The 144179-nt window shown below is 38.0% G+C and overlaps 4 protein-coding genes across 4 annotated transcripts; 2 read left to right on the top strand and 2 right to left on the bottom strand.

Annotated features, from left to right (window-relative positions):
• Window positions 1-12367: 12367 nt before the first annotated feature.
• On the bottom strand, window positions 12368-22814 carry Crz (corazonin). Its single transcript, XM_028175971.2, has 4 exons — window positions 22762-22814; window positions 22651-22674; window positions 14221-14438; window positions 12368-12486 (listed from the first exon to the last, which is right to left on the bottom strand). The coding sequence occupies exons 3-4, from the start codon at window positions 14428-14430 to the stop codon at window positions 12391-12393; spliced, it is 306 nt and encodes a 101-aa protein (XP_028031772.2). The 5' UTR covers window positions 14431-14438; window positions 22651-22674; window positions 22762-22814; the 3' UTR covers window positions 12368-12390.
• Window positions 22815-35766: 12952 nt separating this feature from the next.
• On the top strand, window positions 35767-95610 carry LOC114244221 (lateral signaling target protein 2 homolog). The gene is made up of 14 exons (XM_089738792.1): window positions 35767-35996; window positions 53613-53753; window positions 73529-73666; window positions 76700-76890; window positions 77682-77829; window positions 80790-80895; window positions 81173-81334; window positions 84970-85075; window positions 85326-86717; window positions 87713-87817; window positions 88286-88506; window positions 89644-89848; window positions 91272-91426; window positions 91986-95610. The coding sequence occupies exons 1-14, from the start codon at window positions 35934-35936 to the stop codon at window positions 92132-92134; spliced, it is 3282 nt and encodes a 1093-aa protein (XP_089594918.1). The 5' UTR covers window positions 35767-35933; the 3' UTR covers window positions 92135-95610.
• A 2333-nt stretch (window positions 95611-97943) lies between these two features.
• GSTe2 (glutathione S-transferase epsilon 2) lies at window positions 97944-98974 on the bottom strand. The gene has a single exon (XM_028175992.2). It carries the CDS (start codon window positions 98643-98645, stop codon window positions 97998-98000), a length of 648 nt encoding a protein of 215 aa, XP_028031793.2. The 5' UTR covers window positions 98646-98974; the 3' UTR covers window positions 97944-97997.
• Window positions 98975-101690: 2716 nt separating this feature from the next.
• LOC149499780 (uncharacterized) lies at window positions 101691-114068 on the top strand. The gene is made up of 7 exons (XM_089738738.1): window positions 101691-101913; window positions 104632-104846; window positions 105735-105983; window positions 106471-106599; window positions 111415-111584; window positions 112303-112392; window positions 113893-114068. The coding sequence occupies exons 1-7, from the start codon at window positions 101877-101879 to the stop codon at window positions 113951-113953; spliced, it is 951 nt and encodes a 316-aa protein (XP_089594864.1). The 5' UTR covers window positions 101691-101876; the 3' UTR covers window positions 113954-114068.
• Window positions 114069-144179: the final 30111 nt, after the last annotated feature.

The raw sequence follows: 144179 nt of genomic DNA, 5'->3' as shown, positions 1-144179 counted from the left end.
CTTTTTGGATGTGTAGGAACTTTTTTTTGAAGTCGTCGTGGCCTAAAGGATAAGACGTCCGGTGCATTCGTATCTAGCGATGCACCGGTGTTCGAATACCGCAGGCAGGTACCAATTTTTCTAATGAAATATGTACCTACTTAACAAATGTTCACGATTGACTTCCACGGTGAAGGAATAACATCGTGTAATAAAAATCAAACCCGCAAAATTATAATTTGCGTAATTACTGGTGGTAGGACCTCTTCTGAGTCCGCACGGGTAGGTACAACCGCCCCGTCTATTTCTGCCGTGAAGCAGTAATGCGTTTCGGTTTGAAGGGTGGGGCAGCCGTTGTAACTATACTTGAGACCTTAGAACTTATATCTCTAGGTGTGTGGCGCATACCACTTAACACCAGGTGGGCTGTGAGCTCGTCCACAAATCTAAGCAATAAAAAAAAAAAAAACTAAAGATAATTCATTATTGAAGCTTTCTAGTATCTGCCTCAAGCGAATCGTATAGTTTTTTTTTTTTATTGCTTAGATGGGTGGACGAACTCATAGCCCACCTGGTGTTAAGTGGTTAGTGGAGCCCATAGACATCTACAACGTAAATGCGCCACCCAACTTGAGATATAAGTTCTAAGGTCTCAGTACAATTACAACGACTGCCCCACCCTTAAAACTGAAACGCATTACTGCTTCACGGCAGAAATAATAGCCTCTTAGGCTGCCAGGGAATAAGTAGGGGATTTGTTTTTTGTTTTTTATTCACGTCAGGTAGCGTTTCATTAGCCAACATGCATAGTATAGTTACTGTTACAGTCTATTTTACTTACTTAAATGACGCTCTCATTATTTTTATTCATTTAATCATATAATCCGTTAATCTCGAACAAAAATTTTAATACGACATCTTGAAATGCGAATAAGTTAATAATAAGAAAAAGTCTTATAAAATAGAGTTACGGGCATCGCTAGTTAAGTACGCCATACTTATCTGTACAGGTTCGTGTAGGATATAAATCGTATCTCGGAATAAAGTCGTCACGATATCGCATCGTTCGACCTGCTAGAACAAAAGTTAGGTTTCGGGCACAATGACAATGAATAAAACATATCGATTTTAAAAACATTACTACTGCTAGTGGTGGTACGTCTTGTGAGTCCGCACGGGTAGCTAGTACTACACTGTCTGTTTCTGCGGTGAAGCAGTAATGCGTTTCGGTTTGAAGGATGGAGCAGCCGTGTTTAAAACTGAGACCTTAGAACTCATTTCTTAAGGTGGGTGGCGGCATTTACGTGGTAGATGTCTATGGGCTCCGGTAACCACAACACCAGGTGGGCTGTGAGCTCTTCCACCCGTCTGTGCAATAAAAAGTAGAAAATAAAAATAGCTAGAAGATTATAATCCATATAAACAAACGCTAAAAACTAAAAAAATAAAACAATTAAAACTAATAAATAAGCAGAAATAAAAGAATCGAAGGGATTCATAAATAAATAATTGTGGAGAGTTCGAATAAAGAAATACATACACTGAACTCAAGATAACACTAAAAAAAATTAAAACATTAACAATGTTAATATAAAAAACAATCAAATCCCGGTGTGCCTCGGGCCTAAGTGTCGCGGCCAGCATTGAGATATCTTCATGAGTTACTCGCAAGCTGAGCTCGTCCTTATCGCTTTCGAATAAATTGCAAATCAAAATGACACCGAGCCCACTTGTGCAATCTCCTTTGTACATTTAATAGGTACCACAAATGTTGCTTGTCACTACAAACTGTTTTTATATGCTTAGGCATAACGCAAAACGCATATACATTTATTTATTTATTTATTTAATATATTTTGTACACACAGCTGTTAGAAAAAACACGACAATAAGGATACAGAGTACAAGGGTACTACTTACATATTTCATGTTGAAATCTCTTCCAGTAGGCACGCAAAAGGAGAGAAGAATTTGGAACTCAAACCTAGTGCATACAGTAAACATTACATATAATAATATATACATATTACAAGATACAAAACAATATATATATATACATACAAATACACACACACACTCATACACACACACATACATATATACACACGTACATATTATATTATTATATTTCTTTGTTTGCCTTTTTCGCATACAATACTAAATTCAGACGTGAATGAAGTCCAAGCTAGCTTTTAGCAGCAGCAGGTAGGCTCTGGCTTGGCTGCGGTCATCCACAGTGCGTTTCCAGATATCTTTTTTGCCACGTACCATTCGGCTATGGAATGAGCTCCCCTCCACGGTGTTTCCCGAGCGCTATGACATATCCTTCTTCAAACGAGGCTTGTAGAGAGTACTTAACGGTACGCAGCGGCTGGGCTCTGCTCCTGGCATTGCTGAAGTCTATGGGCGACGGTAACCACTCACCATCAGATGGGCCGTATGCTCGTCTGTCTACAAGGGCAATAAAAAAAAAGAACTTTAAATTAAGTGTTATTGCGTATTAAGTAGTATGTTTAGTGCGAGTTTTTTAACTTTCCGATAGCGCAAAAGCTAACTCAATTTTGTATGGAGTTGGAACAGCGCCCTCTGGCGGCAAACAGAAGCTGTTGCAACTCAGCCAACCAAGCACACTGATCTCAGTTTTAGTAGCAGTAAAAAGATTGCGAAGTTAAGCCGGCTTGGTTTAAGGGAGAAGACGCTGGGCGTACTATGTACTATTGGATACTACTATTGGGTATGGTACTATTGGGTGCACTTACTATTGGGTGTACTATCGAGAGATGCGACTGTCCCGATGTTCAAATATCGCGGGCAGATATCGATATTTTCAAGGAACTACGTAATTACGAGTTCACGACTAGAGCGATGACAGAATTGCACCGTGTTATAAAAATCAAACTCATACAAATTATTTACTTAATTACTGGTGGTACTCTAACTATACATGAGACCTTAGAACTTATATCTCAAGGTGGGTGGCGCATTTACGTTGTAGATGTCTATGGGCTCTAGTAACCACTTAGTACCAGGTGGGCTGTGAGCTCGTCCACCCAAGTAAGCAATAAAATTAAAAAAAAAAAACGGCGTGTTGTAAACCCGTACAAGTGGGTACCACCACCATGCCTGCTTGTGCCGTGAAGCAGTAATGCGTTTAGGTTTCAGGATTATTATTTTTTATGATTGAAGAATTACTGGTGGTCCGTAGGCCTTTCTAGTTTCACCAGGACATGTGGGCGAGGAAAGGTTGAACCAAGTGGGATTAGCTAACAGCTGCAGGAGCGCCTCTGAAGAAGACCTAACGACTCAAGAGCAGCTGCTTCACGAATGATTATATCAAGAGCGGGATAGCCGGTCTAAAATTGAGACTTAGAACTCTGGTTTTTTTTTTTCCACAGGAGAAAATCGCCGGATCCCCACCCGCGCGGCAGGTGGGGTATGCGGGAGTTGAAACTCACTAAAAACTCCTGCCGCTCACAGCCGGCGTCCTACCCCGGGCCGGAGCCCAGTCGGGGCTATTAAGACGGCGGGATAGGGTTAATGCAGAGCACATTACCTACATCCATCCCGCCGTCAGAGCTCAGGTTGGGTACCATTTAGGTTGTTTATGTCTATTTGGTCCTGGCCGGTAACCACTTATGGCGTAATTATTGGCGGCAAAGCGAATTGTAAGACCGCTCGGGTAGTTACTACTATCCTGTTTATTTCTATCACGAAGTACAAGCATTTCCATTTGATGATGCAATACTCGCTTATACAGTACAATTGAGATTACGACCTCATGTTTTTTTTTATTGCTTAGATGTGTGGACGAGCTCACAGCCCACCTGGTGTGAAGTGATTACTGGAGCCCATAGACATATACGACGTAAATGCGCCACCCGCCTTGAGATATAAGTTCTAAGGTCTCAAGTATAGTTACAACGGCTACCCCGACCTTCAAACCGAAACGCATGTGTTAAAGTGGGTGGCATTATCTGATGTTGATAGCCTCAAGTAATTGTTCCATATACCAGATTGGCTGCGACCTTGATACTCCGCCTGCGTTATAAAAGAACAGACATATTTACAAAAAATCTATCAAGAATATCAAATGTATATTTGTAAGTAAATCAAAGTAAATCGGTGCCACATTACAAAATCACGTATATACTTATTCTGCTGCATTTAAACACGAAAGCAAAACGTAGGATTAACTAAAAATTATTACGTACAGCACATTTTGATTCGCGTACAAAGTAATAAAAGTAAAAAAATTGCGATCCATCCAACCATTAATTATGATTAAATTAGGAAGCTTAATAAAAGCTGGCAACACAGTCTATAAATAAAAGCGAAAAGGAAAAACCGTTGGATATTCAAAAATAACCGTGCAAAATCAAAAGTCATTAACGTTCAATAAGTTAAAAAGTTAAGAGGCAAAGTTATAAATCATTATTTATTTCATCTCTCTACCAATTTTTCTGAGTCTTTTTTCATCAATTTAACACGAACAAAAAGTGGCTTTCAATTGTTAGGTTTTATGCTTTGGGTATATATTTTTTTTTTATCGTGGGCAACCCGTTTAATAACACTGACCAATCGGACGCGTCTGCCGGTGACGCGCGCCGCCCTCTTCACTAGTGATTGGTTGTTCATTTGGTGCAGATTGTGCGATGGCGGGAAACGGATTTAAGTCTATGGCATCTCATTCTTACGGCCCTAAGAGATGGGGTGGCGTCGATATCGATATTTTTCGTCATAAAACTTTTATGGAAAATTTGTCGTGATCGATACGGTCGAATGTAATCAAAAGCACTTTTAAGATATTTATCAAATTAAACATTTATTTACAAGTACACATATGTTATTATTAACCTGTTTTTATGAGTGTTTGTTCCATTATCGTAGGCAGTCAGGATCTATTGCTCTAAACAATGTAGTCCAATGTAAGTTGTATTCCGCAAGGAACTTAATTAGAAGACAATAAAGCCAAAGGAATTCAGGCTTCGACTCCTCGCTGACCCGAAGACATTTAATTCTCAAATGGAGCTTATCCAGAAATTCAGAATCGTTATGATCGATACTCAATACCATTGACAAACTTATTAAATCATCGATTATGATGTAGCAGTTAAAAACTATTTATATTAAAATAAGCCAGTATTGATAATGAACATAGCTAAAAGCTTATATAAATTAAATTGACTAAAGCGAACTACGATTTTGGTTTTAAAACATCGACATCGTCCCCTCACTAGAGTTTAATTGAGACGAGGTAGCGATAAGTAGATTGTGGCAGACGCTGCCCGCAGACTCGAGTCATCTTTAAACCAAAAGTCTATTACATTAAGAACAGTTAAATATAACAATAGGTAATGGTAGATTTTTTATATTCATCTAGCTTATTTGGATGAGATAATGATTAAATAATGTACACTATATACATGCATGTTACGGAGAGAGTATAATTTGTTGCACACCAAAACATGCCTTACATTGAGTCATGTTGAGACAGTCAATAGGCAGGTCAATTTGTGTAATAGGCAGTCTTAGCGCGATCTTGCTTAGACAACTGTTTTGACAATGCAAAACTCCGAAATAGATATAATAGATACGTTGCGGTAATTCTGACTAACAATATCTCTTATAGACCTATCAAAATAATCCCTTAAAATATATTATTAATAAATAATAAATAATACAATAAATTCTCCTCTCCGCGTCGTCTTCCTCATTGCCGAGGGGTGTGATTCCCCCGATGAGAGATTAATTTCTTTTTGCTGATGTTTCTCTATCCGCGTTTTTCCCTGGAACGTCTATCCTCATTCCACATGTATCTGAAGGAAGAAATTTAAACACATATACTGTTAAGAAATACACTAATTTCAGAAATAGATACTATATAATAAATGCCGGAAGTAGATTTCTATAGAAAAAAGATGTGTGTTCGATGTGTGTTGTGACGAAGTTCCTTATTATAAAAATATTAATTTTAAGTTCTATACGAGGTATAAAGAAAATAAAACTGGAGGTTTCGCAACAACCCACGGTCATTCGGTAACGTGCGAACCTATTTTGGTACACTTCATTCACGGTTGTTTGCATAAAAGAGTCAGTGTATTGCGCAAACGAACGCTCTGAGATCGTGGTCAATGAATGAAAAAAATATACCTATGTTAATTTTTTGTACATTATTACAAAGTTAAGTCGTACACTGTGTGCATTACTAATAAAAATCTTACGTTACGGACGTTTTTTCCCGGTTAGGGTACCCCTCCGCATCGTCCCATAAGGTACTTCGTTCCAAAAATAAGATATTATGTTTTCTAATAGTGTAGGTACCTAATTTCTTAGAATTGTAAATTTTAGAATTAAAATTAGGATGAAGTTGATTGAAATTACTGGTGGTAGGGCGTCTTATGAGCCGGCACGGGTATGTACCCCCGACCTGCCTATATGTACCATTATTTACCTACCTAATCGTTGATAGCTAAGGGGCTATTCCAACTTCACCGCTAAGTGAGCGCACGGTCTCAACCTGAGGAAATTGCTAACACTAGCCCTAGCAAGAGCAGTGCTTCGCCGAATCTACTACCGAATCGGAATCGTGACCTACTGAGAAGATCCGGCGAGAAATTCAGTTGATTGTATCTATGGGCTAGTTAGCACGTTGAACTCTTCGTCGGAGTTTACGATTTCGACGAGGACGGTGACCGGTGCTTGAAGAGGCTAAAAGGACCGAAAGTCGATTCGGGGGAATCGACAAGACATGTTTTGGACGACGGCGGCTTTGCTTTGTCCCGCTGTATAATATGTACCGTGAACGAGCAAGACCTCGCGGTTTCATTGGGGAAACAGTTGTATAGTGTAAAACTGAGACTCAGAACCCATGTCTCAAGGTAAGCCGTGGCATTTACGTTCTTAACATCTGGGTCATGTCAAGAACGTAACATGGTTCTTGACATGGGTTTTAAGCAATTAACCAAAAAAAAACTGAATCTTAATTTAAAAAAGTAAAATAAATAAAATTTTATTTAAAAAAAATATATATTCAAAAATAAATTTATCGTGGCTGTCACAGCTCTATTATTTAACATAATTGAGACGAATTAGAGAAGAGCTGATCAAGACTCACGCTCAGCGCCGTATTTACCAATCGAGTATTTCATCAAGAAACCATAACAATTATTAAATATTAAATTGTTGTTAAAAATAATAAAAACATATTTACTTTTATAAGCGCCTACATACTACAGAACCGAATTGTATTTTATTGATTGACTGAAAATGCTGTATCTGAAAGTAATTAGGTAATAAAGAATCAGAAAACAAGTACCGGATTTGTTTGAAACAATTAATTTTATCTTATCTAAACGAATGTATAAATATTCATTAAAAATAAAAACACTATTAAAATTACTTTTACAGTTTAAATTTGCGTTTGTAAATTTTATTAAATCTAATTATTTTTATATATTTTTATTTTATCACTGATTCGTTAAAAACAAAGTAACTAGGTACCTACATGTTAAGCACGTTGATGGACGATTTTGAAAGTAAAAAAATATATGAAGTATGTATGATTAGAAAAAAAATCGTATGGCCATATTAGCCGGACAACCGATAGATATCCGTTAGGTACGCGTTCTTGAGTGGAGACCGCGAATTGGCAAACGTAGTTCTGGACGCCCTCAAACCCGGTGGACTGATGATCTGTGTAGGGTTGCAGGCAGGAGCCTCGCCCGGTGAACCTAGCATGACCCGTCGAGGTCATTAGAATAGGTAGGGGATTAAAGGCTGGAGCTGGATGAAAGAGATCGAGGATCGTGCTCAATCGCGAGCAATTCAAGAGACCTATGTCCAGCAGTGGGCTATAGGCTAATGATGATTGGTCGAATGACGATAAATCGAAATATCGATACCCGTCAAACGTACAGTCCCATCTCTAAAGTAATCGAGAAGATTAGATTGGATTGCGTGTGATCGCACTAAGCGATCGATTTGTTCCACGATGTGATCACACAATAATCGGCTTTGAATTAATGTGGTCTAGATAGTCTGTTAAAAATAGAAAAGATTCAACGTCTATCCACAATCTGCCTACAAAGAATATTGCGGTATTTTGGTCATGTTGCACGTAGGGATACCAGTAATTTGGAACGCCTTGTGGTGACCGGTAAAATAGAGGGAAAAGGCCTAGGGGTAGAGGTCCCAAACGATGGTCGGACCAAATAGCGAAGGAACTGGGGATACCTATCAGCGACGCACTCCACCGGGCTGCAGGGCGGGATCGATGGAGACAGTTAGTTGGTTGACGAATTCGAACGGAGTCACGATCCTCAGCAGTGAGGGACCGATCGAAGAGAGAGAGAGAGAGAGATTGTCTGAATTACTGTTAAATGTGTTTTCGAATTAATTCTCAAAATAGCTTATATTAACAATTGGAGCTAGTTAAGCATTAGCTGGTATATTTTCTTTTTTTAATGTAAATTTTTCGTCTGCCGTCTATTATTGTAATAAAACACGTAATGAACTAGATAGCCGACTTATACATAGGTGCATAATAACGTATATAATTACAAAGGACATAATAATAGTTAAAGTATTTTGTTCGACACTCGTTAAGTTAATTCCACTCCAAATGACTTGATGTAGCCTGTGGCTTAATAACTCCCTAATGATGCTTGTTAGAAATGATGGATGAGGGACAAATTGCTAACGGCTCTGGTACGCTGATTTGAACCTTAAATCGCTGAGAAATAAAGCCTAGACGTTTTGACAGTACAAATTATACTACTCGATAGTGGATTTTCAATTGAAAAGTATTGTGTATGGTACATATTTATAATTCTGTAAAATTTCGTGTTAATTATTTATTAATATGCGGCTATCGTTATCAGATCGTGAAATACTTACATAAAAGTGATTTTTGCGAAAATCCTGATTATAAACTAATACAAAAACAAAACTTTTATTTTCGTTTAAATCTTTTTTTTTTTATCCTACCTAAGCTAGTAGCCTGGAGCGGCTATTTCAGCGTAACCGTGGCTAGTAGGTGAGCTCACGGGGCTCAAACCTGAATAAATCTATATTGTGATGGAATTGTACTAACATTAACTTATGGTATTGTAATTTACACTTTTGAAGCTATCGTTGTGTGCGCCATCTAGAGTCAAATATATTACCTAAATACATTACAACAAACCGGGACAAAATACGAATTTCAAAACAGTTCTCCTACTTGTCAATAGGTGGCAGTATTCTCAACTTCTAAGCTTTCTAACAGATGTCAGGAGTAATATCAACGATATTTAAATTTAGCAGGAATGATGATTAAACATTCTCAAGTAGGCTATTATAATCGATTTTACAATCGTAAACAATTACCATAATATCGTCAGGATATTTTTAGTTTCAATAAATCGTCCGAACCATATTTTTGAAACTTAGAATTGATAAAATAAAAAATATTGCATTGACGCTTTAACAAACTCACAGCATATCTGATGCTAAGTGGTTATCGGAGCCTATTGACGTCTCAAACCCCATCCACCTTGATAATAATAATTAAGGTCTCAAGTAAGCTAGGTTTTAGTCGTTTAATATAAAATTTCACTCTTCATATTGGAACACATTACTTAGTGCTTCAGCCGGAACGGACATGGTAGTGGAACCTACCCGGCTGGGCTGACACGAAGTTCTCTCTCTCTCTCTCTCTTTGATTAGTAATTACGTTAATCACTACATAGTATAAAACAAAGTCGCTTTCTCTGTCCCTATATCTGTCTGTCCCTATGTATGCTTAAATCTTTAAAACTACGCAACCGATTTTGATGCGGTTTTTTTTTAATAGATAGAGTGATTGAAGAGGAAGGTTTATATGTATAATAACATCCATTAAATATTGGAGAAAATAATAATAAATTACAGTTTCCGAAGTAAAGCGAGGGCGGGTCGCTAGTTCTACTCGTATATACCTAGTCAGGTCATAAATTCTGTCACATGTTTAATGTAAAATAATTGAAACAAGTTTATTCATTATGTAACCATTCATATACCAAAATGAACTTAACAAAACATAGATTCTTATGACACTAAAGTTTATTCAAAATGACCTCCGTGATTTTGAATACAGGCCTTCAATCTGCGCGGCCAGTCGTCTATTACAGCACGAACGAGGTCCATGTCGATATCGGCGGCTGCCTTAATCAAGGATGTCTTGAGTGACTCCAAATTGGGATGAGGCTTTGAGCACGCCTTTTTCTTCAAGTGTTGCCATATCTTGTAATCTAACGGATTCAAATCTGGACTGGAGGAGGGCCAATCTTCGTGCCGGATGAAGTCGATTTCACGCGCCGCCAGCCAGTCTTGTGTGCTCTTCGCTCTATGAGCTGGCGCCAAATCTTGTTGGAATACCCAGTGCCTGTTATTGAACATGGTATGAGAAACAGGTTCCACAAGGTTAGTCAAGACTGTATTTTGATACACAACTGCATTCATTTTTATACCTTTCTCACAAAAATGTACCTCTGTTAAGCCCCAATAAGAAACTCCCAACCATACCATGAGCGAGGATGGAAAATGACCTCGTTGGACACGCGGAATACGGTTGCTCGCTTCTTCACTACTGTGTGCGTACACCTTATCATTTAGTTTGTTGTAGCTCTCTTCTACGGTAAAAATTTTTTCATCCGAAAAAAGAATTTCTCGATATTTTTTTCCCGCGTACCGCTTCAACAAAGCGCGGCATCTCTTCAGTCTCAGGTCCATTAGACGAGCATTCAAACGATGTCCTGTTTTTCTTCGATATGCCCGAAGCCCTAAGTCTTCATTTAACACCCTTTTCACCGTGGTTCTGCTTAACCCCATCTGAAGGGCCAACAGTTTCTGCTTACGTTTGGGATTTCTTTGAATTCGCGCCTTTACAGCTTTTATCACTGCTGGAGTCCTAACAGACCGAGGGCGACCACTTCTTGACCTGTCATCTACACTAGAGTCTTCATTGTATCGTTTGATGGTACGATAAACGAATCTTTTGGTTATATTAAAATTTTTCAGTATGTTAAAAATTTGAATTGGCGCGTAACCGCAACGATGCAATGCAATAACTGCAACACGGTCTTCTTTAAGCGTCCACTCAATATTTAAAAATGAGTAAAATTCTAAAAGTATACATTTTTATTTTCATGAACAATTCGAAATTCGAATTCAATAAACTTTTTTGTGGCCAGCATTCTAAAAGAAAAGTTTTTACTGTGTGACATTACTTATGACCTGACTAGGTATTTATAATTTTTTTATTTTTTACATTAAACTTTATTTATTTTAAAAAAAGAACATAATATTCCTAACCTAAAAGTACATGTTATTATCCGCAACATGCTTTGTCAGATTACAGAGATAGAGTTATCAGCAAATCGTATACCTATATTGTGTCTTCATGGTGGAAGTCCTTCGTGGATATGTATCCAGTACGTATCTCATTGGAAGTATTGGTAACTGCCTGTAATTTGGGCTCCAATAGTCTCATCATTCGATATCGAATATATCTTTTGACAATGTTTGTATGACGGTAATTACATACAGTTGGATACACGTAATAGACATCGGCCGAATTGCGTGAATAGAGACATATTGTTTCTGTTATAATTCTATATCTAGTCTATAGGTAATTCATGATAGGTAGCGGCTTGGCTCTGGCCCTGGCATTGCTGATGTCCATGAGCGACGGTAACCACTCACCATCAGGAGGGCCGTGTGCTAGTCTGTCTACAAGGGCAATATTTTTTTTAAGTATTTCCGTTTTCTATGTGCTTAGAGAGTTTTTTTCTTCTGGATAACGTAAAAGTTAACTCAAACTTGTATGGAGCTCGAACAGCGCCCCTAGCGGCAACGTTAAAAAACTCGCACTAAGCACGCGGGACACAATTTTGAAGTCAAAGGAAAGCCTAGAATCCGTTTGTAATTGCCATTATATAGCTCGGAACTTCTACACTTCAGGATAGGTAATGTTTGCATTAAGCATAGAAAAAAAAAAACAGCGTAATTTTTACATTTATTAATTTAATCATTATGATTACATTATTGTTGTCAACATTTTTATTTCAATCGATTAATATTAAAATTCAATTATTTCTTTTCAATTACCAATAATATTTTAAATTAAAAACTTATTAATGTTTTGTTAACGAAACAGGACGGTAATTCTGATGGAGCCCATCCCACGTAAATAAAATGAGCTATTTTTATTTGATTATAATTCAATCAATAAGCAATGCACGAATCCAGCCGAGACGTGCATTGCTCTATATTAAAACATTTTACATCAAAACTTACAATTAAATAACGTATTGAGAATCAAAATTTCATTACATAATCTCGTTTTAAAATGTTTTGGCACGTGTTATGATTTTTGTTTTTTTTTTTTCATTTTTATTGAAAAACATCGAATAGTTCATGGTTGCGTTCCCCTTTGTACCTCTTAGGCTGATTGACTTCTTCTTCGATGTAATCACACGGCACGAACAACTAAAACATAGGAGTAGCTATTAATACTAAAATAAAATTTGTTTTCGAAATTTTAACTCGGATGTCCTTCTTTAAGCGAGGCTTGTGGAGAGTATTAAACGGTAGGCAGCGGCTTGGCTCTGCCCCTGACATTGCTGAAGTCCATGGGCGACGGTAACCACTCACCATCAGGTGGGCCGTATGCTCGTCTGCCTACAAGGGCAATAAAAAAAATACTAGCTTTCGAACCCGCTCTATGGACTACTACATCACTAATATTCAACTTAAGACAAGAGGAGTGCACAGTCGCCTCTGCATTGAACGCTTCGAGCCACCACAAATAGCAACGGTGAAAATAAATAGTAGAAGTCAGAGGTAACTTCCACTGTGTGCACTTAGATATTACCACGACCACTCGAATCACAGTGATATACTTAGAACCGCAATTTAAAAAAATATATTGGAAATTTGAAATATATTATATTACGTCGGCGCAATGTCACTATTTAGATAATAATAAATAATAATAAGATAATAATATCATTGTACACTGGCTATGTAATAAATGGAATTAATTGGAAAAGTGATTCTTAATTACTGTCACTATGGAACGCAATGATAATGATGAAGAGAATGGCGTCAGCAACACTGACGTTATCATATTAAAAACACCATGGAACCAGCTTATCCGTCGTATATAATGTTTGTGCTGGTCTGTAAACCACCATATGAGCCCAAAAGCTTCGAGCTTTTTTAAGGAAACGGGTTAACGAGCTTACAATACACGTGGGATTAAACGGTTACTGGAGCCCATAAAAATCACAGCGCGAATGCCGCCCCATCTGGAGACATGAAATTGAAGTCAGAATTGTACTTTATACGACAGTCCTATCCTATATTATCAAAATAACCCTTCTACTCATATCTTTTTTTATTTTTTTTATTGCTTAGATGCGTGGACGAGCTCACAGCCCACCTGGTGTTAAGTGGTTACTGGAGCCCATAGACATCTACAACGTAAATGCGCCACCCACCTTGAGATATAAGTTGTAAGATCTCAGTATAGTTACAACGGCTGCCCCACCCTTCAAACCGAAACGCATTACTGCTTCACGGCAGAAATAGGCAGGGCGGTGGTACCTACCCGTGCGGACTCACAAGAGGTCCTACCGCCAATAATTACGCAAATTATAATTTTGCGGGTTTCACTTTTATTACACGATGTTATTCCTTCACCGTGCAAGTCAATCGTGAACATTTGTTGAGTACGTATTTCATTACAAAAATTGGTACCCGCCTACGGGATTCGAACACCGGTGCATCGCTTTAACACGAATGCACCGGACGTCTTATCTTTTAGGCCACGACGACTTCTGTTCATAAAATATTTATAACTACTGATACCATGCCCCACACGCTTTTTTTACAACAAAATCATTTTTTCTTACACCATTTTTAATTCAAATTTATTAAAATTTATTTTCTATTTTTTAGTTGGATTTTCTATAAAAGTGTATTTTGTTAGTTTTTTTAAACTATTATTTATTTTTCATTTTTTAGTTGAATTTCAATTATTTCAATTTTTTTTTAAATATTGGATTGTCATCGGTTCTTAAAAAGTATACCAAATTTCGAGTTAATCCGTTTTGAAGGGGGTCAAAATCATGTTCAAAGATTCCGTTACATACTAACATACTTAACATACATAAATCTGAAGCTAATAAAAGCGTATTAAAAAAATAGTACGATACAAACCCTATCATTCAGAGGTTTCCCTTCAAGCACGTATTTGAGTTTGTCCAGTTGGCACGGAGTCAGGATTCTCTCCAAGACCTCGTCTCTCAGTTCGTCGCGCTTGTGACCGTCTCGTTTTCCATTCGTCCATCCGCGGGAGTACTGGAACGTCTGCGCCGTCACCGAGGCCAAGGTCATCAGCGTCAGAATCAATGCAATGTTGGTTACCATTTTCGTCACTGTAAAACGAATAAAGTTAAGAGTATTTTTTTTTATTGCCTTTGTAGGCAGACGACCATACGGCCCACCTGATGGTAAGTGGTCACCGTCACTCATGGACGTCAGCAATTCCAGGGGCAAAGCCAAGCCGCTGCCTACCATTGTTTAGTGTAGAGTTAATGTGATATTCAGTAATCGTAATAGCGTAGAGACTTTTCTTCTTTGTCTCCACTTTATCCCACTAGGTGGGGTCGGCACAACTAATTTTTATATTCCATTCTCTTCTATCAGCCGTCATCTCGACACTCACTCCTCTCTCTCTCATATCGTCATTTACACACTCCATCCATATCTTCTTCGGTCGACCTATTCCCCCTCTACCTTCAACTACCATTCCCATACATCTCCTAATCTCTGAATTTGGAAAAGTCGTAGACTCTCCGAAGTGCCTGATGGATATGTTACCTACGTGTCCAGTCTAAAACCATTAACTTTTGATTCTCGTTAAACTGTACCAACCATTTAAACGTCTACTAGAATCACGCCGGATCACAAATACATTTGTGGCCATAAAAACGTCTGGTTCTGCTTCATTTTAACAAAACTTTTTTATGGATTCTTGTGTTGTTTTTTTTGTCTTATTCTTGAAGTATCCGAAGAAAACCTATAAATTACACTCTTTCGATGCAGTGCTCTATGAAACCTTATTCTAAAAACTATATTGTAGATATTTATGATAACTGATTTTAACTGACTCGGTGGTGCGGTAGTTAGCGCACTTGAGTGTTGCGCCAGGGGCAATGGGTTCGATTCCCACGTCGGGAAACAGCAGCAGGGATGAGCAGGTTTATACTCTTTGCCTGGATTATCATATATCATCATTCTCCTGCCCTTCTCCCAGTCACCTGGGGTCGGCGCAATGTTTTCTCTTGCCATACTTCTCTATCATACACCATTTCTCCGCCCACTCTTTTCTTACACATATCGTCTTCCATGCAATCCATGCAATTTTTTCTTAGGTCTACCTCTTGCTCTTCCTCTGTGTTTATCATCTATATATGTATATATTTACGTATGTATGTGAGTCTCTGGTACCCATAACATAGGGAACCCTAATTTGAGGCCGGATGACCATGCGTGATTTGTTCCCCGTTATTTATTGCCCACTGAGTTTCTCGCTGGATGTTCTCAGTGGGTCGCGTTTCCGATCCGGCGGTAGATTCTGCGAAGCACTGCTCTTGCTAGGGCCAGTGTTGGCAAAACTCCGGTTTGAGCCCCGAGAGTTTACCTATACGCTAGGATAACGCTGATATAACCTCTCAAGGCTATCAACACAGGTAGGGGAAAAAAGTTTTTTATTTATATGCTTTTGACTATAAAGTAGTTAGTGCAGTGTCAGAGAATAGCGGCACCAAATCACTTGTCGTAGTTAAAAGGCGATTAAGGGATCCATCGAAGAATGGGTAGGAATATTCTCCGGCATTAGCTAATGGGCGTATTATGAGCACGTACGGGCTTGTACCACGATCTTGCCTATATAAGCTGCGAAGTTTTCACGCATAAAGGCTTTGAAGTGCGAGTCAGCAGTCATGACTGTCCACACCCAAAACAGGAACATATTACTAGTTTACGACAGACATAGGCAAGAAAATATTGCGTTACATGGAATTAATAAGAACGATTTGAAAAAAAAAAAACGATCGCAATTTAAAACCTCCAAATCATAGTGAGTGCATTGCATAGAGATTTGTTCTGGAGACTATTTCTAGAGTTTTCTAGAATACTGATTTAAAACGATCGCAATTTAAAACCTCCAAATCATAGTGCATAGAGATTTGTTCTGGAGACTATTTCTAGAGTTTTCTAGAATACTGATTTAAAACGATCGCAATTTAAAACCTCCAAATCATAGTGAGTGCATTGCATAGAGATTTGTTCTGGAGACTATTTCTAGAGTTTTCTAGAATACTGATTTAAAACGATCGCAATTTAAAACCTCCAAATCATAGTGCATAGAGATTTGTTCTGGAGACTATTTCTAGAGTTTTCTAGAATACTAAAGCAATCTGATATTGGTTGAAGCATGCGACTATAGTATAAAACAAAAATTAGTATTCCTACTTCCCTATTCATTTACTGGTGGTAGGGCGTCATGTGAGTCCGCAATTGTGGGTACTCTGCCTATTTCTGCCGTGAAGCATTAATGCATTTCAGTTTGAAGGGTGGGACAGCCGTACTGTAAAGATTGAGACTTAGAACACACATCACGTGGTTGGTGATTGAAAGTACCTTTAAGACGTAAATCTCGCTTTTTTCACTGTATTGTTTTAGACCCTTATTTAAAACAACTGATTACTGTTTCAAACTTTTTAATGACATTGTTGGCATTTTAGATACTTTTTTGCATAGTAAGATTAACAGAAGAATGGTATTTCAACAAAAAAAAAAAAAAGAAACTACACAAAACAAATTATTAGAAAGTAAAAATTTACGAAAGCTGTAAAAACCAAAGTTCGTAAACTTCTCAATTCTTTTGAACAGGCACCTACCTACGTGTTCCCGCAATATGAGTGAGTTACAAGAAAGAAAACAGAAAAAAAACCTACAAACGGGAATCGTGGTCTTATAACTTTAATATTGTTTCGCCCGAAATAAAGACGTAAATGAAAAAATGTTTATGAAAACGTGCCGTGTTTATGTGGAGGTGAGAAATAATAATATTGTTTGTGAAAACGAAATAACTGAACGGCGGTATGAAGGAAGACTTCTCTACGGCGTGTTGTTGATCAGTTGAATCCCACTTTGCCCTAGTCGAAATGTTTCGACCGAGGCCGATGTGATGTTAGAAGTTATTCTTCTTCTTCTTCTCATTTGTTTGTGTGCTTGGCAGAGTGGTCGTGATTATCGTTTCGGGTGATGGTACGCTTTACAATACGTCACAACCGGCCTTTCTTGTGCACTCTTATTATTGCTTAGATAGGTGGACGAGCTCACAGCCCACCTGGAGTTAAGTGGTTACTGGAGCCCATATACATCGACAACGTAAATGCTCCACCAACCTTGAGATATAAGTTCTAAGGTCTCAGTATAGTTAGAAGTTATTCTTCTTCTTCTTCTCATTTGTTTGCATACTTGGCAGAGTGGTCGTGGTCATCGTTTCGGGTGATGGTGCACTTCACAATACGTCCGGCCTTTCTTGTGCACTCTTATTATTGCTTAGATAGGTGGACGAGCTCACAGCCCACCTGGAGTTAAGTGGTTACTGGAGCCCATAGACATCGACAACGTAAATGCGCCACCCACCTTGAGATATAAGTTCTAAGGCCTCAAGTATAGTCACAACGGTTGCCCCAGCCTTCAAACCGAAACGCATTACTGCTTCACGGCAGAAATAGGCAGGGTGGTGGTACCTACCCGTGCGGACTCACAAACGGTCCTACCACCACTCGTTGACGGGACCGTTTAGAGCTGCCTTTATTTGGTCGGTCCATCGTAACGGTGATCTGTCGCACGGTCTTATACCTTCAATCATGACCTTGTACCACAAGGCGATCAGTCGTCACCTCGTTAAAAGCTATAAGTTCCGCAGATTGTATGACATGGACTCTGCCAATATGATGTCGAAATTTCTTAAGTACAACGGCTGTCAGATCTTCGAAGCGAAACACAGACTCTGCTAGCAAAAACCAATCGCGCAATTCGACTTATTAGACGGACATCAGTTAAGATTTTCAGTTCTTTTACATTTGCATTACCATTTTATGTTTACAGTTTTGCGATAACAATAGATCATGAGCTTATTTAATTTAAAACAACAATATTTTCATTGAAAAAGTGTAAAACTTATTTTAAATTTCGATTCTAGGCAGACGGGCATACGGTTCGTCCGATGGAGAGTGGTCACCATCGCTTGTGCACATCAATAATGTTAGGAGCACAACTAAGCGCGTTACCTATCGCTAAGAACTACTCGGCAAGCTTTGTTTCAAGAAACAACATGGAGGCAAGTTCATTCCGAACCCAGACGGTATGTCACAAAAAAGATCCCGGAAAGCGTTGCTATATTTTTAATTGCCCTTGTAGGCAGACGAGCGTATGGCCCACCCGATGGTGAGTAGTTACCGTCGCCCATGGACGGCAGCAATGCCAGGGTCAGAGCTAAGCCGCTGCCTACCTGTGGATGAACTGCGTGATGCTAAACACGAGATGAGGGGATTATCTCAAACAATTCCTCAAAGCAATCCTCGATTTAATGGAGTGACCACTATGAATTTGATTTAATGGAGTAATGCGCACCATAAATTCGCCTACCTTCTAGAAATAAAAATGGTTATCGTAAATATATCACGATTAAAACCGAATAAGGATTTAATGAATTGTATTCATAAACGCTCCTTGAGTTCGAAATCACATCGTACGAATCACTTAGAACGAATTTTCAATTGAATTAATGTACTTCTGTCGGGGGTATAATTACTTTCGATTGTAGGCATAACTGACTTACGTGTTTGAATTACACGAGGTTTCGAAATAAGAAAATAACATGATTTGTTACGTTTATCGATGGCGCTATTGCAGTCTTACATTGTTTTGTTAATTAAAAGCTATTTATGGGTTGTCTTACAACGATCTGAAGTGAGTTTGAAAAACGGTCACCGGTAAAGTCGCGAAATCGAAAATCGCACATAATTTTAATTTTTTAGTATCGGTTTCATGTTTTTAATGATTTGTCTTAAAGATGAACGTTTAATTGGGAAGAGGGTAGTTGTAACTGAAAATTTGCAGTCGATTGAAGTTTCACTATCCAATGCGTATTTTTTGTAAGTCCTGAAGATTGCGTAATTCTTTCTGGTACACCACATTTGCTCTTAATTTTTGTAGTCTCTTCAGATATTTCAGATATTTCTAGAATATTTCAAATTTGCACAGAATAGTTTGATTTGATTTGACTCTGGTATTCGATATTTTAGCATTTACGAAATAAGAAAAACCGACCTTCTGAATTCAATTAAAATCTTAATGTCAAATACATATCTCATGAATAAATGTAGCCAAGTATGTGATCTGAAACCCTGTCCGTCTAAGTTATAGTAATAATTCATAACATTGCGTCGCTAATCTCGAATAAGTAGGTAGTAGATACTTATCTAAAAATCGGACATTATTTTGTGAAACAACATTGGCCAAGCAAGAAGCGACGGAGTTGGGTTCTCGATGGCTTTTAACGCTCATTTCGTAAAAACAATAAAAAAAAATTCTTAAAAGGATATTCGATTGTATAAACGAAAACCTGCAAAAAGGACGATTCGTAATAAAAACTTCTTCAGCTTTGACCTTTCAAGCGTGAATATGAACCATAATTTTCTTTATCTTGTAACTACGGAAAGGTTATTAATTGTACCTACCAATTTTTTTATTTTTAACTAATTTATATTTAATAGAACGATAACAGCCTAGTGGCTTAAACCCGAAGTCTGATCAGGTAGCTTGTCAGCTGGATATGCGGCCAACCAAGTTCCCCACGAGGCAAAAGATAGGAATAGGTGAAGAGAAATGATGAGAAGAGTCACTGTCCTGAGCAATAAAGGAAGGACTGAGAAGAAGATATTTAATGTCTGTAACAAGTTGCGAGATTTTTCTTGCACCTAATGCCACATAACTTAATAAAATTCTTGAGCATTGATATGGTATAATTTGTTGAGAACAACCCGGAAACTCCTAGACTTGGTGTGAATTGAGAGATTATTCTTAATATTGTTTTATAGTTGTTTATTTTTGTTTCTCCTTAAGGAACCCTAAGGCATTTTCTCACACAACTCTATCGATGTCATCATACAAGTTCATCGAATGTTAATGATCACGAACTTCGAATAAGAGCTTTTTTCTCGATGATAACACTAAATCAAATTAATTAGCTTTAGAAACTACTTAATTTTTACTGGTGGTAGGACCTCTTGTGAGTCCGCACAGGTAGGTACCACCACCCTTTCTATTTGTGACGTGAAGCAGTAATGAGTTTCGGTTTAAAGGCTGTGAGCTCGTCCATCCATATATGCATTTTAAAAAAAGTTGCATTGTTTTATTTAGTCTTTACTATAAATTTAGTATCGATGCAAAAGAGTATAGTGACAATAGACATTACAAAAGAAGAAGTTAAGTTTAGCAAACGTTACTGTTCTTATGGCCAGGTTGTTTGTTATATTGAATGGTCTGTGCTACCACCCTACCTATTTCAGCGAAGCAATAATGCATTTCTGCTTGAAACGTGGGGCAGTCGTTTGCTTACGGTACTCTATTATAATAGTGGTGGTAGTATAATAATTTTACTGGTGGTAGGACCTCTTGTGAGTCCGCACGGGTAGGTACCACCGCCCCGCCTATTTCTGCCGTGAAGCAGTAATGCGTTTCGGTTTGAAGGGTGGGGCAGCCGTTGTGACTATACTGAGACCTTAGAACTGTATCTCAAGGTGTGTGGCGCATTTACGTTGTAAAATGTCTATGGGCTCCAGTAACCACTTAACATCAGGTGGGCTGTGAGCTCGTCCACACAGCTAAGCAATAAAAAAAAAAAAAAAAAAAAAAAAAAAAAAAAAAAAAAAAAAAAAAAAAAAAAAAAAAAATAGTTAAGGAAACTTTGTTATCTGTTCTCCAGTGTAACCCTTAAATGACTTTGATGGCTTTTATTATGCCCCCGAGAAATGGGATAACTATTTAGGACGCGAGTGCACAATTACGAATTGCACTACTTTCTAACGTACCCACAAATTATGGTAATATAGTAAAACTAGCTCTACCCATCCGTTTCGCTGGGCATTTAAAATTAACATTATTATTTCTCACCCCCACAACGATTATCATCATTCATCACCCTCTCAACTGGTGTAGAGAGTCCAACACTCGTATTAATATTAGCCTATCCATTAAGTACATGTATTTTCTACATGGATACCAAGTTTCAAGTCAATCGGATCCATGGTTCAGTAGTTATAACGGAACATCCGTAAAAACCACTGTAGATTTATATATTAGTATAGATTTGCATGCAGAGCTTTTTAAAATACGGACCCGTGGCCCACTAAATGAGAGTCTAATATTGGCGAATAAGTTGTGTTGGGAAAGGAGGGAGAGATGGGTAGATGAATTGAAAATGAATGAATGAATAAATGATTCGAAAAGATGGGACTGTTACCATCCGTTTGTCCGGAATCGACAAAGTCTACGAACTAACAGGCAAGTGGTGTATCTTCTATTAGACATTAGGACTTAGGAGCGTTGGCTGTGGTGCAACTATCATAGCTTGTGCGGAACTGGAAACTATACAAATAAATTAAACAAATTGGAACAAAATATAAAAGCGACATGAATAAAAAAAATGTAAAATAAAATCATAACAATATTATCAAAGTAAACGAAGTAAATTACATGTGCATTATCAAGGATAACTCAAAACTTGATGATATTTAAACGGAGCTACATGAGAAGCAGAGGTTTTCATACTAAAATAATCATCACGATACACGTATAATTAAGTTCTGAGATAACAAAAAAAAATAGTTGAATGAGTAAATTTGTCTTTATTTTTCGGCTTTCAGTAGGTACTCTTTATTGGAAAGCTGTTAAAAATTTAACCAGATCTAATTTTAGCCCCCCATTACCTTACATCACGTACAATTAATTCTCTTTAGAGGCACGTTGTGTAGTCTTTTTTTTCGGGACCGGGGTCCGAACCTCCTACGAGGTCCCCGCGTCTTGTCGGAGTACGGGGTATATGGAACTGGACGGTCAGCATATGCTATGAGCGAACCGCGGCCCAAGCTTATCAAGCTGGAATTGACTCTATGCTTTCTGTACCTATGAGCAACTAGCTGTACCCGTCCGCTTCGCTGGGCATTTAAAATTAACATTATTATTTCTCACCCCCACAACGATTCTCATCATTCATCACCCTCTCAACTGGTGTAGAGAGTCCAACACTCGTATTAATATTAGCCTATCCATTAAGTACATGTATTTTCTACATGGATACCAAGTTTCAAGTCAATCGGATCCATGGTTCAGTAGTTATAACGGAACATCCGTAAAAACCTCTGTAGATTTATATATTAGTATAGATTGTTTCTATTAATAAAAATAGACGGCGATGGATAAAACAGATGGCTAGCATCAGAAAACTTGCATAAATTATCGACAATATATATTTTCAAAATTTTTGCTGATCAAAATAATACTTACATTAGGATTGTCTGACGTCACGAACTAAGAAAATTCAAAAAGAACGATCAAATCAATTTAAATGCATACAAAAAAATTACGTAAAAAGAATAATTCGTATGTAGTAAGTACCTTTGACTTCAAGGAATGGCAGTTGACTACGATATGCTGAAGCAAGTTAGCCGCTTTTATACAAAATGGGGCGGTCTACATTGATCGCGAAATTACTTTAATATCGTTTTAAGTGTAATTATTTTGATGAGTCTAACAAGACAGCTATTGATGGTTAATTACAAAGATGCGTAGATTAGGGACTTGTTCAGTGTTGTGTATAATATATTTGATCTGGCGCCAATAGATCGATCTCGGTAATTTCGTGTAAAATGACAGAAAATTGTAAAGCACTTTCCAATTCAGTAGTTTTGAGTTGGTATTTGATTTTCAAATACATTTTCAGTACTTTATATAGGGGATTATTTTTTGTGACTTTAAATATATGAAATTTATAAGTACAGAAATAGAAAAGTCCAGACGAATTATAAATTATAGTATTTCGAATGGACGCTTCTTGTAATATCAGTAAACCAAGTAAACTTTTTAAAATAGGCAAAACTACTACGCTTTATTTGGTTATCTACGTTTTTTATTAAACAATGTGAACTTGGGTGTATATTTATAATTTTAATTAATTTCTGAACGATTTAAATAAGATAACTCATTAAAAAACTTAGTTCCAAACACAAAATAATATTTAGTGATATTAGTCTCTTAAATGTGGCTCCTTAATTTTGTTCAGATAGCAATAATTTAGTGTCTTGCGAGTGAAATAATATTAATTGTAATAAAAACAAAGTAGGTAACATAAGTCGTTATTACACAGTGGAGAATGTTTTTTTTTAATATTCCAATTCAACCCCACTATACAAGCCCCGTGAATTTCCCGCGCACTAACGTTCAAACGTGAAATAATAACGTCTTGTACGTGGTTTAATTTAGAAAGAGCAACAGGTTATTTGTACAGGACTGAAAAATACATTTGCGCGCCAAAATCGAACATCACTCACTTACATTGTTACAATTCGAAAGAAATGTCTTTTGATAAATTAAATTCGTCTTGAGCAAATATTGATTCGTCCAATTTGTTTTTTTTTTTTTGGTTATTTTTAACGATTACCTTCTGGGAGAGCTGTTTAAGATTATTTGTAATGTTAATGGGACGCTAAGATTTTCGAAGAAATTTTAATGTCACTCTTTTAAAATTTCAAATGAGTGTTTTTTATTCAGAGTACGAATTTTATTTAGAGGTCGAATGAAATAATATGCTTGTTGTGTTAAACCCGCCTGATAATAGTTAGAATATCCTATTATCCTACCAGTGATTAGGTAGAAATTAAAAGTGTTTTAAAATCAAATTCGCATCACTGGTTCCCTTCTCCCAACTTATGCAACTAAGAAAAATATGTAATCAAACGCGCAGCGTTAAGACTTCCAGAAAACTAAATTACGTATACAGCAAAACTAAAGAAGTTCAATAAGAAACAAAACTCGTCAGTTATTTCAATTTAAAATTAATTGCCTTCGTTCGAAATGAATCTAGGAAATGCTGTTTAGTTATATTTAATTGATTTTGGACGCTGTTTTTTTTTTAACTGTACAGTTGTTGTGTTATGTGTACTTACTAGTTCCTTATACTTACAAGTGATTAATATTGTACATGTAAAGGTCAGCGAATATAAAACTCTTTGGTTCCCAAAGATAAAAAAAAATCAACAATACATTATGTCCATAAAGTCAGACTAGAACATAAAGCAAATGACATGTTTTAATGCGGATGATATTTTACAAAAGGGGAAGTTTGGTATGTTTTTGTGAAAAACAATTCAATACTTGATACGGTGGTTTCTTAACGTATAGTCGATTTGGAAAACATCACGCAATTCATAATAAGCTTGCAAAAATGTTGTATTTAGAAGGTCAGCTTTTTATTTTTTTTATTGCTTAGATGGGTGGACGAGCTCACAGCTCACCTGGTGTTAAGTGGTTGCTGGAGCCCATAGACATCCACAACGTAAATGCGCCACCCACAATGAGATATAAGTTCTAAGGTCTCAAGTATAGTTACAACGGCTGCCCCACCCATCAAACCGAAACGCATTATTATTTTGCTTCACGGCAGAAACAGGCAGGGTGGTGGTACCCACCAGCGCGGACTCACAAGAGGTTCTATAACCAGTAATTACGCAAATTATAATTTTGCGGGTTTCATTTTTATTACACGATGTTATTCCTTCACCGTGGAAGTCAATCGTGAACATTTGTTGAGTACGTATTTTCATTAGAAAAATTGGTACCCGCCTGAGATTCGAACACCGGACGTCTTATCCGTTAGGCCACGACGACTTGAAAATTGATTCATATATTGTAATAATGTCATGTTTCTGCGAACAATTAATTTAACAATATTGCACGGCATATTATTCTACGCGTTAATATGGTCTCAAAGTCGATAAAGTCATAATTAAAGCTACAAACTTTGTAGGTTTCATTCCGCCCCGAAAACAGTAATGCAACTGAAATGTATATTAACGAGAATAAAGTTTTGTATTTGATATTTTACATACATTTTTGCATTGTTTAATTAACACGAACGAGATGTATTTTTATTTATTTTTTAGATCAATTAAACTAAAACTGGAAGGACCGTAACATTACCCAAAAAACAAAGATAAAACTGGTGCTCACTCTTGTCTTTTCCATTTTTGTATACGGAGCGGAGACGTGGACCCTTAAAGCGGCTGATCGCAAACGCGTGGATGCTTTTGAGATGTGGTGCTGGAGAAGAATGCTCCGGATACCTTGGACAGCGAAGAGAAGCAATCTGTCTATCTTAGATCAACTGCAGATCAAGACTAGACTGTCCACACTCTGCCTTCGCCGCGCACTCGAGTGCTTCGGTCATATTGCTCGGAAAACACCGGATAGCTTAGAAAGACTATTCGTGACAGGGAAGATCTAGGGAAAGAGACCGCGCGGGCGCAGTCCGACAAGGTGGTTCGACCAAATCCTCACCACACTAGAGATCCCATTCCACGACGCCAATGATCGGAGGCGCTGGCGGGACATTACAAGGAGTAAAATCATGTCGAATTATAATGGTCACGACCCTCAGCAGTGAGAAAACGACGCGAGGAGGAGGAAACTAAAACTAAGTTTGTCAATCATCATTATTCGAGCGATATAAAATGATACAATATTTAAATATACAGGTAAGAACATTTCTGAAATAGAGTAGCGTTTTCTTTTTTATTGCCCTTGTAGGCTAACGAGCATTCAGCCCATCTGATGGTGAGTGGTTACCGTCGCCCATGGATCTATTACTGGTGGTAGGACCTCTTGTCAGTCCGCGCTGGTGGGTACCACCACCCTGCCTATTTCTGCCGTGAATAATGCGTTTCGGTTTGAAGGGCGGGGCAGCCGTTGTAACTATGCTGAGACCTTAGAACTGATATCTCAAGGTGGGTGTCGCATTTACGTTGTAGATGTCTATGGACTCCACTAACCACTTAACACCAGGTGGGTTGTGAGCTCGTCCACCCATCTAAGCAATAAAAAAAAACTTCAGCAATGTCAGGGACAGAGTCAAGCCGTTGCCTACCGTTAAACATTTTACTAGCTTCGTACCTGTAGCTTTGCTTTTTTTACGGGCAGGGGGCCGAAACTCATACGAGGTGACCACGTCTTGGGGGCGCGCAGGGTATTGCCGGAATTTTACGGTCTGCAGATGTTGGGAGCAGAACGCGAGCCAAGGATGTTTTTAGGGCCATATCCTTGGTGGGTACCCGCAGCTTTGACTGCGTGGAGTGCCCATCGAATTTCGAAACCTTAGATCCGTACTCGGGTTCTTCTTCGTCGCTTTCTTCATTACTGAAGGTCGTGTCCCTGTAACTTGACCGTGGCCTGTCCCGTGAGCTGTTTCCACCTCGTCCGGTCCTCAGCTTCTCGAATGGCTGTTGCGACTGGCAGCCCGTACTCGGCAATGGGATCCAATATACCCCATATTGTTTCACAGAACTAAAGCTATATCCATACAAAATTTCTCAATTGATCCAGTGAAGCAAAACAATTCTCTAAATATCTGTGTAATTGTGTAGGTATAGTTTGATATATTATGTATTAGTGGTTTATTTTATTTTATTATTATTATTGTCATTATGTACTATATCAATAAGTAAATTGATTAGATTGTACTCTTCATTTTGTTTCACCCATTTGTGTAAAGCTCTCCCTCTTTAAGGAAGATTAGCTGGTAGATAACTCAATTGTTGAGTTAATCTCGCCTCTAATAAATCTATCAGTATATGCAAATTAGATTTGTCCATGCCAAGTCCAGTTTTCATTAGTATATCCTTGTTAAATAAGAAACTTAATTTTCGACATCATGGCCTATTATGACCCTTATTCAAAACCACACCGTTGGGTGTAATTAGGGGTATAGCCAACATAATTTATAAGCACCCGATCCTTCTGGAAAGGATCTGAATTATAGTTACTGGTTACATACTTTTAGGCATTGGATACATAAGCTGGTGGTAGGCTGAACTGTGGGTTCGCTGATAGGTTTTAAAGATGGAACAGTCGTAATAAAATATTATGATGTGTTAATCTCTATATATAAAAATGAATTGCTGTTCGTTAGTCTCGCTAAAACTCGAGAACGGCTGGACCGATTTGGCTAATTTTGGTCTTGAATTATTCGTGGAGGTCCAGGGAAGGTTTAAAAGTAACAAAAATTGAGACATTCACCTTCCATCTTAAGCTGGGTGGAAGCATTTAAGTTTTTAATTGGTGTTCTTAATTTATATATTTTTTATTTATTGCATAGATGGTTGGACAAGCTCACAGTCCACCCGGTGTTAAGTGGTTATCGGAGCCCATAGACATTTACAATATACCTACATGCCGCCACCCACCTCGAGATATGAGTTCTAAGGCCTCAGTCTAGTTACAAGCCCTACCCTTCAAACCGAAACGCATTACTGCTTCACGGCAGAAATAGGCAGGGTGGTGGTATCTACCCGTGCGGACTCACAAGAGGTCCTACACCAGTAATAAAGACTATTATTTACTTTAATTCACTAAAATAATTATCCTTATTTTTTTATATTCAAGAACAGGACACTAAGACTGATGCTTCATTGCTAAATGCACAGTTTCAAAAAATAGGGAGTTACTAAAATTATTAGAGACATAATCTCTTTCATGACTTCTATTCAGCGATTTTAAATCGTACTCTAGATGGTCATGCCTGAAGAATTGTTATAAAAAATCAAAATACAAGTTCGCTTATTTAAAAACGGCAAAAAGTGAAAAGCATCTTTTAGATTTTTTTTATTACGAATTAGATTAACTATTTTGCAGATGAAATTGAAATATTTTTGTTTGTCAGAAACATTTTAACAAAGCTTTGGATGTAGATCTGAAATTGCTTTATTAATTCAAATGAGAAATTTGTATTTAAACTATTTTTGTTAGTGTCTGTCTAGTGTTTGAAGTCAGCCACAAATATGTACCTATTTTGAAATAAACATTACCCAAACGTCTAATAATTTGTAGCAGTTTCATCTACACACCTTTGTATTTATAACTCTATTAAGCTTTGAGTTATTTTCTCTTTAAATATTTTTTTTTTTGTGATAGCTATATTAGAACAGAGAAAAACTTAAATTCCTTGTCGATTCTTGTCAATCCTAGGCTGCTTTCTGAATCGGTGATAAAGTTTTCACAATTCAAAAATTCAAATTAACTATATAAAAAACGTTTTTGTTAAAATTATTTTAAATATGGAGAGCTCGTTCTATGCAACGTGTTACAAAATACCCCATAAAAATAGAATTAATAATCAAAGCCAAACATTTTGTCAACACTAGTACGCTGTCATGTCAGGTAACCAGATCATTTAACAGAAAGGCCTACGTACCTATTTTACCAAATAATTGTCAACTTTAATAGGTTTTCTATTTTTCATTCATAAATGTTTGCCACCTCAATACAAAGATGTCATTATACTCAAGTACTTGTCGCACTTGTCAAAATTTTTGTCGTTCCGCGAATTAGGTAGAAATTAGGTATATAGGTACATTCTTCGTAGTTTACTCTTTAATTTTACTGAAATAGGGTTTGCACATCAGTGAAAATAATAATATTTATAATTTTTTTTGAGGCATGTTATACAGCGTTACTACGGTTCTTAAATATTGTGAATGGATTCGTTATAAGGCCCCATATAACCTCCTTTCGGCTTTACGGATAGTTAAGTACACCATGTATAGTTCATTCATTCACTCAGTTCTGAGTTCATTTATTTCTAATAATTAAAAAAATCAAAATAGTTTAATATAAAAATTATGTTATCGAAAACAATCTAATTTTCATTACAAGATTGTACAACGGACGGATTATGAAAAAAAAAACGAACGAATGAAAATTTGGTATCGTTCTTTGATAAGAGTGCTAAATCCAGTGCTAATCCGACGTTTTGAAGTGGGTGAAAACTACATTCAAATAATCCGGTACATAAATTCGTACATGCATTTGGTAGGCAGCGGCTTGGCTCTGCCTCTGGCATTGCTGACGTCCATGAGCGACGGTGACCACTTACCATCAGGTGGGCCGTATGCTCGTCTGCCTACAACGGCAAACACAAAAAAATGCAGACAAAGACGATAAAATACAGTAATCCCCCCTATAACACAGTAGGCTGGTTCCGCGTTATAGGAAACACTGTAGGAAGGAGTATTCTCGCATAACGCGCTTGTATGACCCCACATAACGCATTATGTTTAAATATAACATATACGTATAGAAAGATAACACAATATAACCAATGTTTTACAATTCAAAAACTAGAAACACAAATTTAATAATTTAATTTAATTTGATTTTATAACAACACAATTGACACAATATGCAAAGGTACGCGAAATTAATTATGAACTGTATAAATCACTATAAATTTCATAGTACAATTGCATGTTTATACATACAATGTTGTTATTATTTATTACGTTGTTAATAATACAAATTGTATGCTTATACATACAATTGTGAAATCTCCGCGTTATAGGAATACCCGTGTTATACGATTTAAGGAATCGCGTAATATCAAAATGCGTCAAAAAAGTACTGTGTTCTAAGGAGGACTAGTGTAGTTTCTTTTTCAAACATTTATTTGATATTCAAGGTTTCGAAGTTCTTACTCTTGTATCATATATTTGTTTCCTGCGCCCATTACAGAGAAGAAAATCCTAACTTAGAATCATTGAAATTTTAAAAATTGTAAATTTTTTTTTAGTTTCTTAAGACGGGTGGACGAACTCACAGCCGATTTGGTGTTAAGTGGTTACTGGAGCTCATAGACATCTACGACGTAAATGCCGCCACCCACCTTGAGATATAAGTTCTAAGGTCTCAGTATACAACAACGGCTGCTCCACCCTTCAAACCGAAACGCATTACTGCTTCACAGCAGAAATAGGCAGGGCGGTGGTATATACCCGTACGGACTCACAAGAGGTCCTAACAGGTTTGAGGTTTGATTTTTATTACACGATGTTATTCTTTCACCATGGAAGTCAATCGTGAACTGTGTTAAGTACGTATTTCATTAGAAAAACTGGTACACGCCTGCGGGAATCGAACACCGATGCATCGCTCAACACGAATTCACAAGACGTCTTGTCCTTTAGGCCACGACGACTTCAAATACGAATTTTCCATTTCGTAAATAAAAGAAGCGCCTAAAACCTAGTGTCTTGATTATATATTTTTTCTAACCTACGCTGATAGCCTCGAGAGGCTATTTCAGCTTCTCCTGACGTGTAGGTGACCTCACGGGGCTCACACCGGGAGTGTTGCTAACACTGGCCCTAGGAAGAGCAGTGCTTCGCAGAATCTACCGCCGGATCGGAAACGCGACCCACTGAAAAAATCCAGCGAGAAACTCAATGGACTGTGTCTATGGGTTAATTTACTCGTCGAGCCCTTCGTCTAGCTAGCGACGGGTTCGACGAGGACGGTGACCGGTGCTTGAGGTACCTAAAATCACCGTTAATGGATCGGGAAGATCCGTAATAACGTGTTTTGGGCGATGTCGACTATTTACCATTCGGTCTACAGGATCGGGTATGTAATTCCCGGCGGCCACGGCAAGAGCGTTTTCATGTCGTGCCACCTTCTCAAAGTGGGTGTTGTTCTAAGATATCATAAGATCATAAAATATTCGCCCTGTTCAATTCTATTTCGCTCTATATCGAAATTCCGAATATAATGTATGTAGGTAGACAAATGTAAATAATCAAAATAAGTTATTGCTTTACTACAAAGGTATCGTTTTCACAAAACAATATTATTAAACTTGTTTGTAACAGTGTAACCTTGTGTTATGTTGTACAAAATTCGTGGTACTGTAGCTTCATACTTGAGGTATCCTTTGATATTATTGATGTAACGTTCCTTATTTGGTATTACAGATATGTAGATAAAAGTGTATTGTGAATTTTTATTTATAATTTATTCGCCCACAAAGATAGTTATTATCGATATTGTTTTAATCGATTTGAGATCGTCGTCCTGCAGCTGGAAATTATCTTTGTTCATCTGTCAATTATTATAACCCAATTTGTTTTACAGTTTTGAAGTCGTCGTGGCCTAAAGGATAAGACGTCCGGTGCATTCGTGTTGAAGCGATGCACCGGTGTTCGAATCCCGCAGGCGGGTACCAATTTTTCTAATGAAATACGTACTTAACAAATGTTCACGATTGACTTCCACGGTGAAGGAATAACATCGTGTAATAAAAATCAAACCCGCAAAATTATAATTTGCGTAATTACTGGTGGTAGGACCTCTTGTGAGTTCGCACGTGTAGATACCACCGCCCCGCCTATTTCTGCCGTGAAGCAGTAATGCGTTTCGGTTTGAAGGGTGGGGCAGCCGTTGTAACTATACTGAGACCTTAGAACTTATATCTCAAGGTGTGTGGCGCATTTACGTTGTAGATGTATATGGGCTCCAGTAACCACTTAACACCAGGTGGGCTGTGAGCTCGTCCACACACATAAGCAATAAAAAAAAAGTTGTTTCATTTTCTTACGACGACGACGATAGTATCCACCTTTATGAGTAAATAATTGATAAATAAAAATTTAGCAGAAAATAATATTATTCAGTTTCCGAATTAGTCAAAATTACCGGAAATGTTTCAAGACGATGCTATTTTATCATACTTATGTATGTCACTCATTTGGACGTATTACACAAGGATTTTTTATTATCCATAAAGGTTTAAGGAGCGCTTAAATTAAAAAAAAAAACAGTGGATAATAAACTCATACATCACAGTCGTGGAAGAGACCAATGTGTTGCATGAAGAGTCGATTACCGTCTGCACAGATGAGGAGCATAAGCAGAAGTTCAAACAAGACTATAAAAAGTTCTGATTTGAAGGCAACATTGAAACACCGTGTCCTGCATTGTGGTAGATTGCTGAAAAATACCTTATCGTTTTTCCATAAATAATGATACCTAGTTGAAAAAGGCTTCAGTGTCGTTACAAACATTTTGACACAACAAAGAAACCGTTTGGAAATCAACGAATACGGAAATTGAAGGTTGCAACTCACCAATATTACCTTGACTTTAGCATAATTAGTAAGAATACACTAGATTCATTCATCACGCTGAATATTTTTTAAGCTATTTTTATTATTTTTTTCTTCTTCCCTAAATATTTAACTTCAGTAAGTGTATAATCTATTTTCGGCGCGCATCGCGGTACCGTAAGTTTCGTGTAGTCGGTGTGGTGGAGCTCGATGGGGCTTAGTCGGTAGTCGTTCTGCGGGGCAAGTGCCTCGCGCGCCTTTTTCAAGGCGTAGTCTCCTGTGAGAAATTGGGGGAGGTGAAGGACCTCGGCCCTTATCTTCTCCCCTTCTTCCTCTCAGGAGGCGCCGGAGTCCGACATAACCCGGTCCGTTACCCCCCTCGACCGGGTATCCGTAAATGGATTCCCCAGCATTAAAAAAAAAAAAAGTGTGTAATCCATGACTTCAGTAACCCCATAACACGAGGTGGGTAGTGAGACGTTCAATTGTCTAAGCAATATAGGTATATTTTTTAAATATTTTATTAGCTAAATACAAATAAAAATGATTAAAAGTATTACTTGCTTTGGATATTTTCACATTTGTTTTTATTTCAAATTTTAACTTGCAGAAATAATAGCTAACTCGTTTAAGATTTGTGAAGTGTGGGGAAAATTCATGAGTTGGGATTCTAAGTTTCTTCAAAACGGATTTAAATCTGATTCATTGCAGTACAGTTTGACATAGTTTCGGTTTGAATATTCAGTGGAATATTCAAAAGATTTCGCTCTATTCATTTCGTTCCCTTTGTTTATTTTATACTTTGATCAACAATACTATTGTTGATCGAAGATTTTATATGACAAAATCGACAAAGAACTAATTTAACAAATGACATTAAAATTTGATGACAAACAGTTCGAAAAAATCTGAGAACGAATGATCAGAATTCCGATTTAAATAAGAATCGATTTTAAACACGAAATTTAAGTTCTGTCTATTGCATTCGCTTTTATGTGTATCAAACTACAACGTTGAACGTTTTGCGGTAGAAATAAACAAGAGATGTGACGCATGGGCTTTAGGAAAATAGGGATAAAGAAGAAATATTTAATCGTAAAGTTTTAAAGTTAGGTTAGGAAACGAAAAGGTTCTCTTATGAATCGATGATGGTAAAATAAAAGTAGTAGCTTGAAGGTTTGAAAATTAAAAATCATCATCTTCTGATAGAATATAGATAGAATAGGAGCCTGTTATAATAAAAAAACATTACAATTCTAACTTATGAGTATTTTGTTTTTGATAAATAACTAGCTTGACTATGATACTAGGTCGAGATTTTGGGCGACCACGGGGTTCATTTTTTAGAACAAAGGTAAATATCAATAATCCTGAACATTTTCAAACAATACTGCGTCCCGAGCGATTATTAACCGAGTTGGATTCTTAATATCCACGAAACGATAGCCTTTTTGATTCAAACTATAGCCAATCATAATTAATTCCATTGACTTTGAATCGAATTTCCTTTTATTGTTTCCCTTAATGAGTACTTGACTTTACTACCAAAAACCTTGAGATTGGTGATATACACTCGTTCACCTGACCACACTTCTTCAGGAACTTTGTCTGAGATAACCATGGTTGGAGACCTATTTTTTTAAATATATAGCTGTTAACACAGTTTCTCCCCAACATTTTTTGGACAAACCACTATCTTGCAACATACAACGCGCCTTTTCAATTACAGTACGAATTGTACGCTCTGCCACTCCATTTTGTTGCGGAGTATGTGCCACTGACGTCTGATGATGGATACCATTAGCTGGTAGAAAGCTTGGAAATTTATCGTTTATATATTCACTACCATTATCGCTACGCAATTTTTTTATCTTTTTATTATTTTGATTCGCCACAAACACCTTGAATTCCTTAAATTTAGCAAATACTTCTGTTTTGGATTTCAACATATATCCCATAACTTTCCGACTAAACTCGTCAACAAAGATAAGAAAATATCGAGCACCACCCCATGTCTCTTCCTCCATGGGTCCAGCTAAATCTGTGTGAATCAACTCCAATATATCCTTAGCTCTTTTATTCTTTCTTTTTGGGAACTTTTTTACGCACTGCATACCTTTACAACAACTGACGCATGGTTCCTTACTAAATTTACTCAAGGTAAAGCCATCAACCAACCCTCTTAATTTATTCATTAGAGCTGGTGATAAATGACCTAAACGCCTATGCCACAATTTATATTGATCGCTAACAGGCGAATTGATATCTTTAGTAACTAATGCCTTGTCATCTGGGTCTACTACATATAGCCCATACTTTAAAGGTGCTTCTAAAATAGTTTTTCCCATTAAGGATACATCTGCAAATTTGTAAACTTTACAAGAAAGTTTATCAAAAACAACTGTACAATCATGCTTACAAATACTACTGACAGAAAGTAAATTGGTTATCAAATCTGGTATGTATAAAACATTCTCAAACTTTAACTTATAATTAGGCATCAATACATCACCCTTTACCTTAGATAATATTTTCTCATTATTAGCTGTAGTTATATACTTTCGGTAACCACCTTTAGCATTTACTAAAACATTGTCTGATGATGTCATATGAGATGTTGCCCCAGAATCTATAATCCAATTTCTTGACTTTCCCATATTATAGAGTAAGGTAATAAAATCATTAGTCTTTTTTTGAGCTATGCATACATTTGCATTACCTTTCTTACCCCTATCTTTATAAAATTTACATAGCCATTTAAAATGACCTTTTTTTTTACAAAAATTACATATTATTGCCTTTTTCACACTACTACTAGGTTTTTCATTATTAGACACTAACACAGAATCCATTTCAACTGCCGGCTGCCTGCGCTGTCCTTCCTTAATTAGAGAAGAATGACCGCTTCTGAAGTTAATTTCCTTCCAGAATGTTCAAACGTCATCACCAAAGGATTGTATTCCTCGGTCAACCCAGCTAACATTAAGATCCCAATGAATTCATCATCCAGTCCTGATTTGATTCGCTGTAAAGCCTGACTTGTCGCCTGCACTTCATTGATGTATGCTTCGATATGTGGAAAACATGATAATTTTAAATTAAATATAAAACATAATTCTTCGGATGTACATACAGACTTTTTTATTCTTTTCACTAAACATAAAACTAACTGTTGCTAGGCAACAACTATTCTTCTTAACAAACTTAAGATGGTATTACATATAGTAAGAAGGCCAGTTCTAACAGAATCTCAAGCTAACTAGCTGATGAATCATGTATATTTAAGTTTTTCTGGGAATTTTAATTTGAACGAACTGGCTAATAGGGTCTGTTGGATTATAACCTATGATAATCTCTATTTATGAAGATAAATTCTTAAACATCATCGAGCAACCGTTTCCTATCGATTAGAAAAATCGATTGTGGTGCGTCACTTTTATGATTCACTCATCAACCAATCAACTCATTCAATTTATTCATTCTTTCATTCCGCAACGTTAGGTGAATGGAACGCGGATTGTGAAAACATGGTTGCCTTTTGTGTTATTTGACGTAAATATTGTGCGAAAATAATATTTTCTGTTTACGAGTGTTTAGTGATTAATAAGTTTTATGATGTGTGTGTCCCTACTGTGATCTGTTCATATGAGGCTGCTATACAAAACTGGTCCGATGGAGTCGCTCAGAAAATGGTTTTACAAACCAAAGGTACGTCAGTGGTATTTTTCCTTTAAATTCTCGTCACGGTCATATACACGTTACAATATTCAATTCAGACAAGACTAAGGCATATTAATGAGTTTGCTTTGTAAACAGCATTCGAATAAATTCGAATCATTTAATGGTGTTGTCCTTTGTTGGGACACAGCGATCATCATTGTTGCACCTAAAAACACTTTATATTTTGAATTCGCGGATTATTTAAAGTTGTAATTGGTACAGTATTGATTATGCTTTCCGTGGAATTAATCAATAAAGGAATTTAATAGAAATTTTCCTAAATGTTCATAGAAATGTGTTTGTTGTCAGTTGTCGCTTATTTAGAATAGATTACCCACGTATCTACCCTTATCACGTTGCATTCATTCGGTTTTGAGTCATAGCGATTCTACTTAATTCTAATTTAATACAACCAAGGTATATTTATGTTATCAGAGTAAACACTATAAAAAACATACAAGAATTTATATGACAAAAAAAAAACACCAAAAATATCAAATTTAAAAAGTATCACTCAATTAAGAAAAGGTAAAAAATAAAAACTTTTTTTTTTTTTAGTTCAAGTTATTTTCAGTTTAAATTTAGAACCAAAAAGCAGTTTTTACTTTTTAACTGATGTTAGTAAACATTTAATGAAGTATAATGCTGATATAAGTAAAGTCATGAATAACTAGTATAACTAGTTTCTTGATTTTGTCGTTTTCCATGTCAACTTAGAATATTGAAAATGGCGACCTGAATCTTCTATATTTAGATTTGTTGCAAATGTTAAATTATTTACATAAGTTTCTTGAATTCGAAATGAGAGATATCTAGTGAATTTACAGTTTAAGCTTTAAATTATACTAGTAGTTCCAATACGACAATAACAGGAAAATAATCTTTTGAACTTTTGAAAGATAACTGATCTAGAGTTTTTAACTACTTTGAATAATAAAAAAAAAATGTTTGCTCTGCTTTTGGTGAGTTAAATAATTCTTAACTATTTGCTAATTTTAAATATTATACAGAGTTTTATTTTTAAAAAAGGAAACTGGTTTTTATCCGAAGGATTAGATGCTCATGTCAAATAATGTGAATATACTGGTGTTCAAACATAGTAGACTAGTAGCGATTTAAACAAAACTACTAAATGCATTGTTCATAACATACACAATTGACTTCCACAATCTAGGAATGACATTATGTATGAAGGTCAAAAGAACTTAAAAAAATAACTTTTTATTTCTTATTCGAAGGAATTTTTGTTCTAAGAAAGTCTTTGTGTGTTTATGCCATAATGATGTATGTAAATTCTATTTTGAGCTATATGGTTGTAGTCTCTATTGTTTTTATCTTAAGAGAACTTCGACAAAATCCTTAACCAAATCAAGTGTGGATTTTTCCTTATATCATATTATTAAATATCTATGACCTGAATGACCTGAATGACTTCTTCTGCAATTCAAATGGTTTTTCCTTGTTCTGTATGTTAAATTTTTATTATACCACCATAGTCTAGTCCAGTCTATCTATGGTTTTTGCTATATTGGATAAAAAAAAATGTGTGAGACCACTATATGAAAATTTACAGATTTGAGAGTTAATTGATTTTGAGTGTTAACCAAATAAACAGCGTAGCTTAACAAGTAATAATAAATTTGTTATTGAATGAAGAAAGGCTATAAAAAAATAATGAAGTAATTATAGAATGGGCAGCATTTTGTTCAATAATGAGAGATTTTCTATTAAATATTTTTGTAAATAATCAAGTAAGATTGTTGTTAGTGATATTATATTAATAGTGAAAATCTCAAGTATATTTTATCTAGCTTTACTGATAGTAGGACCTCTTGTGAGTCCGCATGGGTAGGTACCACCACCCTGCCTATTTCTGTCGTGAAGCAGTAATGCATTTCGGTTTGAAGGGTGGGGCAGCCGTTATAACTATACTTGAGACCTTAGAACTTATATCTCAAGGTGGGTGGCGCGTTTACGTTGTAGATGTCTATGAGCTCCAGTAACCACTTAACACCTAGTGGGCTGAAAGCTCATCCACCCTTGTAAGTAATAAAAAAAATGCAAATTATGCATGCTTTTAGTAAATTTATTGGCTTATTCATCAACCACTCAGCTCAATCATGTAACACTCTTTCATTTCCTATTCTTGCTGACTCTCTACTGGGTGTTTCTTTTAAATTTGACAATTCCTGTCAGAATAAGTTATTGTGGTAAAGTTGTTACTATAACTGGGATGACTGAACAAATTACCGATAGTCATTCGCCCCAACTTAGGATTCCCTGTGTTATGGTTACCAGAGACTTACTTACATACTTATATACGTTTAAATATATACATACACAAATATAGATAATACAATGTTGATTAAAAAAAATCCTTACTATTTTGATTTGTATTCTATTTAAGTATATACATTCATTTCTTTCATACTAAGTGCATTAACAATTTTATTGTCAAAAGAAGTTCCAATTGTAATTGATATGTGCAAAATGTATGGGTGGACGAGCTCACAGCCCACCTGGTGTTAAGTGGTTACTGGAGCCCATAGACATCTACACTGCGCCACCCACCTTGAGATATAAGGTCTAAGGTCTCAGTATAGCTACAGCGACTACCCCACCCTTCAAACCGAAACGCATTACTGCTTCACGGCAGAAATAGGCGGGGTGGTGGTACCTACCCGTGCGGACTCACAAGAGGTCCTATAGACCAGTGAGAAATTTGCTCACAATGTAACTCAACATCACTCATCAAATGAAATTAGTAAGTTTGGAATAAGACTGAATTATGCTACTGCCAAGATTTTGTTTTAGAAGGAAAAATTAAATATAAACATTGAATGTTGTTTATTTACCCAGTGCCATTGATATAATACACTTTTCAATGTAATTCCGTGTTTTGTTTGGATTACTCAAATTTTGCGTATATGTATTCCTTTTGTATCAGTAGCATTTACATTTACGAAAGTAAACAAAATTAAAATAGGTTAAACAAGCAAGATACCACAAAATTAATTTAACTTTGAAATGTTTACTATAGATACCAGTTTAGAATAGAACTTCCGTAAAATTCTATTCAGTTTTATTTGTGTGAAAAATACTGATTATCATAGTTTGATACCGAGAGGGCTGGTGGTCGTGGCGCCGACGACCGCCAGTCCGGCGTCCCGAGGGGGAGGGTGACGGGAGAGATGTGCTCCGCACTAAACACTTCACTGTCCCCCCTTTGCCTTTTCATGAGTTCTGTCTCATGTGAGGTTTGGACGTTGGTTGTTGAGCGACAGGAGGTTTTAGTCGGTTCGACTCCGAGATGCCCCGTCCTCCGTCCCCAGTGGAGGGCGGAAGTCCGGCGATTTCCTCCTGACCAAAAAAAACAATAATCTTAGTTTGATAATGCAGAGTCTGATTTTTGTAGTTATTAATGCAAAGCCTCTAAACTAAGTTAATGCCGTTTGTCACTGTGGGATATTACAGAAATCTCATTTATCACGATGTCAGCGTATGTAGTTCAAAAGGAAAAAGAAAAACTTGCAAAACGTAGTTATTGAGTACGTCAATCAAATTGTGTGGCTTTTACCTTCTCCATAACGAGATTGTTATCAGCTTTCACAAGTATAATAATAATAAATAACAATATGGTACTAATTTTGTATACATATAATCTAAAGCTTAATATATGTTATTTTATCGTTATATAAACGAACATTCATCATTAAGTTCCAAAGAGATCAGTAAATATTATCAGATAGGAATACAATCTATATTATGTAGTTGATTAAAGTGTCACTAATCTGTGATATCGCTTCGTGACGTCACTCAGCTGTCCTTGTCTACGCTATCAGAGACTGTGACGTCGTCTCGCTCGCACACTTTCACCTTTTTCACAACTGCTTTCCCAATGGACCACGAAACTCGCGACGCTTTTGCCAATTGTATTTTTTTTTGCGAACATACCGACCGGGCCATTCCGAGATCAGGCATTACAGCTATCTATCTAAGAGATAACTGCGCTTATTTTGACATTGTTTGTGAATTCTCACACCCATTGTTCGGTTTTTGTTCGTACGATGATTCCTATTTAGCGTGTCTTGAAATTTGTGTAGTTGTTCTTAATTTTGCCACCGTTAACTTGCAATTGAGGCCAGGATTGAAAATGTACGATTTTACTGCAATGTTCCGGAATATCAATTACAATGTTTATATAAAAAATAATAAAAAATCTATCTTAATTGAATATGCAATTTCGAAAAGGGCACATCTCTGAAAATGTAAAATGTTCAGGAAATGAAAAAAAACTGATTATTTTCTAAAGCAGTGTAAAATTTAAAATATTAACTTTTGAGATATACTTATTTTAGTCTTAATTAGCAATTGAAAATTACTGGAGTTGTTGTAAAATGGGTGTCGGTAAGCCCCAAAACTACATGTATATGAAAAAACGTATTTGACAAAATGTGCGACTTGTGCCCTTTTCGAAATTGCATATTCAATTGTGTCTAAAATAAAAACGGTTTCTTTAAAACAAGAAAATCGATTCGTATTAAATTCTGGACTTTTCCATAGTAAAGCAATTGTTATACAATCGTAATAAAGACTAGAGTACTTATGTATTTGGAACGTTTTTTTTTATAACAAAATCGAATGAATTAAACATCAGAATGTATTGCAGAGCGTCTGTAGTCTAATTTAATATGCCCAGTATATTGTTTTTTTTCCTACCTATTTCTAATAACCTCGTGGCTAGGGTTATGTTAGCTTCACCGGACGTATTGAGCGATGAAACGATGCCAGAGATTTTTTTCTGATACTCATCTCCTTAAGGAAATCCTAACCTAATTTCTGAAGGTAGGTGGCGGTATTCATGTTGTGATGTTGCTGATGGGTCCCCCCCCCAATAAGCAATTAACACTAGGTCAATTGTGAGCTACAAGAAAAAAGAAGAAAATAAATAAATTATTTGTTGACCAAACAAAACGTTTGCTTACTGAATTCGTGGTACATTAGTAACATAATAAATTAGTGAGTTATCGCAATAGGATTTCCTTCAGTTACCCGCCTTTAAAACTACTGTTTATCCTTGAGTTTCATACGTAAGTACGTCATAAGCAAAGTATATTGAAAATATGTGCATATCGTAGTTATAATTAAGTGTGGAAATAAGAGCAATGCATATGCCCGATATAATAACTGAAGATGTGTTGTATACAGTAAGCAGTTATATTAAAAAAATTAGAAGCTTAAGAAGTAAAATAGAATAATAAATTATATACTTTTTTTTTCACTAATTAAATATTAGGTAATACTTTAATGCTTAGTTTAACTCATTTTAATGTAATCTTACCTTTAAAAATATCATTTTAGTTGACAATCTTAAAAACATACTTTCACAACCAGCCGTACGTACACAACTAAAGGTTTTTTATTTATGGTAATTCCGGGTGGAATATTTGGCTAAATTTAAAAATTGTATTGTCATCAGACCTTGATACGTGTGCAAATTTTCAAGTTGATCGGGCGTTTTGAAAGAAATTTGTTTTGGTAAAGATTCGGTTACACAGATTGATACAGGCCAAGCTAATAAAAAAAGTATTGTAAAAATATTCTTTTCGTGTGCTCGTTTGATTAATTCTTGTCGTAACGTCCTAGACGGGTTTTCGTATCGTAAGTTCTGTCAACTTACGATAGAGGGCGCGCTGGTAGATCAACCAACCTTTTAAAAATTAATTGGTGATATACAGTGAAGTATTGTCGGCATGGTTTCTCTAGTTCAAAGTTTTTTTTTATAATAAACGATTGAAATCAAGGTCATTGGCTAGTATTTATTGGCTTTGAATGTAAACTCACTATCATCCTTGGCAAATCGTTTTGTGAATACGAGTGAATGGTTAATCAAGGCGACAAACGTCACATCGATTGGAACGTGTCGCCTCTTTCACTTTTATTGTGGTTCTGTTTACAAAAAAAAAAGTGATAACAATCATCGTTGCTGAACGGTATCGTAAATTTTGCATTTTCCTCTAAGCTGTACTATTTGAATGTCAGTGATATTGACATCACCTTCAGATTAAGAGGCGGCGGCTCAGCTACTCTCCTGTGTTATGGATGCGGAAAAAGATGCTTGTATACTCGCCTTTATATACCAAAGTCTTTTTATTAAGGGACTCCTATGACCTGGTAACGAAGACCTTTAGCTCAAGTCTTATTTTAATTTATATTCTTATTTTTATGAAAAATTATAATATGAAGTGAAATCAAATGTAATGAGATGATATGGTATGAAATATAATCTCAGTACAATGGTGGCCATTTACTGAGACTTTTGCAGTGGACTTTTTTGAGGATCCCGAGAAGTTACGTTCAGCGGTTTTGTTTGATTTTAACAATTAATAAATATAATACTAAACAATTAATAAACCACCGTTATTACACATCTAAACCTGAAGAAACACTAAACAGACAAAATAAAACAAATCACACAACTTCACTCCTCGCGTTCCCGCCAAAAAGTACATACCAGTCTTAACCGATAAAAGAGAAGTACCCTCTTAATCAAAAAAGTAGAAATATTCTTATAAAATACCTCAAGTTACTTTCGCTCCCGTTGTGTCAAGTTTTCGCCATCACAAGAGTTTGTTCTAGGTCAAGATTTTACATAAAGTTGGAATGATGCCAAAACATGAAACGAACAGCGTAGATAATGTTTTGGTTGACGTCTCAATAATCTTTACGGTCATTGCTTAAAGTTGAGGTTTATTACTTTTTAAATTTAAAAAAAAATATTTTTAACTCACTATCAATAACCGAATTATTGGTGGTCATTAAGTCGTTGGTGATCAGTAAGTCATACGGTAAATACAACCTTAATTAGTTTCTTTAAAAAAACAAAGCTATATTGTAGTAATGGAATATTGGATCAATTGGATTTTATCACATTTTTTTAAAGTGTAAATTAAATGTAATCTGTTATTCATATAAATCTGTTATTTTTACAACTTATTCTGTCTGTGTTCTATTGTAAATATACACTACTAGCTGTGCCCATCCACTTCGCTGGGCATTTAAAATTAACATTATTATTTCTCACCCCCACAAAAATTATCATAATTAACGCCCCCGCAACTGGTGTAGGGAATCCAACACTCATATAGATATTAGCCTATCCATTCTACATGGATACCAAGTTTCAAGTCAATCGGATGCATGGTTCAGTAGTTATATCGGAACATGCGTAAAAACCACTGTAGATTTATATATTAGTATAGATAAATTAAACATTTCACATCGTAAATAAACTAATAAATTGAAAACATAGCAAAAGTGAACTAAAGATACGTCACGACTAACGTACGTGGTCAAATGATAAATCATAGGCTGATTGTGAAATAGTCCACGTTAAATATCAATGACCGATTCACTTTTGTCACGAGACAGACGAATTGGGCCGGAACCAATTGTTGAAAATGTGGAGAAAGCCATACAATAATGTTTGAATGAACCGTATTGAATGAACAGACGGACCAGGGTCACGCCCTAGGTCGAATTGCAGGGGATTAGCAAGTTTTTAGGTCGCTAATTCACGACGCCAATCTTACCTAGTACCTACGTAAGATTCGGATCTAAGTTCATAATTCAAACATATTCATATCGGACATTAATTTTATTTGTGATCATCAATGTCCATTAAAGGGTTGTATTTGAACACTTATCATTACGGACTGACCCATTCCCGATCCTGCGGAAAGAATGGAAAGCAGTCGACGTCGTCCAAAACAAGTCATTTCGGATCCTCCCGATCCACTAACGGTCCTTTTTTAACGAGTAAATTAACCAACAGACACAGCCCACTGGGTTTCTCGCTGGATCTTCTCAGTGGGTCGCGTTTCCGTTCGCGATCCTGTGGTAGATTCTGCGAAGCACGGACCTTTGCTAGGGTTCGTTTTAGCAACGTCGTCAGGTTCGAGCCCCATGAGCTTACCTACTAGTTACGCTGAAATAGCCTCTCAAGGCTATCAGCTTAGGTAGGAAAAAAAAAGAAACGGACTGAATTTTGTTATATCTACGAATTATTATTATACCTATTAAATGTTTACGAATCAAAAAAGATGATAACATTTCTAATTACTCTAATCTCAAGAAAGGTTGACACCTACAGGCTTTTATCCAGTTAATAAGTTTTCACCCAAATACGAGCACAGTATTTTGTGCTAAAATCAGATAATATAACGACCTACTCACTCTATAAATCAATAAATTATTAGTGTTCGGACAAGAGCTCATTAATGCTTAGGCATAACAACTCAAATTGTTTAGGTAATTTATTGTCAAAAGTACCGAAATTAGAAAATCTCGAAAAAAGAAAAATCGTTCACTCAAAATTGTTATTCATCACCTTTTTAATTTTGGCAACGACAATTGTACGTTCACCTTTGGCACACATAACCAGATTTAAATTTGTATTATATTGTTGTCTGTAAGTGAATACTACACCCATTTTTATTTCGTTGTTTACTTACGTTAATTTAAATTTAGTTTGTTAAAACTATAATAATGTTTATAAGGAATTGTTTATTCGTTTCTTTTGTTGACGTTTGGTTTTTTTCTCCATTATAATATATCTTCTTTCTTATAAATTAGATAGTTTAATGCCTACACGGTTCGCTGTATATACACGTATTAAATTACTTGTAATGAAATGAGAACCTCCTTTTTTAATGCCGTTTATAATAGCAGTAAATCGAGGGTAGTTGCGAACTTATGTCTTAGAGAAATCTCCGTTAGCTTTTTTTTTTTTAAGGGATTTTATGACCTGGTAACTGAGACCTTTAAGTCATGTCTTATTTTAATTTATATTCATATTTTTATGAAAAATGATATTATGGAGTGAAATAGACATTAATCAACTGGGATGAAATTAATTGAAATGAAATGGAATGAAATATAATCTCAGTAAAATGGTGGTCATTTACTAAGATTTTTTCAGTGGACTTTTTGGAGGATCCCGAGAAGTTACGTACAGCAGCTTTGTTTCATTTTCCCACAATTGTGCACTTTCACAGATATTAAACAGTTAATAAACCACCATTATTACATATTTAAACCCAAAGAAACACTAAATAGACAAAATAAAACAAATCACACAACTTCGCTCCTCGCGTTCCCGCCAAAAAGTCACCTCCGTTAGCCAATCCTTTATGGAAAGGAACCATTACACAAAAAATATCTGTGATTGATGATGATTCTTGCCTGTTAGTATTCTGTAATAGCGGAACATAATGATAGTATTATATTGCAGTCTTGAAAATTTCTTTCATTACCCCTATTAAACAATAATAATAATTGAATTTTACACAGACTTAGATTATTGCAGGCAAATAAATAAAATAAAGAAAAAAGGCAAAAATAGGCGGCTCAGCTGATGCTGTTCAAAGCGGATGCATCACACAGCGCTGATTTTCAGTCACCCCCCTTCCCTTTTGATTTATTGCTCTGTTATTTGGTTTATTGTTAAATACTTGTATAATATCCATTACAAGCCAGGCAATTGTCAAAAACATGCCTTGGTTTGTGAATCGCGTTAGACGGCATTAATAATAATAATATAGCCTTTTATTCAGATCTCTTAGAACAATGAATTTTTAAACTTATGTAAAATCTAGCATTAAAATCTAAAACTTAATAGATATAAATAATTTTAAACTAATATTTGTTGTTTGGTTATCTTTCCTAGATCTGTTTGCCAGTCGGCAAAGGCCTCCTCCAACCTTTTCCATTCCTTTCATTCTTGAGCCACTCTGTTCCATGTGACTCCTGCCACTTGTCTAACGTCATCTTCCCACCTTTTCTGTGGTCGGCCTCTTTTTCTTTTGCCTACCCTTGGGTACCGCTTGGGTTAGACGGCATTTCCAAGTAATAAACCGCGTTTACTATAATTTAAGTACAGGTCAAAAACCCTTTGTCTTGGTACGCATATACGTACAAAAGGTCGAGCAATGTACCACGCTAACAAACGTCATAATAAATAGCATCTTCGTGACCGAGCTCATAGTATGAGCGTGTATTCATTTAACACTTCTCGATGAACCAATTATTCGTTTGCCCCCCTACAATGCACGGAGACTGGGCACTCTGGGAACCATTGACCCCTGACCAGTGTCTGTCAACTGTCAATAACATCAAAGGCATTCTTGTTTCTTCACTTTTATCGTAATATTAAAGAGTTAAGTAAATCACTACGTAGTATAAAACAAAGTCGCTTTCTCTGTCCCTATATCTGTCTGTCCCTATGTATGCTTAAATCTTTAAAACTACGCAACGGATTTTGAAGCGGTTTTTTTTAATAGATAGAGTGATTGAAGAGGAAGGTTTATATGTATAATATCATCCATTAAATAGTGGAGAAATCAATAATAAATGTCAGTTTCCGAAGCGAAGCGAGAGCGGGTCGCTAGTATTGTATATTTAAATTACTATTCTTACTATTCTTCTTATACTATTATACTTACTTATACTATTCTTCAAATTGACTTTTAATTGTTTTCGGGTTTCTGTCTAATATGAATTGAGAGCTCTTGACAATACAAATCTTATGAATATGAAGTTCTCATTTGATTCATCAGGGCTGTTAGTATCTAGATCGGCATTAAAGCATGTTGCTTGTTTATATATATTTTTTTGTAATTCTATATAATTAACGTTAATTTCTGAAAATAAATTTCATTCGTCAAAGATTCGTTTGATAAGCACGTTCTGTTTTTTATCGGTCATCGAATACCAGGCTAATTGTCCCCGAAAGCGACCTTGACACTGGCCGTAACCAAGTCAAACTCAACCCACACTATCGATTTTTAATAAAAATGTAGGTACGACTCATTAATAACTTATAACTAAGAATAAAATCACGCACGGTCACCCGGCGCCAATTTAGGATTCCCTGTCGCAGCCAGCCGGGTGTTAAGTGGTTACTGGAGCCCATAGACATCTACAACGTAAACTCAGTATAGCTACAACGGCAGCCCCACCCTTCAAACCGAAACGCACTACTGCTTCACGGCGGAAACAGGCAGGCTGGTGGTGCGGACTCACAAGAGGTCCTACCTACCATCAGTAATTACGCAAATAAAAATTTTGCGGGTTTAATTTTTATTACACGATGTTATTCCTTCACCGTGGAAGTCAATCGTGAACATTTGTCAAGTATGTATTTCATGAGAAAATTGGTACTCGACTGCGGGATTCGAACACCGGTGCGTCGCTCGATACGAATGCACCGAACGTCTTATCCTTTAGGCCACGACGACATGAAATATAATTTTTTCTTTGGCTTTAAATGGATCCCCTGTAAAATTGCAAGAATGTCGCTTAAACCATATAGCCTTTCACCCTTCGAGGTATAGCTAATAAACACTCAAACAATGAGCAAACAAACCTGTTCAACGCATGAATGTTTGGCCGATGTGGGAATCGAACTTACGACCCTCGGCACAACAGTCGGGGGCGCTAAGTACTGCACCACCGAGTCAGTCAGTCATAGTACACTCACATTCGTACTGTTATTAATATTGTTTGTCGATATTAAATTTGTTTGAAGTTTTGGAGAATATACGACGGAAGGAAGATCTTCCACCGAGCGGGTGATATTGCTCGGTAGACCGACGGTCCGAATGTTGTTGTTCGGAACTTGTATATATGCGCTTTATCTTGAAAATGTCGTAAGCGAGATTCAGGCATCTGTCAATTATCTTGCGTTGTATGATGGCTACCCGCCACAAAGGCAATGTGCACTGTGTAGAATCGGACACGTTTGCGTTTGATAACGCGATCCTTTTTTTTTTTTTTTCCTACCTAAGCTGATAGCCTTGAGAGGCTATTTCAGCGTAACCGTGGCTAGTAGGTGAGCTCACGGGGCTCAAACCTGACGACGATGCTAACACGAACCATAGCAAGAGCCGTGCTTCGCAGAATCTACCACCGGATCGGAAACGCGACCCACTGAGAAGATCCGGCGTGAAACTCAGTGGGCTGTGTCTGAGGGTTAATTTACTCGTCGAGCCCTTCGTCGCAAGCGACGGGTTCGACGAGAACGGTGACCGGTGCTTGAAGTACCCAAAAGCACCGTTAGTGGATCGGGAGGATCCGAGATGACGTGGGCGATCCTACGATTGAATCTAGAATGACGTAATCCGCTTCCAAAAGGCGATGTGGAAAGTTGACAATTTCAACTTAGATGGTCAATCGGGTCGGTTGGAGTAATTTGCGACATCTCTGCCAGTTTAGTTCGTATCTTCCTTCGTCTTTGAAGTTCAAGGGATAATTCCCAAACTCAAGGCTATATCTATATCTATACTAATATATAAATCTACAGTTGTTTATACGGATGTTCCGTTATAACTACTGAACTATGCATCCGATTAACTTGAAACTTGGTATCCATGTAGAAAATACATGTACTTGATGAATAGGCTAATATTTATATGAGTGTTGGACTCCCTAATAATAATGACAATAAATAATAACGTTAATTTTAAAAGCCCAGCGAAGTGGGCGAGTACGGCAAGTATAATATATAAAACGAGCACTCTTCAGACTTGTAACTCATAGATGTCGGTCTCCAGCATAACATTCCTAGACGTCAACACTTTTGACCCAGACACCCATAACACTAACCTTACTTCATCCGATTTCTACTATAAATGTCGAAATTGAATCTCACCGGCTCTAATGTCCTTACTATTTCGAACCTATAAATCCGACTGGCGATAACATGGATATCTAAAAATCACATGGTTTCTGTAAAATCAATAGGAGATAGTTTGCAGTATTTCATTAACGACAATTTTTGTAAGATCTCCCCAGATACACCAAAATTAAATAAATGTAATTTAAAAATGAAAAAACGCCACTGTCATTGAGCTAATTGAAAATATACGCACTCAACCTTCTAGTAACCTATCCTAACCTACTTAAATAACAATTAGGTAAGTAATTACATTATTTTATGCACGAAACACGAAACAAATTACGATTCTTAAATTGTGTGTAAAGTCTATGAAAATAAAGAGAATAATATTCTATTTGCATGTACCTAGTACTTACGAGTATTCGAATACAAATTTCAACAAAGCACTGATCCAAATAACAAAACGTGATGTTTATGTGATACGTCACAATAGGCAACATGGCGTAGATTTTTTCGATCCGTCAGTGTTGAGTCAGACAGTTGCTTTTTTTCTTTCAAATATTTCCTCTTTTATACAATGTAGAACCAAATGACTGATTTAGTTATTATATTCGTCAGCTAAATATAATACATTTTGATAGTAATCTCTTCACTGTTTTAGTTTTCCTTAGCCAAATTTAAAAACCGCTCAAGTTGCGATCCTATGGATACTGGGTCTTTACATTCGTGTGTGCTAACAGTAAAGTTAGTGGGAATGCCTTATTGTTATCAAAGAAGACGAGGTACAGTGGTTTCCTATCCTATTGACGGCTTTGTATGAATTGTTTCAAAACGTGGACCATATGTAGTGCGGTAATTAGTTTTGAAATGTGGTAGATTCAATGAATGAACTCTACTCCGGTGGCGGGCGGTACTATGGTAAAAACGAGTATTATCTCAAATAATCCTTCAGAGCACTCCACATAGAACATACGGTACAATATACAGAGAGAACCGAAGTCCCTTCGCAGATCCATTTTTTTTTCTTTTTTTTCCCCTACCTATGCTGATACTGTTGAGAGGCTATATCAGCTTCGCCCCAACGTGTAGGTGAGCTCACGGGGTTCAAACCAGAGTGGTGCCGACACTGGGCCTAGCAAGAGCAGTGATTCGCAGAATCTACCACCGGATCGAAAACGCGACCCAATGAGAAGATCCGGCGAGAAACTCAGTGGGTCTGTAGATTAATTCGCTCGTCGAGCCCTTTGTCGCGAGCGACGGGTTCGACGAGGACGATGACCGATGCACAGATCCAGAGGTTCTAAATGATCCGTGAGAATAGGATTATCAACAATCCGAACGGCCCTACATTTCCATGATTTATTTCCATTTCTGATGTAAAGTTGTAACTACATCCATCATTCTTTCTCGATCTGGGCTTCTACATATTACCTTAATCTAAATTCTATAATATTTTTTAGGTATTTATCTCGTTTTCCAATTTCTCGTTAAAATCTTTCATCAGTATTATTATATCACTTACAATTATCTTCGAGTACCCGCGAACACTGGCTTGGACGCGGATTGTTGATTTGGCCTTAGTTGCTTCAACATCAACAAGCTCCGCCAACCGCCATCAAGCTGTAAGAAAAGGTATGGCAATTTTCTTCTAATCCAAAAAAGGGCGGTGGAACCAATTCGTGCGAACTCACCGTGTGACCATGACTGGTCATTAACTTGCGTGCTACACAGCCAGTTTTACACCATGGTATATTCTGTGTCACGGTCTATGGCTTTCGTGATTTCCATAACACAAATATTTTTTCTCGTGTCATAAAAATTGAAGATTGAATACCTCCGGACTGCGAACGATTCAATCGATTTCTTCGTTTACTTTTGGTGAAGGTCATTCATTGGCTTTGTTTATGAATAATCTAGAACAAGTCTGTTTTTAAATCCAGTACATTTTTCAATTGAAGTACTTATTCGACGGTGTTATAAAATTTAAAAATAAACTCGTGTTATGTCAATAGTATTTACTTGTTCGGTAGATGATACCAATGTTCCTGAATTAAAGTGAATAATCTATTCAATCAAGCATGTGAAATAGAAACTCTCCAAAAAAGGTTTTTTTTAATTACGGCCTGACGGATCCATCAGATTCAATAACCCTTGCTTTAGACGCCTTTAGCTCTAACACTAGGCTTTAGGAGCCCTGGGTAACCGTACTCGTCGATCTCGACAATGAATTCGACGATTAACCTAACCACCAGCCCGCTGCGTTTCTCGCCGGATTTTCTCAGCGGGTTGCGATTCCAATACAGCAGTACATTCATTCGCGAAGCAACTACTCTTGAGTTGTTAGACCTCCTTGTGAGGCTCTCGGGTAGTTTTTAGCAAACCCTACCCCTCCTGGCTGAGCCCTTGCTCGCCCATCTGTCCTGGTGAAACTGGAAAGGCCTCCGGGCCACCAGTAATCCTCCAATAATAAAAATCATTTTTGAGCGCGAATAGAGCACAAAGTGGGTCAAAATTACCTTTTCTACGCCTACCTGGCTGTCGTATTAGCAAAGAAACAAACGCCAGTACTTACAACATAACGTCTCAGTTGTATAAATATTTATTTAGAGCACAGGCGATGTATGTAAAATAGTTGTATATTATTATCTCTAGCAGAATAGAAGCACGTTCTGGTGGATTAAAGCATCACGTGCACCGCAAATGATGGAATATCGGTTCCAATGTGTAATCATTGGTAATATTTTGCAATTTTTCTAGAGTTTGGGAAATAGAGTTAAAGAGTTCCGGTCCTCAAAAGGAAAGACTTAATGTATATTAGTTAACACGCTTTTTTTTCTACCTATGCTTATAGCCTTGAGAGGCTATTTCAGCTTCTCCTTGACGTGTTGGTGAGCTCACGGGGCCCAAACCGGGAGTGTTGCTAACACTGGCCGTAGCAAGAGCAGTGCTTCGAAGAATTTACCACCGGATCGGAAACGCGACCCACTGAGACGATCCGGCGAGAAACTCAGTGGGCTGTGTTTATGGGTTAATTCACTCGTCGAGCCCTTCGTCCCAAGCGATAGGTTCGACGAGGACGGTGACCGGTGCTTGTGGTACCTAAAAGCACCGTTAATGGATCGGGAGGTTCCGTAATGACGTGGTTGTTAATACGCTTTTATGAGCTTAACCTTTATCTGTATCTTCAAACGGCATCTTCCTACGTCATTTTCGAGAACTTCAAGACGACCAATTAACTTGTTTTCTACTTAGGTATCAAGGCTTGATGACGATACAATATAATTTTATTACGCTTTGGCCTGATATTTCCGACCATAATCAGTATAAAACAAAAAAATTAAATTTTTAACTCGTCTCGTTATTAAAGCTTGTTCTAAGTTTTTAAATTACAGCTCCCTCATATAATTATTATATCATATATTATATCCAACTAAACTAGTGATAAACTAGTACCATATTACGAATGATATACGATAATTACAGTACTAGTACACTCAGACGCCGAACATCTTTTGCAAAGGATTGAATTCGACTGGAATTGTTCCTGGACATTGTGGTCCGGCGTTCAGGTTCACGAGGGGTGAAATAAATTACATAACTCACCAACTATGCTTTTAGAAGTTCTTCTTCTTAATCCTGCCACTTTTGACAGAGTGGTCGTGATCGTCATGTAGATATTTAGTGTTTCAGGGGGCTACCTTGATTTTTAGAAGTTAGCCTTCGAAAAATCACGACTTTATAATCCGTATGATTCTTATCAGTTTTACGTCACGAGACAATCGTACTGAAGAAACACTGGTTTCTGCAGAAAGAAGTGCCTTATCTTATCACGACAGCTAATACGACCACATGGTCAGTTTTAGATAATAAGAAAAAACAGCTGCTTGTACACTTGGTATTTGAGTTTGAGATTTAAACAACAGGGCAGATTTGCTAAGGTCTTTCCTCGTCGCTGTTTAGTTATTTTATACTTTTTCCTGGTTGTACGCAAAATGAGGAGGCTGTTTGCACGAATTCTGTAGACTATTGTATCTCACAGAATGATTGTAATACAACAGACAATATTGTACGAGAGGTATTTTTTGTTGGTCTAAATGGGATTTACAAAAGAAGAACATGATTACTGGTGTTGAGGTATCCTGTGAGGTGGCATGGTTAGGTACTACCACCCTGCCTATTACTGCCACGAAGCAGTAATGCATTCCAGTTTGAAGGGTGGGACAGTCGTTATGACGTTTCAAGGTCGGTGACGGCATTCACGTAGTGATACCTACAGGCTCCAGCCGCTTAATTAGGCGCCATGAAACTTTTATCCACCTTTGCTTAGGTGAACAAAAGAAATACAATCCATCCTTTTTTAAGTGGTTACTGAAGCCCGTAGATATAACAACTTCGAAGCCGTCACGTGCCTTTCTTTAGACATGATATCTGAGTTTTAATTCTTTATACCCCGTCCTTCTAATCAGAACGCAACTTTGCGGTAGTATGGTGCTACCAACTGTGAGTAGGTACTCCAACTATAAGTAAAAGAAATTTTACTTGCAGTATCAATCTGAAAGAATCACTAATTTGTTTATTTAATTTGAATGTGTAAAAACGACCTAAATCCCAAAAAGAAAAAAAAAACGTAATGTTAATGTGACAATTCTTTTTTTATTGCTTAGATGGGTGGACGAGCTCACAGCCCACCTGGTTTTAAGTGGTTACTGGAGTCCATAGACATCTACAACGTAAATTCGCCACCCACCGTGAGATATGTTCTCAGGTCTCAAGTATAGTTACAACGGCTGCCCCACCCTTCAAACCGAAACGCATTACTGCTTCACGGCAGAAATAGGCAGGGTGGTGGTACCTACCCAAGAGGTCCTACCACCAGTAAAAAGTTCAAGTTAATATGCTTTTAAATCAGTTTGTTTGTGTTTTTGCAGAGGGACGACCATTCACTCCTCGCGCAGTTCTTTTTCGCGGACGATGCTCTGAACATGGTCGCCGCAGAGCTAGACTCCTTCGACGGAAGGAAGGACCCAGACAGATGCTCAACCCTCGTCAATCAGCTACGACATGCACAGGTAGGTTTTTATTTTTGTACTAGCTGACCCGGCAGACTTCGTAGTGCCTCAACCGGTAAATAAAAGACCTAAGCTTTTGTATAAAATAAACTTAAAAAAACAAAAGGAATCCGTCCGACGCGGCGACGGCGCGACACATCAATGGGAAAACAAAATTGTTATTTTTATTTAATTCCGAGCATTTTCATATTTATCTACCTTTTAAACCTTCTCTGGACTCCACAAATAATTCAAGACCAAAATTAGCCAAATCGGTCCAGCCGTTCTCGAGTTTTAGCGAGACTAACGAACAGTAATTCATTTTTATATATAGAGATAGATATTCGTACAGGGTAAGCATAAGGACTGATTTATTTGCCTCTGTTGTATTTCTGGAAAGCGAACAGAGATATAATCATATAGCGATGTAGCCTCTTAAAAAATCGCAGAAAGAAGTTAACTAATTTTTTCTTATTCAAAATATTGCAATCAAACCGTCATACATTCTAATTTAACCAATGAATGGACTTGCTTCTTATTGCACTTTGAAACTGATTTTGTAAGAATGTTTTTTTTTTTTTCAAATTCAACATAAGTTTTGTTTCACTGTCATGTCGATTTCTCTGTTTTGTTTTAAGCTCTCAAATTTAATATAAAGGATAGTATGAATAATGCACTTTTATTAAGAGATCCAGATGTTCTTCTACTTACGGTATAAAATTGGTCTTTTAGAATCAGCTTGAACGTAGACACGTCTACGGTCTTTACCATAAACTTCTCTAGGTTAAATTTCAAATCACGTTATGCTATCGAATGGTCGATTAGGGACGCTGGGACGCATGGGATTGTGTCGTGCGAGAATATTTCACACGAAAACTCTCATCGTTCGGTAGCTAATCAAGAAAACATTAAAAAGCAACACTTCTTTCGTATGGCGTGGTGAATGCGTAACGTTTGGTTACTAGTGTGAAATACAATATTAATCCATTTTTTTATAAATAAACTGGCCTGTTTGTTTTTGCCAAAAAGTCTACTGGTGATAGGACCTCTTGTGAGTCCGCACGGGTAGGTACCACCACCCCGCCTATTTCTGCCGTGAAGCAGTAATGCGTTTCAGTTTGAAGGGTGGGGTAGCCGGGTGGCGCATTTACGCCGTAGATGTCTATGGGCTCCAGTAACCACTTAACACCAGGTGGGCTGTGAGCTCGTCCACTCATAGAAGCAAAAAAAAAAAAAAGTTGGCCTTAGTTAATCGTTCTTATAAAATTAAAACGAAAAAAAACTATGCTTGATTAATGCAAAGTAAAGCATAAAAATCAATATCCTTATTTGACTCCGTTTAAATAAGACTCAATGAAACAATCCAGATTGGTTTCATATAAAAAATGTTATTTTGTTGTGACTTAGCATTTTCAGTGATGCTGTTTTGATTTTATTTAATATAAAGTCTGTTAAAGATCGCTTGTATCTAGGAAATACCTTTATGGAATTAAGGGATATTTTGTGAACTGTTGAAGAAGTAGGATTATATTATTGACAATGCGTTTAATTGATTATAAAGTTAAGTGTTACGGTTTTCAAAGTTTTGGAAGAAGGTACAAAATGAAAAAATAAGAACGAATATATGAGACCTATAAAATCAAAGGCAGCTAAACGCCTTAATGTCGTAGAATGGATTAACAATGGCGCTATCTTGTTTAGTTAGTTAGACACGCTTTAGTGTTTTCATGTTATAACAAATGCAGCTAAATCTCTAACAAATTCAGTTCAAAAATTTAATTTTTACTCTGTACTAAGTACTAATAAACGAAGTTTTATAAATCTGCTTTAAAATAAAGAATATCGTAGCTATCCGAACAGTTATTACAGCTTCTCAAACCGGGAGTGTTGCTAACACTGGCCTTAGCAAGAGCAGTACTTCGATGGATCGGGAGGATCCGTAATGACGTGTTTAGGGCCGATTTTTGTAGTTTACCTGAATATTTGACAGACTTGGATTTAGCTGCCTTTGATTTTATAGGCCTCATATACAATAAATATGTTTGACTCCTTGTTACTTATCTTTTAATATTAAAAGGGACGGATTAGTTTAAGGTTTTAACGCTGAAGACTTGGGGTCATTGATTTCGGTAACTGGCAAACTGGGTTTCCTTTACACGCCGCCAAAGTTGCGTATACCTAAACCTTTTTTTATGTAAATTATTGACTTAAAATTGTGTACTTTCTAAATTACCCGTGTTCGTAATTTTATTGCCGTTTATGCGAATGTGTTTGTTATGCAAACCTTACGTAATATTTAAGAAAGTTTTTGTTTATTGGAGTATTGCTTAGTATTATTATTACATTAAACATTAATTGTTATAAAAAAGTTTTAATTCCATTTTTCTGTTTTAAATGTCATTAAATTAAACATTAAATAATAAGAATTAAATGTAAAGTATAGCAAACCGACCGGTACGTCACTCTCGCGGCCGTATGCCCGCTCGCTATACATAGTTAGTATCTATGTCCATTTTTTTAACAGTGTATGTATAATCTATGTTCCGGGCGCTTCCGTTTTGAGTGTGAATAGCGTGCGCCCGCTGATTGTAATTATCGTTTAAAATTGAAAATTGTTTGTGTTAAAGAAAGATTAGAATTCGAAATTCGATACTGGTGACTAACCCATAGTTTTAAATACCCCTGAGATCTACCCCTCACTATAAAAGTAATATATTTTTGCAGTGAACATGCTGTGATATTTCAATGTCCTTAGTTTTCAATGTTTAAAATACACGATGGTTTTGAGAGAAGGCTTGACAGACTTAGAAGGGTCTAGATCGGGACCAGTGACGCGTATTGCGAAGAGCCTAAATCTAATGGACTAATCTGAATTAATTATTACGAAATTAACGTCAAACTTTAGTTTTTATTGCCCGAAATCGTAATTAAATTCAATTACGGGATATCTTGTACTGATGGTAGGGTGAGATGCAGGTATCATCACTCCGTCTTATTTCTACCGCAAATGTTTCAGGATAGGTTGCTGAATTCAGGTTGTGATTTCTCTGGGTGCTCCGGTAATCACGAGTGAGCTAAGAGCACGTCCACCCATCTCAGCAATAATAAACAATTCGTATTACAACAATAGTGGTATGGTTCTTTCATAACAAATCCCATTACCTATTGTAATTATGGCTCGTGGGAAGCTTCTGTGTTTATATAGCGCGGTTATCCAAATTAACGTTGATCGACATACGTTCTGTGTATAAAATAATATTGGTGTGTCCTATGTTGTGCTAAGTTATGATTCATAGCAGTGTGAACACAACGTATACATTAAAACTGTTTTTATGTGATAATAGCGCTGTTGCCAGCAAAACCAATATGCGCGTTGGTTTTTTTTAAGGGATTTTATGACCTGGTAACTAAGACCTTTATGTCTGTCAAGTCTTATTCTAATTTTAATGAAAACGAAATGAAATGAAATAAAATAAAATGAGAAGATATGGGATGAAATATAATCTCAGTAAAATTGTGGTCATTTACTGAAACTTTGTCAGTGGACTTTTTGGAGGATCCCGAGAAGTAACGTTCAGCGGCTTTGTACCATTTTCCCCCGTTTGTGCACTCTCACAGATACTAAACAGTTAATAAACCACCGTTATTACACATTTAAACCTGAAGAATCACTAAACAGACAAAATAAAACAAATCACACAACTTCACTCAACAAAGAATATACATAATATAAATAGTAGAACTTGCAATGATAGCTACTTACTTAAAAATAAATATAACATCTCTCTAAATCGATTGAAGATATTTGCAAAATATATTGCGTTGTGGCATATACGTCCATCCATTTTTGCCGGTCTGTTTGCGTTGTGTGTATTCCCACGATGATTCATCAAATCAAAGTTTCAATTGCATTGAAATAACGTATCATATGTACAAGCAGTCTCTACTCAACAGAGAAAGCGAAATAACAATGTTGGATTCTACATATTAAGAGCAACAGGAAGTAAAAGCTTGAGGTCAGAGTTGATAAATTTATATATCCTATCATATGACGGATTTAAATTAACGATTGATTTAAGTTTATTTCTCTACGCTGACGAGAAGAAAAGGTGCCGCAGTACGAAATAATTCGATAGATATCTATATATTAATACGTGAAGCAAAAACTTTGTACTCCTTTTTACGAAAATTGCGCGGACGGAGGAGTATGACATTTCTCACACTTACAGAGAATGATAGATAGGAGTGCACAATGCTAATATTTTTTTAAAATAATGCACATTAGATACTTTAAATCAATAAAGAAAACATAACACACACTACCATGTATTTGACACAACACATACATAAAAATATACTCTTTGTTTACTGTCAATTGGGAAACTTTTGTTATTGTTCAAAGTCTGTGGTCGAATTGAAAATAGATTGTCTTTAATATTATTGATCTATAGTGCAGTTTTGGCGAATACTGTGATTATATTATCGAAATATAATCGTGTTTGACGATAGAACCATAATAATGCTTAAACTTATTATTTCAATGAATTATAGTCGAATCTCGACTACTGCGGGGCCACTGGTAATAATAGAATTGCGATATTATTATATGTATATCATTACGTCATGTGAAAGCGCTTACGATTATAACCTTCAGGTGTCCTCGTATAGCCATTTTGCACGTAAATTCGGCGGTGATTAAGAAGACTGGAAACTAACGCAACAGTAGGTTTTTTTTTATTTTATTTTTTATTGCTTAGATGTGTGGACGAGCTCACAGCCCTCCTGGTGTTAAGTGGTTACTGGAGCCCATAGACATCTACAACGTAAATGCGCCACACACCTTGAGATATAGTTCTAAGGTCTCAGTATAGTCACAACGGCTGCCCCACCCTTCAAACCGAAACGCATTACTGCTTCACGGCAGAAATAGGCGGGGCGGTGGTACCTACCCGTGCGTACTCACAAGAGGTCCTACCACCAGTAAATCCGGATACCGTATCCGGATACCGTCGACAAAACAATCTGGAACGGTAGTTTTAAGCGATGGTAATTAAATCGAAACGACCGCTCAATCAATATTTCCGTATAACATTAATGTTTCATATTTTAAATGACCAAATCGAATCTAATCATTCTAAATACCATTTGAAGTGCATGATTTAAAATGTGGGTAAACGTTCTGGATTAGTGTATAATCTATGGTTCGGACGTGTTTTATTTCGCCCCAAATAATGTCACTTGTAATGATAAGCGTCGTATGTCAAATGGCGTGCAGCAAAGTTAATAAGTTTACGCGGCAACTTTAATAAGGAATATTACGTTGTTGAAAAAGTTATTGTGTAAGGTAGCTCTTGATCTAGTTGACCAATTAACAAATTACACTTATTTTAAGAGATATTTTTAACACCGAATCTGCAATGAAATTTGACGGTATTTGCCGAGAGCCACATAATGACCCCTGTCAAAAAAAAACAATTCTCAGCTAGCAGATATGCATTGAATACGGTATTACTGCTGGCCATGAGCGTTTATGATCACCTACAATCAGGTGAGCTGTAGGATCAGGGCAATAAAAAATATAAAAATTTATATCGAAAAAAATACAGCCGATTCCATTTGTAATTTCAAGTGGGCTCTGTGTTGTTTTTGTTGATATGACTCACGAGCTCCACACATGGACGACGGCACCGATAACATCACATTGCGTAATGCCATATGTTCGTGTAGTCCACGCTTTATTTGCCTACAATGTTCCTTTACCTATAGAGTCTATACTTAAACTAAGTTTATTATTTGAGAAATTGTACTGGAACGCAAGGATCGGTATAATAATCCCGCATATTTGAAGCGAAGCACCCGTACATTCATTTAAAGTGTGGCACAGCCCTTATACGATACAGTTGAGGCTTCGACCTCATGCCTCAATATAGGTGTTCTCATTGTGGTGTTAATAGCACCCGACAATCATTCTATACAAGATTTAGCCAACTTCGTCTACAGGAATAACAAAAAAAAAATCGGTATACTTAGTGCCGATTTATCAGAGATGGTTTCGATGTCTTGCAATAACTTATTCTCTTCGATCAATAATACTACTAGATTCGCGATTAGCGCTTCAAAAACGGCCCGAAAAATAAGACCACAAATAAATTTGTGGTCTTATTTCAAATTAGTATGGTCCAATCATAGCCAACACTAAGACGTCAAAACGCTGCAATGCGCGTTCAAAAACTGAGTAAAAAACCACCGTAACACCAAGGTTTTGGAAGGAATATCTTTTTTTGGTAAATTTATATTATTAAGTGTTTTTCATAAAATAATAAACACAATTATATTGTAAATAAAACAGAATTTACGAATATTGTAATTGTTTGGCCAATGTTTGCAACAAGGCACCAACTATTGTAACAAACATCACCTATTCTTGGACAGGGAATGCATAGAGTAGTTTTGTTATTTTATAATGTTATTTTTGTTTGTAGATTTCCTAGTAGCCCCTTATCGCTGTGCACAATGGATATATATTGTCGCGAAAGAAAGAGAAGAAATATAGAACCCTTATAAAAATTCTAGAATTGTTCAATGGTGGTGGCAAATCAATGCAAAAAAGTATTAAAAAAACTTTATATGTATGTGTAAATATTTTAAGCGTATATGCTGAAAAGGATTTGTTTTCTGGGGGAAACGAACACAGCCATAAAATAAGCCTAAATTAAACTGATTATAGAAAAATTCATTGATATAAGATTACATTATATTTGTAAAAAAGAAACCGCTCATATAAAAATGACTTCTAAAAGACAGCTTTATAACAAACTGAATCTGTTTAAAGGTAATTAAACCTACATTATTGTTTTAATTACTTCTGTATAAAGAATACGTAGAAAACATGTTTCGTGTTTCCTTTCATATTTTTTTTACTTTATTCAATTTTATTTTTTATCACCTATTTGTTGTAATAGCGGCAATGTAAAATATTATCTACTACTTTTTTCAATCGGTCAAAAATAGTTGCGACCATACAAAACAAACCTAAAACAAATATGTATATTCTGCAACTCTATGTCTTTCAATACTTACTGTGTTCTGAGCATTGAAATGTAATACCAAGAACTACATCTAGTTCCACAATACAATAAGCACGAAATTTTAAACAAATATTTTTAACCTTATAAATTAGGCTTTAAGTATCATTTTAGAATAAATATTTTTGTACTGATGACTTTTTATGTTCAAGTGACATTTTAAATTTATTCCATAATATTCTTTTTTTGACGAAAGGACCTAAATACATATATTTTGCAATGGTAATTAAACTTTATGTTTAAGTATTAAGGTTTATAATAAACTGAAGTCGTTAACATTATTAAACTTTTTTCTAAGAAATGAAGATGTTTTCGTGTCTGCAAACGTGGCCACTGGAGCGTCTTATTTTTGTTCCTGATCCTTAATCTAGTACTATTATTGATCGAAGCTTATTCTGCTCATATGGGTATATAACCTTCGAACGCAACAATGGTTTGCAACATTGAATATTGAAGAATGTGTCTTTTGTATAAAATATATGTAAAGAAAACGCGATACGCTGTTTTATGTTTACGTCAACCTTTTCTTGGAAAGGTCATCTGGGTGTAAACTTGTTTGTGCTATTTGTACAGACAGGTTGGGGTGGTTCCAATCTCGTGCCAATCTATCGTGCCCCCCTATCTTTGGACTACAAAAGGTTACATATGTCAAGTACCAAGTTTTATTGGTGGTAGGACCTCTTGTCCGCACGGGTAGGTACCACCACCCCGGCTATTTTTGGCAGTCATGCGTTTCGGTTTGAAGGATGGGGTAGCCGTTGTAACTATACTGAGACCTTAGAACTGATATCTCAAGGTGAGTGGTGCATTTACGTCGTCGATGTCTATGGGCTCCAGTAACCACTTAACACCAGGTGGGCTGTGAGCTCGTCCACACCACTAAAATTGAAATTGACGATTAACATGCAATTAGGAATGTCTTCTGTTTTTCTGGCAATTTCCGATTCATATTGGTTACAAAAAAAAAATTGACGAATTTTAAAATTCACGGAAAAATAGTGGGATATTTGCCCAATTTTTTTCCTGTTGTATGTCATCGAACTGAGAAACTGACCTAACGCAATGTAAGTAAGTATCAGGTAGATAAATTTTGCAAATATTGTTACGAGACGATAGTTTTTTCAGACGTTTTAGATTTAAAAGTGTTGGACAAACGTTTTGGGAATAGTGTACTATGTATTTAAAAAAAAAAAAACTCGTTTTGCTCATCTGCAGTAGATGTTTATACGTATCGGCTTGATTACGTAAATTTAACCAAACTGTTAAATTCTCAAGGAATTACGAATACCTAAATGTAAAAAAAACATCTTCTCTGATAACTTGTTTGACCTCGAAAATATATATTCATCGTACGTGCGAAATATTGCAGTTAAAGTTTACATTGAAACATAGGTATTGGCCGATAAGGAGTCTTAGATTTTAATATTTTTTAATAATTGCCATTGTGTTGCTGTCGATAAGAGAAAATTAATAGGTTCTGTAATGCATGTTTACATTGTTATATAAGAAGCTGCCGAAGCATAAAGCTAATCAAGGCATACATAGATTAGGACATAAAGTGATTATTGTTATTGTATACCAATATAGCCTTTTTTGGTTTTTAATTGCTTAGGTGGGTGGACGAGCTCGTGGCCCACCGGGTGTTAAGTGGTTACCGAAGCCCATAGACATCTACAACGTAAAGGCCACCCAACCATCTTAAGATAATTTATTTTGGTTATTTAATTTATTTTGTTATATTGACCTTAATTTTGCGGGTGGAAGTCAATCATGAACATTTGTTAAGTACCTACGTATTTCAATAGAAAAATTGGTACCTGTCTGCGGGATTCGACCATCGGTGCATCGCTAGATACGAATGCACCGGTCGTCTTATTCTTTAGACCATGACGACTTAAGAAATTAAGTACATATTTAGAAGTCCATGTTATCTTGCTTGTTATTTTAAATTTGCTTTCATACTTTTCAACTTGAACATAAGTGATGCGAGAGTGAAGTATATACACATAGTTCTCTTTATTATTCTCCAATGTCAAATTAAAGACAAAAAAACAAGTTATTGATAAAAGGTCTTGTTTCGAATACTTGCTAATGCGTTTTGTCGTGTTGTGTCTTTAAGGCTAAATAATTAAATTATCTGTAATTTATTTACTCTCACACTACTAAAGTATAAAGGAGAAAACAAAACGAAAAAAAAAAAATTGTTTTGTGATAAAGTTATCAATTTTAATGTTGTTATACTCCACTGTCATTCCCGATCCTGCGGACAGAATGGAAAGCTGTCGACGTCGCCCCAAACACGTCATTTCGGATCCTCCCGATCTACTAACGGTGCTTTTAGGTACCTCAATCACCGGTCATCGTTCTCGTCGAACCCGTCACTTGCGACGAAGGATTCGACGAGTAAATTAACCCTTAGACACAGCCCACTGAGTTTCTCGCCGGATCTTCTCAGTGTGTCGCGGTTCTGATCCGGTGGTAGATTCTGCGAAGCATTGCTCTTGCTAGGGTTCGTGTTAGCAACGTCGTTAGGTTTCAGCCCCGCGAGCTCACCTATTATTTAAGGTTACGCTGAAATAGTCTTTCAAGGCTCTCAGCTTAGGTAGGAAAAAAAAACACTACTTTGGATGTCAAACATTAAAAACTGTTTCTTTTTGTTTTGTAAGGGAAATTTAAATGCTCTTTGGATAATAACAATAGATATTGTAAAGAAGAATTTTATTATGAGTGCACTATAGTGACATACATTTCTGAAGTTCGGCGGCCTGCGGAACACCTGCAGTAATTGTGATTACACATAACGTAAACAAGAACTAGTCGAAATCGTAAGCCACACGTCCGGTGGTAGGTGTGAATTTTAGATTTCAATTTTTCGGTAGGGGGCATTAAATGGGCCATTTATGTATGCGTTGTTTGAATGGTTACCATTAAATGGTTGTAATGTTGCGGAATAATTCAAAAAAGTAAGCTATAATGTCTATTTTAATAGTAAAGATAGACTTTATTAACCATAAACAAAAATAAGTTATATTTTTTCATTATTTGAATAACTAAGGTAGGTATTAAAAACTGAAATATGTAAGTATACACTTATTATCTAGTTTTCTTATTCGACATCTGTTATTTCATCGTTTTACTGTATTATAACAGTCCATTTACAAAAATTAAACGTAAACTTTGATTGTTTATCCTTATTCGTTATTGCTACTCTAGGCAATGGTGGCGCGTTAATTATAGTAGTTGGAACAAATGTGATTATTAAATACAAAATTTCGTGACAGTTGCAACGCAACGGTTGCGTTTCAGTCGATCTTTACAATATTATTAGAGGCGACTCCCTCTTAAGTCAAAGTCGATGGGCGGAGCCATTGACGACGAGCACTCACGTGGACTCGTGACGTCATCTGGAGGGGCAACTCGTCATCTGGAGGGGCAACCGACCGACCAGCGGGGACATCACGCCACCTCGGATCACTTTTGCTGGAAGCGCGCGCAGCGTTCACTTGTCTTAGGTTTAATATTCTGTGTCGATCGTTCCTGCCCACTTTTGTATTTTTTTTTATTTATTTAAATTATTAAGCCGTTGCTAAAATCAGAAGTGGGATAGGGCTTGTGCCCTATCCGCTTTTGGGTTATCCTGGCGTACAGTTTTTTTTTTTAAATTTGCATTAAATTAACAACGTAATGACCGATATACGTGTAACTGGAAGCAGGGTAGGAGGACGCTCGCATTCGCCGAATGTTCGAGACCAATATTGGAGAATAATATTGGCGCGTTTAATTGCTTAAAACTCAAATGTGAACGTTGCGCGTGAGTCGAGCCCGCTAGGGTCGCAGATAGAAGACGCACGTCCCTCGACCGCGGACGGTGGTGGCGCCGGACCCGTGGTGGCGTTGGGAATCACATCACCGCCGCCGTCAGAGTCCCGCGCGTACGACGCTACAGACAGGATCATCGGAGCATTAAGTGCACTGTCCAAAGTAAGGTCGAACCATTTTTATATTTCTAATTTTGACCCCAGCGTTAATGATATCGATTCTTGGTGCGAAGTAGATTTTTTTTTGTCGGATACCCTCTTATGAAATGTAATAAATCACCAAGTAACTAGCTCAACGACTTTATCACAACCGACCTTACGGTCTATTTTTATTGACGCGATAGAACATGCTCGAGACTGAATGCTCAGTTTCGATGGGTGGAAATAACATTCGAAGGGTTCAAAATGTTACTAGTCGGCAACACACTCCATCAATACGTCAATTAGACAACAGTCCGACTGTCCAGGTCGGTGATCATGCAAACGGGACGCCGTGTTGCTCCATCGCCGTGTCGATTGTACCCGCGTTTGAGAATAGATGTAAAATAGTTCCACCACGCGTTGTAACAATAAAAAGGCAACTACCACATCAGCACGGAAGTTAACCGAATCCATTAGATTCGTAAATTCAGATCTAGCTCATGGTTACTTTATTTCTAAGTTTTACCCTGCCGTGCAATACATAGACACATTGTGTAAGGAAGTAGAATGGACTAGATCCTTAACTGGGAAGGCACTGAGTATTTGTCACGAGTTTTGGGCTGTCTTAAGAGTGATGAGCGTACTTGGTTACACGTGTGATTGTCTAGTGACCGGACGTGGGGTAACTTCGTAAAAGACTTTAAGCCGTTGTGTCCGCGAAAGTTAGAGTATGCCAATATTCTTTATAATGCTATGCAATTAGCATCAGATTGCTTTGCCTCATACGTCGAGTGCGCCAGGAGATCGTTGCTCTGTATTAAGATGGTCAGAGGTCTGACTGACAAACTCGGAACTTTAATAATGATACGGGGCATAATGGGCCCTCTGGTTGACTCGCGAACGCTAGTCTACAGATTCACGAGTTGATTTAATTTTTGGTGGAGGTCAGGTTAGGCCGAGTCCTCGTAGGGTTCAGGCACTAGTTGAGGCACCAGTGACGCGTAATGTCAAACATTCTTGGGGTTGACTGCATGCTTCCAGAGATTTACGTGGTAACATAGTTCACGTAGATGTTGTACCGTGGTAACATAGTTCACGCAGAGATTTACGTGGTAACATAGTTCACACAGAGATTTACGTGGTAACATAGTTCACGTAGATGTTGTAACGTGGTAACATAGTTCACGCAGAGATTTACGTGGTAACATAGTTCACGTAGATGTTGTAACGTGGTAACATAGTTCACGCAGAGATTTACGTGGTAACATAGTTCACGCAGAGATTTACGTGGTAACATAGTTCACGTAGATGTTGTAACGTGGTAACATAGTTCACGCAGAGATTTACGTGGTAACATAGTTCACGTAGATGTTGTACCGTGGTAACATAGTTCACGTATATGTTATGACGTGGTAACAAAGTTCACGTAAAGGTGTGACGTGGTAACGCAGTTCACGTTACGAGTGTATTAGCTTGACATGTTAACTTGGCCATGTCAACCAGACTTTACTCTCACAGTATATTATACACCCGATATGGTAACAGTGCCGTGTCGTCAGTACATCTAACGTAACTCAACAAGAGCCTACTATACATGAACGCACTGAAATGTGATGTAAAATGCTCACAAAAACTACTAACTTTTACTAATGGTTCATGGTACCAAAATCATGATTGTAATGCAAACAATCTATTTCTATGACGATATCATAGAACACCCCGATAGCAACGCTGTGCACACAGTGAGTCCTGCATCGTCAGAGATTGAAGACGGTCATGACATCGAGGTGAACGTGGACGTCCACCAGTCAGGAGAGGCCGTATTAGAGGCGACTCCCTCTTAAGTCAAAGTCGATGGGCGGAGCCATTGACGACGAGCACTCACGTGGACTCGTGACGTCATCTGGAGGGGCAACTCGTCATCTGGAGGGGCAACCGACCGACCAGCGGGGACATCACGCCACCTCGGATCACTTTTGCTGGAAGCGCGCGCAGCGTTCACTTGTCTTAGGTTTAATATTCTGTGTCGATCGTTCCTGCCCACTTTTGTATTTTTTTTTATTTATTTAAATTATTAAGCCGTTGCTAAAAATATATTTATCTTGGCTGCTATATAGATAAATAAAATATGAATTTACGGTGCCCTGGTGTGTGTGCGGTGAAATTCTTGTACGGTCCTAAGAGGTACGGATGAATTTGCCGAGAGGTAACGAGATGGCACTGGTTCGATCATTAATAGCTGTGATACACAAATCTACAAACTCTCTAGATTCGATTGGGTAACACGGTGCTATTCTACTCACTAATAGCTGTGATACACAAATCTACAAACTCTCTAGATTCGATTGGGTAACACGGGGCTATTATACTCACTAATAGCTGTGATACACAAATCTACAAACTCTCTAGATTCGATTGGGTAACACGGTGCTATTCTACTCACTAATAGCTGTGATACACAAATCTACAAACTCTCTAGATTCGATTGGGTAACACGGTGCTATTCTACTCACTAATAGCTGTGATACACAAATCTACAAACTCTCTAGATTCGATTGGGTAACACGGTGCTATTCTACTCACTAATAGCTGTGATACACAAATCTACAAACTCTCTAGATTCGATTGGGTAACACGGTGCTATTCTACTCACTAATAGCTGTGATACACAAATCTATAAACTCTCTAGATTCGATTGGGTAACACGGTGCTATTCTACTCACTAATAGCTGTGATACACAAATCTACAAACTCTCTAGATTCGATTGGGTAACACGGTTCTATCTTTTTAAAAATTGTTCTAGAACACGATTTTATTTTAGGTGAAAATAAAATTATTTAAAAGTTATATGGTATTGTTTTCGCGGCTTAACTTATCTTAATGTTGTAGAATTAATAGCTAGCGTTTGAATATTTTAATGATGTAGGAGGTTTTTCGTGAAAGTAATAATACCGTATCGTGAACCGCCCGAGCTTAGCAACTTGTTACCTACCTTGATTCGATTATTGGATAGTTTAAATCAAGGAACACACGGTCCGCCAAGCGTTTCTAAAATTTAATTTATTTTATCGACTTTCTTCCATCAATTTGTTTTTTTTGTTCTTTTCTTGTTTGTTTTTATCTTGCATTAAAATTTGTACAAGAAATCTTTACTTTTTTTTAGTTTTATATTTTTTTTATTCTAATAAATTATTAATAAGAGGTCATCTATTTGCGGACCACCAACATAAATTGATTCAAAAGGTTGCTCACCTCTGGTTTAAAGGATGAATGAACAAATAATCCACTTAATCTCATTTCTTTTATATAAATGTTAAGGATTTTTTTTTTGCATCGATGGGTGAACGCACTATTGACCTGTTAGTGGCTACTGGACCTCCATATACACACTTTGATGCCGTCACCAACTACCTTGAGACCTAACTCTATGCGAATATGACCTTGGTTAATGTAAATAGTGGACGTGCGGATTGTACTGTTTTAAACATAAAGAATATTGACATCTGCAGTAGGTATGTCAATATTGCGTGACAAAATTCTATCGCTTGTTTGGTTTAATTTGGACGATTTGAGCGTCTGGTGCTTAGGGTAGCACCACTTGATCTCCCTCGTAAGGTAATTACGGAGAATCAATGAGAGGCAGTGTTCTTTGAGTTTAACCCTTTCGCTAAGGTAGGCCTCGCTCCAAAGTAATTCTCAAGAAACAGAGGTCCGTGCTGAAAGTGCGCACATCACCCTTAGTGTACCTACAGGCGGCGTTTTTCAGCCGGTGATTATAGTCACCGATAGTAGTATTGTAACCATGATCTTACTATTCGTATTAATTGTTTATATTTTTTTTAAAAACAATCTAAATCTAATTAATCTGTACGTCTGTATGTTTTTATTGAAAATAAAAATAATACAATGCATAAACGCTGAAACAATGTACTCTGAATTGCCGATATATATTTTTTGTCTATTACATGAAGAACCAACAGCCAACTAACATAGTATAATAATATAACTAATAATAGAAACAAAAAGCTAATTAAAGGTCCTCACCAATATAAACAAACAAAACAAAACACTAGAGAAACAAAAACATTTACCACATATAATTATTGAAGAACCTAACGAAGTCCCGAATTGCCGATTATCACATACAGATTTCTAGATGTTTTTGTTTTCTGCAAAACGAATGCTTTTATACATATTAATACGCTTTTATTAACTTCAGACATATGTATGTTAGTATGTAACGGAATCATTGAACATGATTTTGGCCACATTTAAAACGTCGGATTAACTTGAAATTTGGTATACTTATTAAGGACCGATGACAATAAAATATATAAAAAAAGTGAAATAAAATTAAAAAAATTGAAATTCAACTAAAAAATTAAAAATAAATAATAGTTTAAAAAACTAAAAAAATACGCTTTTATAGAAAATCCAACTAAAAAAATATAATATAACTTTTAATAAATTTGATTTAAAAATAGTGCAAGAAAAAATCATTTAATTGGAAAAAAAAAAAGAAAACGTGGGGTGCATGCTATCAGTAGCTATAAATATTTTATGAACAGATATGAGTAGAAGGGTTATTCTGAAAAGCACCCAACGCTTTTTTACAATATAATAATTTTTTCTTACACTATTTTTAAATCAAATTTATTAAAATTTATTTTCTATCTTTTAGTTGGATTTTCTATAAAAGCGTATATTGTTAGTTTAATTTAAACTATTATTTACTTTCGATTTATCAGAATAAGTATATCAGATACCAATATCGGGGCCTGCATACAATGATGTGAATATTCGGATGCTCGTGCACAAAATTCTTTAACTGGTAAGTATGTAAATCAGCTACCGACTCGGTGGCATGAAGACGTTGCGTGCAACATAAGTCCATACAAAAATGTACCTACATTTTGTACAAGTAAATTTGAATAAATTACGAACTATTTGTGTAAACGCTCGGTTTGTTGAACTCTCTCCTGGAACATAGTTGTTCTGGAAGCTTCGTTTTGATAACAGAAATTATTAATTCGCCGGGTCCGGGTCAGCTCTAACACCATCCTGAAGGCATTAGCAGACCGTTATGACTGTCAATACTTGAACCATTGCACTGTATGGTTCACTTGCGGACTAACAAAAATAATAATAACCTCTTTGGTAAATAAATATACTGGTGGTAGGACCTCTTGTGAGTCTGCGCGGGTAGGTACCACCACCCTGCCTATTTCTGCCGTATAGCAGTAGTGGGTTTCGGTTTGAAGGGTGGGGTAGCCGTTATAACTATACTGAGATCTTAGAACTTATATCTCAAGGCGGGTGGCGCATTTACGTTGTAAATGTCTATGGGCTCCAGTACCACATTACACCAGGTGGGCTGTGAGCTCGTCCATCCATCTAAGCAATAAAAAAAAGTAATGCTTAGAAATTATTTTATTTATTTTATTTTATTTTCATTCATGGATTATTATTATCTGATTAATAAATGAATTATTATTGTTATTATTATTATTAGCTTTCGACTGTGGATTTCGGCGATTGTTGTGATGTCTCAACAAAGATTCGTAGATTTGTTTATTGGGTCACGGTATTATTATGCTAGAGATTCATTTGTCGCCCTCATTAGATGATACTCATCGTTGTGTCATTCGTAATTCTGTTTTGAATGGACTCTTGTTGACGAGTGAATGTATTTAAAGCCGCCTCTTGACTCACATAAATGAAAAAAATTAACGCATCATTTTAGTGGCGTAGATTTATTTACGTGGCGTGAGTAGAAAAAATACTGTACATAAGAAGCTTAATTATAATATTAACGGAACAGAGCAAGATACCGCAAATAATATAATATCCGATACAAAACAATGCATATATTACACAGGCTTGGGACGTAAGACTATGTAAATTTTTCTACGTTAATATTATGTTATAATCGTTTTTAAATAGTAGGACACTTATAATTTTAAATTACATTTTTTTAAATACGACTAATTTAATAAAAATCCTTAAATTTAACGCTAATGTGGCGGATAGCCATTATAGAACAAAAAATATTTGACAGATGCCTGAATCTCGCTAACGATATTTTCAACTAAAGCTTGCATATATACAAGACCTTATTTATCTATTCCGTGATAGTTTGCGTATGTGTAGAAATTAAAATAGTGGGGGTGAAGCGGCGACACTGGTCCTAATACAAAATTAGAGCAAAGGCCTTTCCAATCTTATTTATCTGTTCCGTGTATACCAGTTCCGAACATCCACATTCGGATCGTCGGTCAACCGAGCAATTTCACCGGCTCGGTGGAAAGTCTTCCCTTTGTCGTTTACTTCCATACTACCAAAGATGGGATCAAACATGATTTTTATGCGATCTAGTTTAGGTTAAAGCCTTCAGTTGATAAATGAAACCACAATAAAGTCAAGTAGGTACGATTGCTAGTAGATTGTCGATCGTGTGCATTGACGAACATTAGCAAAATGTTAAAGAAAATTAAACTTTAAGTAGTACGAAATAAAGTGGTAAACAACGAGGAAAACCATTTCTTAGTAATTTACGGATAGAATCTAAACATAGGCCATCAACTTTAATTCGTTGACATTTGTGAAGCTGTTTTCGGAATCATTGGGTTTGATGGATGAGTAATATTATATCGTACAAAAAAAAAACGATAGCTATTACAAGTGATAATGAGGGTGATTCTGGTCGAGATAGAGTAATGATAATCGACATTAATAAATTCTAATCCACTAATGCGATGCACACATTCATTTACATGTTAGTTATTACAGAAAGGAAAACGATTCTTTGAAACTAGTACGTAAGTCAATCTGTTATGAAGCTAAAAAAAATTGTTAATTTATTGTAATGTAACAATATCAATATTATTATAAAATACTATCGTTGTATGGACACAGTTCTGTGTAAATAATGCAATCACTAAACTACATGTGTAGTGTAGAATCGATGAATAACTCTTGTAAAAATAGTCGGATGATTAATTTTTAACCTCGTTAACTGGACCAAAATGTGACCCGTTATGAACAATAAGCTCTCTTTGCTATTCTATGAAAAGTGTAAGAGTAAAAAATTGATGCCTTAAAGAAAATAATGGTCACATTGTTTTACCAGTAGTAGAGTGGTTTGTGAGTAGGCAAGGGTACGTACCGCCCTGCTTATTCCTGCCGTGAAGCAGTAATGCGTTTCGGTTTGAAGGGTAAGGCAGCCATCGTAATGTTACAACTGAGCTCCGGTAAACATTTAAGGCCAGATGGGCCGTGAGATTATCAAAGGAATAATCCCAATAAGCCCGTCTAGAAATTAAAAAATACTGTTAGTTTTCGTGTTGATTAGTTTCTTAATTTTAGAATAGTCGATTGTTTTGTAAACCAATGAATAATAAAACTGGCCTCTCAAAGTGGGTGGTGATATTCACGTTATGTGATGGTCATAGGTTCTAGTAATCACTGTACCTACCACCAGTTGCGTCATCGTGAGCTCAACCGCTGAAAATACCTCTTTTAAATACTATATAATTATGTAATTGAAATATTATAAATAAATCTTTGCACATCGAATTGAAAATATACATCTACATAATGTATATTTCAAATTAAATCCATATCTATACTAATATTATAAAGAGGAAAGATTTGTATGTTTGTTTGTATTGAATAGTCTCCGAAACTACTGGACCGATTTGAAAAATTCTTTTACTGTTTCGAAGCTACACTATTCCCAAGTGACATAGGCTATAATCTTTTTTGAAAAAATTAGGGATCCTTACTAAAACTCCAATAATGTAACCCAAGGTGCGCTGCGAAAACTATTGATGATAGAATAAAATAATGTACTAAGACTTTGTAGAACACAGTTTTAAATTAATTTAAAAAAATGAAACAACTTCAAATATCGTGGAAGTTTTTGTTAAAGACCCGAGCAGAGCCGGGGCGGGCTGCTAGTATATAATACAAATATTATCTGAGTAAACTGCTGACTGAAGATTGAGTATGCTTGATACTTGTACACCTATAAAAAAACGAAATAAATGCAAAATATTAAACGCATAAAGTATTATGACAATGGGCGTTCTTATCGCTAAGAGTTAAGAGATATTATACGACGCGAAAAGGGTGTTGTCAAGATAAATAAGGCTTCATGTTATTATCGACGTAAGTTCGCTAAAATTACATAAGCACTATTTTATAATCATGCCAAATTTGACGGGTGTATGATTGCGTGGAATTGTTACACTTCCGCGAACTCAAATCATGGCCACCAAAATATTGACCGATATAATTCACAATTTTAACACGGATTATTAATACGCTTTTATTAGCTTCAGACGTATGTATGTATATATGTTTGTAACGGAATCTTTGAACATGATTTTGAGCCCCTTCAAAACGTCGGATTAACTCGATGTTTGGTATACTTATTTATTAAGGACTGATAACAATCAATATTAAATAAAATTAAAAAAGAAAAATGCAAAACTTGAAATTCAACTAAAAAATGAAAAATAAATAATAGTTTAAAAAAACAAAAAAATACGCTTTTATAGAAAATCCAACTAAAAATAGAAAATAAATTTTAATAAATTTGAATTAAAAATAGTGTAAAAAAAAAATTATTTTATTGTAAAAAAAGCGTGGGGTGCATGAGATCAGTAGTTATAAATATTTTATGAACAGATATGAGATATGATATGTTTCTATAAAAAAAAAGTTACTAAAGTCACATTTTCTTTCTAGGATCGCGTCTTGAACATCACTAGTCAGATTATGGATCAAGTTTTGGGCGACGAAAGGGTAGCGCGCGGCTTCCGAGTCAAGTTCCCAGAGGACGTTCTGCAAGACAACTTAGCTGGGCAGCTTTGGTTTGGCGCTGAGGTATTTTACAAAACAAAAATAAGTCTATTAATTGAGTTTTTTAAGGATTTCTCAGGAGATTTACAGCCAGAATCCAAGATACTGTACCTGTTTTTTTAAATCTAATATCCTTAAAAAAAGTATTTGGGCGTTTGCATTCGATCTTTGTAATGGGCTATCGGTAGCAAATAGAAAACTAGATCAATGACCGTGGGGGTTTTTTTACTTAAAGCCTACTACTGTGGTAGCATCTAATAAATTCAGTTACGTTTTTGCTTAACTAAAACTAGACGATGACCGAACTTTGCTCGGTTTTTTTTTTATAACGCCATCTTGGTTAGTTGCCCTCAATTAAGAAAAATAGTATTATTATTCGCCAATAGATGTCGGGAAGAGTTGATTATTGAAAACACGAATAAAACAACGTTTTCTGAAAATAAATCGTAGCTAGATCGATTTATCGCTCCCGAAATCCCCTGTATACTAAATTTTATGAAAATCGTTGGAGCCGTTTCCGAGATTCAGATTTTTTTTTTTTTTTTTTTTTTTTTTATTGCCTTTGTAGGCAGACGGGCATACGGCCCACCTGATGGTGAGTGGTTACCGTCGCCCATGGACTTCAGCAATGCCAGGGGCAGAGCCAAGCCGCTGCCTACCGCTTAATACTCTCCACAAGCCTCGTTTGAAGAAGGACATGTCATAGCGCTCGGGAAACACCTCGGAGGGGAGCTCATTCCATAGCCGGATGGTACGTGGCAAAAAAGATCTCTGGAAACGCACTGTGGATGACCGCAGTGGCTCCAGGTAGTATGGATGAACTCTACTCCGGTGGCGGGCGGTGCGATGGTAAAAACGAGATGCTGGTATCATCTCGAACAATTCCTCAGAGCACTCCCCATGGAACATACGGTATAAAATACAGAGGGAACCGAAGTCCCTCCGCAAACCCAGAGATTATATATATACAAGAATTGCTCGTTTAAAGGTATAAGATAAGATATTAAAGCTATCTATTTTGAACAGTAAAATATGTATAACAATGGGAAAGGAAATGTAAGGTCACGGTTGACATGTCACGGTTTTCCTGCAAAAAGTTCGCACCAAGCTTAAAGCCTTGAACTTTGACAATAACGAAACTTAATATTAGAATCAGAAATTTCTTTTTCTTTTTTCAGTTCAAAGACTTTCAAACACGAAACACCTAATCGGATATTCATAAAAATGGGGTATCATGAATTTAAATGTGTTTATGTTTCATTCAAATTAAGCTTTGAGTACAAACGAATGCGGACCGATTATAACTAACTACGCAGTTTCGTTCGATCAAAGAAAAATGACTTTTTTTTACACACTGAGTCATTCTTTGTATTAGTGAATTCTTATTCAATTTTTTATCGGTCTGTTTTCTTTGTCGCAAACGGCAAGTGTCCTTTGGTAGTGTATATCTTCATTGATGCGGAAGATTTTTGTTTGGTTCGTACTAACAAAACGATAACAGTATTTATTGCTTATGTACCCAAGATATACGTTAATTTATATTTATTTTATATTCGTGTTTAATTTTGGTACGAAACAAATGAAGTTTTTTAAATTTCATTATTCAGTTTTTTTTCCTACCTAAGCTGATGGTCTTTGAGAGACCATATCAGCGTCACCGGACGAGTTGGTGAGCTCACGGGGCTCATACCTTACGTTGTTGCTAACACGAACCCTAGCAAGAGTCGTGTTTCGCAGAATCTACCACCGGATCGGAAACGCGACCCACTGAGAAGATCCGGCGAGAAACTCAGTGGGCTGTGTGGGTTCATTTACCCGAACGATGACCGTTTTTTTTCAGTTCATTGTTTTCACACCACCGCAAAATGTGTCAATATCGTAATATCGGTGATGCGATGTCAATGACACGGAAAACTATAATTAAATAAATAAACTTTGCGGTTCTACCGTTTGTTGATACTGGATTGGTTTTTAATAATAGCTAACTTATATTGTCATAAAATCAGATGTGTTTCTGCGTGTCTTATCTAATCGACACGTGCAGTCCATTTTGATGCCCATAGGCCTCTTGTATCTAATCAATACACCCATTGTTAGGTGGAGATTTTTTCTTATAAAATATTTACACGGCCCGCATGATGTACCTAATAATATAACTATTCGTAACGTTTATACTATTAGAGGTAAGCTTCCTCATAGTAATAACTTGTTATTGTGGTTTAAGACACAACGCGTATATCGTCATTCCCCTCATACTGAAGTCTGTTCTGTTATACTTACTATAAAGGTATCGGTGCACACTAAACTGAGACTCAGGATATGGCTAGATGAGATATTCTAAACATACTCTCTTGATCTCTGGGTCATGCACGAGTATTGAGATTTCGGTCCGATTCTCGAACCCGCAACAATGATGAATAATAATAATATAATTTAAGTCGAACGGTTCCATTCCACTGTAAGCGTATTCCGTAATCGTCCTGGTTACTTGGAAAGTGAGGCTTTTATTTTTAGCACATTGGGTGGGCTCTACACTAGCCCTTCAATACGAATAATTGAGATTGAGCCCTCCGCATTCCATTTAAAGAGTAGCTCTAATAAACCTCTCTCTCTCAATACACCCAGCTACTATCAGTGAAAGTTTTTATTTTTTTATTGCTTAGATGGGTGAACGAGCTCAAAGCCCACCTGGTGTTAAATGGTTACTGGACATCAGCATAGACATCAGCAATGTAAATGCGCCACCTACCTTGAGATATAAGTTCTAAGGTCTCAGTATAGTCACAACGGCTGCCCCATCCTTCAAACCGAAACGCATTACTGCTTCACGGCAGAAATAGGCTTTGTGGTAGTATATACCCGTGCGGACTCACAAGACTTCCTACCACCAGTTAACTTTAACATCTATAAAATAAATAAACAAAAAACTATTAACTGTTTTTATAGCCTGTTTACGCAGTGGTTACCGTCACTCATGGACGTCAGCAATGCCAACTTAACTGCCAACTTTACGGAGATCAAATAATGGATCTAATTATTCTGTATCGATTTCTTCAGTGTCTCGCCGCTGGTTCGTCAATAATGAATCGCGAAGAAGAATCGGCATCGATGCGCCCCCTAGCCAAAGCTTTGACCCGGAGCTTAGAGACCGTGAGGTCTTTGCTGCGAGAGCAGTGCCTTCGTCCCCGAGGACTGGCTTTGTCGCAGCACGATGACATGCTCCACGAAAGCCTGAGAATTTTTGATCGGTAAGTAAGTATATAAATACATTAACGTACCTACCTGGCTTATATCATCATTGCATTTTTTAAGCGTTTCTGTATTAAAAAAACTGACTGCAATTTTTTAACTCTTTCTCCTTGTAAATTATATAAATATAAAAAAAGGAATATTTTAGAACTAGTATTTTTGTAGTAGCAGAAAAAGATCTTGCCGTGTCTCTCTGCTATTGCAAGGCGTGAGGTATAAGTTAAGTACGTGAGGCAGAGAGTTTCAATAGTTTCCGATTTTAGGTTATTTCGAAACGACCGCTACCACTGGACCTGAAAGGATTCTTGTTTTTTTTATTGCTTAGATGGGTGAGCGAGCTCACAGCCCACATGGTGTTAAGAGGTTACTGGAGCCCATAGACATCAACAACGTAAATGCGCCACCTACCTTGAGAAATAGTTCTAAGGTCTCAGTATAGTTGTTCTGAACGCCTTTATGAATTCATTTTTTGAACAGAATTTTGAAAATCTCAGATTATGATTATTAAGACACTTCATGCTTTTTCTTAGAATGTATAGCAAACATCACAATAAAGTTAAATAAAGCAAGTTCTGTTTTCCAACAAACGTTGTTTTGAACCTATTCAAGATCACCGCTTTATGATTCTGGGTTTGCGGTAGGCAGCGGCTTGGCTCTGCCCATGGCATTGCTGACGTTCATGGGCGACTGTAACCATTCACCATCAGGTGGGCCGTGTGCTCGTCTGACTACAAGGGCAATAAAAAAAAAGCGATCGAAAAAAAACTAAATATGACCAAATTTTTTTCAGTTTGTTTGCTGAATTCGAACTATGCTATGTCAGCGCTATGGTGAACGTCAAAACTCCTCAAGAGTTCGAAGCGCAGCAGCTGATTTGCGTCCTGTTCTCGGAGAGCCTTCGTCGCGCCCTCAAACAGAACTTATTAGCTCAAGAGCAGGTGAGGATCGTGTTAGAATATCGCGTGTGCTAATGAATAGAAATGATGATGATATTAATTTATCCCTAACTAACGACCCGCCCTCGCTTCGCTTCGGAAACATTAAATTTTATTATTGATAGGTGAGTCCCGCCATGTTGCGCGCGGTACGACAATAACTGCGAGTGACGCCGCGGGGCGAAGCTAGTCTAAAAAAGTAGCCTAAGTTACTCCTTATATCATCAGCTACATATCAGTGAAAGTCCCGTCAAAATCGGTCCGGCCGTTCCAGAGATTAGCCGAAACAAACAGACAAACAGACAAAAATTGTAAAAAATGTTATTTTGCTTTATGTACTTTATGTACCGTATTGCTTTATGTACCGTATACATATTCATATGCATGTAGTAAAAAGCGGTTATTTCAATATTCCAAACATACTCCCAATTTTATTTATATGTATAGATGGGAAAGGCAAAGGACTTTAGTCCTAACAGCCAGGTCTTGTGTTCTTTAATGAATAGAAAGTTTTAATTGTCACTTGGAACTTCAATGTCACCTGTCAAAATTTGTTACCTGTGGAAATGTCACTAGTTAATTTCGTTAATTTTAGAACGCTCCTAACCTTTTCAACGGTGTGTTAATTTGTTCGCAAGCCACTTATGAATATGTTATACATGAATTAATTTAAACTTAAGAATTGTCTGAATCGTAATTATGAATTATTTTTAGATTAAACACATGGAGACGTTGAGTTTTCTCTAATACTTGGTGGAATATACGATTGGGGGTGTGTTGTTGTTAGCCACCACGAATCGATATAATTATTCTGTCGGTAAAATGGTTTAAGGGTTGTAGGTGAATGACTTATCCGAAAACAATTTAATGATGTATAAAACCTTCTGGAACATTGTAATAAGCTATTTATTAAAACTAGTGTGTTAGATATATGTAGTCAATATAATTAAAGATTATCCTATCAATATTATGAATGCGAAATTTTATGGGAATTCGAACTCGAACATCAGAATAGTCCTATCTAATATATAATCTAATAATATAATCTACCTAAATAATATAATATACGTATACGTATATAGGTATAATATACCTACTACATACGACAACTTTCCGAGGAGTTTCAATAAAATGTTTATACTAACTAGTGGTCCCGCTGTAGTCGAAATTCGACTATATTTAATTAAAATTATAACTTTGAATGAAGTATAAGGGTTCTATTGTCAAAAACTATTATACTTCTATAACCACAGATTTCGCCAAGACTGCACTATAGATAAATAATATTAAAGATAAACAATATTAATCTATACTCAATTTAACCACAGACTAAGTAATAACAAAAGTTTGACAATAAACATAAAGTATATATTATGTGTGTGGATGTGTGTGTGTGTGTGTGTGTCAAATACATGGTAGTGTGTGTAATTGTTTTATTTATTTATTTAATGTATTATTAATGCATATTTAACAGAAAATATTAGCATTCTGCACTCCTTCACTATATTTTCTATAAGTGTGGGTAATTTCATATTCCTCAGTCCGCGCAATTTTCGTGAAAAGGAGTACAAAGTTTTTGCTTCATGTATTAATAGATGATTAATATAGATGTGTGGCGAAAATAAATAAAAAAATATGTTTGCGAATGTTGTATTTTTGTTTTTCTTTAATTTAAGTAAGTAAGTAATCACAATTATTAACTAAATTATGCCGCAATGAACATAAAAAACAAGATAATTTAAAAAAATCTCGTGACATAAAAACAGCTACGGAAAATCGAACGCGATGTATGACAAGTCAAAATCAGCTGACTAGCGGGGTCAACGGTCTCGTGACCCACGTGCCTACTCAGCAGGCGACGTCCTAAATCGAAATACTTATGTTTTTATTTAGCTCCGTAAGGTCGGACATCTATTTCGATTGGATGAATGGAACGCCTTGCAATTTTTAATCGATTCTTATATAAACGCATCATAAAAATCGATGGGAAATAATTTTCTTCTTTTTCTTCACCTTATCCCACTAGGTGGGGTCGACACAGCTAATTTTTCTCTTCCATTCTCTTCTATCAGCCGTCATCTCAACACTCACACTCCTTTCTCTCTCATATCGTCATTCACACACTCCATCTATGTCTTCTTCGGTCGACCTCTTCCCCCTCTACCTTGCACTACCATTTCCATACATCTCCTAGTCACATGCATCTTCTCTCTACGCATCACATGCCCGTACCACGCTATGGGAAGTAATTTTGAGGATTCATATAATGTTTCGTTAAACCGTCACAAAATAATAATTATCTGATGAAAAATGATATCCTCCTGATTGCATCATGTTCCTGAGTGTTAATTGTCGTGACCTTTCCTCTACCTTCAGTCGATCGCTCATTGCTGAGCATAGTAGTGCGCCCGCCTGTGATCGTTTTTGTAATTTGTAGCCACTTATGTCGGTCAGTGCACAGTCAAGTGCTTGTTTTAGTCTGGTGTCCAGATGCTCGGACACTTGCTCACTCCATTTTTTTGGCTCCGACCTCTGGATCCTCTTCCGTCCACTTTACCGATGACCTTTACGGAGCACTTATTAGAATTTATTTATACATAAAGGTTTTTCTTGGCTTGGGTTGGCTGGGTAGGTGGCATATCGATGCCAACCCTCCTCTTTTCAAATGTGGGAAAAACAAACAAAGCCGCTGAACGTAACTTCTCGGTATCGTCCAAAAAGTCCACTGAATAAGCCTCAGTAAATGACCACCATTTTATTGAGATTATATTTCATACCATTTCATTTCATTTCGTATTATCATTTTTCATAAAAATAAGAATATAAATTAAAATAAGACTTGACCTTAAAGGTCTTAGTTACCAGGTCATAAAATCACTTTAAAAAAAACTAAAATGCCTAATTTAAGTTTCCACTAATTAAATTGAGCACTGGATGTAACGAATTTTTTATTTTTCTCTTAGGTGGACTCTTACGATCCGGCACTGATGTTCGCAGTTCCGCGTTTGGCAATCGTTAGCGGCCTGCTCATATACTCAAGCGGGCCACTGAGCATTAACAAACCGCCAGGTAAACGAATTGTGTTTGTGACCATATTGATAGCAGTAGCATAGTAAGACTGGTACTATAGTAGTATATTAAGATATGTAGGACCCCTTGTGAGTCCGCACTGGGAGGTACCACCACCCTGCCTATTTCTGCCGTGAAGCAGTAATGCGTTTCGGTTTGAAGGGTGGAGCAGCCGTTGTGACTGTACTTGAGACCTTAGAACTTATATCTCAAGGTGGTTGGCGAATTTACGTTGTAGATGTCTATGGGCTCCTTTAAAGAATAACTGATATTACAGAAGAGATGTCCGTGATGTTCCGTCCGTTCCGAACTCTGCTGAACAAGATAAGGTCGTTGCTGTGGACCTTGGACCGCCGCGAGCTGTTGGCCCTCGAGCGGTTGCTCTGCACGAACGAGGACATAACCAATCTGGCCGCGCTTGGTCTACCGTCGCCTCTGAGTGAGTATTGACTCTGTATTTGTATTTTTATTCTTCTCTCTTGCAGACTTTTCGGCCATAGCTGAGTGCCAGGGCACGACAGAAAAACAATATAGAAATTGTAGTATGTAGAAATCCAGTTTTTGATGTAAACACAATGTTACTATATATTTCAGTGATATCTAACACCCTGTATAATATTGATATTCACAATTAAAACTAAAACTTTAAAAAAATAGGACTTTTTGGCGGGAACGCGAGGAATGAAGTTGTGTGATTTGTTTTATTTTGTCTATTTAGTGTTTATTCAAGTTTAAATGTCTAATAAAGGTGGTTTATTAACTGTTTAATATCTGTGAAAGTGCACAAGTGTGGGAAAACGAAACAAAACCGCTGGACGTAACTTTTCGAGATCCTCCAAAGAGTCCACTGAAAAAATCTCAGTAAATGATCACCAGTTACTGGTGGTAGGACCTCTTGTGAGTCCGCGCGGGTAGGTACCACCACCCTGCCTATTTCTGCCGTGAAGCAGTAATGCGTTTCGGTTTGAAGGGTGGGGCAGCCGATTTAACTATACTTGAGACCTTTAGAACTTATATCTCAAGGTAGTAACCACTTAACACCAAGTGGGCTGTGAGCTCGTCCACACATCTAAGCAATAAAAATAAAAATAAAATACTGAGATTATATTTTATCCCATATCATTTCATCTCATTTTATTTAATTTCATCCCACTTGATTAATGTCTCAAAGTAATCATCTTCATTTCATTTCGTTTCAATTATCATTTCACTCCATATTATTATTTTTCATAAAAATATCAATATAAATTAAAGTAAGACATGACTTAAAGGTCTTAGTTACTAGGTTGTAAAATCACTTAAAAAAATATCTCTTGCAACTTTCAAATTTCTCGACTGATAGACTAAAAGAAACTTTGTTGTTCGAATGTAAGCCTATTGTCATAAGACATTAGGTTCAAATGAAAAATAATAATATGGATATTCTTAGAGAGAGAGAATACACTTTATTGCTCACCAAAACACAATTTACGTTAAAAACAGTCAAAAAGCAGTTACATTTGTACAATAGACGGTCTTATCGTTAAAAGCGATCTCTTCCAGACCACCGTTTAATTTACAGAAATTCCGGTAATTTAAAAAATATAGCAGGTATGTTGCGGTGTACTTTTTTTTTTTTTTTTTCCTACCTAAGCTGAGAGCCTTGAGAGGCTATTTCAGCTTCGCCCTAACGTTTGTAGGTGAGCTCACGGGGCTCAAACCTGATGACGTTGCTAACACGAACCCTAGCAAGAGCCGTGCTTCGCAGAATCTACCACCGGATCGGAAACGCGACCCACTGAGAAGATCCGGCGAGAAACTCAGTGGGCTGTGTCTGAGAGTTAATTTACTCGTCGAGCCCTTCGTCGCAAGCGACGGGTTCGACGAGGACGGTGACCGGTGCTTGAAGTACCTAGAAGCACCGTTAGTAGATCGGGAGGATCCGAGATGACGTGTTTTGGGCGACGTCGACTGCTTTCCATTCTGTCCGCAGGATCGGGAATGTAGTTACCGGCGGCCACGATGAGAGGGTTCTCGTGTCGTGCCGCTTTATCGAAGTGGTCGGTGTACTATTGACAATGCATTATTATAGAAAATATATACATACAATAAATCAATATACTTAGTCTGGCCATAAATACTGTTACAATTAAAAATAAACAAAATATTACATTTGAATTTGGAATCTGTCATTTTTATATGATTGCTCATTGAGTTTTCTCATTTTGGCGCCAATACATTGTACAATATTTTGCGATATTAAAATGGAGTGGGGTGATAAAGAGAACCGAATCGCTGTGATTGCATTGCACAAAGTAGGTATGGAGCCAAATGCAATTTTTAAAACTCTCCATACGCTTGGTATTAGTAAAATGTTTGTGTACCGAGCTATTAACAGGTGCAGTGAGACCTCCTCTGTTTGTGACAGAAAAAGATCTGGCCGTCCACGTAGTGCTCGTACGAAAAAGATGGTCAAAGCAGTAACGGAAAGAATTCGAAGAAATTCTGTCCGAAAGCAAAATATTTTATCTCGGGAGATGAAGATAGCACCTAGAACCATGTCGCGTATTTTAAAAGATGACTTAGGACTTGCAGCCTGTAAGAGACGTACTGGTCATTTTTCAACTGATAATTTGAAAGAGAATAGGGTGGTAAAATCGAAACAACTCTGAAGCGGTACGCAAAGGGAGGTCATAGAAAATTTTTATTTACGGATGAGAAAATTTTTACAATTGAGCAACATTTTAACAAACAAAATGACCGTATTTATGCTCAAAGCTCTAAGGAAGCTTCCCAATTAGTCGATAGAGTGCAACGTGGGCACTATCCGACTTCAGTGATGGTTTGGTGGGGTATTAGCTATGAAGGAGTGACTGAGCCATACTTTTGTGAAAAAGGTATCAAAACATCGGCACAAGTGTATCAAGATACCATTCTTGAAAAGGTAGTGAAGCCCCTTAACAACACTGTTCAATAATCAAGAATGGTCCTTCCAGCAAGACTCGGCGCCAGGTCATAAGGCTCGGTCTACGCAGTCTTGGTTGGAAACGAACGTTTCGGACTTCATCAGAGCTGAAGACTGGCCGTCGCCTAGTCCCGATCTTAATCCGCTGGATTATGATTTATGGTCAGTTTTAGAGAGTACGGCTTGCTCTAAGCGCCATGACAATTTGGAGTCCCTAAAACAATCCGTACGATTGGCAGTGAAAAATTTTCCCATGGAAAGAGTGCGTGCTTCTGAAATTGATAACTGGCCTCAACGTTTAAAGGACTGTATTGCAGCCAATGGAGACCACTTCGAATAAGCTTTTTATACTTTAAATTGTTTTATATTTATGTATTAAACTAAGACACTGTAAAAGTAATAAATGTTATTTGCAATAGCAATTTTTTTATTTTTTATTGTAACAGTATTTGTGGCCAGACTAAGTATACCGTTTACCGTGTTTTATATACCAATATACATACTTACATATTAATAAACTTAAATTATATATATTCTTACTAGTCTAGATGAGGTCGATGACGTACTATCAATAAAAGTGGCCTGCGGTAGGGCCATACGAGTAAATATCACCACTATCTTGCCCATTTCTGCCGTGAAGCAGCTTTGTATCTCACAGCTTGAACGGTCGAAGAGCCATTATATTATCTATATCTGTACTAATATTTATGTATTAGTAAAAACCCCTGTAGATTTATATCTACAGGAATTTTTACGGATGTTCCGTTATAACTACTGAACCGTGCATCCGATTCACTTGAAACTTGGTATCCATGTAGAAAATACATGTACTAATGGATAGGCTAATATTTATATGAGTGTTGGACTCCCTACACCAGTTGTGGGGGCGTTAATGATGAGAATCTTTGTGGTGGTGACAAATAATAATGTTAATTTTAAATGTCCAGCGAAGCGCACGGGTACGTCTAGTAGTACAATAAAGATTTAGATTCGACGTCTAAAGGTGGGTAGTCGTATTTCAGTTGTGATGTTCGATCTCGTTCTCTCATTCACTCTCTCGTTCCGCATCTCATGCAAAAATACAGACCGTGCCGGAGTCGTTCAATAGTTTTTTTTTTTATATTTTTCAGATCCAGACACACCCGAAGACTCATCGTGTCCGTACCCCGATATCGAAGAGTTTGTTTCAAGATTTTACACTGACTACGCTCACTGCCGCGACCTCTACGCGCAAAGGTACTTGAACTCTCCAATCCAGGAGTGCGGCTACCGGAGCCCATAGACATCTTCAACGTAAATGCCGCCACTTACCTTGAGATATGAGTTCTAAGGTCTCAGTTTAGTACAACAGCTGCTCCCTCTATCAAACCGAAACGCATTACTGCTTCACGGCCGAAATGGGCTCACAAGTCATCCTCTAATTAGGTTAGGTTAGGTTAAATTCTGCAATATATTTTAATATATATAAATATATTTCGATTTTCAGTTCAAGCGAACCCACGATAACGGACGCCGACTATCTGCCCGACAACATCGAAGTGATGACGCCGATCATCGACGGATTACGTCGCCTGACCGAGTTCGCGGACACCCACGACGAGCCGTTGGACCACGAGAAGACTCGACATTCTATCGACACGGCCAGCACTGACACATTCCAAACCGACTACATCGATAGATCTAGAAAGACCAGCAAAACGGAGAACAGCGACCTGTCCTCGCTCAGGAACCTATCTACGAATGGGCTCATGATGTTCGATCCTCTGGTGATCAACGCGGCCGCTTCCACGTCCAGTGACGTCAATCGACAACTACCCGATCACGACTTGGTGACGTCACTCAATGAGCAAGTCACCGAAATAGCGGACAGACTGTCGTCAATAGCCGCCAGTGACGTGGACATTGTCGATCAAATGCATTCCTTCTCGACGAACGACGTTACCGGTCTGATATCGGTCGACGAGCAAGCGTACGGGTATTCGGGACCCAGGAACGAGCAGCTGAGCTGTATGCCGTCGACGAGCCACGGGTATCTCATACCCAACGCGATCAGCCACGAGCCGGCGGTCATGTCGTCGCTGTCCCACAACAACTCGGCGGTCTTCAACGACGAAACAAGCGAAACAAATGACCCGCTGAACACTGATCTCCCGTTAATAATACCAGAGAACATTGACGCCGATATCGTTAATACTAATATTTGTAAGGCGAACGCTAACCTAAGTATGTTACTAACAGAAGAGTTTAGACAGGACGAAAGCGCCGACGACAGTACTAGTTTTCATTCAGCCAAAATGACTTTAGATACAGAAGACGATAGAGTTAAGTTTATGTTGGGTTACGAGAGCGAACACGAGTCGCCGGTTGATTCGGGAGTCAGCACAGAGAACACTAGTCTAGACAGATCACCGGATTCGGATCAGAGTAAAGAAATCAAGGGTGACCTCCAGAACCGGGTCCTGATACCCGCAGAAAGTTCCTTCGACACTGTTAATATTAATTACGCCGAAGAAGAAGGGCAGAAGAACGAAGCCTGCTCTTCGAATATCGACGTTAGGTTAAGCGATGAGAGTTCAGATTCGATTGAAGAGAGGCGAGTTTTACAAGAATGGGGGGCGAACGCTTCCGAAGTAGAATATAGTACAATAGAAGAAGTAATCACAGAACTGAGAAGACACAGGGAGAGCGATAAGAAGATTAGTTCTTTATTTGAAAACGAAGGACCATCACAGAGTAGTTCTAGAGTTAGAAAGAGTAGGAGTTCAGGGAAGAAGAGTAAAGGGAAGATTTGGACGTCCGGTGCTGTTAGGCTGAATAATCGCTCCAACCAGAGCCAGAGTCCCTTAAGACTGAATTTAGACCATTTCGTTGATGAGAGGTTAGTTATTAAAGTATTTATTTAAATATACAACTTAAAAGCCACTTAATATCAATTAAATTATATACTAGGCTACTTGAATAAAGCGCTGTAACGCTATCCGAATAGGATTGGTCAGAAAAATATTCAATATTCAAGTCATGAAAAATATTCATGAACTGTGAGATTGAGAATATGAAAATTATTCAAAATAAATATCAACCAAAGGTTCGGAATGAATTTGAAGAAATGAGAGCTTTAATATGTTTATTTAGTGTTTTTTTTTAATGGAGTCTCGTGGTCTGTACCTCAATTGTTTAGTGATTACGTATATTGTAATTTTTGCGGGATTGTTTTTTTTTACACGATTGTTGCTTCATCGTGGAACTCATTCGTGAGCATATGTTTAAGTATCATCGGAAGCTGATCACCGGCACAGAAGCATCGTTCTGTTATGAGAACACCGAGTGTTTTATCCTTTAAGTCACGATAACTTTTTGTCATACTACCGTCGTCTTCTTTCATCGTAGCAAAAATACAACCATATTTTTTTTCATTAATTTTTTAACATAAAAATGCAAATGAATCTCGAACGAACAGCCAACAATCTATACATATAAATAAAATTGGAGTGTCTGTTTGTAATATTGAAATAGCCTCTTTTTACTACATGCATATGAATATATATACGGTACATACACCAAAGTAACATTTTTTTACAATTTTTGTCTGTCTGTCTGTCTGTTTGTTCTGGCTAATCTGGAACGGCTGGACCGATTTTGACGGGACTTTCACTGATAGGTAGCTGATGATATAAGGAGTAACTTACGCTACTTTTTTCAGACTAGCTTCGCCCCGCGGCGTCACCCGTGGTACGACAATAACCGCGGGTAACATCGCGGGACTCGGCTATCAATAATAAAATTTAATGTTTCCGAAGCGAAGCGAGGGCGGGTCGCTAGTACCAAATAAGTGACGTGTGAATTTAATATAGTAAAAATATATAAAATTTTCAGTGGCACTTCCTGCGCTGGTTCAGAATGCGCTGACGATGAACAGATAGCTCTCGCCTTGCAGACTCAAGAGTTGGCGGCTCGACAACAAGCAAGGGGGAAATTTAAGTTAGTAACCTTCATAAATACAATAATACTTAAATACCGTACCTCGTTTAAGTACTGTTACGCGCTGAGGTTCGGGATGAACAAACATTCTACCGACGTACATATTAACACAACCACTTTAAAATTCGTAGTTCACTTCTTCCGCTTCGCTTCAGGTAATCCGTTCGCTGTTTCGCTTCGTGTAGTTCCGATTGCTAACCTACTTCGTGCCGTCTCTGCAACGCTTTTATAGTCGAGACGACATCCTTAGGTTTATCGAGAACATTCTGGGCAAGTCGAGTAGCTTCGATGTGCGTTTCCGCCATTTGACAACAGATGGCGTTGTACTTCTCGAGCGTTTTAAATTTCATCGGTTCTCTTGATATTCTTTTCGGCTATTCGGCAATAGATGGCGTTACTCTTACCGCCGTAGCAGTAAATAGAGATTGAAAACACCCTAAGGAGTAAAGTTTCCTCTCTAAATGACAGATCGAGCGAAGATCTAATACACCGTTTGTTCGTGTGCATCGCGGGGGTCGCGGATCAGCTGCAAACGAACTTCGCGGCCGACCTCAGGAACATCCTGAAGTCCGTCTTCCTGATGAACCAGTCGCCGGACACGACGGAGACGCCCGAACCTCCCGAGAAGAGCGACGAGAAATCGCCCACCATCGAATATGAACTGTCCGAGGACCAAGTTATACAGAATCGTGAGTTTTTTTTTTATTGCTTAGATGGGTGGACGAGCGCACAGCCCACGTGGTGTTAAGTGGTTATTGGAGCCAATAGACGTCTACAACGTAAATGCGCCACGCACCTTGAGATAAGTTCTAAGGCCTCAGTATAGTTACAACGGCTGCCTCACCCTTCAAACCGAAACGCATTACCCGTGCGGACTCACAAGAGGTCCTACCACCATGTCGCGTTGGATTTCGAGTATTGTGAGATCTCATGTTCTCCTTCGAGATGAAACTAATATTATCTCTTCACCGATTGTTCATCCGTCATTACATTGCTAAGATAACGCAATTAAAATGGTTTACTGACCCATTTGTGTTGGTAGAAGCTTCTCGATTTCTATTTACCTGGGAGCTCGGATTACGAAGTGTACGCTTCAGGCGTAGATTCAGAGCTAAAATATAATAGTCAAGCTCTTGACTCATCATCATCATTATCCTGCCCTTCTCCCAGTAACCTGGGGTCGGCGCAACACGTTTTCTCCTTCCATACTCCTCTATCATATACCATTGCTTCGCTCACTCCCCTTTTAGACATATTATCTTTCACGTAATCCATCCATTTTTTCTTTCTTTCTACCTCTTCAAAGTTCTTTTACCGACCTCATTGTCATTTCGTCTCATCACATGTTACCATCCCAAACGCGCGCTTCTCAGCTTCTCTGTCGCAGGTGCCACTTTCAGACTTCTAACATATTCATTCCATATTCTATGCATTCTCGTTACTCCACACATCCATCGCAACATTCGCATCCACCACTTTAGTGGTTCAACTAGCTGGTACATAACAAACGACGGTTTTTTTTTTGTTTCTTAGGTGGGTGGACGAGCTCACAGCCCACCTGATGTTAAGTGGTTACTGAAGCTCATAGACATCTACAACTTAAATGCGTCACCCACCATATGAGATATGAGTTCTAAGGTCTCAGTATAGTTACAACGGCTGCCCCACCCTTCAAGCCGAAACGAATTACTGTCACGGCAGAAATAGGTGGGGCGGTGGTACCTACCCGTGCGGACTCACAAGAGGTCTTACCACCAGTAAAAAGTCTTATTAAGGTCTTAAAGTCGAAGCTCTTGATTAAAGTCCAGAAATTGTTTCGATTACAGACAGTTCGTTTGATAGCGTGTACTCAGCGGAGGAGGTGTACGCGGACAGTACATCCGATTCGACGCAGTCCGATAGCAGTTCGAGAATGATCCAACACGAGACCGTGAGCGGCACCGCGGCGGATCCAGCCGGGGAAACGAGAAGGAAGTCCATGGACAACGTCAATTTGCAGGCTTCCGTGTCTACTGGTGATTTGACGTACAGGTCGGTTCATTTTTTTTTTATTGCGTTCATGGTTGGACGAGCTCACAGCCCACCTGGCCTTAAGTAGTTACTGGAGCCCATAGGCATCTAGAACGTAAATGCGTCACCGACCTTGAGATATAAGTTCTAAGGTCTCTAGTATAGTTACAACGGCTGCCTCACCCTTCGAACCGAAACGCATTACTGCTTCACGGCATAAGTAGGCAGGGTGGTGGTACCTAGCCGCGCGGACTCACAACAGGTCCTACCACCAGTAAAATATGCCCTAAAAATTGGGTTGTATCCATACTAATAACTATACTGAGTAATGTAACTGAACTGAGACCTTAAGACTCATATCTCAAGGGTGGGCTGTGAGCTCGTCCAAACATCTATGCAATAAATAAACGAATTAAAAAAAAACAACGAGCGTGTTGTGGTTCGATCTCAGGGCAGGTTTTTAGTTTTTCCAAGTAATTACGTGGCTGGCATGTCTGCCCATTTACTTCACATTCAAATGAGAATATTTTATAACTGATTAAATTTTGACAATACAAAAAAAAACCACTATCGGCTTCCTCGACAAAGTTACTCTAATACTGTATCGAATGTTTTATTATGGCAATCTAATCGTTAACTTATATTCTAAATATAGTACCGTAGATTCGGGGGGAATTGGGACCCTTTCCAAATCCAACACAAATTTTCAATGGTTTTTCTTAGGGTAATTACCAATAAAATTGAGATTAAAAACCAATAAAATTGAGATTAAAATGTTCAGGAGGCCTCATTTTTTAATACGATGCGTTAATATACATAGTTAATTACAAAAACTAGCTTGATCCGATTCACCTTGGCTTTGGGGCTAATCAGGTTACGTATGACTGACAATAGTTTTTGGGTAGGGCTGGCACTATTTAGTTGTTAGGTAGGTTAACCTAACTTTAGGTAATTCACTTTTTAATATCTTTAATGCGTTACAAAAGTTTGATAACTAAATTAAACTATTTAATATTCTTAAATACTAAATAAAAGTCATTTTCAGTTCAACAAAGTTAAATCTAATAACTTATCAAGAGTGTTGTGACATCCCAGATTTGTCCCTATTCTAATTCTAGTCTCTATTCCCTCCAATCTACTGTAATATAATTATGAGGCCGTCAGCGCAAAAGTGGCCTAAGGCTTAGTATGGAGTTAAGTTTAGTAAGGTTAGTATGGAGATAGTGAGGTTCGAATTTACCTTTACAATACTTCGTAGGCAAAAAAATACGCGCTAAAATGATGTTTACTAAGTAATCTGTTATCTATGGATGAAACTAGGCATAGGCCGATTTTGCATCAAAATTTATTATGTTTTAAATAAATTGCAATAACATAAGCACGAATATGAATTGTGCGTTAGGCCACTTTTGCGCTGACGTTGTCATATGTTGTTATTTTTCAGGGAAGAACGCCGTCCCACTGCGAGCGTGGCTAGCGAAGCGAACGCTAGCGTGGAACGAGCTCCGGAGTGGGTGCCGGATATAGCGGCGCCCGCCTGCATGCGGTGCGACGCGCACTTTACCGCTTTTAGAAGAAGACATCACTGTAGGAACTGTGGTACGTACGAACATTGACCTGTGGTAGGACCTCTTGTGAGTCCGCGCGGGTAGGTACCACCACCCTTCTGCCTTGAAGCAGTAATGCGTTTTGGCTTGAAGGGTGGGGCAACCATTGTAACTATACTTGAGACCTTAGAACTTATATCTCAAGGTGCGTGGCGCATTTACGTTGCAGATGTCTATGGGCTCCAGTAACCACTTAACACCAGGTGAGCTGTGAGCTCGCTCACACATATAAGCAATAAATAAAAAACACAAATATGCACATTGTACTTTTTATATCCAATGTTTTGCATTCTTATTTATTTTGTGTACAATAAAGCGTGTGACCAAGTGTCTGAGTATCTGGACATTAGACTGAGCCACGCACTTCACTGTGCCACCGACCGACATAAGTGGCTAAAAATTACAAAAAAAGGTCACAGGCGGGCGCATCACGATGCTCAGCAATGAGCGATCGACTGAAGGAGGAGGAGGAAAGCGTACTCTCTCTCTTTCGTACGAATACGTTATTTTCATTCGTTATACGTTAAGATATATGTACGTTATTTTCGCAGGTAAAGTGTTCTGCGCGTCGTGTAGTTCTAACTCGATACCATTACCCCGCTACGGACAGCTGAAGCCGGTGCGCGTCTGCGAGGAATGCTTCAGGAGTATAGCTACGACTTGCCGCCGTGCGCAGACAGCGAACCAGAATCATCGGTGAAACTTAGTCTTTGCTGTACCATTAATTTTGTAACTTCTTTCAATAGTGCTAAAATTTTGATTTCAGCGCCACCTATTGAGCGTTTTCAGTAATTAATTCACTCTACAAGCGAAGCTGTCAACAGTAAATCGTTAAATTCTCGTTTAGCTTTTTCCTGTATCACTACGATGTAAGTGACGTAATTTTGTCCTTAAGATTACTAACATCGGGCGCGTGTTCGTATTTAATTCACCCGAAACGCATTCTCATTTGCTTGTTGAACTAAAAAAAGAACATGACGTTTTTAAGTTTTGCTGCCGAGATGATAAAATACCGGCTGTACTGGAGCAGTTCCTTGTGTCGAAAGGAGAATAAACTGGTTAAAATTGCCGTAATAACTATTTAGGTTCCAAATGCAGCAGAAATACTCGCGGTATTCATAAGAAGCTTTATAAGTCCTTGTATAAGAAGAATGTCCAAAAGTGTTGATTAGATAGTCTAGGTTATTTCTTATATGAACTATCAATTGCCGATATCGCTACCTCTTCCTGACAATTATCAAAAAACGAAAAAAAAAAAAAAAAAAACAGTCCAATCTGTCGTACCGTACCCAAGTAACGCATCGTCATACAAATGGCGATCGATTTTATAAATACACTTAAAGGTCTTGTTATAACGGGTCTATAAAGCTCTGATAATCACCTTGTATTCTGAGGAAAATTTTTTTTTTTTTTTATTATGGCTCCTGAGCTCCCCCAAAATGCCGTACATTTTTAGTTACAAAAAAATAATGCCGCACGTGACTTTTAGTATCAGAATACTGTGTTTTAGTGCACGTCGCCTTGACTTTGTTTTCCGGAATTGTTTCGACACACCCTGTATACGCACTCACGACTAGTGACGCGTTATCGATAGTCTAATTTACGTACTTTACAATGGAATATCGATTAATTTCGTCGATTGAGTCTAGAGTTGTCCAAACAGTTATGTTTTTCGTTCGATTTTTATTATGACTACTCGCTCATATAAGTCGATGTAATGTTCCCGTTAAGTCTAAAAAATATACAGTACATACAAAGCCAGACTGACGACTTATACAGTTGCATGTAATACTCGCATTGAGATGTTGGAGTGCTGAAAAATATTCGTTCGTTGAAAAATAACGCTCTATAATTTCGAAGTAATAGTGTCGAAACTTTCAGTGTATTGCCGAAAAAGTAGTCCTATTTTTAACTTAGTCAAAAAAATCAATCTAAATTTAATTATAGCGCCATCTTTTGGTGTTTCCGTGAGTGATTTTAATATTAACATTTATTTTTGGACTCGACTGCGATTATGATTAAGTTACTACAGTAGATTGGGGGGAATAGGGACAAATCTGGGATGTCACAATACTTTTGTTGAGTTGTTAGATTTAACTCTGTTGAACTGAAAATGACTTTTATTTAGTGTTTAAGAATATTAAATAGTTTAATTTAGTCATCAAAGTTTTGTAACTCATTAAATATATTAAAAAGTTAATACCTAAAATTAGGTACCTACCTAACAAATAAATAGTGCCAACCCTATTGAAAAACTACCCGATTAAGCGACCCGATTCACCCCCAACGCATGTGTGAATAGGGACAAGTGAGTTTTTGTAACTTTTTATGATTGTTATTTAATAAACCATATCTTAATGCATGATAAATGAAAATTTAAATTACCGGAACCATTATGATCTCCGTCTATTACTACAAAAACAAAAAACGATAAAAATCAATGTCGAACTTAAAAAGTGTCCCGATTTCCCCCATTTTACGGTACAAGCTTTAGATTTTTTCATAACAAAGAGGTTATTATTCTTTGTAAATTAATTTTAAAAAAATATTGTTTTTTTTCTCATCCAACAAAGACGGAAGAAGACGGAATAGCGTTTACTTATTAAATCTTATATCTTATAATATATCATATCTGAACAATCACGGCATAAAACTAAACGTGCGTTGTTTTACAATAATTCGAAAACAGCTCACATGGCTGCAAGTTAAAAGGCTTTAATTTGTCTTCGCTTAGGCCATATCAATAAAGTTCATGTAACATGTCAAAAAAAAAAAAACCCTTAGCGACGGCAACAGCTATCATCAAGTGCGCCGAGAACTTGCCAGCGAGCGGTTTCAATACCATTTTATGAAATTTCGTAATATCCCCATCGATCGATGATACACCACTTTGACAATTAAAATTTTAATGTTAATACATGATTGATGACTCTGGTTTAAAGCTAATTAATTTGTTTTGTGTTAATTTTTGTCTCTACTAAACTATTTCGTCCTTTACATCGTCGACTGATATTGAAATGGTGATTTAAAAATATAATAAAAAAAAATCTGTTTCCTTTAAAAAGATAGCTCTCTAAAATTGCCTGTTTATTCATTAAAACTCAGAATTTTTTTTCGATCAGTAAATACATTTGCTCGTCATTTATGATTATCGAGTGTGCTCCGATTTTCAATAATCTAAGTAAGCGCTAGTAAGTAATTTGTAAGTACGTTTTTTTTTTGTTGCATTAAATAAACAAATACATTTTAAATGATAATAAATAAATGATTATCGCGCCGTTATGCTTGTGAAAAATTACAATAGAGATCTTGTTATTGACATAAAACAAATATTAATATAAAATATATCTAGTACCGTAAAATAGACCCCCAATAATAAAATAAAGAATAAAAGTTAATTTTAACGAGACACATCTATTTTTTTAAATATTAACTTTGTAATATTATTACCTACGTCTTTTTATGATAAACATTGTTTACTCACGAATTACATATTATATTAACGATACGAAAAAATATATTTTCATAAGAGAAAGTGTTGTCGATATAAAGTAATGATAAAATAATAAGTTTTTTTTTATTAAAAGATTCCATAATTTTTTTATACTCTTTTAAGGCGTTAGTTTTTTTTTTTTGTAAAATATTTTTTAAGTGAACTACTGTACTGTTAAAAAAAAACGTCGTATGTAAATTTTGTAAAGGTTGAATATTTAGTGTATAAATTGTTGTGATGTTGATGTTTAAAAATATATATATTCTTGCTCATTGTCCAGATTCATTGCGAGGGATCACGCACTTGTGGAGTACAACAATTATCACTAATGTAGATTCGCAGGACCTGTTTTTTTTGTATAATAAAATATGAAAGTGTTATTTTGCAATTTAAAAAACGACCTTAATTCATGAATATGTATGTGGAGAAAAGTGAGTTCTAAAACGGGCGACATAAAGTTTATTTTTTATATCAACATCAAAACAAAGTAATTTTAAGTATGATAGTAACGGTTAGCTGTTTTTTTTTTAATTTGTATAAAAATAAGTATGGACACACACCATTAAAAATATTTTTCAAATATTTGTTATAAGATAAATAAATATATATATATGTATATGATATTGTTACACACATTACAAAAACAAATAAAAAAGAACTTGTAAATAAATTCGTATATAGATCGATTTATTCTTATTTTAAAGGACTATTTCCAGATAAAAAAAAAAAATTGCCCTTGTAGGCAGATGAGCATACAGCCCGCCTTATAGTAAGTGGTTACCGTCGCCCGTGGACTTCAGCAAAGTCAGGGGGAGAGCCAAGCCGCTGTCTACCGTTAAAAGATGCGTATATTAATGTTCAATTTTCAGCATAGATATTCCCAATAAAGATTTGACGTAATCGGTGACGTCATAGACGCCGTCAAACTGAGATCCAAAAGTAATTGCTTAAAATGATCTCGATCAGTTGAACCAATTGGCTTTGTTCACAATAAACATCTCTCTTTGGGACGTTTAAACGACGGAGGATAGATCTTCCACCGAGCGGGTGATATTGCTCGGTAGACCGACGGTACCTTTGCTGTTGTTCGGAACTTGTATACATGCAAGCTTATCTTGAAAATGTAAGTGAGATTCAGGCATCTGTCAAGTATCTTGCGTTTTTGAAGCTATACTTCTTTAGGCGCGTTATGAAAAATTGATGAGAGTGAAATTTTACGATGTGCGCGCACCGTGACACAAAATTAACAGAATGAAGTTGCCCACTAAATCGCTCATTACTGTTCGACACGATCTCGACAAATCGAACCAGTTGTCTTTGTCCACAGTAAACATCTCATGGTATTTATTGCTCGAGTCTTAAGACGTCTTCTTTTCAAAATACGGTGAAGCATTCAATGGTCGTGAACAGGTTGGTGATTGACGCCTCTGAGGTCGCTGATGTCCACGAGCAGCGGCGATCGGAACGCATAACACTTTCCCCTTCACTCATTTTACTCAACGTAAGAGCGAAGTTCATCGGTACTGGTCACGTTTGTTCATAAGAAGTGCCTTTCTAGAAATTATATCATATACAGCCCACCTGGTGTTAAGTGGTTACTGGAGCCCATAGACCATAAATGCGCCACCCACCTTGAGATATAAGTTCTAAGGTCTCAGTATAGTTGCAACGGCTACCCCACCCTTCAAACCGAAACGCATTACTGCTTCACGGCAGAAATAGGCGGGGTGGTGGTACCTACCCATGCGGACTCACAAGAGGTCCTACCAACAGTAATTACGCAAATTATAATTTTGCGGGTTTGATTTTTATTACACGATGTTATTCCTTCACCGTAGAAGTCAATTGTGAGCATTTGTTATGTACGTATTTGATTAGAAATATTGGTGTCCGCCAGCGGGATTCGAACACCGATCCATCGCAAGATACGCACCGAACATCTTATCTTTTAGGCCACGACGACTTCATTAAGGCGATTAATAGGCGACATTTGTCTTTGTAATTAAAGGTCCGTTTTATTTGGTATTTTTAGCATAAAAAATTTGATGTTTTAAATTGAACTTCAATTAAGTTTACCCCATTCAAACAGATGAAGTTTTTTTTGTCATTCATGGTATTTTTCCAATTTTTAAACTTTAGATATGTCTCCTGTAAAGTTGCAAAAATGTCGCTTTAACCAAATAGCCTTGCACCCACGGATATGATCTTCAAAGAAGGCTTGAGAGCTGTCAGCTATGATAAGCGGTTTGATTGTACCCATTGCTCAAGCCAATGTTTTACTGGTGGTAGGACCTCTTGTGAGTCCGCGCGGGTAGGTACCACCGCCCTGCCTATTTATGCCGTGAAGGAGTAATGCGTTTCGGTTTGAAGGGTGGGGCAGCCGTTGTAACTATACTGAGACCTTAGAACTTATATCTCAAAGATGGGTGGTGCATTTACGTTGTAGATGTCTATGGGCTCCAGTAACCACTTAACACCAGGTGGGCTGTGAGCTCGTCCACACATCTAAGCAATAAAAAAAAAAAAAGTGTGACTATGACAGCGATAAGGTAATTTGAAGTCGTCGTGGCCTAAAGGATAAGACGTCCGGTGTATTCGTTGTTGCGATGCACCGGTGTTCGAATCCCGCAGGCGGGTACCAATTTTTCTAATGAAATACGTACTTAACAAATGTTCACGATTGACTTCCACGGTGAAGGAATAACATCGTGTAATAAAAGTCAAAAACCCGCAAAATTATAATTTGCGTAATCACTGGTGGTAGGACCTCTTGTGAGTCCGCACGGGTAGGTACCACCGCCCTGCCTATTTCTGCCGTGAAGCAGTTAATGCGTTTCGGTTTGAAGGGTGGGGTAGCCGCTGTAACTATACTGAGATCTTAGAACTTATATCTCAAAGATGGGTGGCGCATTTACGTTGTAGATGTCTATGGGCTCCAGTAACCACTTAACACCAGGTGGGCTGTGAGCTCGTCCACTCATCTAAGCAATAAAAAAAAAAAAAAAAAAGGTCTTTAGAAACTAATTAAGACAGGAAAGCAATTCAATATTATAAAAATAAGTTTGTTTTATTAGTTCAAGAATTGTTTAATAAAACTTCTAAATAACTCTAGACCTGGTACATTAACTTCCTTATACCATTTTTCTTTGTTTAATGTAGCCCACCATCTGTTAACATTTACGTGTTTTTTATCGACTGGCAACACACAGTCGAGCGACGATAGAGTAGCAACACACGAAATGTCGGCAACCGTGACTTCATTGCCAGCCACAAAAATGTTTTTACTCAAATATATTTCTAAAACATCGTACGCTTCCTGGATATCTGCGGTTTGTTCTCGCGACATACCTTGTCCCCTCACGACACTATATATCACAGTTTTCAATCTGGGGAATAGAATGGTCGCATCGAAGTACAGCATTTGGTCGATTATCGCTCGTATTTTCAAGTCCTTAGGGTACATGCTTTCGTGTTTTTCCTCACCATATTTCGATACTAAATACGTTATGATAGCGTGGCTGTCGGCAATCACCAGATCATCTTCTTCAAGAATCGGTACTGTATGTAGAGGGTTCTTCTCTAAATATTCCTGCGAATAGTGATATCTTCTTGGTAAATTCACTTCTCTTGTTTCCACTTTGATACCGAGAATGTTTACGACCATAAGTGCAGACCTGGCCGGCGGACTGACTGATGTTTGGTAAATAATTATAGACATTTTCGACTGAGCACTTCTTGGATTTTATCAACAGTTTTATCTGAGTGTCGATAAAATATTTTTTATCATTCCACGTTGTATGCGAATTGCGTCATGGCTTTACGCATGCGCAGTTAATTTAAAAACCCACAGTAAAATATTGTCTTCCCTTTCTCCACCTTATCCCACTAGGCGGGGTCGGCACAGCTAATTTTTCTCTTCCATTCTCTTCTATCAGCCGTCATCTCGACACTCACTCCTCTCTCTCTCATATCGTCATTCACACACTCCATCTATGTCTTCTTCGGTCGACCTCTTCCCCCTCTACCTTGCACTACAATTTCCATACATCTCCTGTACAGTAAAATATTGTATTTTAACAAAAAGAAAAAAAAAAGAAAAGCAGTGATTAAATAAAACTGAACAACGTATTTCTACCAGCAAATTTAATTTGTTATTTTTTAAAGATTGAAATATCAGTAAGCCTACAGTTAATTGATTCGCCTCGAAGCATAAAATGAGATTGATTGATTGTATACTTTTTTCAAATAAAATTAGTAAAAATACAAAATACATAAACGACTTCTTAAAAATATGTTATCGCATTTTGACTGTGTATTGTTTGTTTGGTTCGTAATATCTATGAAATGTGAGTTTTAATTATTTATCGTTGTCAAATATGCAGACCGCGCAATGGAAAACGTAGCGCGGGCGGCGGGACGCTTCCAGTGTGCTTAGTGCGAGTATTTTAACATTCTCGCTAGCGTTAAAGTTAACTAAAATTTGTATGCAGTCGAAACAGTTAACTAATGCAGTCGGAACAGCGCCCCTAGCGCCAAACGAAGGAAAACGTTCCAACTCCATAGAAATTTGAGTTAACTTTTACGCTATCGGGAACGTTAAAAACTCTCACTAAGCACACTGGTTAGGTGGTGCGATGATCCCCGTACAGTGGCCAGAGGGGGATGAGGAGACTCGAGGATCGAGCTCAGTGGTATGGATTGGGAGCGGCCTTTGTCCAGCAGTGAGTGACTGATAGTGATGATGACGATGATGAATATGCAGACGATACCGCGGTCCGGCTGGTGATATACCGGCTACCGAAGCCCATAGACTATCCAACTTATCAGGTTGAAGTCAAACTTGCGGGTACATACCTACCAACATTAAACTATATTATTTAGATCTACCTTCCAATAAAATTAACGAAGTCAATTTTACAGTTTCGATATTCCGATAACGTTTGTATCAAACCATATATGTTCCAGACATGCATAACGTCTGGAACTCGTTATGTCTGTTTATATCCAAATACATTCAAATATATTGTAATCTTCCTAGACATGAGTATATGAATCTACCTAGATATGTCTGGGATGTGTAAGGATATATACATATGCAAGGATTGTAAATCAAATTGGCGGTGGACAGTGTACACTGCTCGTAGAAGAGATGGTCGCTAGGGCCGAAAAGTTTTCGAGTGGCGACCGCGTACCGGAAAACGCCGCGCGGTAGGCCTCCCACATTATGGCGAACCTTCGGGAAATCTCGGACCGAGAGGACGCCCGTGGTTTGAAAAAACAAAATGTCTGCTCAGTTCATATAGTTGGATATAATACTTGCTTGATATAAAACTTATTTAATTCTAAGGAATCCGGATTGTTTATGACCCTATTAACACTGATTAGCGAGTCAATATGAATTGAAACAATTGATATTTTGAACAATAATTTCTTTTCTACTGACGAAGTGTTAAGACGAGAAAGAAGGCAATAGTTCTCCGTATTCTAATTCGTCCTCAATTCTGAAAATTTCCCACAAAATGTCTTCGTATTAGTTAAATTTATTAACGTCTTAAATGTAGTTACTTTTAGTGATAGTAAATTTAAATTTCAGGTTCTTTTTCTGAGCGAAGAATAAGGGGCGGAAATACTATAGATTCTGATAAGCCGTATGCTGTAAGTTTTCCTTAAAATGGCCCTTTTTTCTTTTTTCGGGCCGGGGGCCGAACCTCCTACGAGGTCCCTGCGCCTAGGGGGCGCGCGGGGTATGTGGGACTCAACGATCTGCAAGGTGTTGGGAGCAGACCGCGGGCCCAAGGAATTTTAGGGCCCACTCACTAAACGAATCCCCTGCACTCTTACACCCGACGTCCGATCTCCGTCCGGGGTCAAAACCCGGTCAGAGTAGGGGGTTCCCGCGGTTAACATTACAACCAGACACGCGGCGCCACCACGAGGACGCCCGACCGACGGGTCGTTGAGGCGATAGTCGACGACCAACTACGTCGGTCTCCGCGGTACGGCGGTCCTCGCAGGCCGCGCGGGCGATGCCGCTGGTGTTCCGGGATACCCCGCTGGGCCAGAACCAGCCTGCTGGGTCGGAACGCGATACACCGCCGACCGGGTTGCTCTTCCACAGTATGTTCGGCAACGACAGCGACGACGAAAATGCGGACCGCATCGCAGTCCGCAGCCGCCAACGCGTCGTCCCGTCCTCCTGGTGCCAGCGCGCTAGAGTGACGGTGGCGTGCGGCGCAGCCTTAACCCCCTTAGGTCGCCCCATGACCATCACCGGGAGGAGACTGCCTCCTCATAGAGGCCGGAGCTGGACAAACGCCCTTCTCCGACCCCCGGCTCGGCGACGGCGGCACGGCGCCGAGAGGGAAGAAGAGCTCTTCCTCACCCAACCTTAAAATGGACCTACATTAACGTTATTTACAAATAAACACGTGGTTTCATTAATTCGAAACTTATAGCTTACTACCACCATCTCTTTATGGTGCATAACAATTGAACCGGCTCTAACGCGACATGTAATATTAAATTGCTAAGTTAAGCTACGCTATATTTATAGTGGAGGCAGCGAACGAGTGGATTGGTCTATTTTTGATCGTGGGCAGACGAGCATATGGCTCACCTGGTGGTGAGTGGTTACCGTCGCCCATGGACTTCATTTAAATAATGTCAGCCCTTCATTTAAATAATGCCCAGTCAATTTAAATAATGTCTACATGATTTTTTTCCGAGATATGATACTGAAAATAGTTCATTTTAAAAGGTTTATCTGGTGAAGGCGCCACCATCTCCGCAACAATACGACTTCTGGGTGTGCGGGGGTGCAATCATCAGTAAATGGTTTGTGATCACTTCCGCTGCGTGCGTGTCGGATGTTAAACATCTGTACGTAATTGCCGGATACAAGAGATATGTAACAACGGATAAATTAAATTCAGATTCATGTACAAAGGAAATGAAAAAGAAGGTGATACTGACCTGTGTGCCGAAATGTGAGTAGACAAAAATTTGGTACTTATGGCTCTCAAAGTTTTACACCTACAATTTTTTTTTATTTTTTTATTGCTTAGGTGTGTGGACGAGCTCACAGCCCACCTGGAGTTAAGTGGTTACTGGAGCCCATAGACATCCACAACGTAAATGCGCCACCCACCTTAAGATACAAGTTCTAAGGTCTCAAGTATAGTTACAACGGCTGCCCCACCCTTCAAACCGAAACGCATTACTGCTTCACGGCAGAAATAGGCAAGGTGGTGGTACCCACCCGCGCGGACTCACAAGAGGTCCTACCAACAGTAATTACGCAAATTATAATGTTGCGGGTTTGATTTTTATTACACGATGTTATTCCTTCACCGTGGAAGTCAATCGTGAACATTTGTTGAGTACGTATTTCATTAGAAAAATTGGTACCCGCCAGAGATTCGAACATCGGTGCATCGCTTCAACACGAATGCACCGGACGTCTTATCCGTTAGGCCACGACGACTTCAAATGGTGTCAAATGGACACACGATGTTAATGGAGTAGCGTTTTGTGCTTTCGAACTTCCAATCGAGATTGATTGGCAAAAATTTGTCAAACTACGTTTTAATAATATTCTAAATAGCTGTACCCGTCCGCTTGGCCGGGCCTTTAAAATTAACATTATAATTATTATTATTTTTATTTTTTTTTATTGCCCTTGTAGGCAGACGAGCATACGGCCCACCCCGTCACCCATGGACTTCAGCAATGCCAGGGGCAGAGCCAAGCCGCTGCCTACCGAAACTTATTTCTCAGCCCCACAAAGATTCGCATTATTAACGCCCCCGCAACTGGTGTAGGGAGTCCAACACTCATATAAATATTAGCCTATTCATTAAGTACATACTAGGTTGGAGGTTGTGGATCGCGTCTCTAACTTCGTCAGTGGTAATGGGGGGTAACGCGTCCGAGGGCGGCAGGGAAGCTCTGCGCTCGACCTCCCTGTCGACTAACTCGGTGTGTTCGGGGTCCGCAGTTAGAGATGCGATCCACAACCTCCAACCTAGGAAGGCACCCGGCTCCGACGGCATCCACAACCGCGCGCTAAAACTCTTGCCAGTCCAACTGATAGCAATGTTGGCTACAATTTTAAATGCCGCTATGACGCACTGCATCTTTCCCGTGGTGTGGAAAGAAGCGGACGTTATCGGTATACATAAGCCGGGCAAACCGACAAACGAAACTTCTAGTTACCGTCCGATTAGTCTCCTCTCGACGATAGGAAAAATTTACGAACGGCTCCTTAGGAAACGCCTCTGGGATTTTGTTACCGCGAACAAAATTCTCATAGACGAACAGTTCGGATTCCGCTCTAAACACTCGTGCGTACAACAAGTGCACCGCCTCACGGAGCACATTCTGATAGGACTAAATAGACGTAAACAAATTCCGACCGGCGCCCTCTTCTTCGACATCGCGAAGACGTTCGACAAAGTCTGGCACAACGGTTTAATTTATAAACTGTACAACATGGGAGTGCCAGACAGACTCGTGCTCATCATACGAGACTTCTTGTCGAACCGTTCGTTCCGATATCGAGTAGAGGGAACTCGTTCTCGTCCCCGTCAACTGACCGCCGGAGTCCCGAACCCGTCGCTTGCGACGAAGGGCTCGACGAGCGAACTAACCCATAGACACAGCCCACTGAGTTTCTCGCCGGATCTTCTCAGTGGGTCGCGTTTCCGATCCGGTGGTAGATTCTGCGAAGCACTGCTCTTGCTAGGGTCAGTGTTAGCAACTCTCCGGTTGAGCCCCGCGAGCTCACCTACTAACGTTAGGGTGAAGCTGAAATAGCCTCTCAAGGCTATCAGCATAGGTAGGGAAAAAAAAAAAAAAAAAAAAAAAAAAGTACATGTATGTATGTATGCATGTATTCTACATGGATACCAAGTTTCAAGTCAATCGTTGGCATGTTTCAGTAGTTATAACGAAACATGCGTAAAAACCACTGTAGATTTATATATTAGTATAGATGTAATAAAGCTAGAAATATAGCTAGGTTGATGGTTAATGATTCACAAAATCAACAGTAGGGGGCAACTTTAGGCCACGGCTCAGCTGTCCACCTTGTATTGCCGACGTTCGTGAGCTTAGGTGGCTACTTATCATAAGGTAGACCATATGCTCGTTTGCCAAAGGCAATATGGAAAAGTTCTTAAATGTGGGGTTTGAAATAATTTGGAAGGGAGTAAGTAATTAAAATGACATGTACGAGTGAAGGGAATGGTAGAACAGAAGCTAGTGACTACGGTCATGTTATCTCTCTATGAGCGCCAAACAGATCCTTATGAGATCCTCTCACTAAAGCAACTCTTCAAGTCGTTTAATTGGAAGTTCGAATATCGGTTGATTAAAACTACTTTTACGGTTTAATCCCGCGGTTTTGTTAATGTCATTTTACGAAAGTCGAACTTGTTATTTGTCGACATTTGAATTTTTATAACTATGTACCGTCTTTTTTATTTTTTATTTTCAAGTCTCCTTGAAACGTTTCATTTTACGCAGTACTAACTAATGTATAGACCGAACGAATATTGCGTTTTTCAAAGTACCTACATGCTATTTTGAATCGTCATTTTCAAATTATCTTCCCAAGAATCACCAATATTAATATTGGCATTGCTTTATAAATAATTAACCGGCCAAACGGCGAGAGCTAATACGGATTTATCTTCTCAATCCAGCTTACGAGCTAGACTATTTAAAGATCATAAAATGGTCGTGGATCGACATTGCCATTGTGAAAGTGGAGTCAGAATATGACTTCAACGATGAAAAGTACACCCAATTATGTTCTTACAAGCCTGCGATTATAGACGTTAATTATGCAAGGAAATACCAAGAGCCAGGCACGGACGCGCTTGTCCTTGGCTGGGGACATAAAGAGAAGTGGCGTAAGGTACTGTTTGATAAATATTCTATGAACCATAAACAGATTTACAGTTTGATTCTCATGCATGTTTGATAAGTTTGCTACATTTCAGTAGGGTGTTGTATAAGCTGTTAGGCTATGCGGATGGGTAGGCGATTGTGAAATCTATTGGCTTTGGCAACCAGATAAGCCGTTACTTTATTCACCCATAATTCGTCATTCACAACCCACCTGGTGTTAGGTGATTATCAGAGTTCATACACATCAACGTAATGCCACCTAAATGTTTTTTTTTATGTTTGAGAGATTACTGGTGGCCCGGAGGCCTTTCCCATTTTACCAGGACAGGTGGGCAAGCAAGGGCGCAGGCAAAGGAAACCTAACAACTCAAGAGTAGTTCGCGAATGAATCTACTACCGGATCGGAATCGCGACCCGCTGAGAAGATCCAGCGAGAAACTCAGCGGGCTGATGTTTAGGTTATGTTGCACGTCGACCTCTTTGCCGAATTCGATGAGTACGGTTAGCGGCGTCCCTAGTTCTAGTGATAGAGCTAAAGGCGTCTAATTCTAGGGTTATTGGATCTGATGGATCCCTAAGGACGTGTCTAAGGCACTTAAATGTATGATGCATATCGATTTATGAGTTTTGATTATATTGAAACAATGAGTAAGACGATTACGTAGAATCTAAATTTAAATCAAGAGTAATGCATGGTACAGTACACTGCTTGCTCATTCTTTCATGTGACTTCAACTAATATTGTGAAAAAAATCCTTTAACAAAATTCATGTTTAAACATATTTTTCTTTATAAAATAGTTGTATTTTGGAATTAGTTATTTAGGACAAAATATATATTATTGCATAGCTTTAGATGTTCTTAAATTTGCTTAATCCTTTTGCTTAATTTAAAGCCAGAAGATGTATCCAATTACAATCAAGACACTTTGAACTACGCCCCGATAATGCTTCAGAATAAAGAAAAATGCACAGAGGCTTATAAAGATATAGAAAGAATGAATATTTTGATAGACAATTACATGATATGCGCGGACGGTAAAGGGAACATTAACGCTAAGGGTGAACAGATACTAAAAGGGAAACCTGAGGCCGATGGTTGTGCAACGAATCCCGAAAATCTGAAGGGTATTTTAGATGATTCGGTAAGTATTTTAAATTCCAGTTCATTCCTACTTTGAAGTGATCATGCGACTCCTTATTCCCCAGCAATTGTGACTTTGACTGGTGGTAGGACCTCTTGTGAGTCCGCGCGGTTAGGTAACACCGCCCTGTCTATTTCTGCCGTGAAGCAGTAATGCGTTTCGGTTTGAAAGGGCGGGGCAGCCGTTGTAACTATACTGAGACCTTACAGCTTATATCTCAAGGTGGGTGGCGCATTTACGTTGTAGATGTCTATGGGCTCCAGTAACCACTAAACACCAGGTGGGCTGTGAGCTCGTCCACCCATCTATCCATTAAGTACATGTATTTTCTACATGGATATCAAGTCAATCAGATGCATGGTTTAGTAGTTATAGCGGAACATCCGTAAAAACCACTGTAGATTTATATGTTAGTATACCTAGATTATTTATAAATTGTCCACGTAATATGACATAAAATAAAATAAAACTAGTAATCTTATTTCAGTGTGAAAAGCCTTTCCAAAATAAGGACCCTAGTATTGTATTGTTAAATACCAGAAAAAACAATTCAGATGATAACATTAGTCAGTTGGACAGACGAAGCAACGACGGTGGCGCGACTGGGATCTGTCAGGTATTCGTGATATAATTGAAGATATGAGTGGATGAAAGAGGTCTGATACAATTTGTTAATCTATATATTAATACGTGAAGCAAAAACTTTGTATCCCTTTTTACGAAAATTGCGCGGACGGAGGAGTATGAAATTTTGCACACTTATAGAGAATATAGAGAAGAAGTGCACAATGCTAATATTTTTTTTAAATAACGCATAAGAGATACATTAAATCAATAAAGAAAACATTACACACACTACATACCATGTATTTGACGCACACACGCATGCATACTATTTATTGTCAAACTTTTGTTCTTGACGTCTGTTGTCAAATTGAGAATAGATTAAATATTGTTTGTCTTTGTTACCATTTTTATAGTGGCGAAATTTGTAATTACAGATGTATAAAATACAATCATAATAGTGTACAAACTTACAATTCCAATTAATTATAGTCGAATTTCGACTACTGCGGGACCTCTAGTTTTGAGAAAACGCCTAACACACTTTTGGTTACTTGTACTTTTTCTTCGTACATAACTACTTCATCACATGCAATTTTTAAAAAATAGCCTTTAAGCTCGAAGTTTTAAGGTCTATTATGGATTTGTAGCGTGCAACACTCGGTCGCGCTCGGGCGTCATCGGTCGCGATCGGAGTTCCCGAACGCGCAGGTGTCCCGTGACGTCATGCTACGAGATTCGCGCGCGTCTATTTAAGTTATTTGTAAAACGTAATTTTAGTTTCAATTGGTTATGGTGTCTTGTAGTGTCTAGTTTTATTTACCTCGTGTAATAAAAGTGAAACCCGCAAAATTATAATTTGCGTAATTACTGGTGGTAGGACCTGTTGTGAGTCCGCGCGGGTAGGTATCACCGCCTTTGCCTATTTCTGCCGTGAAGCAGTAATGTGTTTCGGTTTGAAAGGTGGGGCTGCTGTTATAACTATACTAAGGCCTTAGAACTTATATCTCAATATGGGTGGCACATTTACGTTGCAGTTGTCTATGGACTCCAGTAACCACTTAACACCAGGTGGGCTGTGAGCTCGTCCACCCATCTAAGCAATAAAAAAAAGTACATAACTCCTTCAGCACATGCAATTTCTAAAAATAGCCTTTAAACCCCAAGTTTTAAGGTCTAATATGGATTACAGGAACATAGCAGCTTCATTCAAAGTAAAAACTCAAAAATCTTAAAAATGCTACTTAACCCCTTCATCCACTCATGTCTTTATTTACAATCACATAAAAATATCTGGTTTTTATTAAAACGAAAAAGTGACTTAATTTATTTAGAATGTGGTAATCAGTAACTACACCTACATTCTGAACGTTGAAATACTGTGAAGATTTCAACAATTACTTATTTATTCATTTATTACACTTCATTTAATATTTTTTTTTATTGCTTAGATTGGTGGACGAGCTCACAGCCCACCTGGTGTTAAGTGGCTACTGGAGCCTATAGACATCCACAACGTAAATGCGCCACCCACCTTGAGATATAAGTTCTAAGATCTCGTATAGTTACAACGGCTGCCCTACCCTTCAGACCGAAGCGCATTACTGCTTCACGGCAGAAATAGGCAGGGCGGTGGTACATACCCGCGCGGACTCACAAGAGGACCTACCACCAGTAAAAATATATATTTAATATATACATTGACGGACTTAATACTTTAGCCATTTTCTACCAGTCAATCAAAAGTAGTGCAGAGTAAATAATGGTAGCCGCATTGAAATATCAGTTAAACACAAATACATACATATATAATAATCTGCCCTATATGTAATTCTAAATACATGCAGAAATCTATTTAGGTTTGCATGGGTCCATAGGGAAAAAGTATTAACAAAAACATTAGATTAGGAACGGTTACACATCTTAATTAATCTTAATCTTCTACTTCATCTTTCGTTTTTGCATCGTTTTTATTCCATTATATCAGTTTTAAATTAATAGATACTATATTTATAACAGTTATATTATATCCGTTTTGATTTAATATAAATGTTGCGTCTATTTCATAGAGGTATCTTGAGGTGGCCAAGAAAATGAATAAATGCGTTTATCTTCTTCAAATACTCATTATATTATTTTTAATTATTTTACAAAATAGAATTGACATGCGCGTCCATCTTTTTTCTTCGTGTAATATTTTTTTTAAATTTTGCTACTATTGATGCCACTATTGCGTTTCTTGATTTGTGATTGGTTCGTGCGATATGACGTCATCGTTGGCTAATCACAGCTATTAATGTTTTTTTTTTTTATGATTGAAAGTTTACTGGTGGCCCGAAGGCCTTTCCAGTTTCACCAGGACAGGTGGGCGAGCAAAGGCTCAGCCAAGAGGGGCGGGATTTGCTAACAACTGCCCGAGCGCCTCCGAAGGAGACCTAACAACTCAAGAGCAGCTGCTTTGCAAATGAATCTACTGCCGGATCGGAATCGCGACCCACTGAGAAGATCCAGCGAGAAACTCAGCGGGCTGATGCATGGGTTAGGTTGCACGTCGACCTCTTTGTCGAGTTCGACGAGTACGGTTACCGGGGTCCCTAAGCCTGCTCCTAGTATTAGAGCTGAAGGCATCTAATGCAAAGGTTATTGGATCTGATGGATCCGTAAGGACGTGTCTAGGGCGTCGACGGTGACTGGCTCCTGCATGATCAGGATTCGGGGAGTAGTCAGCGGCGGCAACGATAAGGCGATTATCATGACGCATAGCCTTATCGAAGTATCGTTCCGACGCTGACTTCATGTATTTCCGAATTGATTCGAGGTCCAGGTCGTCGTGTAGGTCAACGTTCCTCACGAACCACGGAGCCCCGACAGCTAACCTGCAAAAGCGGGATTGTAGGGATTGGAGGGTGTCTATGTGTGTGCGGGCCGCGTGAGCGAACACCACACTCGCGTAAGTCATGACGGACCTTATGCAAGTTTTGTAAAATGTCACCATGTTCCGAAGGGACATTTTACTCCGCTTACAGATCAAGGGGTAGAGTCTACCGAGAATAAAAGCGGCACGGTCACGGACTGATTTTATATGCGGGCGGAATGTCATCGATGCATCCAGGGTAACGCCCAGGTACTTGACCTTCCTGGCCCAGGGTATGGGTTGTCTAAAGAGAGTAATCGGGGGTGTGAGATTCCTCCTCCTAATCCGGGAGGAAATCCGTGAGGAGCTTCCCCTCTGAAATAGCATCGCAGTACTTTTCGCTGGGTTGATGTCTATGCGCCATTTTCGGAACCACTGTCCTAGGGCTAGGGCTGCGCTCTGAAGCTTCTTCGCGATTAGGGACTTATTTCTACTGGAATAGTAAACAGTCGTGTCGTCGGCGAATAAAGCTAAATGGGTCGGCGGCGACCGGGGATATCGTTGACGAATAAGCTAAATAGGAGGGGTGAGAGGACAGAGCCTTGCGGGACTCCAGCTGTGAGAGGTCGTGGGGAGGAGCGGGTTCCCTCGACTCGATATCGAAAAGAGCGGTTCGACAAGAAGTCCCGTATGATGAGCACGAGACTATCCGGCACGCCCATGTTGAATAGTTTGAAAATCAAACCATTGTGCCAGACTTTGTCGAACGCTTTCGCGGTGTCGAAGAAGAGAGCTCCCGTGTATAACGGTTTTGGTCGATTAAGCCCCGCAAGAATGTGCTCCGTGAAGCGGTGCACCTTTTGAAAGCATGAGTGACTTGTACGGAATCCGAATTGTTCATCAATGAGAATGCCCTTGGATGAGACGAAGTCTCTGAGGCGTTTGTAGAGCAGACGCTCATACAGTTTGCCTAGAGACATGAGGAGGCTAATCGGGCGGTAGCTCGTCGGATGATTTTTTGGTTTACCGGGTTTATGTATGCCGATAACGTCCGCTTCTTTCCACACCGCGGGAAAGATACAGTTCGCCATAGCGGCATTGAAAATAGATGCCAACATCACGATGAGTTGGACGGGTAGAAGTTTAATAACGCGGTTAGATATTAAAATTCAAATTCAAATTCAAAATCATTTATTTCAACTTGGATGTCATCAAAAACACACTTGTTGAATGTCAAAATGTAAAAGAAAATGTTAACTCTACCACCGGTTCCAAAAAAAGCCACAGTCCTGAGAAGAACCGGCGAAACAAACTCAGCGGGCTTTTTTTTTTTTTGTATTTTCTCAACTATTTTCTTTTTTTTTTAAACAAGAAAACATATTTACAGTATACAAAAAAACAAGTCAAAAAAATTCCAATCAAATAAATAATAATAATAATGAAAAATGAAAAGGCCAGGAGCGAACGCCTCATTCCCACGTGGTGCCATCTAGTAAAAAATCCTTAACTTTATAATATGCCTTGTTGCACAAACGTTCCTTGACAGTTTTCTTAAATCTATGAACAGGATATACCGTCGGAACCGGGAGCCTTGCGAGGACGTAGGTCTTTGATCAAGTCTTTAACTTCCATCGGGGTGACGGGTGGTAACGCATCCGAGGGTGGCAAGGAGGCTCTGCGTTCTACCTCACTGTCTACTAATTCTACATGAACAGGGTCCACGGATTGCGTGCTGGGCGTGCACTGGGTTTGTAATGTATCGGCCAGTAGCTCTGCTTTTTCGTCATCATCGAACGCCGCGAGTCGGCCTGAGGGGCCTACGAGGGGGGGGCATAGTTACTACCGTATCCGATTTGAGAGTACGAGCTAAGCGGTAGTAAGACCTTTGGGAGCTATTAATGTATGACGCGACGTTAATTCGTTAACTTATATTAGAAATAATTTGAATTTTCGTTGCTAAAACATACTGCTAATTATGCTGATATATTTACATGGATATACTCTTGGTTTCAGAACGACCACGGCGGTCCGCTGGTGACTTGGGTAGGAACGCATGAGGTTTTAATTGGTGTAGCATCGGTGTTTAGGGTCGATTCAAACTCCAAATGCACAGGCCCGTATTTATTTACCAGCACAGAATGTAATGGCGCATTCATTGGATGCATTTTGAATCAAACCGTTGCGTGAGTATTTTTTTCCGTACCTATTACGGGTAGGTGAGCTCACGGGCTCAATCTAAGAGAATTTGCTAAGAGAAATCCTAGCAAGAGCAGTCCTTATACTATTATTAGATAAGATTTTAAACTTCGCTTTTTTAAGGAAGCTTGGGCCCACATTACGAAAAAAGAATTTAAAATAAAACAAACTTGATTTGTATACAAGTGTAAAGCCTTTACTGGAGTCATATAACTTGAGATATGAGAGTTTTTTAAAAAGAGTGTTTAAGAGAGTTTTACCTATAATTGTGGAAGTCTTTAGAAGAAGAGGTAGACCTAAGAAAAACTGGATGGATGGTGTGAAAGATTATATACGTAAGAGTGAGTGAGCGAAGAAATGGTATGTGATTTATTTATTTATTTATTTAGACACACCAACAGCAATACACACAAAACATTCAAGCTTAAAATTAACATGTATAAAATTAAGTACTGGTATGTAAGCCAGTTACAGGCATGTACAGCAATCTCTTATAACACACTATAGAGGAGAGATAGATATTGATAGAGGAGTTTGGGAGGAGAAAACATGTTGCGCTGACCCCAGGTTACTGGGAGAAGGACAGGATAGTAATGATATGTCTTGAGATATGAGAGGGCCTTCTAAATCCCAAACTAGTTGTATAACGACTGTCTCGTCTAGATTTCTAACTGTAGTATCGTGGAAATGATTGTTTTTTTTCAGACGACGCACTGGAATCTGCGATAAGTCACCCATCGAGAGAGGTTTTGATATAATCGAAAAGAGTATTTCCTGGAAAGGTCATCCGGAAGGGTAAATTAGGCTTTTTACTTCTCTGATATTTTTTATTTATTTATTGCTTTTCCCCCCCTACCTTTTTTTTTTTTTTTTTCCTACCTAAGCTGATAGCCTTGAGAGGCTATATCAGCGTAACCCTAACTTTTGTAGGTGAGCTCACGGGGCTCAAAACTGATGACGTTGCTAAGACGAACCCTAGCAAGAGCCGTGCTTCGCAGAATCTACCATCGGATCGGAAACGCGACCCACTGAGAAGATCCGGCGAGAAACTCAGTGGGCTGTGTCTGAGAGTTAATTTACTCGTCGAGCCCTTCGTCGCAAGCGACGGGTTCGACGAGAACGGTGACCGGTGCTTGAAGTACCTAGGAAGCACCGTTAGTGGATCGGGAGAATCCATAATGACGTTTTTAGGGTGACGTCGACCGTTTACCATTCGGTCCACCGGATCGGGTGGCAACACACCCGGTTTGAACCCCGTGAGCTCACCGCACCTCAAGGAGAAGCTGAAATAGCCTCTCAAAGCTATTAACATAGGGTGGCATAGGTAGGGAACGGTGCTTCTAGGTACTTCAAGCACCGGTCACCGTTCTCGTCGAACCCGTCGCTTACGACGAAGGGCTCGACGAGTAAATTAACTCTCAGACACAGCCCACTGAGTTTCTCGCCGGATCTTCTCAGTGGGTCGCGTTTCCGATCCGGTGGTAGATTCTGCGAAGCACGGCTCTTGCTAGGGTTCGTGTTAGCAACGTCGTCAGGTTTGAGCCCCGTGAGCTCACCTACTAGTTAAGGTTACGCTGGAATAGCCTCTTAAGGCTACCAGCTTAGTTAGGAAAATAATAAGATTGAAATAAAATAGCCCTTTAGGTTATTAACGATTAGGTACGAAAAAAAAAAGTTAACATTCCGCTTCCAAAAGCGGAACACACATTGATATTTCTCTCTCTCAATAGCCTCAATTAATTCGTTGTCCCACACATAGTTCTATTTATGTTCGTAACTCTTTCGTCGTGCAATCTGTTCTGCTATGGACGCATTCCATCCTCTCGAGATCAGGACTATTACTAACCGCTGCGCGTTCAAGTTAAGGGTTCGGCGAATGCTGTTGGAAAAGTTAGCGGAATCGTTATGAACTTATATAAGATGAAGTTATTTGTTAAGGAAATTTATTAATATATTCCTTTTAATACTGTATAAACTATTATATGTTTGTATGTATGTATATGTGATTGTGTATATAATAATATGTATATATATTCGTAACTTAATATAAATTTCATGGCACCTACCACTATTTACTCTGCACTACCTTTGGTTGACTGGTAGAGAATGCTTAATAAATAAATATTTCAAGACTCCGGTAACAATTTAGTATGCATAAACCTATCAACAAACTAAGGCTGTTAAAATTACTTTTACATTTTAGACACACATTTCAGTTATGGCCAGTTGGTTTTCTGTAGACACTGTTCTTAAAGACAATTTGATTGAATATATAATATGTTTAAAAAATTTCAGACCTGCTCAAAACGAGTTATTAAAAATGCGACCCCAAGTACCGATCACTCATTTTGGGTAAATAAACAAAATGCGTTGCACAGGTTAATTTTATTAGCATTGTGCCTTAATGTTTAAAACTATTTGTTTATTAAATTTGATACCTAAAAAATGGATTTTATTTTAAATTATTTTCACGTCCGTCTGGTGTAGTGGTAAGTGACATGGTCACTACACTAGGGGGTCGCGGGTTCGAATCCCGCCAAGGGAAGATATTTGTATGATAAATATAAATGTCTTTTCCAGGGTTATGGATGTATATTAAATATATGTATGTGTATAATAAAAATCTTACATTTATTTCCGATATCTGGTACCTGTAACACAAGTTCTTTACGAACTTTATCACGGGACCAGTTAACGTGGCGTGATTGTTAGTAAAGTATTTATATTATAAAAAAAAAAAAAAAAATGTATTTGCCGGGAAGTTGAAACGCGAAGAGAGTATGTTTCGTATTTAAAGCAATCTTTTATAAATGTTTAAAATAAGTTGCCGATTTAAAAAAAATACAGTTAGATACATTTAAAATATTCGCGATTGAAATGATTTTCGTATTTTTTAATATCGAATTTTCGTTCTTACCATTTGACTTGGAAATTAACAAATTAGGTGGCTAGTGGAACGTAATCCGCGACATCTGGCCAAGATCTGGCGCAGAGGTTGATCAAAAATAAATTATTCAATCAATTTCGAAGAAAACCGATAGTAATTTCTCGTTTCGGTGTGAAAATGATAAGTTGAAAAAGAAAATTTTGAAATAAGATTGAATTAATTTTTTGAATTGAAAAGATCAAGAAATATTTTTCTTTAGATTTATCTTGAACAGTGATGTTTGATAATAGAATATATTATTATATAGTACCTACTGGAAAAAAAAAATTAAGCCCTCACTACCTAAATGGCGTTAGGTGGTTACTGGAGTCTATCTAGATATCATGATGAGAATTTTTTTTTATTTTTTTTATTGCTTAGATGAATGGACGAGCTCACAGCCCACCTGGTGTTAAGTGGTTACTGGAGCCCATAGACATCTACAACGTAGATGCGCCACCCACCTCGAGATATAAGTTCTAAGATCTCAGTATAGTTACAACGGCTGCCCCACCCTTCGAACCGAAACGCATTACTGCTTCACGGCGGAAATAGGCGGGGTGGTGGTGCCTACCCGTGCGGACTCACAAGAGGTCCTCCCACCAGTGAGCATTTTATTTTATGCTCATTGTAGACAGATGTGCATACCACTGTAATGTTGTACTTTGGGAGATGTTAAAGGAAAACGTCTTCTTGCCTGTATTCCATGTTTAATAATCATCTTAATCCTAGTTTACAATTATGAAGAAGCCTATGTTTCTGGGTGGTCCGCCTTATTAGGGAGACATACGAGATTACACCTATTAACTATGTTATATACTAAATGCTATGCTAATACTATGCTATGTTATGCTATAATATATAAGTATACACACTTCACCACGTCCACGATGATTAGCAGTCACAGTCGCTTATGGACATCAGCAATGCTAGATATATAGCCGAGCCGTTGGCGAGGACTCTTTAAGTCTTGTTTAAAGAGGGACATATACTAACATACATAACCTTTGGGAAGCTCTTTGGAGGGGAATTCAATACCAGAGCCTGATGTGCGTGGGTACACTGGGCTGGTAGGTACGTGGCAAAAAGTTATCTGAAACTGCACTATCGATGAACACAATGCTTTTAGATTGTATGGATGAACTATGATCGGTGGTGGGATATGGTAAAAATAAGATGATGGGATCATTTCACACACAGCTAAATATGAAAACAGCATTCAAATTACTACGACCAATGTCTAGATCGGACTGTCCAAACTACATAATTTTTTTTTTATTGCCCTTGTAGGCAGACGAGCATACGGCCCCACCTGATGGTGAGTGGTTACCGTCGCCTATGGACTTTAGCAATGCCAGGGACAGAGCCAAGCCGCTGCCTACCGCAAAACATTTGCGGGCTGATTAAATTTTCTACAAAAACTGGAGGACTTCAGAAGAAAAATCATTTTCAAAAACAAAATACTTTCCGGACAAAAATATTTTCAAAAAAAGAATAGTAAAAGATAGCATCACTTATAGATGAAGTCATGGGAACGGAATGTTACAAGAATAAAGACAAATCACACTAAATATTGATTTTATGTTTTGACAAAGAATTCTATTATCTAAACTATTTATATCCAAAACCATTTTCTGATTAAAATATCGTTCTCGCCGAACCCGTCGCTTGCGACAAAGGGCTCGGCGAGTAAATTAACCCACAGACACAGCCCACTGAGTTCCTCGCTGGATCTTCTCAGTGGGTCGCGTTTCCGATCCGGTGGTAGATTCTGCGAAGCACTGCCCTTGCTAGGGTTAGTGTTAGCAACGTCGTCAGGTTGAGCCCCGTGAGCTGACCTACTTGTTAGGGCTGTGCTGAAATGGCATCTCAAGGCTATTTATTTATCATCTTAAGTAGGAAAAAAAAGGTTAAAACATGCGTCGCGGGCCCTGTGAAAACAAGCCGCGGGCCGTTGTCTAGACAGTCCTGGTTTCATAAAAACAATCTCTCTACGATTTTAGTATAATATACAAGGACATCTATATATATAGAAATGAATTTCTGTTCGTTAGTCTCGCGAAAAGTCGAGAACGGCTGGACCGATATGGCAAATTTTGGTCTTGAATTATTTGCGGAAGTCCAGAGGTTTAAAAGGTAGATAAATATGAAAATGCTTGAAATTAAATAAAAATAATAAAAATGTTTTTCCTTTGACGTGTCCCCCGTCGGACGGATTCCTTTTGTTTGTTTTAAGTTTATTTTTTTACAAAAGTTTAGGTTTTTGATTTATCGATTGAGGCACTACGAAATCTGCCGGGTCAGCTAGTAAACAATACAAATTAAATAGTGAAAATTCTGTTATATTGATATTTTTTTCGTGGAATAATTCCAAAGTAAAATACAGTTTAGTGAAGCTGCACGCAGTCGATAAGGATAAGGGCGACCATAAATTTCGGATTCTGTACTTCGAGTTGCATATACGACATTTATTGGCGATAATTACATCGTAAATTCAAGGAAATATGAAATGCTTAAAGCATGTGGAAGAACGCTTAAATTGTTAATAAAACAGGCGACTTTAGAATATATAAAAAGGTGGGGTTTTCTTTCCTACCTAAGCTGATAGCCTTGAGGGGCTATGTCAGCGTAACCGGGGGAGGAGGTGAGTTTACGGGGCTCAAACCTGATGTTGTTGCTGACACGAACCCTAGCAAGAGCCGTGCTCCGCAAAATCTACCACCGGTTCGGAAACGCGACCCACTGAGAAGAAGTAAATAGCACTTCAAGCACTACGGAACTCACAATTGTTATAGTTAAATAGAGAATGCACCCTTTGACTACGGCTGTCGTCCATAGACGACGAAGCGAGATTTTCGTGAGATATATACACATATACGTATATACATTATGCATAATATCTACATTATTGTACATTGTCTTCTTCTCAAACGTTTAAGACGCATATTACCGAGTGCGCACAAGAAATGAGCTTAAAAACAAAATTCTACGTATTATGCAAGATAAACCTATTTAAAAAAAAACACACACTGAAGGGTTCAGCCACACTACATACACAAATTACAAAAATCTAGTATTAGTAATGTAATTATTAATCTTTATGTTATTAGTCATTTAATAAATCACACTTTTAGAATAGAAGAGGCTAACTAAAAAAAAAAATTAAGAAAATGATTTTTATACTTGGAACGACTTATAAACATGTTTTCTATGAGCTTATAAAATTAAACAGACTCTTTTAATCCAGAAAAAGACAAACGTACTCTATCCGGCTCTTAAATCAAGCGCATACTACCATAAAGTTTTAAAATCGAAAAACTTTACTGGTGGTAGGACCTCCTGTGAGTTCGCGCGGGTGGGTACCACCACCCTGTCTATTTCTGCCGTGAAGCAGTAATGCGTTTCGGTTTGAAGGGTGGGGCAGCCGTTGTAACTATACTTGAGATCTTAGAACTTATATCTCAAGATGGGTGGCGCATTTACGCTGTGGATGTCTATGGGCTCCAGTAACCACGTAACACCAGGTGGTCTGTGAGCTCGTCCACCCATCTAAGCAATAAAAAAAAAAAAAATCATAATTCTTCAATTACATTATTGAAGTTTACAAAAAAATTTAAATGTTGTATTAAGACACTTCAATTCTAAAGGTGCGAAATATTTAGAGAATTCGTCCTTTAAGGCAACTTTGATTTTGTTCATTCTAAAGCATTGGCATGCTACTGACTGGCTACGTTCGATAGCATTCAAACCAATTCAATAGAAAATTTTGGAATAAAACGTAAGCTAACGATGTTTTGATATTGCGAAATTTTGTATAGAAATGTTTGTATGTTATTTACTTTATGTATTTTTGTTTAAGTTACTCTTTTCATTACGTCATAGTAAAGACGAAGCCTTCTGAGACTTAAAACCTATTCTAGATTGTGGAATATGGAGTGGTCTGTGTCAATAGTAACTTTTTGTCGTAACACAATGCTCCCGACAGCTGCGAAACATGTCGCCTTCTATGTTAGCAAAATCTCCTAGACTGAGCCCCGTGAGCTCGCTTATCCGTAAAAAAACACGAGATTAAATCATAGATAAAGTAGTTAAATAAAATAAAGAAAAACGAAATACAAAAATCACAAAATTTAGTTTTCGTTAAATTCTTAAACTTTTCCGCAATTAACTAATAATTATCGCAAGAACTTGTGAAAGAAACCTAATATGCCTCATTTTCACTCACTTAATTTTGTGTTCGAGAATTGATTTCCAAATTATTGATTTCTTAATGAAAACATAAATCGAGATTTTGGTTTTGGCAGTAAAGTCCAACCGTTTGTGACACAGTGCATTTATCGTCCAGAGTTGAAAGTGTGTTTTTGTTCTTCGAATATAAAACAGAATGAATGGAATACGTGTCCAAGCAGTAGTTTTCAACAATGCAATGTACAAAACGAGCATCTGGAACTCGACTTATTTTATAACAAATTTATTTTCACGTTCCCAAGAGTCAACTTGGAGAACTTTTAACTTCAAACAACTGGTCGGTTATTTGTTACTTATTGTAGTCTAAGCACGAATTAATAAATATGCTGAACTTAAACTTCTACCGATTCGCCAGCGTGGTAATTTACGTGCACTGATGACTCTTCATTCTTTACTTATGTCTCCCGAACCTCCTTCCTATCTTACTCCCTACTTTCAATATCTTCACCCCAGCCATGAGCGGGCCCTACGTTCTCTTCATAGCCTATTAATTCGTTGTCCCACACATAATTCTAGTTGTTCGTAACTCTTTCGTCGTGCAGTCTGTTCTGCTATGGAATGCGCTTCCTCTCGAGATCAGGACCATTACTAACCGGTGCGCGTTCAAGTCAAGGGTTCGGTGAAAGCTGTTGGAAAAGTTAGCGGAATCGTCATGAATTTATTAAGATGAAGTTATTTGTTATGTGAATTTATTAATATATTCCTTTCACATCTGTATAAGCTATTATATGTATGTATGTATGTATATTATGCAGATGTTATTGTGTGTATATGTATATTTTTTGTATATATATTTGTAATATAATATTAATTTCATTGCACCTACCACTATTTACTCTGCACTACCTTTAGTGACTGGTAGAGAATGCCTTAGGCATTAAGTCCGCCAATGTAAATTTTACATTAAGTGTAATAAATAAAATAAATAACTAAATAAATAAATTATTAAATTTGAACTTAATATTTGTTTTGAAATTGTAACACTCAGTACGCAAGCAATCAATCAATGCAACATTTAAAAAAAATGTGAGCCGTCACGGGACGCTTGGCAGATGTGAAACATCGACATTATTTTGTAAAAGTAATATGCAGAAAAGAACAGATTGTGATAGGAATTAAATATGTCTTATTGATAAAGTAAAATATTACGAAAAACTAATTTGTTTTCAAGTAAAACACAGGTTATGTGTACTGTAGTAAACAACACTGTATACACTACGGAGTATACACTATAGGTATCCGAGCTCAGTGTAGCGAGAGAGATGGCTTTTTTTTTTATGACAACTAAGAGGCAAACGAGCAAGACGGGTCACCTAATGGTAAGTGATTCACCGCCGCCCACGGTCACCAGCGTTTACGCGAGTGCGTTGCCTAAAATATGTCATATTGATAAAATAAAATAAAATAAATAGGCTTAACGCCGGATCGAGTGGGAGAGAATCGCACAGTCGATTGCGCATGGCGACGCGTCGCCACACCGTACATACTACTGCATATATACTGTATATATATACCATCATATAGAGTGGCGACGCGTCGCCACGGCATGAGTCGCCCCGCCAGAAATCGGTTTTACGTGCGGCTATAGATGGTTCACATCAAAAACAGTAACCGCTTTGATCTGCGCAGGGTTCAGGCATATTCATTGTTTCGTGTAATTTAATATTTTTACTAACATTCTCATGAAGTTTAAATTTTTCGTGTTTTGAAATTAATAACCCATCGTAAAATTCGATACAAGCTTGCATCTCTGCGTTACACAGATACTATGGCACCTGTCAAACCCAAATCATGAACAACCGTTGAACTTCGGTTTGTAATGCTGTAATAATTAATGTTCGATTAATAATAATTTAGTCCCAATAATGGCACTGGTCGACCCATACCCGGCATCCTGCCAAAATTCTTGAATGTAATTAATTGGGAATTATACAGTATCTTAACACGTTGACTGACATGTAGTAATTATGTCGACTAGTGGTTCCCCGGTAGTCGAAATTCGACTTTAATTAATTGAAATTATAAGTTTGAACGTTATTATGGTTCTATTGTCAAATCTATGTTTAAGTCTATGTTCAAAGCCTATTATACTTTTATAATCACAGATTACGCCAAGACTACACTATAGACTAATAATATTAAAGACACACAATATTAACCTACTCTCAATTTGACTACGGACTTTAAGCAATAATTTAGCAAAAGTTTGACAATAAACGTAAAGTATATAATAATATATTATTATGTTGTGTCAAAAACATGGTAGTGTGTGTAATGTTTTTTTTATTGATTTAATGTATTGTTTATGAATAATTTAAAAAAAATAGCATTCTGCACTCCTTCTCTATATCTATACTAATATTATAAAGCTGAAGAGTTTGTTTGTTTGTTTGAACGCGCTAATCTCAGGAACTACTGGTCCGATTTGAAGCCCATTTATTGAGGAAGGCTATAACATCACGATAAGACCAATACAAGTGGAGCACCAATAAAGAATGCTTCAAAATAGGAGTTTAAATAGCTCCTCAACATTGTATAATTCAAAAATATTTTTACTTTCTATGTAAATGAAGTGGGGGTTAAAATTTAGCGTTATGCCAAAGTAACTATTACACGCCGACGAAGTCGCGGGCAAAACCTAGTTCTCTATAAGTGTGGGAAATTTCATACTCCTCCTTTCGCGCAATTTTCGTAAAAAAACGGCTACAAAGTTTTTGCTTCACGTATTAATTATATAGATTTCTGTAACTTAGTCACCGGAGTATCTAGTAGACTCTGGAAAAAACGAATCCGAAGATACTGATTTGAGAATGAATCTGTTTCTAAGAGACCTACAAGACTATAACATACATTACACATACAAACAAAAGAAGGCAAAGATAGGCAATTTAGGCGCTTAGTAACAAAAATCGACATAATTACTTCAGTGCGCCGCGTAGGACACCAGTGACCTACACGGTAGTAAAAGGCTTAAACCGCACTTCGACCAAGCGACTTGCCGATACGCCTTTATTGACGATCGGAGTACGTAGCCAACTCTTCTTCAGACATTACAACAGAGAACAGACTTTATTGGTACGTATTGGACTCCTAATCTTTGAGTTAAGAGGGTTGAATAAAGCGAAATCAAACTTTTATTTCACTTTATTGCTAGATGGGTGGACGAGCTGACATGGTGCTAAGTGGTTACCGGAGCCCATAGGCATCTACAACGTAAATGCCGCCATCCACCTTGATCCTTCTAAGGTCTCAATATAGTTACAACGGCTGTCCCACCTTTCAAACCGAAACGCATTACTGCTTCACGGCAGAAATAGGCATTGTGATGGTACCTACCCGTGCGGACTCACAAGAGGTTCTACCACCAGTAAAAACTCTTCGAGACTTGAATACTTGCGAGTATGTTTATTTATTCTGAATGTGATCACGGATAGTGCATTTGTGTAGTTTGTTCTCTTGCCAGTGCTCACAGACTTGTTTAATGTTCGGCTTAACCGAAGCCTCGCTAACTACAGAGCTAGGAAACTTTAGACTTGACAGTTAATTTTTTAAATTTTTTTTTCCTACCTATTTGAGAGCCTTGAGAGGCTATTTCAGCGTAACCTTAACTAGTAGGTGAGCTCACGGGGCTCAAACCTGACGACGTTGCTAACACGAACCCGAGCAAGAGCCGTGCTTCGCAGAATCTACTACCGGATCGGAAACGCGACTCACTGAGAAAATCCGGCGAGAAACTCAGTGGGCTGTGTCTGAGGGTAATTTTTTTTTCATGTTTCCCCAGTAGCAGGTTTTATTTGAAATTGGACCGACATTATGTAGTATCAATATTAACAGTGTTGATTTTGAATATCGATTAAAAGCCTTCATAATATTGTTAACTAGCCGGTACGAACTTACTAATGAATTTATATCGTAAATTTCAAACTAGAATATTATTTTCTGTACCATTAAAAGATTAATTGGTTCATGAATTAAATTAAAAACACAAAACTGGATTTTATTGTTAAAATAAATGGATTTAAACTGCAGAGAAGAAAAATTTTGGAACTAACGTTAAGTATTAAAATAATAATTGGCCCGGTTAGTTAGGTTTCTAGGTCTAGATTCAATCTACAGGAGCGACAGGGGTGCGGGAGACCCAAAAACCGGCGCTTTAGAGGATTAAACTCTTCCGGCAAATATTTTGTACTTTTGTTGAAGTGCAGTTTGGTTGCAAAGCGTCTCTTTTGCTTTTACCAAACGTTTGACATTTAACAGAATATAATATTTCTTCTTTACTAGTGGTCCCGCAGTAGTCGAAATTCGACTATAATTAATTGAATTTATAAGTTTGAACATAATAATGGTTCTATTGACAAAGACTATTTATTATACTGCTATAAACACAGATTACTCCAAGACTACACTATAGAAAAATATTAATAAAATACAAACAACAGTATTAACATTTAATCTATTCCGTCAAGAACAAAAGTTTGACAATAAATAAATAGTATGCATGCGTGTGTGCGTCAAATACATGGTAGTGTGTATAATGTTTTTTTTCATTGATTTAATGTATTTTTCGGAATAATAAAAAAAAAATTTGCATTCTGCACTCCTTCTCTATATTCTCTATACGTGTGGGAAATTTCATACTCCTCCGTCCGCGCAATTTTCGTAAAAAGGGATACAAAGTTTTTCCTTCACGTATTAATAAATAGATATATATTTCTTCTTTATGTGTGGCGAATATAGTGAAGGCTTTCGACAAAGTCTGGCACTACCATCTAGCGCTCTTCGCCGACGACACGTCTATCTACTACTCGTGTTGGAAGAAGTCGTTATTGCATCGGCGACTCCAGACCGCAGCAACCACCATGGAACAGTGGTTCCGGAAGTGGCGCATCGACATCAACCCCACGAAAAGCACAGCGGTGCTCTTCAAAAGGGGTCGCCCACCGAATACCACATCGAGGATCCCACTCTGGAATAGACGCGTAAACACCTCCGCCATTCGACCCATCATTATTTACGACCAACCCATACAGTTGGCCCCGAGGGTCAAATACTTAGCCGTCATCCTCAACAGTCCCGTGAGCTCACCCACAAATTCGATGAATCTAGAATAACCCCTCGAGGTTTCTAGAATAGGTAGAAAAAAAAGTGGCGAAAATAAATAAAGAAATATGTTTGTTAATGTTGTAATTTTATTCGTTTCATTTGAGCAATAATAATAAAAAGGATTAACTAAATAATGACGCAATGAACATAAAACGTATGATAATTTAAAAATTATTCACCGAGTGCTGTTATCCATCTTTAAAAGACTCGCAGAATGAATCAATACATCAGTAAGGCAGACTTTAAGACTCAACAAATACCAGCTTCTTCCATTTGACTCCATACAGAGGAGGGCCGTTCGGATTGTCGATAATCCCATTCTCACGGATCGTTTGGAACCTCTGGGTCTGCGGAGGGACTTTGGTTCCCTCTGTATTCTGTACCGTATGTTCCATGGGGAGTGCTCTGAGGAATTGTTCGAGATGATACCGGCATCTCGTTTTTACCATCGCACCGCCCGCCATCGGAGTAGAGTTCATCCATACTACCTGGAGCCACTGCGGTCATCCACAGTGCGTTTCCAGAGATCTTTTTTGCCACGCACCATCCGGCTATGGAATGAGCTCCCCTCCACGGTGTTTCCCGAGCCCTATGACATGTCCCTCTTCAAACGAGGCTTGTGGAGAGTATTAAGCGGTAGGCAGCGGCTTGGCTCTGCCCCTGGCATTGCTGAAGTCCATGGGCGACGGTAACCACTCATCATCAAGTGGGCCGTATGCAAAGGCAATAAAAAAAATCATAAGAAAAAATAATCTCACAAAATATCTCTAAGCAGTATGTAATAAGTTTGCCCATTATCGACTGGTATTTCTGATGTTCATAGATTCCGCTGTCAGGCTGCAAGCTATTCTTTCTATCTTCGAACAGTGAAAAAGTTAAAAAGTGACAGTAAAAAAGCTATTTTAAATTATAACATGTCTAATTTTGAACGACTTATCCACTTTTCAAAAGCGAGTGTAGGACTGCTTCGCTTCCAAAAATAGGCAAGATGATGGTAAGTACTTAACTGACTTTTAAATTTACTGTATTAATTCTTTATGCAAAGTAAAATTTCCCTTTATCCATTTGCTTCAGTACATTTGTGAAAAAATATTTTTTTTTTCGTCTAGCACATTTCGACGGCCAGTATTGATATGTCATAAATAAAAATTCTGGTATTCGCTAGTCTGGTTAGTATCAATACGAAGAATGCGAATGAATGAATGAATGAATTACTGGTGGTAGGACCTCTGGTGAGTCCGCACGGGTAGGTATCAACACCCCGCCTATTTCTGCCGTGAAGCAGTAATGCGTTTCGATTTGAAGGGTGGGGCAGCCGTTCTAAATATACTGAGACTTTAGAACTTATATCTCAAGGTGGGTGGCGTATTTACGTATTTGGGCTCGTTCTCCCATCAAAGCAATAAAAAAAAAGAATACGAGATAAAATCAGAGCAGAGTTTGTTAAATCATTTTTAGTTATGGGTTTATCAGCAATCGTTCACACAATATCTCGAGTTGGCCACGAAACGTCATCGGCCGGTAATTGGCGGCCATCTTAGGGGCAAGTTTACGACAAATTCGTCCGGAAATCTCGATTTTAACGCCCCAATTTGTCAGTTTGACGTGTAAGGGGGTCTCGGCGGAGTAGGGCTGGGGCAATTAACGATTTCATTATGAAACGTTCGATCGCTATCCGAAGTTCAGGAGATGAGATCGAGCGAGATGTTATTAGTTTTGTAAATTGTAAATTTTAATGAAAAAAAATAGACCTACATTTTTACAAAACAAAATAGTCAAAGAACGTGTGGAAACAATTTTTTTCAAACAGTAAGTACATACTTACAACGGTAGGCAGCGGCTTGGCTTTGCCCCTGGCATTGCTGATGTCCATGAACAACGGTAGCCACTCACTATCAGGTGGGCCGTATGCTCATCTGCCTAAAGGGAAAAGAAAAAAAAGTCTGTTAGAGTTGATCTTAACCTATCAAAGCTTATACTTTTTTATGTCTAATACTTTGCTCTTTGTGCTGAGTCTGCCCGTCTTGCTACGGTTGAGGTGGCGCATGTCGTCGGCAAAATCAGGAGATTGGGCCTCGACGTGGCGCTCAGTAAATCCGAGGTCATGTGGTTTCACAGGCCCCGGAGAGTGCCACCTGTCGATGCCCATATCGTGGTTGGAGGCGTCCGTATCGGGGTCGGGGTGCAGTTGAAGTACCTCGGCCTGATTCTGGACAGTCGTTGGACCTTCCGTGCTCACTTTCAGAATCTGGTCCCTCGTTTGTTGGGGGTGGCCGGCGCGTTAAGCCGGCTTCTGCCCAACATCGGGGGGCCTGACCAGGTGACGCGCCGTCTCTATACAGGAGTGGTGCGATCAATGGCCCTATACGGGGCGCCCGTGTGGGGCCAGTCCCTGGCCGTGGGGGTGGCGAAGCTGCTGTAGCAGCCGCAACGCACCATCGCGGTCAGGGTCATACGTGGTTATCGCACCATCTCCTTCGAGGCGGCGTGTGTACTGGCTGGGACGCCGCCTTGGGTTCTGGAAGCGGAGGCGCTCGCCGCTGACTATCAGTGGCGGGCTGACCTTCGTGCCCGGGGCGTGGCGCGTCCCAGCCCCAGTGTGGTCAGAGCGCGGAGGGCCCAATCTTGGCGGTCCGTGCTGGAATCATGGTCCAGGCGGCTGGCCGATTCTTCGGCTGGTCGTAGGACCGTCGAGGCGATTCGCCCAGTCCTTGTGGATTGGGTGAATCGTGACAGAGGACGCCTCACTTTCCGGCTCACGCAGGTCTTCACTGGGCATGGTTGCTTCGGTGAGTTCATGCACCCGATCAGAACCGAGCCGACGGCAGAGTGCCACCATTGTGATTGCGACTTGGACACGGCAGAGCATACGCTCGTCGCCTGCCCCGCATGGGAGGGGTGGCGCCGTGTCCTCGTCGCAAAAATAGGAAACGACTTGTCGTTGCCGAGTGTTGTGGCATCGATGCTCGGCGACGACGAGTCGTGGAAGGCGATGCTCGACTTCTGCGAGTGCACCATCTCGTAGAAGGAGGCGGCGGGGCGCGTTAGTGACACGCAAGCCCGCCGCCGTCGAGCGGGGCCCAGGGAGGCGGATGTCGCCCAAGCCCTGGCCCTTTAAGTGTTTCGGGTCCCCCTCATATGTCGGTCTGGGGACCGGCAAGGGGGACCTAAGAAGACGTCGTGCAAGCTGCTCTGCACGCGTTTTACGCAAGAGCATCCGGGTGATGGAAGGCCGGCTATCCTCGACCCACGCTGGTTCTGACCCAGCGGGGTATTCCGTAGGATAGCTCACTCTAACTGGCGCCATCTAGGCGGGCTCCGGATAGCCTGCCGACCGAGAGGGCTGGTGGTCGTGGCGCCGACGACCGCCAGTCCGACGTCCCGAGGGGGAGGGTGATGGGAGAGATGTGCTCCGCACTAAACACTTCACTTTCCCCCCTTTGCCTTTTCATGAGTTCTGTCTAATGTGAGGTTTGGATGTTGGTTGTTGAGCGACAAGAGGTTTTAGTCGGTTCGACTCCGAAATGCTCCGCCAGCTTACAACGCGTTTAATATTTTTCTCAGATGATTATTGTCTACCTGATGGCAGTCTACTTGAGTTTGTCCTGACCTATCAAAGCTTATACTTTTTATGTTCAATACTTTGCTCTTTGTGTTATTTTGTATTAGTCTTCTATATCTCTATATATAAAAATGAATTGCTGTTCGTTAGTCTCGCTAAAACTCGAGAACAGCTGAACCAATTTGACTAATTTTGATCTTGAATTATTTGTGGAAGTCCAGAGGAGGTTTAAAAGGTAGATAAATATGAAAATGCTCGGAATTATATAAAAATAACAATTTGTTTTCCCTTTGATGCGTCCTTTTGTTCCTTTTGTTTGTTTTAAGTTTATTTTATACAGAAGTTTAGGTCTTTTATTTATCAATTGAGCCATTACGAACTCTGCCGGGTCAGCTAGTGTATAATAAAACATATTCAATGAAACCATGGAATCACACAAATTTGAAAAACGATTTTTTTTTCACACAATTAAAAGTGAAACAAAATATTACGTGAGTATGTATATGATGTTTGTGTGAGTAACACCATCTTCCTGCTTTGTCACAAAGCGGTCATACGTTCCGGAGTGAATAGTTCGGATAGCCGCTCAATTGATACTATGACATCATATTTCAAAGTGAGTGGAGGCATCGTAAATGTCTATAGAGTAGGCCACTATTTAACACTAGGTTAGTCGTGATCTGACTTGCTTAACAGCAATGTAAAATCCGAAATAAAATAACACTGGTGGTAGGACCTCTAGTGAGTTTACTGGTGGTAGGACCTCTAGTGAGTCCGCGCGGGTAGGTACCACCACCCTGCCTATTTCTGCCGTGAAGCAGTAATGCGTTTCGGTTTGAAGGGTGGGGCAGCCGTTGTAATTATACTGAGATCTTAGAACTTATATCTCAAGGTGGGTGGCGCATTTACGTTGATGTCTATGTAGATGTCTATGGGCTCCAGTAACCACTTAACACCAGGTGGGCTGTGAGCTCGTCCACCCATCTTAAGCAATAAAAAAAAATACACACACACACACAGAGGGAGAGAGAGAATCATTGGCGAAAAAAGAAAAAAGAACACACATATCACTCTTCACGTTCCCGCCAAAAAATAATCTTCTTTTTTTAAGTATTGCAATTGGCTTCTTGCGATGCTTCATTTCAGCGTTGACTGAGTATGTAAAAATATTCAATTATTAAATCAAATCAAATTAAAAAAAAAAATTCAACCTAAATGAAAGTACATACTTGTTGAACGTCAAAAAAATGATGATGAATTAAATACATATGTGTATATTCTGTTTTAAAATGATATGGATCAAAATGAGATTAAGTTACTTTATTTCGTATTGTAATCAAATGTAATCCCATTTGTATGAGAAGAGATGGAAATGGATGAAATAAATTCTCATTAAAATAATGGTTAAAAATGCTAAGTACCATTCCCGATCCTGCGGACAGAATGGAAAGCAGTGGACGTCGCCCCAAACATGTCATATCGGATCCTCCCGATCCACTAACGGTGCTTCTAGGTACCTCAAGCACCGGTAATCGTTCTCGTCGAACCCGTCGCTTGCGACGAAGGCCTCGACGAGTAAATTAACCCTCAGACACAGCCCACTGAGTTTCTCGCCGGATCTTCTCAGTGGGTCGCATTTCCGATCCGGTGGTAGATTCTGCGAAGCACGGCTCTTGCTATGGTTCGTGTTAGCAACGTCGTCAGGTTTGAGCCCCGTGAGCTCACCTACTAGTTAAGGTTACGCTGAAATAGCCTCTCAAGGCTATCCGGTTAAATAGGAAAAAAAAAGATGCTAAGCGGGTAATAAACCACCATTACACGCTTAAACCCTAAGAGACACTAGATTAACAAAATAATGCAATTCACATAATTACACTCCTTGTGTTCCCGCCGAAAAGTTCAAAAGGCACTGACTGACATTACCGACAGTCATAGTGTTGCAAGCCTATATTAATACTATATTGTATATTTCAAGCTTCTACATCAATGGAATATTTCGGGGAGCGAACGGTAAACGTGTTAACTGAAGGGTCGGTTTCAAAGCTACAGTTTCCATTTAACATTGTCAAATTAATATGGGGCGAAGTGTATAGATACGGTTGAACGGCTCCACGAATATCAAGTTACTTAATTGTGGTACACGGATGTAGATTGTAGACTATAATTTGGTTTTACTAAAAGATACTCATGGTTTAAGGACATTCTTTGTTTTTATTACTTAGATGGGTGGACGAGCTCACAGCCCACCCGGTGTTAAGTGGTTACTGGAGCCCATAGACATCTACTACGCAAATGCGCCGCCCACCTTGAGATATAAGTTCTAAGGTATCAAGTATAGTTACAACGGCTCCCGCACCCTTCAAACCGAAACGCATTACTGCTTAACGGTAGAAATATGCAGGGTGGTGACACCTACCCGCGCGGACTCACAAGAGGTCCTACCACCAAAACCTCCCATTCTCTAGGGAGATATTTGCAGTGGTTTCCCCTTGCCTTCTACGCCAGGTTTTTGAAACTTTTTAGTTCTTTTAGGCCCCTATGGGTTCTTCAAAGTGGGTTTCTTCAGTTTTGGGGTCGGGCTACCAAAATCCACCGCCTGAAGCTCGGCGTTGTTAAGCTTGTTTTAAATACACGTGCAAGGCATTAAAGGTATTTCCTTGATTCGCGAGCGACTTCATCCTCCAAATTTGATAAATTTTATTGGTTCGTATCTATCGAGTCAATACTATTACTAAATATAACTAAAAAACTCACTCACTCAATAGTATCATATACCCATAGACCCATTAGTAAAAGTAGAACTAGAGTAGCCATCGAGGATACCGGAAAACAGGGAGACGAAATAATAATAATAGAGCAAGATTAAGTCTCAACATTAAGTCTAAGGTCTTAGAAAATTGGTGGATTACAAAAAATCATCTTTCACTAAAAATATAACCGTTTTTTAATCCGTGATATATAAGTATACCTTCGTGGTTACAGAAATCCGACTGTGGATTGTATTATCCGGTTCGATTAGGCAAACCCGGATACCGCATTTCATTTAGCAATTGTGAAGTGATGAAGTTGTATTGTCTCTATTAAAAATGCATTTGAGGATCTCCAAACTTTAAAACAATTGTTAAAAGCTAAATAGCGTGGTCATTCACGTCTAGTTGACTAGAAAATCTAAATCCACGTTATTATTATACTCTGATTATTGTCCTCTACGGTTTGTCAATAACAGGCCTCAGATCTTAGAGTCCCATTACCTCGGACTTTAATAGCTTTTGTCGTTCGAAGCGCATCGTTCTATTGTTTTAGAGTATAATAGGGATCTTTGTTCTGTATTGAATTGTGAATCCTACACACTGTTGTCGATGGACTAATGCTTCTGTACAATTGTGTTTTTTGTGTCTTTAAAATAAATAAAGCTTTTGATCAGAATAATAATTACTTTAGAAGATGTGATTTTTATTGCTTAGACGACTGAACGACCTCACCGTGAATCTGATGTTAAGTTTTACTGGTGGTAGGACGTCTTGGGAGTCCGCACGGGTGGGTACCACCACCCCAACTATTTCTGCCGTGAAGCAGTAATGCGTTTCGGTTTGAAGGGCGGGGCAGCCGTTGTAACTATACTGAGATCTTAGAACTTATATCTCAAGGTGTGTGGCGCATTTACGTTGTAGATGTCTATGGGCTCCAGTAACCACTTAACACCAGGTGGGCTGTGAGCTCGTCCACACATCTAAGCAATAAAAGTGGTTACCTGAGTCCATCGATATCAACAAGGTAAATTATAAGTAAAGTATTATTAGGTTATATTAGAAAAATAAGAAAGAGCTTACTAATCTACTAAAACAAGGATTCGAATTTTAAAGGCAATAGAGTAAGTAGTAAGCATATTTGCATTAATCTAGGCCAATTAAAATCATAGAAAACTCTCAGGCTTATTGTTTCCCAGCTGATAATATACTCTGTCGCCGAATTCGCGATCCATTTCGCCCGAAATTCCTGAGTACGTAAGCGCAATTTAATCCGCGTATTAGTCACCTAAGCCTTTCTAATGCTGTACACTGATTCGAGGTATTGCTCTGGCACGCGTACTCAATACAAAGCGAATGTATTCCTGTATGGGCGGCCCGCTCGATGTTAACTGCATTGGGCTTACTCGAACTCATAGGGTTGATACTCCCAATTAAATCTGGTGGTAGGGCTTTCACGAAAAGGCACAGTAAGTCTTTTGAATTCGCCCGGGTGGGTACCATCACACTGCCCATTTCTGCTGCGTAGCCGTCGTGCTCCAGTTTCAATGGTGGGACAGCAGTCGAGGTGTCTCATGTCTTAAGGTTGATAGCAGTATGTTAGGATGTTCTTAGACGCTGTAACTATACTTGAGACCTTAGAACCTGTATCTCAAGGTGGGTGGCACATTTACGTTCTAGATGTCTATGGGCTCCAGTAATCACTTAACTCCAGGTGGGCTGTGAGCTCGTCCACCCATCTAAGCAATAAAAAAAAAAAAACCTTCATAATTCTTAAGTAGGTATAAAAATCAAAATGGAAAAATAATGCAACCCTTAAAGAAATGGATTTCCGTACCCAATAACTGTCAGTCTAAGCTATTCCAGCTACACACGGTTTTGTAGGTGAGCTCACGGGGCTCAACCTGGGAGAACTTGCTAACACTAGCTCTAGCAAGAGCAGTGCTTCGCTGAATCTACCACCGGAACGGAATCGCGACCCACTGTGAAGATCCGGCGAGAAATTCAATGGGATGTATTTAAGGATTAGCTCCACGTCGAACTCATTGGACCGATGGGAAGTTGATGGAAAATAGTCGTTCACATATTTTATACATAATAATGCCAATTCTCAACAATGAAAACGAATTGAGGTAAACTTGACTGATGCCAACCCTACACGGACATGCAGCGGTAAAACGGACGTTAAAGTTAAATGATGCTATTCGAAAAATAAACATTTCGAACTGCCTTCCACGCTTCCTGATATTTTAGTTTGAAACTACGTATGTATTTGTAAATATTTGCATACGCTTCCACTAACAAGCCCATGTTGGAATTACTAATGGATCTTTCAAACGATTAATATTTGGTTTTGAAGAGTCCGTTTTCGAAACAGTAAAAGATTCAGTGTGCATATGAGCAGTTGTGAAAGTGTTCAGAGACTCAATTTGCAATGCCAAAAACTTTCGTCACATTATAATTGAAAATTAAGCCTTAGGATCTACGGTAGTAATGTAAAATGTAGTTCATCTCATCATCATTCTGCTGCCCTTCTCCCAGTCGTTGTCTCCTTCCATACTCTTCTATCATATACCATTTCTTCGCTCACTTCCCTCCTGCACATATCGTCTCTCACGCAATCCATCCATTTTTTTTGGGAAGATACCTCTTCCTCTAGTTAAACCTCTTCTACTTCTAACCTTTAAAATTTAATTCATCTATTCATTACGAATTTATTAACAGCATTTGTTAATCTATTTTTTTTTGCTTAGATGGGTGGACGAGCTCGCAGCCCACCTGTTAAGTGGTTACTGGAGCCCATAGACATCTAATGATGCGCCATCCACCTTGAGATATAAGTTCTAAGGTCTCAAGTATAGTTACAACGGCTGCCCCACCCTTCAAACCGAAACGCATTACTGCTTCACGGCAGAAATAGGCTGGGTAGTGGTACCTACTCGCGCGGACTCACAGTAATTAAGCAAATTATAATTTTGCGGGTTTGATTTTTATTACACGATATTATTTCTTCACCGCGGAAGTCAATCGTGAACATTTGTTGAGTACGTATTTCATTAGAAAAATTGGCACCCGCCTGAGATCCGAATACCGGTGCATCGCTCAACACGAATGCACCGGACGTCTTATCCTTTAGGCCGCGACGACTTTATATTGTAATCACGACTTTAAACACTCACATCATAACATAAGCCAACCAGATTTAGTTTTCATTCTTTGAGCAAACACGGCAATATAATAAAATAAAAAATCTGACACCATAAATTCGTGTATTGATATCGAAAATTCGTGTCGTATCAAAATAGAATGAGTTAGCGCGGCTCGCACGGACCCAACTGAAAATGGGATTTAAATCGGCCAATATTCAGATTGGTTTGTGACTGACGTCGGGAATCGGGAATTGGACGTTTTTATATATCAAAATCAAATACGCGGTACATAAAATTGGTTATTTGATTGAAATTTTAGTGATGAATGTTAAATGCATTTTATATTTTTTATTTCTTAACATCTATGATCTTCTTTCTCTCCTATTACCTTCTTTTGGGGTGTAGGGCTCGAATCAAATCCTTCCATTTACATCGGTCTTGGGCATTCTGTTCTAGCTCCTCCCACGTCATGCCCAAGATGCCCAGTTTCTGCTCCACCGAGCGATGCCAAATTGTTCTGGGACGGCCCCTCTTCCTTTTGCCAGACACTTTCCAGGTCAGTGCTCTCTTGGATAGGTGGTTATCGGGCTTTCTCAATATGTGACCAATCTAATGCCACTTCTGCGTAAGGATCTCCTTCTCCAGTGGTGTCTGCTTGGTGACCCGCCACGGCTCTTTGTTAGTGATCGTCTTAGGCCAAAAGATTTTCAAAAACTGACATTATGATATATCTATGATAACAATCAAAAATAATTTCGTAATTTATATAACCGACAACCATTCAGAACCAGTTTATATCAGTGTGCTTAGGGCGAGGTTGTTAAACGTTCTCGATAGCGTAAAAGTTAACTCAAAATTGTATGCAGTTGAAACAGCGTCCCTAGCGGCAAACGTTTCAGCTACATACAAATTTGAGTTAACTTTTACGCTATCGAGAACGTTAAAAAGCTCGCACTAAGCAAACAGCTCATTTCATAATTACAATAAAAAATTAAAGGGAAAACAATATACGAAATCACAAATATAATGTGGGTACTTATATAAGTATATTTATGTGTGCGAACATTCAATTTGTTAACAATGTTACTTATAACAGGAAATCTATAGAATAACGGCACGTTCGAGCCACAGCTTAGTTTTATTGGGTTGTAAAATATGAGCGACATTGTTGCTTACGTCACAAGTAGATGTGCCTTCATAGAAACTATTTTTACGATAAGACTTGCCTAATTAGTTGGCCTTTTAAAAATAGAACATTGTGGTCACATAAAAGACAATTTTTTTTCTTACCCATGCTGATAGCCTTGGGAGGCTATATCAGCGTTACCCTAATGTGTAGGGGCTCAAACCAGGAGGTGTTGCCAACACTGGCCCTAGCAAGAGCAGTACTTCGCAGAATCTACCATCAGACCTGAAAAGCGATCAACTGAGAAGATCCGGCGAGAAACTCAGTGGGCTGTGTCTTGTAGGTTAAATTATTCGCCGAACCCTTCGTCGCAAGGGAGGCGAGGACGGTGACCGGTGCTTGAGGTACCTAAAAGCACTGTTAGTGGATCGGGAGGATCTGAAATGACGTATTTGGGGTGACGTCGACTGCTTTCCATTCGGTCCACAGGGTCGGGTAGTTATCAGCGGCCACGAGAGGGTTCTCATGTCGTGCCGCTTTCTCAAAGTGCAATTGCACAAACTGCATTCATGCCGACTGTATGTATACTTACTGATTGAGTTAAGCTCCATGTCATGATGGAGATCTACAATCCTTAAGAACTATGGTGCTCCGCCGGCTATCTTGCAAAAACGGGATTGTATGACTTGAAGGGGCTTCAAAACAGTGCGGGCCGCGTGAGCGAACACTACACTTGTATAGGTCATGCATGATCGGGCGTATGCAAGTTTTGTAGAGTGTCACCTTATTACGAAGGGAAAATTTTCTGGATTAAGTCCGTTGTTATATTATAATAAAAAAGAGACTGGAATCATAATATTAAAATTACGTAACTAGTGTTTTTTCAAATTCATTCTTTTTTCTTCAGCATTTTAATGATTCAAATTCAAAACCGTGTTTTCTACTCAATTGCTGCAACCGCAGTCCATCAGAAAATTACATCATTCAATAAAATCAATAATTCAATTAATTGAATATAAATCCGTGTGATAGCCATTTGAGTATCGATTAAAACATCGATATTGAAGCACCACTCAAATTGAGTGTCCATTGAGTGGAGGCTTGCTCCTAAATACTCGATGAAAATAATTTCATTTCGGGAAATACGCCATATTTTATTGGAGAATTAAATTTATTGAGAGATTTCCTTCACGTAATATTTAAACAAATATCTGACAATAATGTGGAAACGGATTAGCGAATTTATTCGCCTTATTCCAAAAGTAATGTATTTGAATAGCCCTTAAATTGCGCCGCCTCTTTATGAGATGTCATAATAATTAAAAGTACTAGTCTGAATAATATTTAACTACTATAATCTTACTTTTTTCTGTGTCCCAAAAAAAAAGACGTAAATATCAGGTCATTCGATTAAGAGCTAAAATCATCGATATAGCTCAGAGAATCGGCTAGCTAAAGTAGCTGTGATCTCGACATATATGCCGTAGAGCTGACGATTGATGTAGCAGATGTGTTTTTGAGTGGAGACCGTGCACCGGATGGGTGGACGAGCTCCCGGCCCACCTGATGTTAAGTAGTTACCGGAGCCCATAGACATCTACAACGCAAATGCCGCCACCCACCTTGAGATATGAGTTCTAAGTCTCCGCTTTATACTACAACGGCTACCCTACCCTTCAAACCGAAACTCATTACTGCTTCACGGCAGAAATAGGATGATGGTAAATACCTACTAAAATTTCGCATTTTATTTTAATTACAAAAAAATTGATATAGTATAGTACTAAAGGGCCCTTGAGAAATATTTGGAAATATACGCAGCTTTCTGAATTCATGATTTAAAGTAACTGAAACTTTCATTATTTTTTAAATTCGCTTGGAAACGATCCCTCCTGACGTGTATTACATGTGTAAATCCAACAATGTGTTACAAATTTTAATAAAAACCTCGTAAATGATATTTCGCGAGTGAAAAGTAATTATCGTATACAATTTATTTGCGTTGCGAAATTCAATCACACACGACGGGACACAGTTCAAATTACATTCAGTTCTGATGGTCTTATTTTAGTTAACTCTATTTCTGTTTAAATGATTTATAAACTTGTAGAGATTAGACACTATTATGTCTTATTTATTGCTATACAAAAAGTAATTCTAGTAAACGCAAGGCACATATTTTGAGTCAGTCGGATTCCCAAGAATTTTGGCAGTATTATCCTCAAATTAGAATACATGATAGCTTTGTTGTAGAACAACATTATTACGCCAACCCATAGGACAGCGGACAGAATTTAAGATAGAAATCGAAGGTAGAATTCGTTGGTAAAGTAGCGTGGAGGCTTAAGTCGCTATACCGTCTTTTGTTACTTATTTATTTCAGTCGTCTTACAAATTAACAGTTGAACCAAAACATTTCTAATGTATTAATTGTAGCTTAAATAGCTTTTTGCGACAGCTAAAAATCGCGTTTTTTTCCGTACCTGTGCTGATAGCTTTGAGAGGCTATTTCAGCTTCTCCTTGACGTGTAGGTGAGCTCACGGGGCTCAAGCCGGATGTGTTCCTAGCACTGGCCCTAACAAGAGCAGTGCTTTGCAGAATCTACCACCGGATCGGAAACGCGACCCACTGAGAAGATTCGGCCAGAAACTCAGCGGGCTGTGTCTATGGGTTAATTTACTCGTCGAGCCCTTCGTCGCAAGCGAAAGGTTCGGCGAGGACGGTGACCGGTGCTTGAGGTACCTAAAAGTACCGTTAATGGATCGGGAGGATCCGTGACGTGCTTAGGGCAAAAATCGCTGCAAATTATCATGGAATATATCTGTTATGCTCCGGGCATAGGCTAGTAAGCCATTAGGCACTGAGATGTGTGGCCATTAGGCACCAAGATGCTTTTTTTTGCATAGTACTAAGAATTAACTCAGTCAGACAGTCCATAACCACGTAAGAATAGAACAAAAAAAAAGATTTTTATTATTTATCCGCTGTACAAATACATTGTAGCACTGTAATATCTCTATACTGCGTATTTAGGTGATCGTATGCGTTATTGGATTTGTTTTCAATCTCAGGTTTAGGAGATGTGTTTTTTTTTTCTTTCGTAAAGATATCCAATATTATACTTAATGGAAGTAAAAGGGCTGGTTGAGAGTATGTACTTGAAACTTTCAGGTCAGAAGTTCCACAATAATTTTTTTGGATCACGTCTTGTAAGTCCGCATAGGTAGGTACCACCGCATTGCTTGTGTCTGTTGCGAAGCAGCAATGCGTTTCGACTTGAAGGACGGGGCAGCCGGTTTACTGAGGCTTAGAGCTCATTTCTTAGGTGGGTGACGGAATTGACGTTATTGATGTTTATGGGCTCTAGTAACCACTTAACACAATTCAAGCCGTTAGCTCGTTCAACCATTTAAGCAATAAAAAAATACCAGGGACTCATGTCGCACTGAATCCGGTAGAAATGGAATAGTCTATCTTGAGGCTACCAATGATTACCATTTAGGAACGACATTACGTATGCGACTTTTATTCGTTTTATCGTAAATCGGAGGTTCATAGGAAATGATCCACTTCGACAAAGCGGCTCGACATGAGAACCCTCTCATCGTGGCCGCCGGTAACTATATTCCCGATCCTGCGGATAAATTAGGAAGCAGTCGACGTCGCCCCAAACACGTCATTTCTGATCCTCCAGATCTACTAACGGTGCTTTTAGGTACCTCAAGCACCGATCATCGTTCTCGTCGAACCCGTCGCTTGCGACTAAGGGATCGACGAGTAAATTAACCCGCAGACACAGCCCACTGAGTTTCTCACCGGGTCTTCTCAGTGGGTCGCGTTTCCGATCCGGTGGTAGATTCTGCGAAGCACGGCTCTTGCTAGGGTTCGTGTTAGCAACGTCGTCATGTTTGATCCCCGTGAGCTCACCTACTAGTTAAGGTTACGCTGAAATAGCCTCTCAAGGCTCTCAGCTTAGGTAGGAAAAAAAATAAAAAAGGAAATGATTCCACAGGGAGCCTCTTCTACAGAAAAGGCAGACAGATGTCTGTGTTTGTTCGGAGCTCACACACGTTAAGCACATCATATGAAGTTGTATATTAGAGTTATTGGACACCAATATAATATAAGCGTAAATACATAAGTCCAGTAGGCGGTCTTATCGCTATAAGCGATATCTTTCAGACAAGCGTCAGTAGGAAAACAATAATTGTATATATAATATAATATACTATGTAAAGAAACAACCTCTTTAGTTTTGAAAAAAAAATTTTTCTTAGACAAGTTCAAACACACGTGGCATTCCATGTAGAGAAAAAAAAATCATTATTAGCTAACATACTCTTATTGTTTAGAATATGAATTTAAATAAATTTATTATGGGCTTTAAATGTTGTTTTTTATTTATATTAGAGAAAGTGCAGTTAAATCTTTCATTGTCTGGAGTATTTGATATCAGTATAAGTTATATCTACCTAAATATCAATAACATAATGATTTTTTTAAATAATATAAATATATTAGGGTTTTATACGTAAAAAATAAGTAATATAGCGGTATAGTAAGTAGTTTAGCGGTGGGCAGCGGCTTGGCTCTGCCCCTGGCATTGCTGAAGTCCATGGGCGACTGTAACCACTCACCATCAGGTGGGCTGTATGCTCGTCTGCCTACAAGAGCAATAAAAAAAAAGTGAGTGTAAGTAACGTATTTACAAAAAAATCTTAGCTCTAATAGATAGGTATTATTATTATTAAATTCTTTATTTCAGATAATTATCCATATAAATGTTAGTACCAAATTATTTCTTAAAGAGATATGCAGCTGTAATTATGATTTGCATGTTACATACGATCTTCTACAACATAAGACGTTAGACTAAAAACATACTTAAAAATTAAAGAAAACTTCATAATCAGCCTATAACAGTCCACTGCTAGACATAGGTCTCTTCAATTTCACGTCACTGAGCAAAAAAAAAATTCAAGAAAGAAACATTATTATTGTTTAAGAATAAGAAAGAAAAAAAAAAGCGTACAGAAATACGATTAGAAACGTTGTAAGTATAATCAAACAGCATCTGTAGCACTCGCCGCAATTTTTGTTAATCAAATCGTTAAAAGTTTTCACAGAACCAAGGCTATCCAATTAGCGAGTCGACGAGATTCCCGTGAGTTTTTTCATGCGTCACGAGGAGCCTCTACAAATAAAATTGTTAAGAGAACAGCGTCTGTATGTGAGCATTTCGACTAGTTGAATTTATATGTTCTATCTAAAGAAACTACCTTCTTTAAACACGAATGTGATTGAAGCAACAAATCGCATTGTACAAGAATCGCAGGCCATAAATGATCTTTTCACGGCAGATATGATATCCCCTTCTATATAAGTGCTAGCCTACAATACGACCTACCAAAACTTAATAGGTTTTTGTTATAATAAATTGTTCAAATTGTTTGAATAATAATAAATTGTTAAAATTAAATTAGTGTATTTATTTAAACTAGTGGTCCCCCAATTGTCGAAATTCGATTATAATTATTGAAATTATAAGTTTGTACACTATTATGTTTCTATTTTCAAAGACTATTTATTATAAGCTTCTGTGTATGAAATTTCATACTCCTCCCTGCACCCGCGCAATTTATGTAAAAAGTGGTACAAAGTTTTTGCTTCACGTATTAATATATAAAGACTTCTTTATATAAAGACAATTTATTGTTAAAACGCGGCAGTACAGAATTGGCTTGAGTAGCGGAAACACACACCGCTTGTCTCTTTTATAAAATAAGCTCAGTGTCAGTCACAGTTTCCTTTTTTTTAAAGAGCTCCTGGATCTACCCCGTAACAGTACGAGGGTAATGCTCAGAAAACGCTGCTACCCATTCACCGCTGTATTCCTTAGTCATCTATTATACGATCCACGATGATATGATCCACGAGATATTGCTGGTGGTGCTATTCCAGCCGACAATTGCCACCCGACTATTTACAATGTTTTCTTTTTAATACGCTTTTATTAGCTTCAGACGTATGTATGTTAGTATGTAACGGAATCTTTGAACATGATTTTGACCCCCTTCAAAACGTCGGATTAACTCGAAATTTGGTGTACTTATTAAGGACTGATGACAATTCAATAATATTAAAAAATTTGAAAAAAAAATATATGAAAAAATTGAAATTCAACTAAAAAATGAAAAATAAATATTTTTTCTATTTTTTAGTTGGATTTTCTATAAAAGCCTATTTTGTTAGTTTTTTAAATTTGTTTTAATTCTTTAATGATTCATTTGAATGCCTTCAAAAGTCATGTTCGATTTTATTATGAAGCTTATAAGTTATAGAATCACGAAATTGATTTGCGTTGTAAAATTTTGCGAACTTCAAGATGAGCAAAAGAGTGTCACCTTGTTATTTTGGAAGCCGTTAAAAGCGGAGGCCAAGGGCGCGAGAAAGCTCGAAAGGTCAAAGGGCCGTATGTTACCGATACAGCGAACGTTCTAAGGGCTGCCCTAAGGGCGCTGTAACACGATATTAAATATTTACGGGTCTCTTCCAGATCAGTTTTACAAAATTTCAACTTTTCGAACGGAAGGGTTGATGGTGTTTTTGATAGGTAATTTGATTTTTGTCGAAACTCATCTACCGAGATATATGGGTATATTTTTATTTCTTAAACGGTAAACGAGCTAACGGCCTGAATGTTATTCAGAGGTTTTACTAGAACCGATAGACATTAATAACGTAGATATATTAACCGATTTCCTCATTACTTTCTATATTGCTCCAAACAAGCAGACGTTCAATACAATATTTATACTCTACAATATATTTTTACTACCTACCAGCTGACCCGGCAGGCTTCGTAGTGCCTCAATAGATAAATAAAAGACCTAAACTTTTGTATAATATAAGCTTAAAACAAACAAAAGGAATACGTCCGTCGGGGGACACATCAAAGGAAAAACAAAATTGTTATTTTTATTTAATTCCGAGCATTTTCATATTTATCTACCTTTTAAACCTTCTCTGGACTTCCAAAAATAATTCAAGACAAAAATTAGTCAAATCGGTCCAGCCGTTTTCGAGTTTTAGCGAGACTAACGAACAGCAATTCATTTTTATATATACTTATATAATAATATAAGAAGATAAGAATATAGAAGATATGGGTAGACGAGCTCACGGCCCATATGGTGTTAAGAAGTTACCGAAGCCCATAGACATCTACAACGTAAATGCCACCACCCACCTTGAGATATGAGTTCTAAGGTCTCAGTTTTTACAACGGAACGGCTGCCCCACCTTTCAAACCGAAACGCATTACTGCTTCACGGCAGAACTAGGTAGGGCGGTACCTGACCGCGTGGACTCACAATACACCATGCCATTAGTAAAAATATATTTTTTACACAAAAATAATAGGTGTAGGTTTGTTTATACATCCGTTGACATTGCAAGTAATGAGGGTAGGTGATTGACGGTGTACATCTGTTACGTCCTGGTGTTCAGTTGGAAACGAGCGAAGCGTTACAATCCATTTATACGTTTATTTCCTCTCTCGGATGACGTGACGTAGCATTTGCGATGGCGACTTCGATTCAGTGTTTTTGTTTTAACACGTTTTTATTAGCTTGATCTGTATCAATTCTATCTAAGGAAATTTTCACGATGATTATACAATTACTTAATAGCTTTGTCAGGATAACTAGGTTAAAAAAAGGTGTTTGAGTCTATAAAGTTGCCATTTTACAATACTGGCCATTTGAATCGTAATTTATGTATGAATAGCAATAAATAGTGAATTCAAATGAATTTTATAAAAAGTATAATATTTAATTTAAATCTCAGTCTTTTGTTTGACTAAGTGTATTGATTTTCATAATATTTGTATTTTGTTCGTCAATATGGAAGCGATATAAATACGTGTGATTATGGAAAACGAGTTCCGTCGCCAAAACCATTGCTGCACAAATGGCTAACACATTAATGACGTTACGTGAAAACTTGATATAAAAAATGAAGCGATTGGTAGCCCGAAAACTAAAGTCAATAACAACAAATTAAAGGCGATAGTAGAGGCTGAAGTTATTCCATCAGCTAGCCGCAGCTTTCAACTTTAGTATCAAAACCAGTGGTGGACAAACATTTTTAATGGCGGGCGGGCCACAAAGCGAAATTCTAGAGGAGGGCCAGAATTATAGAAAAATGTGTTTTTTTTTCTTCCAATAATTAAACTAATACCTGTGACAGACTGCTGAGATAATTATAATGATGGCAAGTTAGTTATGAGATAATGAAAGCTCAAAACATGACGACGATGAATTGGCGAATTGGAGTTTTCATTAAAAATTCGAAGATTTTCAATTATAAACGTCAAATTTTATTTTACGCCCCAAATTGCTGACCAGAATATTTAGAATGGATGGACTCTCGGCGGGCCGGATTAAATACTTCCAAGGGCCAACTCTGGCCCGCGGGCCGTACTTTGTCCATCACTGATCAAAACAGTATTGGTCTATTCACGTCAAGTTGGTAAGTTAGCAAACTTTATAACTGTACACGAAATTAATCGATCGACAGTGCTACAAAAACGTTAAGGTATCTCAAGACCTACTTATGTACATACCTTCTTAACAGACAGGCATTGTCGCTTGCGATGAAAAAATGGATTACATTGTGATAATCGTCAGCGGCTATTATGTTGGTTAGACTCTGGTTTGGCAATTCAAAATCTAACTAATGCCTCAAAGAAAACATACCGCTAAAAACTTCATAGTCAATTATTAGGAGGTCTACTGTCGGTATAATTTATCATAGCTTCTTCTCAAATGGTACTAGCGGTGCACACTAGCACCGCGGATGTGTACAGCAAGGAACTGAACACATTATGGAGAAGCTCGCGAAGTTCCGACCAGGCTTGGTTAATCGCTCGTCCTTGCTGATTCTACAGGAAAACACAAGACCTCATATGGCACAACAGATATTCTCTCAGCTACAAGAGTTAGGATTGGAAGTTTTGCATCATCCATCGTATTCACGAGACTTCTAATTTCCCAAAGTTTAGAGATCTTCTTTGCAGGGATAAAATTCTACACCCGAGAGGCAGGACAAAGAGAGAGAGAATATATTATTGCACACCAAAAAGGACCTTTGTAGAGTTTGTTGACTCTCGTACACCCGAGTTCTTTAAGAAAGGTATTGAAACATTACTGCTGCACTGGTAGAGATGCATTAAGAGATCAAAAGAGATCTCAAGAGAAGAGACTGCCAATTGTACTTTTTTCTGTACTTAATGTTTCGCATTGTTTATTCATTTTGTGTACAATATAGAAAGCTTTCTGTCTCTCTCTCTCTCTCTCTCTCTCTCTCTCTTAATACCATGTACGTATATTTTTATTGACAGAAATAAATAATACATATTAGTAAATACTATACTGTATATTGAACTGAAATTATATTTACTAATTCTGTATTTTAATAATTTTTGTTCGCTTTCACTTTTTAAAATATCAATTTATTATTTCTATTACATTCGACTCTTTATTTGTTCGATGTCCAACAAAAACAATTTTCTCTGGAATTTAGATCGTTAATGGCCAGGAAATTGCTAATTGGGAGGATTCGTGAAGACATTAGTTAGCTCTTTGGTCACATTAGTTTGGTTTGGTCTTTGGTGAATGCTGAGTAATATAGACTCAATATAGTCAGATTTAATATATT

Source organism: Bombyx mandarina, chromosome 26, assembly GCF_030267445.1.
Source record: "Bombyx mandarina strain Sakado chromosome 26, ASM3026744v2".
Classification (NCBI taxonomy): Eukaryota; Metazoa; Arthropoda; class Insecta; order Lepidoptera; family Bombycidae; genus Bombyx; species Bombyx mandarina.
This window is presented reverse-complemented; position numbering and strand designations above follow the sequence as displayed.

Bases quoted from the DNA above. Each gene is read 5' to 3' on its own strand.
- Crz (XM_028175971.2), bottom strand. From the start codon at position 14,430: ATGGTAACCAACATTGCATTGATTCTGACGCTGATGACCTTGGCCTCG. The intron at 12,487-14,220 runs GTTTGTATCGTA...CCTATGTTTTAG, and splicing joins GGAAACCTCTGAATGATAGG to TTGTTCGTGCCGTGTGATTA.
- LOC114244221 (XM_089738792.1), top strand. From the start codon at position 35,934: ATGAGGCTGCTATACAAAACTGGTCCGATGGAGTCGCTCAGAAAATGG. The intron at 53,754-73,528 runs GTAGGTTTTTAT...TTTTCTTTCTAG, and splicing joins ATCAGCTACGACATGCACAG to GATCGCGTCTTGAACATCAC. The intron at 77,830-80,789 runs GTGAGGATCGTG...TTTTTCTCTTAG, and splicing joins ACTTATTAGCTCAAGAGCAG to GTGGACTCTTACGATCCGGC.
- LOC149499780 (XM_089738738.1), top strand. From the start codon at position 101,877: ATGAAAAAGAAGGTGATACTGACCTGTGTGCCGAAAT. The intron at 101,914-104,631 runs GTGAGTAGACAA...TTCTCAATCCAG, and splicing joins ACTGACCTGTGTGCCGAAAT to CTTACGAGCTAGACTATTTA. The intron at 105,984-106,470 runs GTAAGTATTTTA...ATCTTATTTCAG, and splicing joins AGGGTATTTTAGATGATTCG to TGTGAAAAGCCTTTCCAAAA.
- GSTe2 (XM_028175992.2), bottom strand. From the start codon at position 98,645: ATGTCTATAATTATTTACCAAACATCAGTCAGTCCGCCGGCCAGGTCT.